General features: G+C 42.7%; 1 protein-coding gene across 1 annotated transcript; it reads right to left on the reverse strand.

Annotated features, from left to right (window-relative positions):
• Nucleotides 1–46,879: 46,879 nt before the first annotated feature.
• Nucleotides 46,880–109,205, reverse strand: LOC141106339 (membrane-spanning 4-domains subfamily A member 8-like). The gene is made up of 7 exons (XM_073597033.1): nucleotides 109,157–109,205; nucleotides 103,885–104,025; nucleotides 99,989–100,108; nucleotides 70,641–70,697; nucleotides 70,417–70,560; nucleotides 50,704–50,823; nucleotides 46,880–48,733 (listed from the first exon to the last, which is right to left on the reverse strand). The coding sequence occupies exons 2-7, from the start codon at nucleotides 104,014–104,016 to the stop codon at nucleotides 48,611–48,613; spliced, it is 696 nt and encodes a 231-aa protein (XP_073453134.1). The 5' UTR covers nucleotides 104,017–104,025; nucleotides 109,157–109,205; the 3' UTR covers nucleotides 46,880–48,610.
• Nucleotides 109,206–118,749: the final 9,544 nt, after the last annotated feature.

A 118,749-nucleotide genomic window follows, 5' to 3' on the forward strand; every position in this document is an offset into this window, starting at 1 on the left:
AGAGCATTTTTTACGATTTGGCACTGCGTCGCTTTAGCTGACAATTGCGCAGTTGTGTGACATTGTACCCAAACAAAATTGATGTACTTTTTTCCCCCACAAATAGAGCTTTCTTTGGTGGTATTTGATCACCTCTGCGGTTTTTATTTTTTGTGCTATAAACAAAAAAAGGCCATCAATTTTGAAAGAAAAAACAATATTTTATACTTTTTGCTATAATAAATATCCCCAAAAAATATATAAAAAAGCAAATTTCTTCCACAGTTTAGGCCGATATGTATTCTTCTACATATTATTGGTAAAAAAAAAATAAGTGTATATTGGTTGGTTTGTGCAAAAGTTATAGCATCTACAAAATAGGGGATAGATTTATAGCATTTTTATTACTAATTTTATTTTTTTACTAGTAATGGCAGCGATCTGCAATTTTTATCGGGACTGCGACATTATGGCGGACACATCGGACACTTTTTTGGGACCAGTGACATTTATACACCAATCAGAGTTACAAATAGCCACTGATTACTGTATAAATAACACTGGCAGGGAAGGGGGTTAAACACTAGGGGGCGATCAAGGGGTTAAGTGTGTTCCTAGGGAGTGATTCTAACTGTGGGGGGATGGGCTCACTGCAACATGACAGAGATCACTGCTCCCGATGACTGTCATGTTGCTAAGCAGAACAGGGAAATGCCCCGTTCTGTCTCTACTCACCGCAATTGCGGGCCGCTGGCAAACATCAAGTTCGCCGGAACCCGCGGACACGCTCCCACGGCGCCCGCACCCGACAGGAAGAAAAATTCAAAGGGACGTACAGGTTCGCCCATTTGCCTGCCTGTGCCATTCTGCCGATGTACACCTGTGTGCGGCGGTCGGCAAGTGGTTAACTTTAAGTGTATTTTATTTAAAAAAAAAAAATTCACACTGTTTACATTTAGTTTTTTTTTTAGTTCAACTTTATTGCTGTCACCAGGGATGAACAGCACCCCTTGTGGTAGCTTAGGCAGTGACAGGTCTTCTTTATGGATAGATCAGGAGTCTGTCAGACCCCTGATCTCTCCTCTGCCCTCCAAAGGATCTGATCAAACACAAATCGGGTTGATCAGTTACCAGTACAGCCAGGGAAACACAGCACTGAAACCAGAAGTGACGAAATCCTCAAAGGAGGAGGGGAATGAATGTTCCTCCATCTTCTCTGTGGGCAACCTGCCCGACCCCTTGGAACGACATCGGGAGGGGGCCCCCCTTTTCAAGGTTTGTAAAAATGATTGGGCAGCTGTAGAGCTGCTCGAATCACTTTTATAAAAAAAGCCAATCACCGACTGTAAAAATCTATACCCAGGAACATGGCCAAGTAAGTACAAGTGCTGCATACAGTAGCCCATAGAAAAGAATGGCTGTGCTAACCCGTAAGCACACCAGGTACTAATACCTAAACATGCGTATAGAGCACAGGCATATTCCTATATGCTATACGCATGTTTACACAAGCACCTGCGCACATTTATTTGTCAGGAAATATGCCTATACACTATATGCATGTTTACACAAGCAGAATAGAGTCCCACACAGCCATTTATATCTATGGGCGGCTGTATGTAGCACATGTGTTTCCTGTAAAAACACCCAAATTTTACATTGTATGACCAAAGCATCTACAGTATGTTCATGAGGGCAAATTAAAATATCCCTTGCCCAAATTAATCCCCAAGTCACAACAATGGTGAAGGATGATCTTTATGACATTTGAATCGACTGTGCAAGCATTAAATGCTCATGTAAGCGAATGCAATGTCATGACATGTGAAGGCCTTAACCCCCAGTCCTCTTCGCCACCCCTTAAACATAAACTCAATTCCCTCCAAATCCTCCCCTCAAATGAAGTGACAAGGTGTTGGCGTAAATGGCCTTGATGGCCTTTTATTAATAAAATAACATATTAAATAAATAACATTTTAAATAACTTTTTAAATAACTTTTTTAATAATAACCTTCTCAGTACTTATTGGGATCTTGGAGGGGAACACACCCACGGGTCACTGCGACAAACTTCGTCAAAACTTTTAGGCCTCCAGTCACAAACCCCAGACTGTGAGACGGTACACAACCTTCCCAGTGACCTAACTTTTACCCCTTCCTGGTTAACCCCTCGTAACCAGAAGGTACATAACAAAGCCCATATTACATATGGGTACCAACCATGTTATATCTCTATAACATAAATCTCCTCCTCCTCACAGACCCAAAACCACTGCCCAAGCTAACTTCATATTCCCCTTTTCCCATAAGCACACCAGGGAGGGTGGGTGGGAATCTTTCTCCCCGCCGCTCTCCACTGACGTCACTTCCCCCTTCTTTCCTTAGTCTTCCCCAACGTAGCCTCCCCTGCTTCAGCCACTCCCCCTTTCTTAAAGGGGAAAACAGCATAGGACAGCGTGACTGTGCAGTCCACACATGTCATGCTGTCCCTGTGCTGATCTCCTTCTATCCTCTGCTCCGGGACCTTCTTTCAAATCTTTAGCGAACCTGTGAAAAAGTTACCGTCATGCTAGTTTGTGCCCTTATCAACCCAACTTATTAATGTTATCTCAATGCTACGCTGACAATTTACACAAACTGTTTTATATTCCTCCTGCTAGTGTTGCATGTAGGGGAAAGGGGAATAAAGCTCTGCTAATATAAAACACACTTTGACTTTACTATTCCTTTACTTTACATAACAGCCACATATTGTTTTAATCAATAGACTTTGTTGATTATATTTTGGGGTAAATTTAACAGCATGTGCAAATTACATAAATGTCGAGCTGGAAAAAAATTACAGAAAAATTAATTTTTTTCCAAATGTTTTACTATTTAATTCTAATAAAAAAAAGGAACGAAAACTACACATTTCCAAACTTATAACCAAAAAAAAAGACCTGTCCCCAAAAAACGCAATGTACAATATGTTGGGGTAGACTACAGATCAGATAGGGTAGATATAATGTGCAAAATTAAGATATTACGGAAACAGGTTCCTTCCACTTCTGAGCCACTGTAAATTCAGTACAGTACCAAAAAACTGACATGGCAGTTTTTAGTAATTGACAGCCAGAACACACTCCTTTATTTCTGGGTCCTGCCATGTTCCCAACAAGAGATACTTACAGTATCTCACAAAAGTGAGTACACCCCTCACATTTTTGTAAATATTTTATATCTTTTTATGTGACAACACTGAAGAAATGACACTTTGCTAAAATGTAAAGTAGTGAGTGTACAGCTTGTATAACAGTGTAAATTTGCTGTCCCCTCAAAATAACTCAACACACAGCCATTAATGTCTAAACCGCAGGCAACAAAAGTGAGTACACCCCTAAGTGAAAATGTCCAAATTGGGCCCAAAATGTCAATATTTTGTGTGGCCACCATTATTTTCCAGCACTGCCTTAACCCTCTTGGACATGGAGTTCACCAGAACTTCACAGGTTGCCACTGAAGTCCTCTTCCACTTCTCCATAACGACATCAGTGAGCTGGTGGATGTTAGAGACCTTGCGCTCCTCCACCTTCCGTTTGAGGATGCCCCACAGATGCTCAATAGGGTTTAGGTCTGGATGCTTGGCCAGTCCATCACCTTTACCCTCGGGTTCTTTAGCAAGTAAATTGGTTGTCTTAAAGGTGTCGTTATCATGTTGGAATACTGCCCTGCGGCCCAGTCTCCGAAGGGAGGGGATCATGCTCTGCTTCAGCATGTCACAGTACATGTTGGCAATTTATGGTTCCCTCAATGAACTGTAGCTCCCCAGTGCCTGCAGCACTCATGCAGCCCCAGATCATGACACTGCCACCACCATGCTTGACTGTAGGCAAGACACACTTGTCTTTGTATTCCTCACCTGGTTGCTGCTACACACGCTTGGCACCATCTGAACCAAAACAGTTTATCTTGGTCTCATCAGACTATAGGACATGGTTCCAGTAATCCATGTCTGTAGTCTGCTTGTCTTCAGCAAACTGTTTGCAGGCTTTCTTGTGCATCATCTTTAGAAGAGGCTTCCCTCTGTGACGACAGCCATGCAGACCAATTTGATGCATTGTGCGGCGTATGGTCTGAACACTGACAGGCTGACCCCCCACCCCTTCAACCTCTGCAGCAATGCTGGCAGCACTCATACATCTATTTCCCAAACACAACCTCTGGATATGACGCTGAGCATGTGCACTCAACTTCTTTGGTCCACCATGGCGAGGCCTGTCCTGTTAAACCACTATATGGTCTTGGCCACTGTTCTGCAGTTCAGTTTCAGGGTCTTGGCAATCTTCTTATAGCCTAGGCCATTTTTATGTAGAGCAACAATTCTTTCTTTTAGATCCTCAGAGAGTTCTTTGCCATGAGGTGCCATGTTGAACTTCCAGTGACCAGTATAAGATAGTGAGAGTGATAACACCAAATTTAACACACCTGCTCCCCATTCACAAATGAGTCTTTGTAACACTAGTCACATGACACCGGGGAGGGAAAATGGCTAATTGGGCCCAATTCTGAAATTTTCACTTAGGGGTGTACTCACTTTTGTTGCCAGAGGTTTAGACAATAATGGCTGTTTGTTGAGGTATTTTGAGGGGACAGCAAATCTATACTGTTATACAAGCTGTACACTTACTACTACTACAAATGTTCACCCTTTTTCCTCTGTCAGTTTCATTTAAAGTGTGGTATCTTGCAACTTGTAAGACAATCTATCACATGCCCAATACCTTAAAAAAGCCCTGTGATTCAGAGGTTGCATAAACCAATGTTGTGTTGAGACCCAATTCTTCTTTTTGCCTAGGGTAGTTTCTATCTGTCTCCCCAAACAGGACATCCTATCCAGTCCTTCCTTTGGGTGAACTGGAGGCAGTCCGAAGGATTGGATAGGATGTCCTGTTTGGGGAGACAGAAACTACCATAGACAAGACAAAGAACTGGGTCTCAATACAACCTTGGAAGCAATCAAGAAATAACCTTTCAGCAAAAATGCTGCTTTCAACTCAAGTGAGTTTTTTCTCTCAGGTATTGCTCCTACCCGGGGTCTGTGCTTAAGGCTTAGTGGAATTTCATCTGGCCTGCTGGAGGGTATATCCATAAGAAGTTGGGAGGATGGCTGCCTGGATAGAACATCTATGGAGCCTCCTAAAGAGTGTCCCAGGAGGCCTGGGTAGATGCTGCTGCTGCTGGACATTGCAAGAAAGGTTCACTGCCCACAAATCAAGAGTTCTGTGTCTGCTATCAAAGGGTCAAGAGTCAAACTGATTAGAGAAAGATCTAGTGTAATTTAAGAAGCATCTGTAACTACTCTTACAGGGTCATAGATCTAAATAGCTACTGCTCTTACAGAGTCATTGAATTCATTTATGTCTGTTCTTAAGGAGCCAACTATTTCCAAGAAAACCTGTGCTACCAATGCCAGATTTATAAGAGGGAAATGGGCAACTGCTCTTGATAGAAAATCATACAAAAATAATATGAAATATTAAAAAAATTATATAAAATCATATATAATATATTAAAAATATATAATAAAAATTATTTTCTTTTATTGAACGTATCGTAATAATATTTTCCCTGCCATCATCTGTAAGACCCCTTTCACACTGCCGGTGCCCGGGCATCAGCGGTAAAGCGGCGTTATTTTTACTGGCGCTATTCAGCCCCAGTGTTTTGCCAGCGATATGACAGCGCTGCTCCATTGATTTCAATAGGAAGGAGCGGTGAGTTCACCGCTCCTTCACCGCTTCAAAGAAGCTGCTGACAGGAGTTTTTCGGACGCTCTGCCAGCGCAACGCTCCAGTGTGAAAGCCCTCGCTATAGCGCCTGCAAAACACCCCAGTGTGAAAGGGGTCTAAAAGATTTTACTCTGTACTGATCTATTGTATCATTTAAAAAAATTTATTTTGGTAGCCACACATAGAGTGCTTACACTCTTAAAGGGTAACTCCACTTTTGTAGGGAAAAAAAATAGCAAAAAAAGAAAAAATAATATAGCATGCACAAGTGCGATACAAGTCATATTGTAATTGATTGTTATTAAAAATTACCTTTCCTTTTCAATCTGCAGTCGCTGTAAATTTCTATATATCCAATGCAATATGGCTACATGAAGTTGTTCTGTACACAGAATGTGTACTGACCACTCCCCAGAAACATCATTTCCTGCTTGTGTGATTGGCTCACCAATTTTCCCAGAAGTCTGCGTAAGATACAAGTCAGATTTCCAGCATCCCCTGCAATAAAAATGTCATTTTTGGTGAGATATTTCCAAAAGGGACAAGTCTAAAGGGATGCAGGGCCACCAGCTTCCTCATTAGAGCCTTGCAGCTGCCACAGCTGACAGATAATTATGAAACCACTCCCATTAAACCCACTCAGAACAGAGGCACAGACAAACACACATGGATTTCTTCAGAATAACAAAAGGTAGGAATCTGCAACAAAGGTTGTTATAATCCTTGCAACGTACATAGATCACCCAGGGGGGAACGTTTTTTTCTTAACATAAGTGGAATTACGCTTTAAGAAAGGTAGCCTATGACTGCATACATATGTGTGTGTACATGTGACCTCAGAAGGATGTTGTCTCATACATTTAAAAAAAAAACCTAATATGTCCCAGTCCCCCCAAGGTCTAAATCTGGCCCTGTGTGGTACCTTATATTTTTGGGTATCCCGCAACCTTAACCCTCCCTCAAAACATTATTCAGAAAAAAAAAGTGCAAAAAACTAAAGTGACTACTGCTCAAATGGTTTCACCCCAATCCTGAGTGTTAAAGTAGAACTACAGACACAACTTTTTTCCATTTTGGATAGAGTAAGGGAAGCCTATAATCCCAGTCAGTTTTTTAGCCATATGTGTCTCATTGGGGAGATTCACCTTCACTTCCTGTCACATAGCCAAACAGGAAGTAAGAGGAATTAAGGTAATCCATTGGAGCCACCAAGTCACCAGAACTAGTGTCCCCAATTAGAAGATATACCCTTTAATACTTTTTGAGGACATAATTACATAGTTGTCTGGTTCAAAAAAGATACAAGTCCATCTAGTTCAACCAATAAAAGGGAAAAAAAATCATACAATTCTATATACACAATCCTATACTCACAGTGGATCCAGATGATGGCAAAAAACCCAAATAAAGCATGATCCAATTTACTTCAGCAGGGGAAAAAATTCCTTCCTGATCCCCCCAGAGGCAATTGGATATTCCCTGGATCAACTTTACCTATAAATGTTAATACCCAGTTATATTATGTACATTTAGGAAAGAATCCAGCCCTTTTTTAAAGCAATCTACTGAGCTGGCCAGAAACAGCTCTTGAGGGAGTCTATTCCACATTTCACAGCTTTTACTGTAAAGAAACCTTTCTGTATTTGGAGATTAAATCTCTTTTCCCCTTTTCCAGATGTAAAGAGTGCCCCCTTGTCCTCTGTGATAATCTTAAAGTGAATAACTCAACACCAATTCACTATATGGACCACTTATGTATTTATACGTTGATCATATCCCCCCTTAATCTCCTCTTCTCAAGAGAGAATAAATTCAGTTCCTCTAATCTTTCCTCATAGCTGAGCTCCTCCATGCACCTTATCAGCTTGGTTGCCCTTCTCTGCACTTTCTGCAGTTCCCCGATATCCTTTTTGCGAACTGGTGCCCAAAACTGAACTGTATATTCCAGATGAGGTCTTACTAATGATTTGTACAGGGAAAAAAATGATATCTCTCTCTCTGGAGTCCATACCTCTCTTAATGCAAGAAAGAACATTGCTTGCTTTGGAAACTGCAGCTTGGCATTGCATGCTATTATTAAGCTTCTGATCTACTAGAACACCCAGATTCTTCTCCACCATTGACAACCCAAAAATAGAGATTTTTTTTTACTTTCACTTTGGTTGATAACTGCTAACAGGAAAAATAGAGAGGGACAGAAGTAGCAATAAAAACAGTTTTACCAATTCATCTCCACTTTGTCCAAAACGAAAAAAAACTGTTTTGCCTTTCATTATACTTTTTTTTTTTTTTTTTTTTTTTTTAATCAAGACAAAGTTTATTAACAAAAGAAAAAAATATTTCAGTGTCTATACAGTACAAGGCAAAAAGTTTATACAGACTAATATCAATGGTTTCAGAAAGAACACCTTCCCACACATCTGTAAAGTAGTGCTTGTTCTATAATACCAAACCTAACGTCCCAAATACTGCCCAACAAAAAAATATCCTCTTACATTAGTAATCTAATACTAAATCCACTGGCGCTACTTTATTGTACTTGGCTGAACAACATTGGTGTTGATATGAGACGTTCATATCGCAATGTGATATTCAGGTGGTCAACCCAAACCAAAAGGGGGAGTTTCAGCCTTCCAATGAATCAGAAAAAGTTTTCGGGCTTAGAAAAGGGCCCTGGAAACTGCCTCCTTGGTATGTGTTTCTTGCACCACGTCATCAATTCTGTCTAAGGCACACTTTTGGGGTCTAACATGATCGTAGTCTGAAATATTCCATTATTAGTAGTGACTATATTGTCACAATACCTGTGGAGCTTAGGGCATCATCATAGTATGTACACTAAAGCCCCATACACACTATGCTGATTTTCTTTTCTGCTGATTTTTGTCTTCAGATTTACCAAAACCATGTAGTGCAGGGGCCTGCTTGATTGCATACAAATTGAAACTCCTAAGGTTTGACCACATATTATATGGTTTTGGTAAATCTGAAGGATCTAAGGAGGCTTACCGGAATCAGGTGACTTGAGAAGACCTACGTCTTACAAGTCTAAGAAAGCTTAATGACCACCAGGTCTGGCGAGATGAATCGTCAGATGATCCTCAGCTTCCAAAAGGGGAGGGGTCTCACCACAGCTTCGAACGTCCCCAAAACAATCCAACAGGCCCAATGGATATTTCAAATATCATGCGAGAAAGAAAGCTCACATGGCATAATAACGTTTTAAAAAAGCATCAATTTATTAAAATGGAAAAAATGAACACTCACATGGTAGGAGATCAAAAACGGCTCATATAAAATCACTTGCGGTAATAGTGAGGGGTCCACCCGACATGTTTCGGCTACCAAGCCTTCATCCAGATGATACGGGGCAATTTAGGTAACAGCGATCACAGGTCAATTGGCTTCAGTATAAATCACACAGATAGGAAACATAAGGGGAATACAAAGACACTGAATTTCAAAAGAGCCAACTTCCCTAAACTACAAACCTTGCTACAAGGCATAAATTGGGATAAAATCTTAGGAACAAAGAACACAGAGAAGAGATGGGTTTGCTTTAAGAGCATAATAAAAAAGGGCATTAGCCAATGCATCCCATTTGGTAATACATTTAAAAGAGCAAACAAAAGTCCTGGATGGCTTAACTCCAATGTAAAAATGCATATAAAAGCAAAGGAGAAGGCCTTCAAAAAATACAAGGTTGAGGGATCATCATCAGCATTCAGACTTTATAAAGAATGCAAAAAGAAATGTAAGGGTGCAATAAGGACGGCTAAGATAGAACATGAAAGACACATAGCGGAGGAGAGCAAAAAAAATCCCAAGAAATTCTTTAAGTATGTAAACAGTAAAAAATGGAGGACAGACCATATTGGCCCCATAAAGAACGTGGAAGGACATCTGGTTACAAAGGATGGGGAGATGGTGAAGGTATTGAATTTATTCTTCTCCTCAGTCTTCACGAGGTAATCGGGGGGCTTCAGTAACTAAAACTGCAGTGTTTATCCTCATGACACATCACAGGAAGCACCTCCATGGTTAACCACTTCCCGCCCGCCCTATAGCGGATTGACGTCCGGGAAGTGGTTCTGTTATCCTGACTGGACGTCATATGACGTCCAGCAGGATAACATGCCGCAGCGCGCCCCCGGGGGCGCGCATCGCGGCGATCGGTGGAGCGGTGTGTCAGTCTGACACACCGCTACACTGATCTTGGTAAAAAGCCTCCGGCGGAGGCTCTTTACCACGTGATCAGCCGTGTCCAATCACGGCTGATCACGCTGTCAATAGGAAGAGCCGTTGATCGGCTCTTCCTCACTCGCGTCTGACAGACGCAAGTAGAGGAGAGCCGATCGGCGGCTCTCCTGGCAGGGGGGGTCTGCGCTGATTGTTTATCAGCGCAGCCCCCCCGCAGATCACCACACTGGACCACCAGGGATCGCCACTAGGACCACCAGGGAAGGGGCAACATGTGGATGGCCAGGTATGTACCCCATGGCCATCCACATGTGCCCAGTGTGCCAAATCTGTGCCAATCAGTGCCCACAAATGGGCACTGATTGGCACAATTATGTTGCAGTGATGCCCAGCAATGCCACCCTTAGGGGCATCACTGCAAATAAGCAATGCCATCAATGCCACCCATCAGTGTCCATTCATGCCACCTGTCAGTGCCCATCCGTGCCCATCAGTGCCCATCTATCAATGCCCATCCGTGCCCATCTGTGCCAACTATCAGTGCCACCCATAAGTAACCATCAATGCCACCTACGAGTGCCCATCAATGCCACCTATGAGTACCCATCAGTGCCGCCTATAAGTGCCCATCCGTGCCACCTATGAGTGCCCATCAGTGCCGCATACCAGTGCCACCTATCAGTGCCCATCAGTGCCACCTATCAGTGCCCATCAGTGCCGCCTATCAGTGCCCATCATCAGTGCCCGTCAGTGCCACCTCATCAGTGCCACCTCATCGGTGCCACCTCATCTGTGCCCATCAGTGCCACCGTATCAGTGCCCGTCAGTGCAGCCATATCAGTGCCCGTCATTGAAGAAGAAAAAGTATTTATTTACAAAAAGTTTTAACAGAAACAAAGAAAAACGTGTTTTTTTTCAAAATTTTCGGTCTTTTTTTATTTGTTGCGCAAAAAATAAAAACTGCAGAGGTGATCAAATACCACCAAAAGAAAGCTCTATTTGTGGGAACAAAATGATAAAAAATTTGTTTGGGTACAGTGTAGCATGACCGCGCAATTGTCATTCAAATTGCGACAGCGCTGAAAGCTGAAAATTGGTCTGGGCGGGAAGGTGTCTAAGTGCCTGGTATTGAAGTGGTTAACAGAGGACAAAATTATAATTAGACTTGGGAAACTTAACATGAATAAATCACCGGGACCAGATGGCTTGCACCGAGGGTACTTAGGGAACTCAGTCAAGTAATTGCCAGACCATTGTTCATAATTTTTACTGACAGTCTACTGGCTGGAATGGTACCAGCTGATTGGAGAAAAGCCAATGTAGCACCAATATTTAAAAAGGGCCCAAAATACATCCCTTGGAATTACAGACCAGTTAGCCTAACATCAATAGTATGTAAACTCTTGGAGGGGATGATAAGGGAATATATACAAGATTTTAGTAATGAGAATTGTATCATTAGCAGTAATCAGCATGGATTCATGAAGAATCTTTCTTGCCAAACCAATCTATTAACCTTCTATGAGGAGGTGAGTTGCCATCTAGATAAAGGAAGGCCTGTAGACGTGGTGTATCTGGATTTTTCAAAAGCATTTGACACAGTTCCCCATAAACATTTACTGTACAAAATAAGGTCCGTTCGCATGGACCATAGGGTGAGTACATGGATTGAAAACTGGCTACAAGGGCGAGTTCAGAGGGTGGTGATAAATGGGGAGTACTTGGAATGGTCAGGGGTGGGTAGTGGGGTCCCCCAGGGTTCTGTGCTGGGACCAATCCTGTTTAATTTGTTCATAAACGACCTGGAGGATGAGGTAAACAGTTCAATCTCTGTATTTGCAGACAATACTAAGCTAAGCAGGGCAATAACTTCTCCACAGGATGTGGAAACCTTGCAAAAAGATCTGAACAAATTAATGGGGTGGGCAACTACATGGCAAATGAGGTTCATAGTTACATAGTTACATAGTTAGTCAGGTTGAAAAAAGACAAGTCCATCCAGTTCAACCATAAAAACAAAAAAAAATATCGTACAATCCAATAGACCCAATTCTATACCCACAGTTGATCCAGAGGAAGGCAAAAAACCCCAGCAGAGCATCCTCCAATTTGCTACAGCAGGGGAAAAAATTCCTTCCTGATCCCCCAAGAGGCAATCGGATTTTCCCTGGATCAACTTTACCTATAAATGCTAGTACCCAGTTATATTATGTACATTTAGGAAAGTATCCAGGCCTTTCTTAAAGCAATCTACTGAGCTGGCCAGAACCACCTCTGGCGAGAGTCTATTCCACATTTTCACAGCTCTTACTGTGAAGAAACCTTTCCATATTTGGAGATGAAATCTCTTTTCCTCAAGTCGTAAAGAGTGCCCCCTTGTCCTCTGTGTTGACCGTAAAGTGAATAACTCAACACCAAGTTCACTATATGGACCCCTTATATATTTGAACATGTTGGTCATATCCCCCTTATTCTTCTCTTCTCAAGAGTGAATAAATTCAGTTCCTCTAATCTTTCCTCATAGCTGAGCTCCCCCATGCCTCTTATCAGTTTGGTTGCCCTTCTCTGCACTTTCTCCAGTTCCCCGATATCCTTTTTGAGAACTGGTGCCCAAAACTGAACTGCATATTCCAGATGCGGTCTGACTAATGATTTGAACAGGGGCAAAATGATATCTCTCTCTCTAGAGTCCATACCTCTCTTAATACAAGAAAGGACTTTGCTCGCTTTGGAAACCGCAGCTTGGCATTGCATGTTATTATTGAGCTTATGATCTACCAAAACCCCCAGATCCTTCTCCACTACGGATTCCCCCAGTTGTACTCCCCCTAGTATGTATGATGCATGCATATTCTTAGCCCCCAAGTGCATAACTTTACATTTCTCAACATTAAACCTCATCTGCCACATAGACGCCCAATTAGACAGTGCATTGAGGTCAGCTTGTAAATTGGAGACATCCTGTAAGGACGTTATTCCACTGCATAGCTTGGTGTCATCTGCAAAAACAGAAATGTTACTTTTGATCCCAGAGCCAATTTCATTTATAAAGACATTAAAAAAGTAAGGGTCCCAGCACTGAACCTTGGGGTACACCACTGATAACCTTAGACCATTCAGAGTAAGAATCATTAACCACTACTCTCTGAATTCTGTCTTTTAGCCAGTTTTCTATCCATTTACAAACTGATATTTCCAAGCCTGTAGACTTTACCTTACACATGAGCCGTGTGTGCGGAACTGTATCGAACGCTTTTGCAAAATCCAAGTATACCACATCCACAGCCACCCCTCTGTCCAAGGTTTTACTTACCTCTTCATAAAAAGAAATAAGGTTTGTCTGACAACTTCTGTCTTTCATGAATCCATGCTGTCTGTTGCTTAAAATGTTTTTTTCCAGCAAGAACTCATCTATGTGGTATTTTATTAAATGCTCCAGTATCTTCCCGACTATAGAAGTTAAACTAACAGGTCTATAGTTACTTGGTAAAGACTTTGATCCCTTTTTAAATATAGGCACCACGTTCGCCCTGCGCCAATCCAGTGGTACTATTCCCGTCATTAATGAAAATGTACCTAAAAATTAGATACAATGTCTTTGAAATTACAGAGCTCAATTCTTTTAGGATCCGTAGGTAGATGCCATCAGGTCCAGGTGCTTTATCCACCAAAAAGAAAAATGTAAAATAATGCATTTGGGTGGCAAAAATATGCATGCAATCTATACACTGGGGGGGAAACGTCTGGGGGAATCTAGGATGGAAAAGGACCTGGGGGGTCCTAGTAGGGGTGCGCATCTTCACTGGTCTCACAATTCAATTCAATTACGATTATCCTGTCCTTGATTCGATTCGACTCGAATCCACGATGCATCACGATTACTACCCAAGTGCCCATGGTTTTCAACTTTTCATCAGAAAAATAAATTCAAGCAGTTAGAAATTAAAGAAATATATTTATTTGTATCTACTATTTAAACAAATTACACCAAGTTTTAGCTAGAGATTTATTGGCACTCTTGAAAAAGTAATTATGGCTGTCTCTAATTAGGGAGGACAAGTATTAATCAATCACACTGATTTAACCTTATATGCTGCGACCATTAATCTCCAAAGGAGCCTTTCTTACATAGATTTTTAATACCTTCTCATATTTTGTGTTTATAACGTACAAGGCATTTGAGGATCAGTTAATTTGCTCCAGTTATTAAGCACATCAGGGTTAAAGATTTATGAAAGCAAAGCAGCAGTGAGTCAACTTAAAAAGAGGAACTACAGGCTTTTAATTTGTTTCCTATTCTCCTACTATTCGGGATATCATATATCCGGAATAGTAGGTGAATAGAAGACAAATTAAAAGCCTGTAGTTCCTCTTTTTAAGTTGACTCACTGCTGCTTTGCTTTCATAAATCTTTAACCCTGATGTTCTTCGGGGCTTCATAACTGGAGCAAATTAACTGATCCTCAGCTTACAGTACTATGTTGTCTGTGTGACAGACAGTCAGTGTCTCTTCTCTTGTATGATTGTGTACCTGTCCTGATGATTAGGACGATGACTGTCTCCTTTCCTGCTGCCTGTGTGATGAGGACACTGCAGACAAGCCTGGCTCACTCGGGTCTCTCTCCCAGTCCTGACTCCTGCAGCTGCTGCATGTGACTTGTGATGATGACTTGAGTCAGGTGACGGGTGGCAGACGGTCTCCCCTGGCCTGTGTGCAGCAGTGCACACTGCACACAGTGATACAGCAGTGACTGCCAGTGCCAGTACTGTGAGTCTGTGACTGTCACTGGCCGAGGAGGAAAGATGAGCGTGAGCTCTGGGGACCAGAGTCGGGGAACACATGTCTCCTCCTGAACTTCTCCTCTCCTAGTCTCGAGTCGAACTCGTGACACACTCCACAGGGCGGCTGGGGATGACATCAGTGGGAGGCGGAGAAAAACAGCGCAAAAACTTTGGCTGTTTTTGGCTCCACTTGTAGGCAGGGCATGGCGCGGCGGCACGACGCGAGGATGACATCACCATTATTCGATTTCTTAAAGCTGTAGCATCGATGCCGCATCGTGGACGGCCGAATCCCGATGCATTGAGGATTAATTTCCACACCCCTAGATCCTAGTAGATGATAGGCTCAGCAATGGCATGCAATGCCAAGCTGCTGCTAACAAAGCAAACAGAATATTGGCATGCATTAAAAAGGGGATCAAGTCCAGAGATAAAATGATAATTCTCCCGCTCTACAAGACTCTGGTCCTGCTGCACCTAGAGTATGCTGTCCAGTTCTGGGCACCAGTCCTCAGGAAGGATGTACTGAAAATGGAGCGAGTACAAAGAAGGGCAACAAAGATAATAAAGGGTCTGGAGGATATTAGTTATGAGGAAAGGTTGTGAGCACTGAACTTATTCTCTCTGGAGAAGAGACGCTTGAGAGGGGATATGATTTCAATATAGAAATACCATACTGGTGACCCCACAATAGGGATAAAACTTTTTCGCAGAAGGGAGTTTAACAAGACTTGTGGCCACTCATTAAAATTAGAAGAAAAGAGGTTTAACCTTAAACTACGTAGGGGGTTCTTTACTGTAAGAGTGGCAAGGATGTGGAATTCCTTTCCACAGGTGGTGGTCTCAGCGGGGGGCATCGATAGTTTCAAGAAACTATTAGATATGCACCTGAACGACCACAACATACAGGGATATACAAAGTAATACTGACATATAATCACACACATAGGATGGACTTGTGTCTTTTTTCAACCTCACCTACTATGAAATTCAGCCGGATGAGCAGGAACTAACCAAATTTCAATCAAATGTGTAGCACCCTCACAGTTGCTAGTTTGAATAAATTTAGTTTGGCTCCCCTGTAAGAAGAGGAGCATGGGTTAACTGTGTTTTAGGAGACTGGGCAGTGCTTCATATGCCATGGCTCTGTTACCTACCACTGTCTTCTGGAACCGACTGGAACATAGTGGGCGGAGGGACAGAGGCTGCCTTCTGAATATATTCCACCAATCCCTAGGAAGGCGGATCTAGAAGGTGGGGAAGCAGCCCATAAATATTTTGCAGCCTGCAGTCTAGAAGCAAAGTCCAGGGTCCAACTGCTTGGAGGTGACCCCCTGTGCTGGGGGCTCTGGGCTCTTCCCCTGGGGCAGAAAAGAAAGAGCAGGAAGAGAGGGCGAGAGTGGAGAAAAGCTCCAGGCACCACGCAGCCATAGTCTCAGCCAGGCCTAGCTGTAGACTTCAAGCTAAGCCAGAAGCCAGAGAGGACAGTGTAGTGCAATACCGCACATATCTGGGACCAAGGGGAAAGCCTTAGGGTAGTATAAGACAGCCAGGAACACCCGAACATCTCTAACTTTGGGTCTAGAGCAGCCATGTGCTGCGCAAAACAACCAGGAGCTGTCTCATCAACATTGACTTTTTGGACCCTTTATCTTTTGTTCCAGCTGCACCATTACTCCTACCGGTGTGCAGCAAATTTCAGTTGGACTTTAGCAGCCAGAGACTTTAACAGTTTCTCAGTCGTTTTGTTTGGAGTTTACAAACTTTCTTCAGTTCTGGGCATCCCATGTACCCCTAATTCTTATCCAAGTTCTATGTTCCCAAAATAAACACTAAAAACCAAAACCCCTAGACTGTTTCTTGAGTCATCGGAGAGTGTGTGGAAAATTCCTTTTGCCTGACTGTGGGAACTGTGAGGGGGAAATAGGCCTGAAATTCAGCGGCTTCTTCGGGGGTACCACTTACACATGTATGGCCATTCCTGCTTGGTGAGATGTTGATCTAACAATTGACTTCTGTTGAATGGGAACATTGGAAAACTTTTGTTGATCAGCAGCTGCAGCCACTGATCAGTTTATTCTGACAGCAGAGGGTCAGCTTGTGAGGATGGAGGAATTCATTCATATTTTTTTGATCAGCCCCCTGGTTGATCTAAAAAAAAAAAAAAAAACAAGTCATCTATGGCCAGCCTTAGCCTACCACACCATCTTGGGGGTCATTCCAAATCACCATAAGGTTAGGAGTGCTACATGGGCTTTAAAACACCTGTTTAAAAATGTTTGAATGTAAAACACAATTAATAAATAAAACAAAACTGACCCCAAACCATTATAAAATGCACAATGTATGTTTCTTTTTTCTTTTTCTTTTTTTAGTAATCTGCAACAATGGCATTCCCACTGGATACAGCTAATGGACCTGTTACAGTGACTACACATATTAATGCTGATACACAATCCATGACCCCACCATTTTACCAAATGTTCCTAAAAGGACAACCAAAAGCCCTAGGGGTAAGGTTTTGCTTGTTCAACTATGGTTTATGGTTCAACAACTTTATTTTGACAATTACACACATTAGGCCATAGATGGGTAGTTTTTTTGTGGTCAGGCTGAACCAAAAAGAAAATGGATTCCCCCATCCACACAAGTGAGGTGGATGGATGGAAGTGAGGTGCATGGAGGAATCCTCCCCGCTGTGTTATTGTATTCTGACAGCTGGGACTCCTCTGCTGCCAGAATACACTGATCAGTTCTGCAGCTGACTTGCTGTAGTCGCTGATTGAATGAAAATTTTTCAACATTTGACAAATGTTGATGGTTATATTGATTGACTTCTGTTGACCATGAATGGCCATAGATGGATCGAAAATTGTCCATTCCCTGCTGAACTGGCTGAATTTGGATCCATCTATAGCCAGCTTAAGCCAACGCACCAGCATTGCAGTACACCACAACACACTACTGTGCGTAGGTGCGTGCTGCGTTGTAAAAAAAAGTGGTGGTGTGTTTTTTTTCTTAGTTTAATACATAGAAACGAATAGATTTCCTTAATGCAACACATGGTAACATGCCACAACAGACTGCCAAGGTGTGAATGGCCCCTCATTTACAGGTGTAGTATTTCAGATCCAGCAGAGTTGTCACCTTGTGGACATTCTTAGACTGACACCCACTAAAATCTTTAAGCAGCTACAGTGTTTTTTTTTCTCTTTTGTAAAAAAGATTTAAGCTAAATGAATAAAAGCTGATCATTGTAAGCAACCCCACAATGATGTATGGTTTGCCCGAGCCCTGAAAGTGCTGCTTTTGAGGGACGGCTTCGCCTGTTACAGTGGGAACAAAATAGCTGGCAGGATTAATAGATAATATACAGTATCTATGTTATGGTGGATAGGGGGAGGAGGCTCTGAAAAACGGAAAATTTTCTATCAAATACTTACTGTAATTTTTGCTTTCCTGATAGACTCCATGGCAGCAACGTGTGGGTTAGCCCCGCCTAACTACCCTATAGGACACCTCTCCCATAAATCTTTGCTCTGGGCTACTATCCGTACCTAGTCTACTCCAGACATTTGGGAGGGAACTCCTGCTGCCATGGAGTCCATCAGGAAAGGAAAATTACGGTAAGTATTTGATAGGAAATTTTCAGTTTTCCTGACAGACTTCATGGCAGCAACGTGTGGGAAATAACTTGTCATACACACCCGGGTGGGCAAAATGTTGAGCAAAGAAACCAAAGTGTATTTGACACCGTCAACCAACAGTACTTGCAAACCAAAATTAACAGATGACAAGGCAGCTGGTTCAACACAGTAGTGAGACACAAATGTGTTAATAGAGGACCAGGAAGCCGCTCTACAGATTATTTTGGGAGCAACATGTCGAGAAGCTCCCCAAGAGGTCGAGATACTCCGAGTTGAATGTGCTGTTATTGCCTCTGGAGGAGCAACGCCCTTCGCCATATAAGCCCTTTGAATGGTCTGTACGATCCATGCAGCAATGGATCTGAGGCCTGCATTCCTTTGTTTTTACCATGGAGAAGGATGAAAAGAATAAACGATTGTCTAAATGGAGCCGTGACCTCCAGGTATTGTTTCAGAGTGTGCCCCACATCAAGAGGATGGACAACCTGATTTTCCATTGACCTAAAAATGGAAAGCACAATCTCTTAATTTTCATGGAAAACTGTTGTCACTTTAGGGTTTGACCCCAACATGGGAATCAACACTGCTCGGTCTGGAAAAAAAGTTAGAAAAGGCTCCTTTGAACCCAAGTTTCTGATTTCAGACACTCTTTTTAGCTGAATTGACAGCTACTAGGAAGGCTGTCTTAAGTGTGAGATCTTTCACTGAGAGAGGTTTGTTGGGATCTGAAAGGAAATCCAGAACAAGAGGGAGGTCCCACTTGGGGAACCTTGCTTCCTCTGAGGTCTAAGCCTGATAGCACCTTTGAAAAACTGGCGAACGAGGGAATGATTTGCAAATGAAACTCCTGTGAATGCCGAGTTGGCCAATACTTGAACCCGAAGTGAGCTTACTGCTAGGGACAGGTCAAGACCTGTTTGTAGACAGCTAAGGATGTCCTGGACTGCCGGAGAGTTACAAGGATTAGGCCTGGAAGACATGTGGTCTGTGAACCTGGACCATATACATTCATAGACCCTGTTTGTGCTCTTCCTTCTGGCATTAAGAAGGGTTGGAATGGCCTCTTCTGGACAACCTAGAGACTCAAGCCTTCCCCTCTCAAGAACCAAGCCCTGAGGTGCAGGTGAGAAGGACAGGGGTGCAGATTTGTGCCTTGAGACAGTAGATCCGGCCTGAGAGGCAGGGGAACTGGGTCTTGATAACTGAGGAGTGTTAAAAGGGGAAACCATGGCCTGTTGGGCCAGAAAGGAATCACCACTATGACTTCCACCATCTCTGTTCTGAGCCTCCGGAGAAACTGGAGTATTACCGGCACTGGAGGAAAGGCGTAGGCCTTGTGGAATGGTTGTATTGTCCAACCTGAGTATCACTGAAGAGTTCTCTGTTAGATGGCGGAATGATAGAAGTGCCTGAAAGGTAACTCGCAGTTCCAGCATGTTGGACACAATCCCCAGAGGAGGGGAGTTCCATCTGCCCTGAGCCACTTCCGATAGACATTGAGCCCCCCAGCCCTGGTTGCTGGCATCTGAGGTTATCATGACCCATGTGATGGGAACGATCGAGGGGCAATTGCGAAGATTTTTCCCCTGTAGTCACCAAAGGAGAGACACTCTCAGGGCTGGAGTAAGGTGGATGCGCTGGCTTTTGCTGGAGGTATTCCATTGGTGGAGAAACCCTTTTTGGAAGAGCCGTGTGTGCCACTGTGCCCACTTCACCATGGGAATAGTAGCTGCCATAGTGCCAATTACCTTCAGACACTGGACAGCAGACAGGTGAGACGAAGCAAGGGTTGAGTGAAGTTTGTCTCGGACTACCACAATCTTCTCCTCGGACAGCATAGAGAGTGAGTATAGCCTCAATTAAGTCAATAATGATACAGTTTAGTAATCAGTGCCATCATCCCGGTTGGAACGACTAAAAATTATAGGAGTGGAGGTGTGAAGGCAGGTGCTGCCACTTGCCTAACCACACGTGCACACCTGAGAGTTGGGAGTTGGGACTATCTCGGCACCCGTTAGTGACAAACGGTTCAGGAAAATTATATAAAAAAACGTATAAACTTTAATAAATACAGAACAAATTTGCAAAATAGTACATACATAGAATACTAAAACAAATTAAATACACCGCACCTAACACAAGCGTAAACGGGTATAACCGTAAGATTTCTTGTGGAGAGGGTTATCTAAGATGGTTCCTCAACCGGTTTCGCGGTTAAAAACGCTTCTTCAGGAGGGATAGGTCTAGGATAATAAACTTTAATTTAGACAAGAATGAACAAAAACAGCAAACAGAAGTAATAAACACAGTACAAAAATAATAGCAGAATAGAAGACTGGCTCACCAACTCGAACGGATTGAAAGGGATAGTAGGACCCCACACAAATCCCCCACGGCGGACACGGGGGATTTAAGGACAACTTCTGGTTAAATAAATAGTACATGTAAGGGAATTGCATTTGTAGAATTAAAAATGGGGGAGTGCTCACCCAGGTGGAATAAAAGGATGTGAAGGCCGGGAAAGTGATGTGATGGGAAAGGGAAGAAGGGGAGGAGAAGGGAGGGAAGGCGACGGTGGGATGAAGAAGAGGGGGGTGGGTGTGGGAAGGGAGGCAAGGGGGGACAAGGCATGGGAAGGGGAGGGGAAGGGGGGGGAGAGGGGGAGGGGGAAGGTTGGAGGAGGGGGGGAAGAAACATGAGGGATTATGCTGGTTCCAGGCAGGTGGCTCTTCTCCAGATTCAGGAGCCACCCAAACTCTTGAAGGGTGTAGATGACCAGGCTCCTGTGTTCTAAAAGTTGACCTTTGTCCTGAGCTAGGAGAAGTAGGTCATCTAGGTAGTGATGAAGATGAACCCCTTTGACTCGGAGCAGAGCAACAACAGCTAACAAATCCTTGGAGAAGACACGAGGTGATGTTGTTATACCAAAGGGGAGACAGGTGAATTGTAGGTGCTGTTTGCCTACCGCAAAGCAGAGGAATTGCTGGAACATGGAAGTAGGCATCTTTCAGATTGATTGACTGTCTCCTGGATGGACCGACTGCTGGATTGTAAATAAAGACTCCATCTTGAATTTTCCTTTTTGGATGAAGTGGTTGAGATGGGTCAAGTCTAAGACTGGCCTCCATGTGCCGTTCTTTTTCTGTACTATGAACAGGGGAGAATCCATGCCCTTGCCTCACTCACCATCTGGAACTGGAATGGCTGCGCTTGCTCCAATAAACAGTTTACGTAAGCTAACAGAATCTGCTTTTTTTCTTCTGAACATAGAAGAGTCGTAGGAATGAATCTGAATCTTGGGGCACTGTTAAAGACCCAGGTGTGACCTGAGGAGACCGTTTTGACAGTCCAGAAGTCCTGGATTGAGGCCACCCAGACATGCGGAAAGCGGAGAAGACGAGTCTCCACCTGGCATGCCTGGGCGGGCCCATTCTCAAAAGGACTTAGTGGAATCCCTGGTGCCAGAGGAACCACCTTTCGTGGGTTTCTTAAATGAGGACTGCCTGGCTTTACAGGATCTTGAAAACTCCCGGCCAGGCCTGTAACTGTGTGCCTCTCTGGCTCGGTCAGTATTCTGAAACCCGACTTACCACCCGTGGCCCGGGTTATGGCGCTATCAAGCTTGTTGCCGAAAATAGATGTTCCCTCAAAGGGAATTCGGCACCAAGCAGGCCATGCCCACTGTCAGGTAAATCCTCTTCAGATCAGAGTCGATCCGCCTCTCCAAGGGATCTTTAAAGGAAACAGTGTCTTCCAAAGGAAGGGTTACATATCTAACTAGTCTCATCAGTGCTGCGTCCACCAAAGGAGCTGACTCGAGATGTTTAACCTCTTCCTCCCTGACGGGATACAGCTTCAGGATTTTTGACTGCATGGAACTCTTTTGTTCATCTTGCCCCACTCATCAGAGATGATGTCGCCCAGTTCGGTGAGAAAGGGAAAGTATTGACGCTCCTTACTGAGCTGCTTGAAAAAAAAAATTCTGCTTTTGGAGGAGAAGTTACAGGGTTTTCCCAACTCAAGGCTTCCCTTACAGCTTTCACCAGAGAGGGAACCAAGGCATATTCAAAGCCCATTCCCGGATCCTCTGCTTCCGACTCACTTTCCGAGGGAGGAGCGGATGGGCGGCTTGGCTGGGAGGACTCCCATGTTACGTGGGCCTGCCCTTCTCCCAATGGAGAGCATAGTGGCTCCGGCGGGGGTTCACGAGGCTGATGAAACTCCCTCTCCTGCAGAGATTCTCTCACGACCCGCTTCACCAAGGATTCAAGGCGCTGGTCTGCACCCTCCTTCTCATCTGTTGCTTTAGAGAAACAGTGGTCACAGAGGGATTTGATAAAATGGTTTTCCAAATTTTTTTACAAATAAATATCTGAAAAGTGTGGCGTGCATTTACATTCAGCCCCCTTTACTCTGATACCCCTAACTAAAGTCTAATGGAGCCAACTGCCTTCAGAAGTCACCTAATTAGTAAATAGAGTCCACCTGTGTGTAACGTTATCTCAGTATAAATACAGCTGTTCTGTAAAACCCTCAGTGGTTTGTTAGAGAACCTTAGTGAACAAACAGCATCATGAAGGCCAAGAAACACACCAGAACAGAAATAATTCAAAGAACCGCGCTACAAGATTGAATGGTTAAACTACTGAAAGTGAAACCAAAAAAAATACAAAGTAAATAAAAACATTGAAAATCAATCTACTACAAATCAATCATGAAAGTGACAGAAAAATAAAATTATACATTTATTTCATACATACATTTTTTTCTTATTTGTGTAAACGCGGTAATTTTGTATATTTCAAGAAACACACCAGACAGGTCAGGGATAAAGTTGTGGAGAAGTTTAAAGCAGGTTTAGGTTATAAAAAAATATCCCAAGCTTTGAACATCTCATGGAGCACTGTTCAATCCATCATTGGAAAATGGAAAGAGTATGGCACAACTGCAAACCTACCAAGACATGGCCGTCCACCTGAACTGACAGGGCAGGCAAGGAGAGCATTAATCAGAGAAGCAGCCAAGAGGCCCACGGTAACTCTGGGGGAGCTGCAGAGATCCACAGCTCAGGTGGGAGAATCTGTCCACAGGACAACTATTAGTTGTGCACTCTACAAATCTGGCCTTTATGGAAGAGTGGCAAGAAGAAGGCCATTGTTAAAAGAAAGCTATAAGCAGTCCTGTTTGCAGTTTACGAGAAGCCATGTGGGGGACACAGCAAACATGTGGAAGAAGGTGCTCTGGTCAGATGAGACCAAAATTGAACTTTTTGGCCTAAAATCAAAATGCTATGTGTGGCTGAAAACTAACACTGCGCATCACCCTGAACACACCATCATCACTGTGAAACATGGTGGTGGCAGCATCATGTTGTGGGGATGCTTTTCTTCAGCAGGGACAGGGAAGCTGGTAAGAGTTGATGGGAAGATGGATGGAGCCAAATACAGGGCAATCTTAGAAGAAAACCTCTAAAGCCACGTGCACACGAGCGGAATGTCCGACAGAAAAAGTCAGACGGAAGCTTTTCATCGTATATACCGATCATGTGTAGGCCTCATCGGACTTTTTTTTCTAAAATTCTGACGTACCTAGAAATGGAACAATTTCTAAATATTTCCGACGGACCCAATTCCTATCGGGAAAATCTGTATGCTGGTCCGACGGACCAAAAAAAGACGCATGCTCTGAAGCAAGTACGAGACGGAAGTTATTGGCTACTGGCTATTGAACTTCCTTTTTCTAGTCCTGTCGTGAGTGTTGTATGTCACCGCATTCTGGACGGTCGGACTTTGGGTTGACCGTGTGTAGGCAAGACTGCTTGAATGGAATTCCGTCGGGGTTCCGTTGTAAAAACCGTACGCAGCATTGGAGTCTGCAAAAGACTTGAGACTGGGACGGAGGTTCGCCTTCCAGCAGGACAACCACCCTAAACATACAGCCAGAGCCACAATAGAATGGTTTAGTTCAAAGCATATTCACGTGTTAGAATAGCCCAGTCAAAGTCCAGACCTAAATCCAATTGAAAATCTGTGGCAAGACTTGAAAATTGCTGTTCACAGACGCTCTCCATCCAATCTGACAGAGCTTGAGTTATTTTGCAAAGAAGAATGGGCAAAAATGTCACTCTCTAGATGTGCAAAGCTGGCAAAGACATCCCCAAAAAGACTTGCAGCTGCAATTGCAGTGAAAGGTGGTTCTACAAAGTATTGACTCTGGAGGCTGAATACAAATGCACACCACACTTTTCACATATTTGTTTGTGAAGAATGTTGAAAACCATTCATCATTTTCCTTCCAATTCACAATTATGTGCCACTTTGTGTGAGTATATAACATAAAATCCCAATAAAACAAATGTATGTTTTTGGTTGTAACATGGCAAAATGTGGCAAATTTCAAGGGGTATGAATACTTTTTCAAGGCAGTGTACATAACAAACTTGTGCTGGTAATGCATTAGTTGTCACTATGTACTGCATAAATATTTATAGGGAAGCACAATTACTGTGCAGCACTAGTAAGCAGAAAGCACAGTCTGCATTTAAAAAGCCAATCTAGTTGCCACCATGTAAATAAGTATATGCAAACTATTCAGGGAAACAGTTATTGAAAAAGTAACACTCTGTAATGTGATTATTTAACTGATCACATTAACTTTTTAAATGAATAAAACTAAAGACTGCAGTATCACTTGAAACACAATTGTGTTGTAAACTCTTTTCTTTCTTTCATAGGCAATCCAAATCCCTTTGGGTTGTGTTCAGTTTGCAGTGGAAACTATTGTGCTTTGTACACTGAGTTCATTTACATCAAACGTAGCTTGGAGCTTCATTGGATATTGGGGAGGAATATTTGTAAGTTTTTGTCATTATCTTGTTGTGGTTTTTTTTTGGTTGGTTGGTTTTGTACATAGCTTTGTAAGCTGTCCCTAAAGGTTTAGGTCTATGGTGGTTAGACTTCAGGATTAGCCTGTCTTCAAATCAGGTTGCTTACATTATTAGTAAGAGATAGGTTGGCTTCTAAATGAGCAGACTAATAAGAAGTACACAGTGCCAACATATTACAATAGTTATCATTTTAACAGCAGTATTTTACATTTTAAATCCCAAATAGGCTGTTAAATAATACCCATAATCAAAATCCAAATTCTGACCAGAGTGCTGATGGTCAGATATTTTTTTTTTCCCACCGCTGAAGCTTATTGGATCATTCTTTATTGTTTTTTCTTTTGCCTTCCTCTGGATCAACTGTGCGTATAGTATTGTACATGGAAGTTTTCTATTTGTTTTTTTTCTGATGGTTGAACTAGATGGACTAGTGTCCTTTTTCAACCTGAATATGTAATCATGTAACTTAGAATTTTAGAAATACAGCATTCTGTGAATTTGATAGTAAATTAGAGATGCTAGGCTTCTTAAAAGAGTTCTATGGCCACAGCATACACTTTTATTTTATAATATCACCATTGTAATACCAATACAAAAGTAGTTATATTTGACAATCCAGTATAAGCTTACTTAGAACTCACAACATGAAAGGAGATTTTATATCTGTTTGCTGGTCATCTCTAACTACAAGTTTCTGGACTCATTGCTCGCTTTGCAGCTTCCCCTCTGCTCTTTACTTTCAATTTCTAAGGACTACATATCCCATGGTACCTTGCTGCCAGCAAGCAATGATTTCTGTACTAACTCCTCCCCTCAGCATCTCTGTAGTTCAGAAGGCAGGCTCTGTGAAATGTGTTGCACAGCAGTGTCTGCTCACAGAACATAGTGGATACAGGCCACAGAATTCAAGAAAGTAAATGTGTGGGGATCTATAAATATATATATACACACACTTCAAGCTCATTAAGTAAAATAGGAGCAGGCTAGAAATAATGAAAACTCCATTTAGAAATAAATATATGATTTTTAGGTTTGCAAACAATTTTGTAAACATTTATTGGTTAATATTCCTGTCTGATGTAGAATCTCAGCTGTATTTAATATACTGGCCACTTTTTTGGTATTGTATATATATATATATATATATATATATATATATGTGTGTAATATATATTTATATCTTTAATGTTTTTCAGTACATTATCTCAGGATCGCTGGCAGTGGCAGCAGCAGCAAAAGCATCTCATTGTCTGGTAGGTTCATAGTATATATGTTCGGAAGAAATAGAGGTTGAAAAAGGGGGAGCAGGAAGGAAAGAGAGCAGGACAGAAATTTGCAAGGAAGAAAGTAAAAAGAAGAAAAAAGCAAGGGAATATAGAAAGGAAAGAGAGCATGATGGAAGGTTGAAAGAAAAAGACAGAAGATAGATAGGGCAGGAAGGACTCTTGGTTGGTTATTGAGGAGTGCCCGGTAACAAAATTTCCTCTCACTTGAAGGTTTATTTAAGAACTTTATTAAAGGTAACAGGTTATCCAACGCGTTTTAAGAAATTGCCTTCCTCTTCCTTAGGGCTGAATTTCTAGATGTTTTTGGAATAGCAAAAAGGCTTAAAAAAAGGCTGTTGGCACTGCTTGTGGCTGTAGAGTGTTGGAGTCCTGTGAATGGGATGCAGGGTGATTCCCCTGAAACACGTTGGCTAAACTCATTACCTTCAATAAACTTCTCAAATAAACCTTTGAGTAAGATGATCTTTTGTTACCGGGCGCTGGTCTACACCCAACCAAGTGTCTCCTGCTGTAATGTCCTTGTTGTCGTATCAGAGAGGAAGCAGCCCAAGATCATAGAGTCCACTACCATGTGGGTATCAATCCCCAGAAAAAAGACCTTCCCCATAAATGTATCCATCAAATACCATACTTTGGTTCCATCAGTCCAGCATTGTCATTCACACACACACATCAGGGAAGGAAAAGGGAAGAAAGGAACAAGTGGGTGGAATGAAAAGGATAAAAGGAGGTAAATAAGAGGAAAAGAAAAGGAAAGGGAGGGAAGGGAAGGCAGGAAGAAAGAATGAGAAGACACGGGACACACATTTCCTCCTTTGTAGTAATAGACGCATAATTCAATGTTTTATTATTTTCTGATATAATGAAACAAACATGAAGGAAGAAGTTAATGAACCCAGTTTCCAACCAATACTATGTGAGAAGGTAAAGGAAGTTCTATTCTCAGTTGACATGTTGCCTGAACATTCTGTGGTTGACTCTCCAAACAGTAGAAAAGTGCAATAAATAAAACAAGCAAAATCTATTTACTGTACTGTAAAGATTCCAGTTACTGGATGAGCCAGATTTGAACATCACATATTTCTCTCTTATCATTCCTCTCTCTAGATCAGAGGGGCTCTGGCCACAAATGCAATATCCGCTGTGGTTTCTATCCTTGAGATTGGTTTGGCCATTTCTGACTTATTTCTGACATACTATAACATTTACGGGCCCTGCTATACACAACCTTGTTCTCTTTACCAAGATGCCATCTATGTGAGTACATTTTCTGTTTTATTGATTTAGGCTATTGAACCTTTAAACTGTATACATTTTTTATTGTTCCAGGAGCATGCTTATTTTCAGGAGCTGAATGGATTGCAGCAATTTGTCTAAAAAGGGAATGAGATGTAAATGTGTGGTCAGGCTGGGGATCAGAGCTGGGTGGTTCAGTCAGTTTCAGGACGTGGATATATGACATCTTTTTAACATTTGCAGAAGTTTTCTATGAGCTTTCATTTGGAAAACAATCGGTCAGAACTGATCAACTGATTGGTGCCCAAAAATCTGCCACTTGCAATTTAAGCTGTTTCCTGTTCTTCAGTGACAGTAATGCCCCGTACACACGGTTGGACTTTCCGACATAAAATGTGCGATCAGAGCTTGTTGTCGGAAATTCCGACCATGTGTAGGCTCCATCAGACAGTTTCCATTGGAATTTCCGTTGCACAAAATTTGAGATCTGGTTCTCAAATTTTCCGTCAACAAAATCCGTTCGCGCAAATTCAGATGGTGTGTACACAATTCCGATGTACAAAGTGCCACGCATGCTCGGAATCAAGCAGAAGAGCAGCACTGGCTATTGAACTTAATTTTTCTCGGCTCATTGTACGTGTTGTACATCACCGCGTTCTTGACGTTCGGAATTTCCGACCAACTTTGTTTGACCGTGTGTATGCAAGACAAGTTTGAGCCAACATCCGTTGGAAAAAATCCATGGATTTTGTTGTCAGAATATCCGATCAATGTCCAATCGTGTGTACGCGGCATAATACTGTACTGTAACTAAGCTGATCAAAACCACCACAATGATAGTCCCAAAAACTATTTCAACTGTATTCTACCCATAGACCTGTTCTGAGTGGAACCTGTCCTGTTAAACCTCTGTATGGTCTTGGCAACCATGCTGCAGCTCAGTTTCAGGGTCCTGGCAATCTTCTTATAGCCTAGGCCATCTTTATGTAGAGCAACAATTCTTTTTTTGAGATCCTCAGAGAGTTCTTTATCATGAGGTGCCATGTTGAACTTCCCGTGACCAGTATGAGAGAGTAAGAGCGATAATACCAAATTTAACACACCTGCTCCCCATTCACATATGAGACCTTGTAACGAGTCACATGACACCGGGGAGGGAAAATGGCTAATTGGGCCTAATTTGGACATTTTCACTTAGAGGGTGTACTCACTTTTGTTGCCAGTGGTTTAGACATTAATGGCTCTGCGTTGAGTTATTTTGAGGGGACAGCAAAGTTACACTGCTACAATGTGAAATAGTAAGTGTACAGCTTCTATAATAAAGTGTCATTTCTTCAGTGTTGTCACATGGAAAGATATAATAAAATATTTACAAAAATGTGAGGGGTGTACTCACTTTTGTGAGATACTGTATATGACCTATGGCATGTAAGATGAAACATTGCCATCTAGAGGTGGAGTTGAGAAATGTTCAGCCATACAAATTTAAGCAAAAAAGGATATGCCCATGTGGGATTGTCTAGCTAAACTTTCCAAATAAAAGGCCAGCAACATAAGCTGAATGGAAGACTCCCTAATGACATAACACCAAGGAAGGTCTGTGCCAGAAGAAACTGTGATGGATGACGGTATCGCCCAAATTCCTGCAATAACTCGTAGATTAGAGTAGAGCTTGGGATCCTGGTTGCCTATGGAGATCGGGAAGCTGTTATAACCTAAGCTAAGTAACTTTTAACATATTCTTATTGTACACTGACCATTATTCATGTTTATTCGCTAGGAAATATAGTGTGCGCATGCTTGTTGTATGTATATCTGTCAGTCTTGTACTGTATTCCTATAATTGTAATAGTGTGTATGTACAGCATTTTGTTTAGTAAAAGCACATTAATACGCTACAGAGTCTTTATTGCTTTCTTGGGTTTATGGCAAAGAACCTTAAAAGACACAAAGCAAAACAGCCAGTGGGCTGATTGAAAAAAACTGAATGTATTCCCGTCCACACAAGCAAGGTGGATGGAGGAATCCTCCACACCAGTGTTTCTCAACTCCTGTCCTCAAGGCGCCCCAACAGGTTATGTTTTCAGGATTTCCCTCAGATGAAACGGCTGTGGTAATTACTAAGGCAGTGAAACTGATCAAATCACCTGTGCAAAATTATGGGAGGCCTGAAAACGTGACCTGTTGGGGCGCCTTGAGGACTGGAGTAAAGAAACACTGCTCCACACTGTGTTATTGTATTCTGTCAGCGGGACTCCTTCACTGTCAGAATATACTGATCAGCGCTGCAGCCATGATCAAATAAAAATTCTCCAGCAAGCCCATTCATGACACGTTGATCATTAGATGGATGTCTCACGAATGGGAACAGCCATAAATGGATTGAAATTCAGTCAATCCCTGTTCAGCCAATCCCTGATCAAAAAATTTTGAGCCGTTTATGGCCAGCTTTAGCCTTCATTTATTCTGGTGGCTAGGGGGCTGTAAAAACAGGCAGTTGAGCTGTAGTTTTAAGCCCCCCCTCAACCTCCCCACATAAAACATAGCTTGCACCTAAACAGGACCATACATATGCCGCAGCTGTAAAGCTTTGCCTCACAGCTGCAGCACTTGTAAAATGGTTTGTCAATTTGACAGGCAGCACCATATGTCAAACTCATCCATTCAAGTCAAGCCCTGGTGACCAGTACCATCGAGATGGAATATGATAAGAAATCTAAAATTTTAGAGCTGACACCGGAACAAGAAGTAAAGATAGATCTTCCATCAGAACGCCTCTTGACAGATGTCTAAAAGAGGATATCGCCTGGTAGAGTTTTCCATTCATTTCTTGTCTTTGGGACAGTAAGTGTGAGGAAATCTCCTAGACAATACACAGAGAGCAAAAAAATATACTAACGGGTTTTAACCCATTAAAATGTTTAGGCTATACAGTATATACACTATAAAGTAAACCTTCTTGAGAAAATTCTAGGTGTTAATTACTGAACATGCCAGTTGCCCGACTGATATGTTTTTCAGCTACTAACCCAGAATATGTTCTGGTAATTTTTACATTTATTGATACATGAAATTATATATTTTTTTTGTTTGGTGGCTTTTAAAATGCTAGAGAATTTGAGAAGCTCCATCCTTGTACTACGCTGTGTTCTCTAACAGTATTACCATTGTCTGCTTCCAGGTCATCCAAGTGATTAGTAACATCTTACTCATCTTCATTGCTGCCTTTCAGTTTTGTGTGACCGTGTCATTGCTAGTATTCAGCATTCGCTCCTTGAAGGAGAAGTCTCAGAATGTTCAACAGGTAGAATGTTTAAGATACTGACAGGAGAGAATTTGTCCTTGAATAACCAATGTAATGGGTGTACAGGTAATAGGGGACCAGGAGGAAGGGAGTTAAAGTGAACTATGGGTAAGTTTTCACAGTAGTTTTTGTTTTTCTGAGCCTCTCTGTAACACACTTTTATTACCTTTTGGTCCTGCCACTAGTTCCATTTTTTTTCACTTTAACTGAATGACAGCTCTGCTTTTTGTGTAGTGAATAGTGCAGCAGTGTTATCCTTCTGTGGACAGGGAACTCTTATGCCGCGTACACACGGTCGGACTTTTCGGCTACAAAAGTCCGACAGCCTGTCCGACAGACTTTCAACGGACTTTCAACGGACTTTTGGCGGACTTGCGGCAGACTTTCTAACGAACGGACTTGCCTACATACGATCACACAAAAGTCCAACGGATTCGTACATGATGACGTACACCGGACTAAAATAAGGAAGTTGATAGCCAGTAGCAAATAGCTGCCATAACGTGGGTTTTTGCCCGTCGGACTAGCACACAGACGAGTGGATTTCTGGGTCCGGCGTAGTTACGACGTAAAGATTTGAAGAATGTTTCAAATCTAAAGTCCGTCAGATTTGCGGCTGGAAAAGTCCGCTGAAAGTCCGGGGAAGCCCACACACGATCGGATTGTCAGCCGTATTTTGTCCGTCGGCGTCCGTCGGACTTTTGTAAACGAAAAGTCCGACCGTGTGTAAGCGGCATTAGATATAAAAAAGAAACAAGAAAAACCCAATGGGATTTTTGTTGAAGATACATCTCACTAGACGTAACAACATTTTTACTCATTAAAAAAAATCTTCACTTTTTTGTATCAATAAAAACCATGCCAATAAAAAGCATCAAAGAAACCATATGGATGATGTTATATAGTCCCATTGTATCTCACATGATTATAGTGCATATAGATAAAGAAATTCTTTACAAATCATAGTCCACAATTTTGTTTGATATGATATTACCTCCTCTGGATTAGCCATAAAAATCTTCACGCTGGTTCTCCAGCTAGGGAAGTTATTTCCCAATACGTTTTGTGAAGAAATTATTATTATATGAATTATTTATTATTATATATCAATAATCCAGGAACCAACCCAATGTAGCAAAAACTAAATTCATTTGCTGTTGAACAAAGCATAAACAAGACCATAAAGGGAGCTGTATGGTTCAGAACCATACACGATCAGCAAAAGTCACACTGGTGCTGCCACATGAAAAGGGTCCAAAGAATTTCTGTATCTATATACACTATGTAATCCTGTGTGTGTAACACTGTGCATTGTTATGTACACATGGTCGGATTTTCCGACGGAAAAAGTGCGATCGGATTGTGTTATCGGAAATGTGTGTGGGCTCCATCTGACTTTTTCCGTCTGAATTTCCGACACACAAAGTTTGAGAGCAGGATATAAAACTTTCCGACAACAAAATCCGATCGTTTAAATTCCGATTGTGTGTACACAAATCCGGCGCACAAAGTGCCACGCATGCTCAGAATAAATTAAGAGACGAAAGCTATTGGCTACTGCCCCATTTATAGTCCCGACTTACGTGTTTTATGTCACCGCGTTCAGAACGATTGGATTTTCCGGCAACTTTGTGCGATCGTGTGTATGCAAGACAAGTTTGGCCCAAAATCCGTCGGAAAAAATGTGTCCGATCAATGTCCGATCGTGTGTACAGGGCATTACTGTGAATGCAGATTTGCATTTAACAACAAGATGGCAGTGTTTAGCATTTCTGTTCATCATATCCTTAACCGCTTCAGCCCCGGAAGATTTTACCCCCTTCCTGACCAGAGCACTTTTTTGCGATTCAGCACTGCGTTGCTTTAACTGACAATTGCGCGGTCATGCGACGTTGCACCCAAACAAAATTGACGTCCTTTTTTTCCCACAAATAGAGCTTTCTTTTGGCGGTATTTGATCACCTCTGCAGTTTTTCTTTTTTGCGCTATAAACAAAAAAAGAGCAACAATTTTGAAAAAAACGCAATATTTTTTTACTTTTTGCTATAATAAATATCTCCCAAAAATATATATAAAAAAAACACATTTTTTCCTCAGTTTAGGTCGATATGTATTCTTCTACATATTTTTGGTAAAAAAAAATCGCAATAAGGGTATATTGATTGGTTTGCGCAAAAGTTATAGCGTCTACAAAATAGGGGATAGTTTTATGGCATTTTTATAATTAATTTTTTTTTTTTTATTAGTAATGGCGGCGATCTGTGATTTTTATCGTGACTGCGACATTATGGTGGACACATCAGACACTTTTGACACTATTTTGGGGCTATAAAAATGCACTGATTACTGTGTAAATAACACTGGCAGGGAAGGGGTTAAACACTAGGGGGCAATGGAGGGTTTAAGTGTGTCCTAGGGAGTGATTCTAACTGTAGGGGGGGATGGGCTTCCACTCACATGACAGCGATCACTCTCCCCAGCTTCTTGCAGGTGCCGATCTTTGGCCATTTTGATTGGCCTAGGTGGGATGACATAACTCCTGTGCTTTCATGGGAGTTCATTCATTCCGGTGTCTTGCCGAGAAAGTTCCCTCGGTGGATAAGTTCCTCCCCTGTACTGCGCAGGCGCAGCGCCTGCGCAGTACCAACTACTGTCAGCCGCCGGAGATAGCCGAAGCTCAAACGCTTCAATCAGCTGTACACGGCGCCTGCGCTCTGGGTCCAGATTCCTTCCCCACCATCCAAGTGGACCTAGAGGGGGAATCTAAAAGAGCCGAGCGCAGCGAGGCCGTGCCCGAAGCGTGGCGAGCGAAGCGAGCCCGCGAGGGGCCCTCTTACAGGCGCCGTGTACAGCTGATTTTCAGCTGTTCCGCTTCGGCTATTTCCGCCGGATCGTACTGCGCATGCGCAGTACAGTGAGGAACTTATCCGCTGAGTGGAACTTATTCGGCAGAACACCGGTACACAGGCACCGTGCTGAGAAAGAAAACTGAGCAGGTTGAAAAGGGGTGGGTTAGTTTTTTTTTATTGCAGAGGAGATGTAGCACGTCAATACGCATCTTTAATGGGGAAACCAGAAAAACAAAATCTTCAGTGTTACAGCTGAAAAAAAAAGCATTAGTTCCCCCCCCCCCACCCACAAAGTTAAATAAGTATAAGGATAGGGATGTTTTTATTGTCATTCTAAGAACAAGGTAAGTTAGGCTAGTCCCGGTGTACATTAAAGCTAGGCTCACACAGGCAGAAGTCGCTACTGTGTCACTGCAATAGGATCCATGGTGGATCACTTTGGGGATGCAGTTTGCAGACGTTCAGGAGGCACCACTGTCAGAATACAATGATTAGTGTTGCACTCAATTGGCAGTCCGATTCTAATGATCGACTCCTCTTGAATGGGAATAGCCACTGATAGATCGAAATTTGGCTGGTCCCTGCTGAATTGACCAAATTTCAATCCATCTATGGCCAGTTTTAGTGTATTTTTGAGAGGTTGGTAGTACCTTAACTTGAACTGCTGCTTATTCCACAACATTTAACATCCACAGTTTTCAATATTTAAGGATTAAGTGAACTGCTTACAGCCCTGGTGTAGAACCTGCACCTGCAGCCCGGGGGGGGGGGGGGGGACGACATACTATGCTTCCCATGTGGTCCCTGCAGACAGTAGTCTGTGTTTCCCTTACCTAGGAGTTCTAATGGAACAAGTAATTTTAGGGGGGCATTGATTTTTATCAGGGGGCTGTAACAGCAGTAATCTCAAGTAGTCATTTGTAACGCATCTCCAGTCAATGACTGACTCCTAATGCTTGTCCCCAGCCATCAACAGCTACTATAATCGCCCATCTCCTGCAGCATATCTATAGTCTCTGACCATCTCTTGTAGCCTGGGCATGGTCTTTTACTATCTCATGTTGTATATATGCAGTCCCTGGCAGTTTTCTTTAGCATTCAATTCATTGAGTATAATGTGCAGCCTATAACAAGAACATTGACCACCACTGTTTTACAGGTATCAGGTGGTTCAATACAGTATGTTGACAGAGACTCGGAGAGCCGTCATGCTTTTCCACTGATCTTTTTTTCTTTCCTTCTGTTGGGAGAGTTGGACAGATTAATTTATATTGTTGCAGATTTGACCATGCCTTACATCCTATCATGAAGCTGAAGGAAGTAATTACATTGTCTTGATCCTTTATCAGGGCCTTATCGTACAGACTGATAACCCAAACTCAATGGCCATTCCTCCTGTCAGCACAGCGCCTGTGAGCACAGAGGTGACTAATAATTCAGATCCCTTGCCAGCTCAAAACCACTGACAGCCTGAAGACAAAAACCAAAGAGAGAAGAGAATTCTGACTGTTTTCCTGGCCGCCTGTCTGCATACTCAGAGACCAAGACACCGGGATGGGTGAAGTCATTGTACAAACTTGATATTAAAAGTTCTGACAAAGTTGAATTATGCAGTGTTTTTTTGTAACAATTTTAGGAAAATGCAAATAGTTCAGTAATTGGTTTTTGCTATGTATGAAAGTATTTGATATCTTTTACAAAAGTGTGTGTAATAAAAACTATATTTGTTTTGCAAACATTCCCAAACATCCCCAAAAAATCTTGCATTAGGGCTGAAACACAGTTTGGCGCTGGGGTGTGTTTTGGTAACAAATGAGCATTACCGAAATGCACATTATCTCACATACATGCATTAGAGTGTTGCAGTGCCATTCAATCAAAATAGCACCCCAATGCACAGTAATGCACCATCATGTATCAATGCACCATCTATGCAATGCACCATCATGTATTTTGGTGCATTGCATAGTAATACTTTGTATATTTTAAATGTATGTATGTATGTATGTATGTACAGTATGTACTGTGAAGGGATCTGCTGCCCTCTACTGTCTGTATTTGTAAATAGCTGTTGATTGTTCATTGTTAGACCCCTTCAACATGGGTCGGGCTGTGTCAGAGTTCACCTGTTCAGCGGGGAATCTGCCCGCTGATCCCCAATGAGCAGGGTCAAGCTGGTCTGTGTCCACTCCGCTTCTGCAGAGTAGACACAGACACAGCCCAATCTCCTTTATGGGTGGTCGGATATAAACAGACCACCTGTACATTTACACCCGCCTACCATCCTATCCACCAGATTCCATCACTGATCCGTCTGTTCTTAGCGGATTGGATGTTGGCGGGTGTCAACAAACACATGTTCCACACTCCATAGAGGAGACTGGAGTGTCCGATTGGGTCCACCTGAAAAACTGACAGGCAGAGCCCATCGGTCCGCTAGTGTTAAAAGGGCCTCCAGAGATATTATTAGGGCAGATTGTTAGGCAAGTGTTTCTGTGTTTAATAGTTTTCTATTGTTGCCAATAGCTTCTGTGTGTGTGTGTATATATTGTAGCAGGGTGCCTGTGAAACAAATTTGAATGTCAGGAAAAGTGATTGGTGGGATATATGTTCCTCCACGGATTCTTAGATTTGCAATCTAAGGTAATGCTAGCAGAGATTTATGGTAAAGAAAGATAATTCTTTATGTTGGAAGTACAACAGCATAGTTGCTAATAAACTGACAATAATGTATGCATTATACCTATATATCCAGCAGGTGGCACTGCAGTGTTATAGTGTGTTATTCTATGACAATGTGATCACAGAATGTTCTGTCTATGTTCAGTGTATGTACTTGTATGCTCTTTGTTGCTGTTTCATGTTTCTAATGCTATAACACATAACCTAATATCCTCCATAAAAGTAAAGCAGTTTGCTGTATCCAAGAAGCTTCCAGTGCTTAAGTGCAATACCCTGCATAATAGGTTATGGGTCCCAGGCACCCAGGCATTGGAGAGGATACTACAGGCACCCAGGCACCGGAAATAGAACTTTGCAAATCAGTGAGTACTGTATGCAAGCAGCTTAAAGATGGCAAGCGGTTCAGATGTAAAGTTTACAATTGCAAAGCTGAACAATGCCAATTACCAGCTGTGAAAGTCTAAACTAGAAATGATTCTAGGCAAGGATAACTTGTGGCAAGTGCTGAATACAAACAGACCCACAGACAGAGAGACGGAAGACTGGGATAGGAAGGACAGGCAGGCAAAAGCGCTTATAAGAACAGAGAAAACAGCCAAAGGTATGTGGATTTCTTTACAAAAACTGCATGAGCGTTCAAGCCTCAACAGTAAGCTATTTTTGCTAAGAAAGCTTTACAAGATGAGACTAGAAGAAGGCCAGCAAATGAGTGACCACATGAAAGCTATGCTAGAGATCATAGAGCAGCTATATGCCATCAGAGAGGACATAAAAGATAACCATAATGTTGCCCTGCTCCTCTGCAGCCTTCCAGAAACATATACTGTGCTTATTAATGCTTTAGAAACCAGATCCATGCAAGAGATGACACTGGAATATGTCAAAGTGAAATAAATCGATGAATATGACAGAAGGCAAGAAAATACACACCATGATGACAAAGCTCTTAAAATGTACAAAGGCACAAAGCACAACAAAGAAATCAGAGCCTGTTTTTGCTGTAAAAGGACCGGTCACTTAAAAAAGGACTGTTCTATCTGGAAAGCCAAGCAGCAAAAGCTAGAGCTATCCACAAATGAAAGAGTCAAAGCAGCCACAATGAAAACTGAAGACACTTCATGGAGTGACACCTTTAAAGTAACACAGAGCGGCAAGCCACGCGGCTGGTGCGTAGACTCAGGTGCGACAAGCCACATGACTAGCGATGAGACCTTCTTCACAAACTGATTACAGTGCAAAAGACAAAGTTTTCCTAGCAAACAGGAAAAGTATAACATCAGAAGGTAAAGGCCAGGGTTTCCTTAACTGCATTACACTACAAGGAGTCAAACACAGTATCCTTGTAAAGAACTAGAAGGCAGCCTTCTATCATTGAAAAGTCTTGCAACCAATGGTCTCACAGTTAAGTTCCAGGGTGATGCATGCAAAATTCACAATAATAAGCGATTCCTCGCAAAAGAAAAACTGGATGATCATCTATACAGGATCATCACCACAGACCAGCAAGACAATATAGTCTCTAATGACATACACAGCAAATGTATTCACTTATGCTACAGGCAGCTGGGGCACAGAAGTCCAGAAGCTATACAGGACATATAAAGAGAGGCTTATTAAAGAGAAGATTTGACAATAGCTTGCAAAGTGCTCATGAAATGCAAATGCTGTATTGAAGCAAAAGCTACACATGTGCTCCCCTTTCACAGGCATCTCAAAGAAAAACTACCCACCCCCTGCAGCTCAAATACTGTGACGTATGCGATCCAATGAAAACTACCACGTCAGGTGGGAACAGATCTCTACTGACTCTCATTGATAATTATTACAGATACACAATTACTTATCTAATGAAACAGAAGAATGAAACATCAGAGAAACTTAAAGAGTTTGTTTCCATGTCTAGGAATAAACTCCAATGTAAACCAGGAATAATACGCACCGACAATGGGGGAGAATACATAAGCAAAGAAGTGGCCTCATACCTGAAGAGACAAGGAATACTAAACCAGACAACCGCACCACTTACTCCTGAACAAAATGGTGTAGTAGAAAGGAAAAATTGCACTCTTGTAGAGATGGCCAGATGCATATTGTCGGATGGCAACCTACCTCATAAGTACTGGGGAGAAGCAGTCATGACTGCAACCTACCTACAGAACAGACTACCCTCAAGAGCTATTAAAAGTACTCCATTTGAAATGTGGCATGGATCAAAGCCTAGCATAGGGCACATCAGAGTGTTTGGATGTAAAGCATATGCCTATATTCCAAGTGAAAAGCGATCCAAGCTGGAGAACAGAGCCATAGAGGGCATTTTAGTAGGCTACAGCGAGCAAACTAAGGGTTATCGAAACCTACACCCAAAGATTGACAAAGTGACAATAAGATGTAGCGTTTATTTTGATGAGACCCCATCACCAGAAACACAGATCCCTGAAAGCTGTGAAGTGAATATGCCAAGCAAACCAGAAGAAAAGGTTGACCAAAGCGAACCTGTGCAGGAATCAGAACAAGAGATGGAACTCACATTGCCTAAATCAAGTTTCTCACCAGATTCTGCTGAGCTGCCTGAAATCAGAAGATCCACTCGGACTACAAAGGGAATACCACCCCACAAGCTGTCATACACTGTTAAAACACACAGCATACTTGAACCAACATCCTGGGAAGACATAGAAAAACTGCCAAAATGTGAAGCCAATAAATAGAGAAAAGCAGCAGAAGAAGAATTAAAGTCACTTCAAGAAAATAAAACCTGGGCACTCACAGAGCTCCCTCCTAACCGCAAAACTATAGGAAGTAAGTGGACTTTCAAAGTAAACTCAGACGCGGAAGGCAATATCCACAAATACAAAGCCAGACTAGTTGCCAAGTTTTACTCCCAGAAATTCAGTGAAGATTATGATGAAACATTCGCTCTCGTCATTAAACACTCCACCATCAGAGCACTTGTTAGCAATGGGGGGTGCAAGTGAAACACTTAGATGTTAAAACTGCTTTCCTATATGGAGACATTAAGGAAGACTTCTACATGAAGCAACTACCAGGGTTTGAACAAGGAGACAACCTTGTGTGTAAACTTCAAAAGAGCAAATACGGTCTTAAATAATCGGCAAGGATGTGGAATGAGAAAGTGAACAAAGTACTTACCAGAGAGGGATTCTCAAGAACTAAAGCAGATCCAGGTCTCTACTCCAGGAATCAACAAGACAGATGGATATACATCCTTATCAATATCGATGACATTATAACTTGTTTTGAACAGGAAGGGGATTACAATCAGCTAGGGAACATTAGCTACTATCTGGGAATCCAAATAGAGAGAGAACAAGATGGAAGTTCTCTTCTCAACCAATCTCAGAAAATCTCCGATATCTTGGAAGAATTCCATATGCAAGATGCAAAGGAAGTGAAAACTCCTATGGAACCAGGCTAAAGAGCAATGAAGCAGAAAACTTGCTACCCAACAATAACATGTATCACAGAGCAATCTCTGCTCTAAGCTGCTATATGTTGCCACTGTGACATGACCAAACACAGCCGCAGCAGTGGGCAAACTATGCAGGAAATTCTCAGCTCCCTGTTAGTGTGACTGGAAAGCAGTAAAAAAAGTGATGCAGTACCTCAAAGGAACAATTCAGATGAAGTTACGGTTACCAGCAACATCCGATCCAAAACTGGTCAGATATGTGGATGCTGATTGGGCCAGGACTGCACAGATCGCAAATCCACAAGTGGATTCATCTTCCAATATGGGGAACGAACCATAAGTTGGTCTATTCGAAAGCAAGCAACTGTCGCTCTATCTTCAACTGAAGCAGAGTACATTGCAGCAGCACACACATGTCAAGAATAGTTATGGATTTGTCAACTGTTTGTGGACATTGGGATAGACATATCAAAATCAATTATTTAAGACAGCCAGGGATGTATAAAGCTTACGCATTTAGAAAGGGTCAATCCTTGGACCAAACACATCAACGTCAAGTATCACCTATTGAGGGACAATAGCAAGGTCTTATTGACATTCAATATTTCCCATCAGAAGAGATGACTGCTGATGCACTCACCAAGCCTTTGTTGAAGGAGCTTCATAGTTATTTCCAGAAGAAGCTGAACATAATTTGACAATGTACATGCTGTTGAGAATGGGTGTTGGAAGTACCACAGCATAGTTGCTAATAAACTGACAATACTGTATGCATTATATCTATTTATCCAGCAGGTAGCACTGCAGTGTTATAGTGTGTTATTCCATGGTAATGTGATCACAGGATGTTCTGTCTATGCTCAGTGTATGTACTTGTATGCTCCTTGTTCCTGTTTCATGTTTCTAATGCTGTAAGACATAATCTAATACTCTCCATAAAAGTAAAGCCATTTGCTTGTATCTAAGAAGCTTCCAGCGCTTAAAGAGATACTAAAGGTTCATTTAAAAAACAAAAAAAAACAAACATGTCATACTTACCTACACTGTGCAGTTCCTTTTGCACAGAGTGGCCCTGATCGTCCTGTTCTGGGGTCCCTCGGCGGCTGTCTCGGCTCCTCCCCACAATAGCTGACACCCCTCTGGGAAGCTCTATCCTGAAGAGATTAGCTTGTGGGCATGCTCCCTGTCATACACGCTGCATCCATAGACACAGAGTGTATGACTCGGTCCCGCCCCTCGGCGAGCCACGTCATTGGATGTGATTGACAGCAGCGCGAGCCAATGGCTGCGCTGCTATCAATCTATCCTATCTATCCAATCAATGGCCAGACTCCATGGAGAAGAGGACGCTGGGAGATACGCACAGCAAGTGAACGGGCTCAGGTAAGAAACTGGGGGGGGCCGTCATTGCCAGGTGTTGTTTCACCTTAATGCATAGGATGCATTAAGGTGAAAAAACACAAACCTTTACAACTCCTTTAATTGCAATACTCTGCATAATAGTTTATCCTGTGTTAGTGAAGCTCGTTCACGGACTGGTTTTACTAGGAGTCTGATAGAGATCTGGGTGGGACAGACTCCCAACTCCGTGGACCACAGTTTGATGTTTTCTCCCAAGGTCTTGATTAAGGCAACTGGTCCTAGCTCTCGAGGAGGGTGTGTGGTGTCTCCATGTAAGGAAGCAACTAGGAGCATGGCTGCATGTAACTGAACTTGGATACAATTGTTTGCTTTATAAAGGACACTTACCTTAAACCAAGAACTTTGATGGACTACAGACACAGTAGGACTCAGTAGAGCAGAAGTTTACTTTCTAATGATTTGTGGCAAGAGGCCTTTGCCTTCTGCTTATTAAAATCCTTTGGATTAAATATGACACTTGTGTTAAACAAACTGAGTTGGTCCCTGCCTTGAGTCTGATCCCCTACAACATATATACAGTATATTATCACATGCACTATACCAGATAGTTCAGTTCGTCACAGAGGGGTTAATTTACTAAAGGCAAATAAACTGTGCACTTTACAATGGGCAGTTGCACTCTGCAAGTGCAGTTGCTCCAGAGCTTAGTAAATGAGCAGAAGCACTGCTGACTTCCATCATCCAATCATGTGCAAGCAAATATTATAGATATATTTTTTTCTTGCACGTGATTTGGTATTCTTTGCAAAGTGAAGCTTTACCTCATTTACTAAGCTCTGGAGCAACTGCACTTGCAGAGTGCAACTGCCCGTTGTAAAGTGCACAGGTTAGGCATCTGATGACCCACAGGTAGTTAGAGGTCCTGTTGCGTGACAGATTAGACACTGCTAAGGACTAAGATGAAGATGAGGCGTAGATAGGCCGATTCTGAGTTCCAGTGTTAGATCACAATTTCTGCGGGTGAAAAGCTACATTCCAGGCTGGTCATACAACGATTGGAGGATTTCCCCATCATCTCAGATTCTGTTTTCAGGTTTTTGACATCAAGATGAATGCCACATCTAGATCATCATCAGGGGCCCCTACAACTGGACTTTGCTGCAACATTACCAGAGGTATCTTTATTGATAACCATATATATACCCAGGTACATGTGCACAATTCCAACAGCGGTCCTGTCGGCCCTATGCTGATAACACCTGTTTGTACATTGGATGTATGTACTGTTATTAATCTTTTGTTAAATAAAGCTTGTGTTATTTCTATACTGATTTGCATCTATATATTTATGCTTAAAGTTTATATTCTGGCTGCAGTAGTTCATCTGCTCCCAATTACTTTAATTAGATTACTCATTAATTTCCCAGGAAGGGAATCCCCTCTGTTCACAGAGGTCCCGTCCTGGGTGGAGGCACTGCCACCTTTTTTTTTTATCAAACCCACACTTCCACTCAGCGAAGGTTCTGGTTCTCTTATTTACCTACAGGTTTAGCACAATATCTTGTTTGGGAAGGGCCATTTATCCTAACCCCTTCCCCAAAAGAGGGCTACAACTATATCTATGGCAGAGTAAAGTTGTCACTTTAGTACAGGAAATGTGCTACAATTGTAGAATATCTCCCCCTTTCTTCATCTCCACGACATAGGGGGAGGTGTTACACAGTAAGAAGAGAGAAGGACTGGATAAGGCTGATAACACTGTATGAGGTAGCAGTGCAAATATAATAAAACACAAAACACTCCAGATTTCTGGCAGGATAAACAGGTAATTTTTTGCAATTACCAAAGAGATATAATAAAGTGTTTTCCATGGCCTGGACAGCTTTGGAGTTTGGCCCCATCCCTTTTCTACGTCATTGATGTACTGGTATCCTCACACATACACCAAGGGAGTGGCACTACAGGCTTCGATTGTCACTGAGCCATGGTGTCACCCAGAACTTGAAGGGCTATTTAGTAGTCTATAAGCCATTAAAAAGATGATTGAAAATAACCATTAGTAACTTCTCATTCCCATAATGGCTAGAGAGTGAATAGTTAAACTGTAGTCCTGTGATGTTTAATAATACCTTCTCTATCGTCTCCTAAACCATTGGAAGAAAACAAATGGCATAGACCATGTGATTTTTTTTTATTTTTTATTATTAACTGTTTGAAAAATGTGAATACCTCCTAAAAAAAAAGATGGGTATTTTTTTTTTAGGAATGCTGTCTGCATGGTTTTAATGTACTCACAATGCTTTTGGTCTGTTAAGTAAAATAATTTATTCAGAAATTAATAGCATATTATCACTACATAGTGACTACATAGTGACTGTAATGGTCATGCATACTGGGCCAATGCATAGCTGTGTGGTTAGTGGCCAATTTGTCATTGTGCAGCTCATCCCAGCCATGTTGTCCAGTGAAGGGCACACCACAATGACCTTGCCCCCACATTATCCTTTTAAGTTATCCAATACACAAAATGGTGACTGAGGCCAGGGCCTTATTAGTCCATTGATCAGACACCCAGACTTTTCCACTAACCAATCCACAATTTAAAACTGGAAACCCTAATAAAACTGTCACTCTCTCAATCCAGAGAACCAACAGATCCCTGTTGTAAATAGCTCAATCCACATAAAGTTCAGACAGTTTAGTATAGTTCTGAAACTTCAGCATGTTTTATAACTTCCAAAATAATAATAGCACACCCATAATATGGACATATTTAGTTTCCTTAGATAATTTGTAACGTTTCAAGTCCAGACACCCCTATGTCAGATCATATGGGGAACTACTGGCACCACTTATTTCTCGTAGGTAAGCTAGACATTGGAAACCTGCCATGTTTATATTTGTTTTGAAGCAAATGTCACGCTGGACCATAATATGGATGTTAGAAGTCTGTAAACAGTAGAGATGCAGAGATATGAATATTTATCACAAGCTGTACCTGGGACATGGTCACGAATGTAAAGACCTCCCAGCAACCAACCCCTATACAAGATGACCAGACAATTGGCCAGGGGCATCTGCCCACACCCCTTTGATCCCAAAGATAAGGGAGATGCCAGGACAGTTAAGGAGTTCCCCTTTACCATCAAATAAGGAGCATCTGTCAAGTTTGAGAACCGATCACACCTGGCTCATCGACCGAACTCTGATCAACCCAAGGACATTGATTGCAAGTATCCTTCCTCCTCAATTCTACCTTATTTTTTTGTTGCTGAATCCTGTCTATTTCTTTGAAACACCTTTTTCTGTAAATATTTTATTTGCTGGGTGCAGCTGAGAGTAGCATTGTTACGGAAGTGACAGCGTCGTGTGAGATTGGCCTGTCCTTTATCACAAGTTAGTGAGGAGGGCAGGGATCTGATACCCACATTTGTCACAGTGACTAAACCAGGTATGCACTGAAAAACATGATTGGGGCTTTTCTTGGTCGGGTGGTCTTTCTTCTGAGATACTCTGGGCTGGCTTTTGGTGATATTTTCTGAGGCTTCCTTTAAGGTTTCTTAGGCAAGATCTTTTGAGATATCCTTAGATCCTTTTGTATAGCACATTTTGAACTTTAATGCTTTTATTTATAAGGTTTCTGAATTAGACGTTTACCCTACTATGGTAAGAAGACCTTCTTATTTAGCCCTTCTGGTTTCCTAAGAACAGACATTCTAATCCAAGCCTATAGGTTTCTTGGAGAGAAAGCCAAACTCTTTGAATCACTTAAAATTGAATTCCAGGCAAACAGCTTAAAATTCAACCTCAGGAATTAGACAAAATCTACCCCTGCAATGTCCTCCCCCCATCACACACACACACCACAAGGGTAAAATACTCATTGGGGGTGATTTTCTAAAACTGGAGAGTACACATCTGGTGCAGCTGTGCATAGAAATCAGCTTAATTGAACAAGCTGAAGTTAGAAGCTGATTGGCTACCATGCACAGCTATACCAGATTTTGCACTCTCCCGTTTTAGTAAATCAACCCAATTAGGTCTAGGGAGTAGAGGAACAGGCAGTACTACTTTCCCTAACTTCCTTACTCTGGTGTCGTCCTCTTATCCCCAAATCGCTGGACTGTGGGTAGTTCCTTAGCGTCATCATGCACAATTCAGGGTTATTGCAGATTCCCCTTCACTTACTGATCTCCCCACCCTCACCTTGTGACTGCAGTTGAGAAGAAGGAGCACACTGATGAGCTTACCACTCACTTTGCTTTTGTCTCCTATCAGTATGCCCCTTGCTATGCAACATACCTGACTGGCTACTTGTGCCGCTAATTCCTCTCTCTGTCTGAGCTCTCTCTGTCTGAGCTTTGAGCACAGTAGGTTACAAGGGTCTGATACCAAGTCAATTTCAGGTACATACACTACTTGCATTAAAAAAAATACACATTTCACAATGTATTAATGATTGCAGAGCTGCATTAATTTGAGACTTTTATATATGCCGGGCGTTCAGAGTTAAAGTGATTGTAAACGATCACCTTGTAAAACAACCCATTCAGTTTAAAAGAGTACTGAAAGGCAAAGCATTTTTGTATAGATATAAAAAAAACATTATAAATACCTTTTTTCCCTTTTTATAAGTGATCTCATATCCTCTGTTCTCAGGTGCATAAGAACTGGGGGGGGGGGGGAGCAGCAGCATACTGAGCTTAAATACATTTATACACTGCGCTTTCCAAAGTCATACACTATACCAGTGTAAAGAGAAACATATAAAAAACCTCCAATAGTGAAAAAAAACGTCTTTCCTAACAGTGAAAAGGGATAACAGTGCAATAAATGAACACATATATTAAAAATAAATATAAATATTACACATATATTAAAAATAAAAGATGTGTAAATAAAAGCATAAACAATGATGATAATAGATATAAAGTGCTACTGTGCAAAGAGGTGCAATACCCACTTTTATGATCCTATATAGATTATCATTGACCCACTAATGCATAAAAAGTGCTCCTGTGCATGTGCATAGCATCCAGTACTATATAATATATCAATATTGCATTGCTGGGTTGTTCAAAGAAGTGCTCCTGTACAAGTGTATGGTATCCAAAAAGAGTCTATCCAGATGTAATAAAGTTCATGCGATTATAAAGTTCATGCGATTATAAAACTGTTAAGTGCAATAAAGTTAATGCGATTATAAAATCCAGAACATGCCGTGGTGTTCCTCACTCTGGTGCTCCCCTTTGGTATTTAATGCTCACCTCAGAGCGTGCGACCTTGCAACTAAGCGCAGTCAAAACACGCATATGAACCACCTCTGGGCTCTTGTAGTTACACCGGAATTCTGGACTCGTCAGTATGGTACCTCGGTGAGTGCATAAAATAAAGACCTGATAGTGTAATAGAGTTTTAAAGGTTTAATAAACAGAAAGCAAAAAAGGCCCCCAACTGGGGTAGTCACATAGATTAGGTGTGGAAGTGCACCGCTCTATATCAGGTAAAACAATGGTAAATACCGGATTGGTATCGAGATGGTATGTTTCCCCCTTAAGAAGATACGGAAACCCCTGTGTCGAGACGCGTAGGGGAAGGGGACAGGACGGCACGTTTGTACAGGTGATCTGACAGAGAGGAACAACATACCATCCCGATACCAGTTTTTGCTCACAGGACTCTTTATATTTTAGCATACTGAGCTTCCCAGTGAATGGCCGTGCAGCGGGGGCCTCTCAGGACAAGACTGATCATTGGAGGAGAGCACACTGAGTTCCCACCACAGCTAGAGAACTGACCACGGCGTGATCTCCTGCTTAGTGTGATCAGTTTTTATTAGGAACGCAGAGGGACTGGCAGGAACACCAGGGATTTCACACAAAGGAAGCAATGCAAAGAGAGCAAGATACTTTCCATACACGTACATAATACAGCAGGCACCTATCAGGAATATGAAATGTTGGAGTAACAAACGCTTAGAGTAAGGTTTTCTGAAACCAGCAGGAGAATTTCCACATTTTAGCCAGTCTTAAGCATCCTACACACGATCTGACTTTCCGACAACAAAACCGTGGAATTTTGTCCAAAAGGTGTTGGCTCAAACTTGTCTTGCATACACACGGTCAAACAAATTTTGGTCAACAATTACGAATGTAGTGACGTACTAGACCTACTACATAGTTTTTCAGCTCTTTATCTTTCCAGTTCGCGCTTTTCATTTTGTGCTTTTCAGTTCGTTTCTGAACGGTCGTTCGTCAACCAGACATGTTGCAGAATCGGAGGAGATAACGTGTTATTTATTATTGGCCTTGGAGTTATTGCTTTGAAATTTTTTTTTTTTAATGATTTGATTTGGTATATTTTCTATATTTTTGGATGCATAGAATGCACTTTTTGGTTAAGTTCTATTGGCAGATAGCATGTCTAATTTTATTTGTTTTCTTTTTTTAATGCACAATAAAAAAATTGTGTAGAATAATACTTGGCTATGTGTTTTACTTCAAATGACAGTTTGGCAGTAGGCAGTTACATTTTAAAAATACAAAATAATGTAAATGTAAAATTGACAAGGGACACCAACATTGGATCTTTGATCTTATAAACTACGGGATAATGGTGTTGTGGTAACTTGCACAAATAAAAAAAAAAACATAATAATAATTTTCTTGATATCACTAGAAAAAAAAAGCCTTTGAAAATTAGTTTGCAATAACTCAATCAGTATCACCATTAAAGCAGCTTCATTATTATCCCATTAAAGAAGAAGAGAATTGTGTGCTGCATTTGGAGATTTCATGATTTGCCACGTCATGAATGTTAACTCTCCATTACGAACGCTAGTTTACAAGACTGACTGCTTCTGCTTCCGTGCATGCGTGTTTGTACCTTGTTCAACGGACTTGTGTACACACGATCGGAAAGTCCGACAACAAACATTTGTTGGCAGAAAATTTTAGAACATGCTAGCCAACATTTGTTGGTGGAAAGTCCGACAACAAATGTCCGATGGAGCATACACACGGTCGGACTTACCGCCAACAAGCTCACGTCCAACATTTCCCGTCGGAAAGTCTGATCGTGTGTACGCAGCATTAGTCTAATTCCAAAAAATATCCCAATCATTAATCTATTTTCACGTGTAATTTACTATTAGTAGTTAGTCTTCCTTCTTAGAGCTGTCATAAACAGGACTCCCATCATATTTTGACATCTGATGTCTTGCTTTTGGGGGTCAGAGGAATGTAATTTGGGTTTTCATTGTCTGTTTGTGACATTTCACAGGATATAAAATACTTATATTCACTGTTCACAGCAAATACCTGCAAAACAAGAGATAACAAGATGGTATAGCTATAAGTGTTGTCTGATCACTATGCGAAAAGCACTAGATTAAACAGAAAGTATTAAGTATATGCAGAACCCCTACATAAAACAATGTAGCTACCACAGACCAATTTTATTGTACCTCTATATTTGACCACAGTCTTCAGGGTCATATAGTCTAAGGCTCCATTCACCCTTGTGTGACTTGTCATGCAACTTTGGAGATCAATGTTGCATGACAAATCGTTCCCCATGTTTTCCAATGATAACCATTCATATATGAACGACTTAAAGTTTCAGCAACTTCAAAGTAGTTCATACACTACTTTGGTCTGACTTTCATGGAACTTGAGTGCCATAGACTTCAATGTTAACCCTCAAAATTTGCATGAAAGTTGTATCTGAGCGTTATACAATGCAGCTTGTGTGCAACAATTGTCCATTATCACTGGTCAAAGTCAAAGTCATATGCAAGTTTCACCCATCCAAATTTGCACTCCAAAGTCGGTGCAACTTTGGAGGCGTGGAAGTGTGAATTGAGCCTTACACACTCCACGTGATGGAAACCTGTACGGAACACATATTTTGCTCTTTGGAAATAGCTTGATAAAAACTAAGATGATCCATTCATATAAATCTGTATCGGTAGCATACATGGTAAGATGAACAGTACTGATCGCGGATACGTAACGTGTCACTTCTAGGGCACGTTTATTCAAATACTGACTTTCAGAAAGTTTAACCACTTCAATACCCGCCCATAGTCATATGACGTCCGCAGATGGGATCTCCCATCCTGGGCGGGCTTTATATGACGTCCTCAGCTTCCTGTCGGCGTAGGGGCTGCTTCACCGAGGAGTCGATGCACGTGCCCGGCGGGGGCGCGATGTCCGCCGGGCACCCGCGATCACTTGTGGCAGAGCAGGAATGTGGATCTGTATGTGTCAACACACAGATCCATGTCCTGTCAGGGGAGAGGAGACAGATTGTGGGTTCCTAGAATATAGGAACACCGATCGGTCTCCTCCCTCAGTCAGTCCCATCCCCCCAAAGTTAGAATCACTCCCTAGGTAACACATTTAACCCCTTGATCGCCCCCTAGTGTTAACTCCTTCTATGCCAGTGACATTTATACAGTAATCAAGGGCTATTTATAGCACTGATCGGTGTATAAATGTCAGTGGTCCCAAAATAGTGTCAAAGGTGTCCGATCTGTCCGCCGCAATGTCGCAGTCCTGATAAAAATCGCCGATCACCGCCATTACTAGTAAAGAAAAAATAATAATAAAAATTCCATAAATCAATGACCTATTTTGTAGGCGCTATAACTTTTGCGCAAACCAATCAATATATGCTTATTGCAGTTTTTGTTTTTTTTCTTTTACCAAAAATATGTAGAAGAATACATATTGGAAGAAAACCATCAGGCCTTCAGAAAAAAACTCAAGATCTACCTCTTCTAAGAAGCTAGAAAACACAGGACAGATCTAGCGCCTTGAGTCTATTTAGTTCGCATTTGTAGCGCTATACAAATCATTAATTCATTCATTCATTCATTCATTCATTCATTGGCCTAAACTGAGGAATTTTTTTTTTTTTTTTTTAAATTTGGGATATCTATTATAGCAAAAAGTAAAAAATATTGTGTTTTTTTTTTTTCAAAATGGTTGCTCTTTTTTGTCTATAGCGCAAACAGAGGTGATCAAATTTCACCAAAAGAAAGCTCTACTTGTGTGAAAAAAATTATCAAAATTTCATTTGGGTACAGTGTAGCATGACCGCGCAATTGTCATTCAAAATGTTACAGCACTGAAAGCTGAAAATTGGCCTGGGCAGGAAGGGGGTCAAAGTGCCCGATATTGAAGTGGTTAAATAGAACATTCTGTGAGGTCCAGTGGCACTATCAGAAGCTTTGCTACTCTAACAAAAGCTCACTCCTGTGTTGTGCAATGAAGCATTGTATTACCTCTGGTGTGTAATCCTCCTTGGCACTCAATGCTCTTTTGCCGATAAACAGCAGGTAAATGGACATTCCGAGCTGCCCAAGACAAGCAATAAATAGGAATGCCAAAGCTATTCCGTGCAGCTGTTAAAAAAAATGTAGACAATGTTAATTGTATGCTGATAATATATCCTGATAAACACTACTTGTGCTATAGTAGTATTACCTATCCATACTATAGATAATTTAGTAAAAGTGGAGCACCTTCCCATAGTTCCCAACTTTGTTCCTGTCTACCTGGGTGTGCTGTATGTCTCAGCTTCTCCTGTTGCATTTTTCACAATATACAAAAAATAAAATGTAGCTATGATGGGGGGAACCCCTGATAAGGTTTGCAAAGGTGGGAACTCAGCACAGATATTTCAACAATAGAGGGGTCCCCAGGAGATAGAAAGATAAAATAAAAATGTATGTGCTTTTGTTCCCCTTGAAAGTGGAGTTACCCTTTAAAGCTTTAGGTAAGGTAAAAAAAAAACAAAAAAAAAAACAAGCTTTTCTTTGTTTTCTGTTAAAAAAACTTTGCAAATAAGTACGTTTTCTCCTTCACTGATGAGGCAGTACTGATTGGCACTGATGATGATGATGAGGCACTTATATGCAGCACTGATGGGCACTGGTAGGTGGCATTGATATGCAGCACTGATGAACACTCATAGGTGGCATTCATGTGTGCCCATCAGTGCCACCTATAGGTAGCACTTTTAGGTGGCACTGGTGTGCACTTATAGGCGGCACTGATAGATGGCAGATAGGCAGCACTGATCAGGAGGCACTGGCAGGCATCACTGATGGGCACAGAGTGCCATCCCTAATAGGCACTGACTGGCACTGAATGGTGGTCTCCAGTGGGCATTCCTGGTGGTCTCCAGTGGGCATCCTCGATGGGTCTGCACTAACGATCAATGTGCTGATTATCAGCGCAGACCCCCCCCCCGTCAGGAGAGCAGACACAGATGGCAAAGAAAAAACCTGACAGGGGTTATAACTCTCTCCAAAATGAAGAAGAAAGTTTTTCCTTTTGTTACACTTTAAACATTCAATCTGTATGAAGTTTGCTTTGGTATAGTATATCCCTTTTGGACACAAGCACTAAATGTTAAAGAGTACCAGGAGGTAAAAGCTATACTTGGCCATAGAAAAAAAATAAGCATCAGGTTTGCTTTAAACCCCTTCCCTTATTATGACAGTGCTGGTGCTTGGTGATTGCCAATCATCACCACATGGGGGCAGAGAGAATGTCAGCCCTGTAAACGCAAACCGCAAATTTGATTTGAATTTATGCAGGGCTGTTTTATGTAATCTTGGGGGTTAAATGGACTGGCAGATGAGTAAAAAGAAACTATGTGCTACTGGTATTTGATAAAAAAAAAAAGAAAGAGATCCTGTCTTTTTCTCTGCTCGGCCAATCAGTAATTCGTTACAGCCTTGTGGGGTCACCTACGTAAAGTGGTTGTAAACCCTTACATACACCCAGAGAAGTGACTGGCCTCAGGTGATACACAGAGATGAAACTAATCCTCCTACAAAAGTTGTATCTGTCTGCCTGCCGTATTCTCTTCTCTACATTCAAAGTCCAGAATTTATAGGCTTGTCTAAAAGTTCAGAAAAAGGGGGTGGAGAGCTGTAGTTACACACTGCAGAGCTCAGTGAGGAGAGCTCTGACAGCTGATTGGAGGGAAGAGACACACCCCCTACACACAGCTCACAGGAACAGAGCTGAGTCTGTCAATCAGCTGGAGCTCCCTCCTCTGTCACTTTTTTCCTCTTGGTGTCAGACTTGTCAGAAATGATTCATGTAGATAGCAGAGGACAGAGGCAGCAGACAGAAATGACACTTAGTGCTCTTAATTGAGGCAAGTACACACTTTAGAAGGATATGTTTTGTTCATATTTTATGTCTGAGGTTTAAAACCACTTTAACCTAAAATAATAACTTGACATTTGCTAAAGAAAAAGGGAAGAACTGTAAAACATTTAATTAAACATGCCTATTATTTGATAAATTGTCAACTGTATTCCAAAGTAATCCCATAGAATTCCCAGCATTCCTTGTTGCCCTGCTCACACACCTGAAATAAATGTTCTGGCTCTTGCCCCCTTGCTTTGCTATGGACATCATTCTCCTTCTATATGTTGGCCTGTGCTAGGACATGGCACTATATTTTAGGTTGCTCGGCTCTAAACCAATAGTTTTTGAAGCGCAGTTATTTAAAATAATTTGCCTGCCTTAGAATTAAAAAGTTGTTTCTCCTTTTGAACTGAAGAGGGTGTGGGTAATTGGGGTATGTCTTCTGTTTAAGGAAAAGGGCAAAGTAGGCTTTTTTTTAAGGCAGGTTATTTTCCTCTTCTTTGGAACGCCCAAACCCCACACCAGGAAAGCTATTGTTTCTGTGACGAGCACGGATGATGACAAATAAGCGTGAACCAGCTGCACACTCCACTCACTCGAAAAAATGGCTTCTAAACCAAATCTGTGCCATAATCTTTAAATTTGCAAATACACTATTGGAGTTTAGATAAATGGCTTGCATGACTATGTAGCGCACCCCCTTAAGGGCCGCAAGTAACTGGGATTCCCCACCCTGCACAGCTAGGCACACCGAATTTCCACAGGCACAATTGAGTCAGAGAGGGATTTAACTTGGATAGGGATTGGAGATCATGGGATACCCACTTGACTTAAAAACAACTTTAGGGACAACTCTTCCTATATACAGTCTCTATATACACTCCACTGCTTCCTCCAGCACTCACGTGCTTGCAGAACTCCGCTGGCACACTATTAGTGAATCTGACAAGGCACTTAGTCAGATCAGAGCAAAAGCATGTTATAGGTAGGAACCCAATTCCCCTTAGATGTGTAGCAAAATTAGTGTCCAGCATTATTCACACCTCCTGTGACTACTGATCCCAGCACCACGTCTTCAGGCACTTCCGACCTCCCTGGCTGCAGCTGCCCCTTTCACTAACCTTCCTGGCTAACTTATCTACAGTCCTCCAGACTGACACTCTCTCCACAGTCCTGCCAAACTGAACACTCACCAGCCCACCTGGCTGAATTCCAGGCTCAGGTGCTTTAAAGTAAAAACATAAACATGAAAAATTCCTTCCAATATAGTGCCTGGGGGGGGTCCCCTTAGTCTACCCATAAAGTGGCAGATCTGTATCATGTCTAGAATTTGCTGCAGCAATAATTGCATTTATAAAGCCAAAAAAAATTACATTTTCCCTGCAAACTGCCTTTATTTTGCTCAGCAAGAGCTGGGGAACCTGTGTGTATGATGAGGCCACAATGTAGTGCACTGGGAACAAGATTAGAGATTTTTTGGATACATTCTGGTGTCACTTTGACTTTGGATAGAAGTAACAGGTGCGTAAAAATTGGTCTTTGGGTGTCGGTGGCGCCTTCCCACTGTAACCCTATAGAGGTGCTTTTGATGAAGGCAAAAAAAAATTGCAATGATATGCACCTGTCAAACAGGTGCTGAAAAAATGGTCTATGGGTGTCGGTGGCGCCTTCCCATCGAAACCCTATAGAGGTACTCTTGATGAAAGCAAGAATTGGCCCTGCTGTAAAAACTTGCAATGATATGCACCTGTCAAACAGGTGCAGAAAATTGGTCTTTGGGTGTCGGTGGCGCCTTCCCTCCGTAACCCTTTAGAGGCACTCTTGATGAAAGCAAGAATTAGCCTTGCTGTAAAAAATTGCAATGATATGCATCTGTCAAACAGGTGCATAAAAATTACTCTTTGGGTGTCAGGGGCACCTTCCCACAGTAACCCTATAGGGGTGCTCTTGATGAAGGCAAAAAAATTGCAATGATATTCCCCTGTGAAACAGGTGCTGAAAAATTGGTCTTTGGGTGTTAATTGTGCCAATGAAACCTATACCAAAAACATTCTTCCAGATGAAATGATTGAACACCCTCAAATCTAGGCAGCCTCAAAGTCCTGCAGAGATTCCACATCCCAAAAAGACTTAATCAGTGATATCGGCATCAGGGGCATCATAGCTGGTAATCCAGGACTGGGTAATTTTTATAAAAATCAAACGGTCCATGGAGTCTATGGACAGACGCGCTCAATGATCAGTAACAAAACTTCTTGCAGCACTGAATGCCCGTTCTGAAAGCACGCTGGATGCAGGGCAGCCCAACAACTCAATAGCATACTGGGCAAGTTCTGGCCAGTGGTCTATTCTCATGACCCAGTAAGTCAGTGGATCGTCAGCTGGGAAGCTCTCCATCTCTGTTTTGGCCCCAAGGTAATCGTCCACCATGTGACTCAAAACAGCGTTTTCCACAACCCTGTAACCTACTGGAGTCAGGAAAAAATGTTCAACAAAATCCTTAACGTGTCCTCAAGAAATGTTATCTTCTGCACTCTCTGTGGGGACGGGATGAGTTCTGAGACCTTCCCCATATAACGTTGGCCAAAGAGGGTTGCCAACCAGTAATCATCCTTCTCCTTTATGCCACATATTCTTGGGTCGTTTTGCAGGGTTTGAATAATGAGGTTGCCCATGCACCTCAAATTTGCAGAGGCTTGAGAAGCAGACTCCTCGGGTCACTCAGGATGATAGCATCTGGAACTTCCTCCTTGCAGCCACGTACTAATCCCAAGGGTCCTGGGGTTGGAAAGCCATTACTTACAGATTGATGCATGTCTTCCTCTTCTTCGAAGCCTATGAAAGTGCCAGAATCCCTCTCCTCATCCTCCTCCCCTCTCTCCTCCTGTATTTTCTATGACATAAGAATGATGGTGTCTGAATAAAGTGGGCTTTGAGAGGAAAGGAAGTCCTCCTCTTCCTCCTGCTGCTCTGCCTCTAGTGCCCTGTCTATAATACCATGCAGAGTCTGCTCCAGCAGGAACACAACAGGCATTGTGTCACTGATGCATGCACTATCACAGCTCACCATCCTTGTGGCCTCCTCAAATGGTGACAATGCATCCTTAATGATCAGCCATTGGTGTGGGGAAAAAAAGCCGAAGCGGCCTGAGCCTGTCGTCGTGCTGTATTCGCATAGGTACTCGTTGACGACCCTCTGCTGCATGTATAGCCGCTGCAGCATTGATAAAGTTGAGTTCCACCTGGTGGGCATGTCACAAATCAGGCAGTTTACGGGCAGATGAATTTCCCGCTGAATTTCAGCCGAGCACTGGCTGTGTATGACTGCCTGAAATGGCTACAGACTCTTCTGGCCAGCTTTAGTACATCTTGCAATCCTGGGTATGTATTTAAGAAATGCTGCACCACCAAGCTGAGGACATGTGCCAGGCATGGCACATGTGTCAACTTTCCCTGTCTAAGGGCAGACAGGAGGTTTGAGCCACTATCGCACACCACCATTCCTGGCTCCAGCTGGCATGGTGTGTACCACCTCTGGGCCTGTCCCTGCAGAGCTGCAAGAATCTCTGTTCCGGTGTCGTTCCTGTCCCCTAAACACACCAGCTGCAGCACTGCATGGCACCTTTTTAGCCTGACTCATGGACAAGCCATTTGAACGCTTAGGGGTACCTAATGTTCATAGGACAATTCTGTAGAGGAGGGCATGGAGGTGGTGGAGGCAGAGGTGGCGGGGCTAGAGCTCACAGGTCTGGCATTATCACCACCAGCTGTATGGAGACTTGGGGGCACAACAAGCTGCAGCACCAAGCCCTGTCCTGCATCCTTTCGAGTTGCAAGCAGCGTTACCCAGTGTGCTGTGAACGAAATATATCGTCCCTGCCCATGCAGGGACCATGCTGGACCACGTGTCAGCAGTAAGGTGGATTTTACGGCTGACTGCCTTGCCCAACGATGCCAGAACATTCCTTTCCACATGATAGTAGAGAGATGGAACGGCCTTATGTGAAAAGTAGTAGCGACTGGGAACCTGCCATTGTGGTACAGCAGATTGTGCAAATTCACGGAAAGGGCAGAATCCACCAGGCTGAAAGGCAGAAGTTGGAGAGCCAACAGCTTTGACAATCTTGCATTTTGACGCCGGGCATGTGGGTGGCAGGGACTGTATTTTTTTTTCCGCTGCAGCAGATGGGGCAGAGATATTTGCCGGCTACAGTCTACAGCTGGTGGTGTGTTACTGGCAGATTTGCTGCTAGGACCTGGGACACCCTGTGCTATACCATCATCCCTGTCAGTGGAGGCTGCTGAGAGGTAATGACTTGATGTAGCAGGGGCAGACTGAAGTGGGTAAGGAGGAGGAGAGACAGATTTGTGCCCCTTTTGTGTGGCTTTTAGGTGCTCTTGCCAACGGGCTGAGTGGTTGGACGTTAAATGCCTTGTTATGCATGTGGTACCCAAATGGCTGGTGTTTTGCCACAATTGATGTGCCTGAGACACAGTTTGCAGATAGCAACAGTGCGATCTGCTGCAGATGAGCTGAAAAAGGCCCAGACAGCTAAGCTTTGGGGAGTGGGCCGGGAGATAACAGCTGCAGAATGTGATGGAATAGGGTGGCTGCTCTCTAATCTTTCTTGATGTCGGCCTCCTTGGGGTTGTTCCGCCTTACCTTCAGTTTCCTCCTCTGCTCTATCTGGCACCCTAGTTGCATCAGTGACCTCATCATCATCTCCTCCATCAACATCATTACCACTGGAGACAAATCGACAATACACTGTGGCTGGGGGAACATGAATGCCAATTTATCTACCAGTGTTCTCCCCTCTCTCTAGGCTCATGTTCCTGTCATCCTCAACCTCAGAACCAACATCTGAACCAAGTAATGGCTGGGCATCATCAAGGAGCAAGTGGCTGACACTGTGGTCAAATAACTTAGCTGACTCCTCCATGGCTGATGTTGGGGCTATGGCAGGAATAGATGTGGACAAGGAGGCAGGATTATCCACTCTGGCAACTGCAGGGGACTGCACACTTGTCTCTGTGGCTGGATAGCACGGGCAAACTCACTAAACAGAGGAAATGATGCCCTGTCTGAGGACTGACCACCTTTGCCTGTGGACACATTTGTTCCAGCCCCCCTTGCAGTGCAAAGGGAACATCTGCCTCTCCTTGTTGTCCTCCCAGACATTATTGGGAGGGAGGGGGCGGTGCTTATAAGTAAATGTAAAGAAGTGGAAATCTGTACATAGATGCACTTTAATCAATGTAAAGTGGTGTTTGGTGCACTTTAATTTGAGTACTCACACTACACAGACACACTCCGCGGATACACTATAATATACTGCAATATAATGCGCCAAACGTACAGTGACGCACGGAACTATATGGCGTTAAACTGGCAGTAACACACACAGAACTATATGGCGTTAAACTGGCAGTAATGCACACAGAAATAAATGGCATTAAACTGGCAGTAACGCGCACAGAATTATATGGCGTTAAACTGGCAGTAACGCACAGAGAACTATATGGCGTTAAACTGGCAGTAACGCACAAAGAAGTAAATGGCGTTAAACTGGCAGTAATGCACACAGAAGTAAATGGCATTAAACTGGCAGTAATGCACGCAGAACTATATGGCGTTAAACTGGCAGCAACGCACACAAGTAAATGGCGTTAAACTGGCAGTAATGAAATCAAATAGACGGTGTTCAGCCGTCACTACACTGGCGCTATATGAACTGTCCCTACTCTAGCTATACACTAATGTAAAGATTACTGACACGGTCTCACTACACTACACTGAGACTATCTGAGCTGTCCCTACTCTAGCTGCACACTATGCAAAGCTGAATGATGGTCCTCCTCACTACACTCACACTATTCCTAGACTGGCACTAAACTAATATTCTACACTGACAATTGAAACAAAATAGCACAGTATAGCACACTAACTAATAGCACTGAACAGAGCCCTGTTCTATCTTTCTCCATGCCGATATCACACTGAAAATGGCTGCCATTGAAAGAATACTTTTATACTGTGGGGCGGGAATGAGCCATGATTGGATAAAGTGTTTAATCATGACTGACAGTGCTCTGTGCCCTGATTGGCTTAAGCTTTCACTGCTTCAGCCAATCAGGGCTTGCAATGCACTGTTCAGCGCCACAATGCATTGTGGTCGGTTCCGGGGGCTGAACAAACTGTCAAAAAACCCGTTTGTTCGGCTGTTCGCCGAAAGTCCGAACAACGAAAGTTCGGCCGAAACTTATGCTTGAGCCGAACCGTTCACACATCTCTAGATGTGACATCTGATTTTTTGGGGGAATGTCTCTGTCCTGCACAGTACATGGGTCGAGGACTGTGTTCCTCCAGAGAGCTTCAGTGCCTTGGGAAATATAGGCTAAGTTCACACTGGCATACACTGTGTTTGCGTGGTGGTAAAAACGCCCCCTGACATGCCTATAATGATACAATGGAAAGCACACAGTGCTGTTCACATTATCAAAACATGAAGCATTAGCGTCATTTCGCTTTACAATTGAACCCTCATGTAGATTCAGGAGGCATATGAAGCCTTTCAGCGCCTCCAATTCAAGTCTATGGTAACACTTCGCAAACGCACTGGCAGGCATTTGCGGCAAGTTTGCGGGGCGTTAAAAATAGTTTATTTCCTGTAATGTCACTTCCCATTTAAAAATAGATATTTGTGGAGCAGTTAACGTTCTTTAACGCTCATAAAAGACTTCAAAATTGCACATAGGGCGCTTGGGGAGCATTTTCAACTCATCATTAAAGTGTTTTTTAACCCCCAAAAAATTAAAGTGGTGTTCCGGCCGAAATTATACTTTTTAAATAAAAATACCCCTATAATACACAAGCTTAATGTATTCTAATAAAGTTAGTCTGTAAACTAAGGTCTGTTTTGTTAGTTTATAGCAGTAGTTTGTTATTTTATAAACTTGCAGCAGGCCGTGGCCATCTTAAGTGTGGGCATCTGAAGCCAGACTGTATTTCTTCCTGGATCTCATCCTTGCAGATCTCGCACATGCTCAGTGCAGCACAAGCAGTGTAATAGGTTTCAGGTCAGTTTTCCATAGCAACGGCAGTGTCAGAGGAAGTTACCGCCCCTTCCCAGTAGGCATTGCAAATAGGAAATGATGCAATGGGCCAGGGCCAGGGAGGAGAAAGTGAAAAATGAATACAGCAGATATACAGTAAGTGCTGAGAAAAAAAATTTAAAAATATCCAGTTCGTTTACAGTGCACAGTTTAGTGAGGGATGCTGAAGAGTTGTAAAAATGGGTGGAACTCCACTTTAAAAATACACATCCTGGTCCGTTAAAGCAGATTAAACAGCACCATGCCTGTGCTGTGTAATCTGCGCCCCTCTAAACTGTAAAAAAAAAAACCCGTGAACCTGCCACTTCCTGTATGCCCTCTCTATACTGACCATCATAGGTGTGCGCAGCCTATTGCATTAGGGTGTGCACCCCAAAGCTCAAACACACATGCGTGTGTATGTATGTATGTATGTGTATATGTATATTACACACACACTCTTATGGCAGAGCCGATGCAGTGAAAGAGAGTTATGGTAGCACTTTATTAATGGTAGAACTGGTCAGAGGGAGATATTTCCCATCTCCCCGCCGACACACAGAGTGATAATGCTAATGTGCTTGGGGTGATTAGGGTGTGCCCAGGCACACCTGGCACACCCCCTGTGCACGCCTATGCTAACCATGATAATCAGGGCTACTCAGCCCTGATCACCGTGGTCAAAGTGCTTCCCTCCATCATACGCTGCCCAGCTCTGCTCTCCTCTCCTCTCTCCCCCCTCAACCCCTCCTTCCTGCCTGTCAGCGCCCTCTCTGTCTCTGTCAGCCACGCCCCCCCCCCGCTGCTATTATTGAAAATTAAAAAAAGAAAATTGTCACTGCCAGCCTCTCTCTTAGAGGCTGGCATACCACACTGTGTAAATCCTTTCTAAAAACGAGCATTCTAAATAGCTATTTAGAGCTGTCTTCTGGCCGGTCACGTAACTGGCAGCCGCTTTACAGCTCCGAGACAGGGGTTCTGTGGGAGGAGCCGAGCGGCCACGTGATCTCCCCGGCTGAGTCATGTGACCGGCCTGAAGACAGCTCTAAATAGCTATGTACACTGCTCATTTTTAAAAAGGAATTACAGTGTGCTATGCCAGCCTCTAATAGAGCGGCTGGCCGTTTTTAATAACAAGGCTCAGGGCCGGCCCAAGACATTGTGCTGCCTGGGCCCAAGAATGAAATGCTGCACCCCCCCACCAAAAGGCCCCCACAATTCATTATTTTATATCATGATAACTAAAATTACATTTATCAGAAAATAAGATTAAAAATGCCATAACTCTATTCCCTATTTTGTAGACGCTATAACTTTTGCGCAAACCAATCAATATTCGCTTATTGCGATTTTTTTTTTTAACCAAAAATATGTAGCAGAATACATATTGGCCTAAACTGATGAAGACTTTTTTTTGTGATATTTATTATAGCAAAAAGTAAATAATATTTTTTTTTTTCAAAATTGTTGCTCTTTTTTTGTTTATAGCGCAAAAAATAAAAAACGCAGAGGTGATCAAATACTACTAAAAGAAAGCTCTATTGGTGGGAAAATGAGGACATAAATTGTGTTTGGGTACAGCATCGGGTGACAATTAGCTGTGCCGTATCACAAAAAATGGCCTGGATATTAAGGGGGGCAAATCTTTCAGGGCTGAAGTGGTTAATCAGGGCTGGGCAAGGCAAGTCCCTCTCAGGCTCTCATGTCTCATACAACTTGTGATGTGTGACAGTGAACTCGGATTTGGACTCCTGCAGACAATGCTGCTATGGGGAACTCACTGGTGGCAGAATGGACAGGGAGATGAGCCTCCAGAACATGGACACAGCAATAGGCAGGCTGCAACACCTCTGGCTGCAGCAGGTGCTATGCAGGTGGACTGTGGACAGCTGCTTAGCTCACACTTAAAGCGGGGTTCCACCCAAAAGTGGAACTTCCGCTCATCGGATTCCACCCCCCCTCCGGTGCCACAGTTGGCACCTTTCAGGGGAGAGGGGGGTGCAGATACCAGTATAATACAGGTATCTGCACCCACTTCCGGGAATAGACTCCCGTGGGAGTCATGCCCCCTCCCGAACTCTCCCGCTGTCTCCTGGGAAACACACAGGTCCCAGGAGAAAGCGGGGACCATTGAGAATGTGCAGCGCGACTCGCGCATGCGCAGTAGGGAACCGGGAAGTGAAGCCACAACGCTTCACTCTCTGATTGCCTCACTGAGAATGGCGGCGGCAGCACCCGAGGAGCGAGGGACGGTTCGGTCTCGGGTGCCGACATCGCTGGACAGGTGAGTGGCCTTATTTTAAAAGTCAGCAGCTGCAGTATTTGCAGCTGCTGACTTTAAAAAAAAAAATTTCGTGGGACTCCTGCTTTAAGCACAGGCAACTCTCTTCATAAGTGCTCTCTTCCCTCAGGCTCTGAGCCACGCTGAAGATGGAAGAGGTGGGTGGGTGGAGGCGGAGCTAATTGACTAGGCGTGGAAGCTGGGAGCTCTGAATGCTGTAGCGGCCGTGGCCTCTGACGTCACTGGTTGCTAGACGCCGGGTGGCAGGCGATTCTACCAACCAGTACAATGCACAGCCGACCAGGATCAGCACTGCTCCTGCTGACTGATACGACCTCCACCTGACAGGTAGGGTACGGGCGGCTACTAAGGTACGGGCAGAGGCGTAGCTTAAAGCTTGTTGGCCCTGGTGCAAAAACTGACCTGGGGCCCCTCAACTACCACCCGTCGCTTCCACTGCTCATTAAGTAACTCCCAACACTTGCCAAGATATTCCAAGTGGCTAAAGAGTTATTTCAGATCTTTATTTACATGCTGAGAAAGTAATTCAAAAGATTTTGGAGAAATTATTCACATTTTGTCATACCTCTCCAATTGTTTTGAATACCCCCAAATAGGTTTAGACACCCTTTGAGAGGTGGAAATATACCTGAACAATATGAAAGAGATCAAAGATCACCAATGTTCTGCACCTTTTTTCAAAGAAATTACCTAGCAAAGCTAACTAAATGAAAGGAAAATCTGTGAAAAGTATAATAAAACAAATGTCACTGCAAAAATATAAACTTAGCTTATCTGAACAGTGGACGGTGTCAGTCAGGGCAGAGGACGGTGTCAGTTGGGGCAGAGGACGGTGTCAGTCAGGGCAGAGGACGGTGTCTGTTGGGGCAGAGGACGGTGTCTGTTGGGGCAGAGGACGGTGTCTGTTGGGGCAGAGGACGGTGTCAGTCGGGGCAGAGGACGGTGTCTGTTGGGGCAGAGGATGGTGTCTGTTGGGGCAGAGGACGGTGTCTGTTGGGGCAGAGGACGGTGTCTGACGGGCAGAGGGCGGTGTCTGTTGGGGCAGAGGACGGTGTCTGTTGGGGCAGAGGACGGTGTCTGACGGGCAGAGGGCGGTGTCTGTTGGGGCAGAGGACGGTGTCTGTCGGGCAGAGGATGGTGTCTGTCGGGGCAGAGGGCGGTGTCAGTCGGGGCAGAGGACGGTGTCAGTAGTTTTTTTTTTTTTTTTTATCAGCCCTGTTGGGGGGGCTTTGGTTCGAGGTCTAAACAGATCCCCAATGTCTCACTTATGAGACAGAGATAGGAGATTGAGGACTCTGTCCTCAACCTCCATCTCTGAATGAACACAGGGGTCCCCCTACTGCCTGTACACTACAAGACCCAGCATGTCCAGGACTCACCCCTCCCCCATGCTGGCTCCTGTCACTCCCCCACATATAGGATGTTCCCAGTACAGGGGGAGTCAGGAGAAGTCTCAATCTCCATCAGTGTGTAGAAGTCCAACCAGCCAGTTCTGTATCTTGGCCTAGGCCAACAAGGCGCAGGCCTAGGGTGGCACTTTGCAGGGGGTGGCAAAAGCCGACCCCCCCACACGAAGAAGAGTCCTCCTGACTCCTGACATATGCAATCCCCGGCTGCCGGCGGCTTGCTGTAGCGCGGCACTTATGGGCTATATGGAACGTACTTTGCTGGGTAAGGTGAAGGGACTGCCCCCTCATAGAGCGGCCGGTGACTGCCCCACCCATAGAGCGGCCGGTGACTGGCCCCGCCCTCTTGCACGCTCCTCTAAATACGTCTGTCCCGCTCGGCTCTTCGTCCTGTCAGCGCGTGATGAATGAACGGCAGCCGTGGGTGATACCGGCGGTGACTGAAGGGTGGCCCGGGGTGACAGTGCAGTGACAGAAAGCGGCATCATCCATGGACGAGCAGAGCACCGAGCTACCCCCTCCTTCCAAGGAGGACTGGCTGGAGATGATGATGGAGAGGAGCGTCACTGACCTGGAGGAGAAGCCTAAGGAAAGGTATGATAAAGTGTTCCGTGCCACAAATGTATTAAACAAACTTTGCAGTACATTAATTTTCACTGAATATGCACTGTTTAATGAGTTTTCATTGATTTCAGCATGTGCAAAGTTCTCCATGCACGCTAAAATTAATGAAAACTCATTAAACAGTGCATATTCAGTGAAAATTAATGTACTGCAAAGTGCTCAGTGCTATAATCCATACACAATTAATATACAACTAATAAGTTGTGATGTTGATGAGGCAGCACGCTTAAGGTGACACTGATAGAGATGCACTGGTGGTGACTGATGAGGCACTCTTAAGCTGCACTGATGAGGACACACTGGTGACAACTGATGAGGCCACACTGGAGGCGACTGATGAGGCGGCACTGGTGGCGACTGATGAGGCCGCACTAGTGGCGACTGATGAGGCCGCACTGGTGGAGACTGATGAGGCCGCACTGGTGGCGACTGATGAGGCCGCACTGGTGGGGACTGATGAGGCTGCACTGGTGGGGACTGATGAGGCCGCACTGGAGTCAACTGATGAGGCCTGCACTAGCGGCGACTGATATGCTTCATGTTAATATTGTTAAAGTTGTTGTTAATAATTTATGTTTTTCTTAATTTTGCATAAAACATTTAACAGTGTAAATTCATGAGATAATTTAAGATCGGACTTAGGGACGGTACAGGGTAGGGGCTGGGCGGGGCAAGTGGTGGCGAGTAACTCTTAAGGCCTGGCTAGTGGCTAAGAACTCGAAATTTTGAGGCCTGCATTGTACATTCACATCAGTCCCTGCCCTCAAGGAGCTTACAAGTAGGCACTTGGTACCCACTTTTAATGTACAGAGAGGAAAAGGTGGAGCCTAAAAAGGAAGGGGTGTGGTTTACAGGTGATAGGATGGGTCTTAAACAGAAAGGGGTGTGGCCCTAGCAGGAAGGGTGGGTCATATTTAAATTAAAGGGTGCACAAGTTTAGTCAGGCCTAGAGCAGCACAAAACTTAAATACACCCCTGTATCCCGCACTGCAGAATGTTCGAACATTCCCGCTTCCGCCCGCCCTCGCTCCACTCTTACCAAGTCCCACTTCTTCGGCTCCAGTTTGAGAGCGTGTTTATGCCCCTAGCGGGCCCTGCCATGACTGAGGACAGGTGGTGGGAGGGGAGGTTGTAAGCAAAGAGGGAGTTGAGACACCAGCAGCAGCTGACTTGGATGGAGAAGTGAGGGTCGGAGACAGGGGAGGAGGGGGTGGGAGCAACTCACAGAGAAACAGAAACAGGGAGGACACGGAGTTCGTAGACAGTGGGGAGAAGGTGGGTCTGTGCACCAGGAAGGAAGAATGTTCCCCGCAGTACTGGCTATCATTCCACGCAGTACATGACCGCCTCCTCCACTCAGCAGCCCCGTCTCGCCTGTTTGAAGGGGAGGGGAGTGGTCTGTCCTGTCACATACTGGTATCCGAGGTGATCCCCGCCGCCCACACAGAGACACATTGACATTGTATCTAATGTGAGAGGGAGGCAGCAGGGACCGGGTCACTATGGCAACTCCGTGGCTGCACCCCTTCATGCTACACCCATGGGTACTGGTACAATTTATCACTGACGGCTGCCACCCCTCTTAAAATACCACCTGGGATCATGGGCCCACTGGGTCCCATGGTAGGGTCGGCCTTGACAAGGCTTAACAAACACTTTAATGCTTGTAAAATGCCAGTCTAATGTCCATACTAAAGCTCAGTGATGCCAGTCTATATACTAACGCTATAAGAGTGTTTCTTCAGCGTTAGAAATTTAGTCAAGTGTGAACAAACCCTTTAAAGAGACTTTATAGGAGAAAAACGTCAACATTATGCTAGATGCAACAACTAAAGTTAGCTTTGTTCTTGCTGTTCAGGTGCATGCACTGAAACTGCAGCTGAGAGTCACCATCTTGGATGTGTTGTCAGAAGCCTCAGCAGACACAGAGATATCATTCTATCATATTCCTCTCCTTCCTCCCCGGGAAACTACAGTTAGGTCAGTACAAACATTAATTAGACACTCCCAGTAGATGGTTATGTAGGCTGGTGCAGTGCAGAGGGAGAGGAAGTCAGGATAAACATGGTTTCTCGATGGTTTCCCGAGTCATTGGGCCATTTTAGGTGTAGTAGAGTCTATTTAAGACCCTGACTTCTGGGTTTGGGGCGCATTTGCATGCCGGTAGCATAGGGGTAGGTTACCTGTCTGTCAGGGACAGTATTAGCAGCAGGGAGAGGTTCTAGACAAGTACAGTAGGAAAAGCTTAGTACTCCGCACTCTCCTTGCACACCTTTCCTGTTCTGGCTCGGACCGGCCAGGCTGCATTCCACCACTCCAGACAGATGCTGTCAGTGCGCCTGAAACCTGCTCTTCTACACTCCATGAGTGTTCCCAGTTGGGCCTCCCCTCACTGGGTTTGTTGTGAACTGTTTTGCCTTTACTCCAATACAAGTTCCATTATTTGCACTTGCACTGTGTGTGTTATTGCTGCCGCACCATGCTGTACCCACCCACAACTATGACATGGCAAGAGGAAGGGGCCTGTGCTAAAGAACTGACTTTTCCTGAACAAGTCACATGGTCATTTGGTAGTATGTTTATTTGCATGTTAAAAGTGAATAAAACATTGTTTATGGAAAGGAAACACTAGAAGTAAGTGTAGCACTACCTCCATAGGATTAGCTGAAGTTAGGGTTGTCCACTGCTGCACAGCCAGTCACACTGCATTCCTTTCATTTGAACACAGAAAATCAGTCTTTGGGTTGTTTTGTTATTTTATTATGGGATGATAAATTGGATAGGGTAAGGGATTATGGGATGCCCAAGGTGACAACAAACAGAACTTCAGGGACAACTTCCTTCCTATATACAGACTCCTCTTCTTACCTCCTCCTGCACACACCTGTGGGGGGTTGCAGTGTTGTGGCACCACCACCAACGCCTAAGGCCCAATTCTTCTGCCCCTGTTTAACAGGGGCATGTAATTACAATATTTGCTCTAATATTTCACAGCAGGGCCCGTTCCTGCGCCCACCAAGAGTAACTGTGAGGGCTTACAGTGTTGTGGCAACACCACTACCACCACCACCAAAGGCCCAATTTTTCTTCCCCTGTTCAACAGGGGCATGTAGTTAAAATTCTTGATATAATATTTCACAGCAGGGCCGTTCCAGCGCCCACCAAGAGTAACTGTGAGGGCTTACAGTGTTCTGGTACCACCAACACCTAAGGCCCAATTTTCTGCAGAGTATATAGGGCAGGCCGTATAGTATATACAGGCAGCCCCCTACTTTCAAACATACGACTTACAAATGACTCCTAGTTACAGACGGAGGGAGACAACAGGAAGTGAGAGGAAATCTACCCCTAGGAAGGGAAATTTTCTCCTGTAAGAGTTAATATGGGAAAAAGGTGTCTCCACTGATCACCAATCCTTGTTTCCCTAATAACCCAAATTTTCAAAATCCAATTGTCATTGGGACAGAAAGTGAGGTGAAATCTACTGAACCGGTGGCACAGACAGCAAAACAAATGTTACAGGGGTGATAACCCTTCCTTATGTTATCCAAAAAGCTTAAAAATAGATTTTTTTGGCTGGAGCTACACTTTCAAAATGTACCTGTTCCAAATTACAAACAGATTCAACTTAAGAACAAACCTACAGTCCCTGTCTTGTTTGGACCGCCTGTATACTGCTGTTCAGAGTATATGGGGCCTGGGGGCCCCACGCCTTTTCTTTTTTTAATTTGGGTGCGGGGTTTCCCCTTAATATCATACAAGACCCAAGGGGCCTGGTAATGGGCTGGGGGGGTACCCATGCCGTTTCTTCTCAATAATTTTCATCCATATTGCCGGGACCCGACATTCGCAAGCAGTTTTAAATGACTTTTATTCCTTTAGAAATGTCATTTTGTGCAGGGACTGTTGTAAACACGGGAAACACGTGCCACTTTACAGGCATACTATAGTCGCCCCCCCAGGTACGATATTTAAAGGAATTTTTCACTTTTATCTTTTCACTTTAAGCATTATTAAAATCACTGCTCCCGAAAAAAATGGCTGTTTTTAAAAGTTTTTTTTGCATTGATACATGTCCCCTGGGGCAGGACCCGGGTCCCCAAACACTTTTTAGGACAATAACTTGCATATTTGCCTTTAAAATTCGCACTTTTGATTTTTCACGTTCAGGTCCCATAGACTTTAACGCTGTTCGAATGTTCGCGTGAACTTTCGGTCCGTTTGCATGTTCTGCCGCGAACCGAACCGGGGGGTGTCTGCCTCATCCCTACTACTCTTCCATAAAGGCCAGATTTGTGGAGTGCACGACTAATAGATGTCCTGTGGACAGATTCTCCCACCTGAGCTGTGGATCTCTGCAGTAGGGTGACCACATTTCCAAACATTCAGGGACAAAACCACCCCTTCGCGTATGCCCTCACGTCAGACCAAAAAAAGATGATTTTTGATACTTTTTTTGCCAATTTTTGGAAAAACAAAAGCAAACAGTGGTCACCAGTTTAGACAGGTAGTATACATTTTTTACATATATATTTTTTTTTGCCCCCACGTGTCAGCTTCATTTATTTTATTGTCCCCACTTGTCAGCCTCATTTTTATTGCCCCCCCCCCACTTGTCAGCCTCATTTGATTGCGACTGACAATATAACATATATATTTTTTGTTGCCCCCACTTGTCAGCTTCATTTTTTATTGCCCCCACTTGTCAGCTTCATTTTTTATTGCTCCCCCCCCCCCCATTTGTCAGCCTCATTTTTTATTGTCCACACTTGTCAGCCTCATTTTTATTGACCCCCCCCACTTGTCAGCCTCCTTTTTATTGACCCCACTTGTCAGCCTTATTTTTTATTGTCCCCACTTGTCAGCCTCATTTTTTATTGTCCCCACTTGTCAGCCTCACTTTTTATTGCCCCCACTTGTCAGCCTCCTTTTTATTGCCCCCACTTGTCAGCCTCATTTTATTGCCCCCACTTGTCAGCTTCATTTTGTCACCTTGTCACCTGACCTGCTTCAATCAGGTTCCATTTGCTCACTTCTAATCTGGACTTATCTGGTGTGGTGAGCGGTTGAGCGCCGGTCTTTGTTCCCTGGTCCAGGCTGGGGGGGCCCCCCTCAGGCAGTTGGGCAGCTCTGAGGAGGGGAGGTCGGGCAATGCGCTGCGGGAGTCAGGGCAGCAGAGCCGTGGATCTAAGCCAGCCAGCACTGCAGAATGCCGCCGCCGGCTGCGAGATCACTGAAGACTGGAGGGGTCAGGGCTCAGGAGGAGACACAGTGAAGATGCTCTGGCTGCTCTCTCTGGGTGTTGCTGCCGCGGCCAGAGAAGGAGAGGGGGTGGGTGGGCTCAGAACGCAGGGCTGCACTGGGTAAAGGCCTTGCTCCTCTCAGCCTCGCTCTAAGACTCTGCAAATGTGACATCACTGATTGCTAGAGGCCAGGCGGGGTGACCCTAGCAACCAGTTTGGCAATCCTCTATTAGGGTGGCTGTATGTCCTCATTTCATTCCGGAACACTGTATTGTCCCAGAATGAAGGCGCCCGGGACACGGGACACAAATGCGAACTGTGGGACAATCCCGGGCAATCTGGGACACGTGGGTACCCTACTCTGCAGCTCCTCGGGAGTTACCATGGGCCCCTTGCCTGCTTCTCTTTTTAATGTTCTCCTTGCTCAGCCAGTCAGTTTAGGTGGACGCCCATGTTTGCAGTTGTGCCATACTCTTTCCATTTTCGGATGATGGATTGACCAGTGTTCTGTGAGATGTTCAAAGCTTAGGATATTTTTTTATAACCTAACCCTGCTTTAAATTTCTCCACAACTTTATCCATGACCTGTCTGGTGTGTTCCTTGGCCTTCATGGTGCTGTTTGTTCACTAAGGTCCTCTAACAAACCTCTGAGGGCTTCACAGAACACCTGTATTTATGATGAGATTAAATTACACACAGGTGGGCTCTATTTACTAATTAGGTGATTCCTGAAGGCAATTGGTTCCACTAGATTTTAGTTAGGGGTATCGGAGTAAAGGGGGCTGAATACAAATGCATGCCACACTTTTCAGATATTTATTTTTAAAGAATGTTGAAAACCATTTATAATTTTCCTTCCACTTTACAATTATGTATCACTTTGTGTTGGTCTATCACATAAAATCCCAATAATATACATTTACATTTTTGGTTGTAACATGACAAAATGTGGAAAATTTCAAGGGTTATAAATACTTCTTCAAGGCACTGTATTACAAAATACCAGTAATATTCTTGTTATGCCTACATAGGCAAAAGGATGGGAGACTAATGAAGATGTTGACAGAACTGGTAATAGGACTCCAGCACATGAATATAATGTTGCCTGCTATATCATTAACAAGATGCTTCACTCCTTTTTACCTGCTGGTACATACCTTAGCTACGTAGTCCTTGACCCAGCAAGGATCCCATGGTGGACAGCTATAACTATTAATGTTATTCAAATCCACACAGATTAAACAAAACTCTATTAAAGACATCGAGCAGCAGATGGCCATAAATGCAAAGGTCAATTTTACCTGCATAAAGACATAAAAACTGTTACACACTATAAGATTAAATGCTCAAAATATCTGGATCATCCTCTGTGGTGACTCACCAAGGTTAGACTAGGCTTGATCCCAACAGTAACACACAAGCCTCCTGAGACCAGATACTGCAGGAAACAGAGTACATATGTTACATTGAAATATATATATATATACAGCATTTTTCAACATTTAAGTTGGACATACTGTACAATGAAAGGTATTATTGCAGCGTTGAAACTAAAGAGACCTTAAAGCGGAGTTTAAGCCATTTTGTACCTTTCCTCTCTAGTGACGAAATCTCGTGATCGTTGACGGGAACGTTGTTGGAATTCAACATGAATATCATATTTCTGGATCTTGTACACATATTTCTTTACTTCCAAGAGAAGCTAGACTTTGAAAGAATGAAGGTTTCACACTCCCAGGAGGACAGGATGCTGCCACCCAGGTTGGAATGTAACCTGTTGTTAAATGCAACTGTTAAATAAGTTGCTTATAGTTTATATTGCTTTGCCAAATTATTGCTTCATATAGGAATTAAGACACAGAGTCAGAAATCCGTGTATCAGTTCTTGAGCATAATGGACTGCTGCTCTTTACTTCTTTCAAAGGCCTTTTTTATAGGCAATTATACAAACAATAGCATCAGCACAACCCCTCACAAAGGGCATTGGTAAACAACAACAGGAGTCACCTGGGCTACGAACACAAGCTTCAACACCATGGCAATATAGTTACAAGAAAACAAAAGCAGCTTCAATCGAGTTTAACAGCCAAAAAGTTACATTCAAAACAGATTTACATGTAGGCATCATATTAAGTGAGAAAATTAAATCCCTGACCTTATCAATTTCCCCCTTTGACATCATCCTCTCCTTCCCCCTGGGTCCTCATGAATAAGTTCTAGTCAGTTTTTCCCCAGAGTCCTTTCCCTGACCGCGGGTTGTCAGAGGGGTAGAACCCATCCCCCTAGGTATTACCAACATCTTAAAATTCAAGAAGAGGAGTTTTATAGGAGTAGGGTGATGTCAATACACATTTATCGGTATGTCCTGTCTATTCTCCTAATTTTCCTATTTATTTTCCTGTATACACATATATTCGTGATTGTAAGTGATATTAATATTAGAATAATAATTACCATTGGACTTAACAACCAGTGAAAGGTATTGGTTGCTGTAGAAGACATTCCACTAAATATATCCCACCAATGTGGTGCAGTATCCTGTTGTATCTGTGAGGAAAGATGTACTAGTCTACCTTTGTCAATAATTGCGGATACAAGGTTATTCTGTAGGGTATGTTCTAGTGTTTCTATGTGTTGTCTTAACAACTCTGATTGTTCCAAAACCTGTTTTAGTGGGTCTAAAGAAATTATAAAGGGTGTAGTGTCAGTGAGATTATGTACCTCATAGACTGAAGAGAATATCTTATCGGCGTCTGGTTCAAAAAGATAGGTGTCGTTACCCCATTGTAATATTTTAATCTTTTTTATACATCCCGCAAACGGCGCCGATTTATTTAATGCTGACATGGTGTGGTTATCATTAGTAATGATACAAATATGCTGGGGTCCTATTTCTATGAATCTATTGTTCACATTTATCGGTGTTCTTTGCATTTTGCATATGCTAGTTTGGTATTTTAACAAACAAGGCTCATATACTGGGGAACTTCTGCCACATACCATTCCCTTATTAGTTCCTTCACATAGAGTTAAATCATGGGTTCTGTTTCCTTTATCTACATATTTCCCATATATTTCTGGATACCAAAACTCGTCTTTAATTACTAGTGGCATAACCACTATTTTACACATTTCCATTACATCTGCTACCCGGTATGCTTCAAACCTTCCTACACACCATTTCTCCTCACATTCTATCTTGTCCCCTTTTACTTGGAACCATACACCATCGTCAGTTAAACCCTTAAAGTATTTCATCCAGGTATGATAATTTCCCAACTGTAGTTCAGTCCTGGCCCTATTTATTTGTATATGATAGGATAAGAGGTTAAAAGAGCACTGTGTGAAATTTACAAACTGTTGATTTTGATTCCACAGCTGGAGCTCTGCTCCTATCGTGTGATTTATTAACCCTCCCAAAAATTGTAATAGGGGTATTTCTTGCAATTGGGTTTCAAAAGTGGTGGGTAACCATTTGCTTGTGATAGTCAAGCTGTCAGCTATGTGTTCCCCTGCATGCTTCCATCTGTTGTTCATTTCTTCTATCTCGACCGAGTTTAAAATTCCCATCCCTGTACCTGTCAGTCCCAATAGTGTGTCGTACCATTCTCGCTTATACTTACACTCTGGTATTGAGGGAAAGGTGATATTGAATTTTATTTTTGTTTTCTGTTGTGATGTTGATACATTTATGCAAGTGTTTGGTACGGGTGTTAATATGGAAGATTCAATTGTTGGCATTACTTCTTCCTCCATTTGTATGTGAAACCCATAGGCCTCTGCACTCCAATACCACCCATCATTTCTCTCTTCCCTCCACCAAGAGGCACAGAGGAAAGTACTGGATTGATTAACGGTAATATCTGTCAGATTAAACATCCCTTCGGTTATATTCCCTCCTTCTGCCATGACTGTTAATATTTGGTACATTTGTCCCACTACCCGTTCCCGGGCTTGTTTCCATGTCTGTGAAAGGGATATTTTATGACACCTATGGTTCTTACTATTGTTAAAGGGGAAACCCATATTATCATTCCACTGGAAAGTTACGGTTACTTCTGAGAGGGGGTCTGCCTGTATCCATGCTATACCTACATCTACATGAAATGGTCGCCTATGTCCTTCAACAGTATAATTACCCACAGTGTAATCCTTATTTATCTCATATCCTGATACATTTGCTACTTTAGGATCATCTATACTCCATTCAAAAGTCATTGTTTCTTCTACCTCTAGTACATTAATACCAGGAGTCCATGCATATATTTGTAAACCAACAATCTTCAACAAAAAATATGTAAGTAGATATTTAATCATGTTGTTTTCTCGGGTTGTTTCTTGCAATGTGATGCGTGTATCCAGGTAGGTTTTCCTTCCAGCTTTACTGAGGTGGCTGTGGTCAAGAGTACTTGGTAAGGACCTTCAAACCTGGGTTCCAATGTCTTTCTGGTGTGTTTCTTTACATATACATAATCCCCTGGTAGCAGCGTATGTGTACCTGTTATTGAATTAGGGTCTGGAAGAGAAGAATACACACTTTTGTGGATCTTAGTTAGACGTTGTTGTAATTGTATCACATATGCAGTCAAACTATCACATTGCAATTGCATACTCTGTGGAAAGTATAAACCCAATCTAGGTGCATTCCCAAAAAGTATCTCATATGGGGATAATCCTGTCTTTCCTGTTGGAGTGTACCTTATAGAGAACAAAGCCAAAGGCAGGCATTCTGGCCAAGGCTTGTTTAACTCTTGCATGGCTTTTTGTATTTTTAACTTTATTGTCCCATTTACTCTCTCCACTGATCCTGAACTCTGTGGGTGGTAAGGGGTGTGAAAACTTTGTTGAACCCCTAACATGGTCATCACATTCTGCATGATTTCTCCTGTAAAGTGTGTCCCCCTATCTGATTCTATGGTTTCAGGAAGACCAAACCTAGGTATTAACTCAGTGATCAGTTTCTTAGCTGTGGCTTTTGCTGTAGCTGATTTTACTGGATAACTTTCGGGCCAACCTGAGAATAAATCGATACACACGAGGACAAATTCAAAAGGGCCGCTCTTAGGCATTTGTATGTAATCAATCTGCAGTCTCTGGAAGGGGTATTGGGCCCGGACCTGGTGTTTTCGTGGGGTTTTCACTTTCTGTCCTGGATTATTCAGGAGACAGATTTGGCAGGCTGCACAGTAGTTTCTTGCAGTACTACTGAATCCAGGGGCGAGCCATCCTTGGTTCACAATCCTATACATGGAATTGGAACTGACGTGTGTGGGTAGGTGAACTGCCGCTGCCATTGCTGGGTACAGAGAGGCAGGCAGGCATATTTTGCCCCCTTCCCTCCATACATTGTCAAGGTCTGGTGCTGCTCCCATTCTGACCCACTTATCTTTCTCGCTCTCCCCTGCTTGCTCCTGTAATTTACTCAGCTGCTGCCATGTTGGTTCTGGGATACTCACCTCTACCGCTGCTAAGGTCTCAGGGCTTCCTTCCCCTAGAGCTGCCTGTTTTGCAGTCAAATCTGCAAATGCATTTCCTTTTGCCTCAATTGTTTTTGCGCTCGTGTGTGCCGCTATCTTCATAATGGCCACTCGTTTAACCTTTTGAAGATTGTTCAGGACTCTCTTAATCCCTTCTCCATGTTTTACAGGTGTACCTGCTGCTGTCAGATAACCTCTAGCCTTCCATATATGGCCATAATCATGCGCTACACCATAAGCGTAGGCAGAGTCAGTGTAAATATTCCCTTCTCGTTCTTTTAAGTATTCTAGGGCTTGTTCTAAAGCTTTTAATTCTGCTTCCTGTGCTGACATGTGGGCCGGTAAGGCCTGTGCTTCAATTACCTGCGTATCAGTCACTACAGCATACCCTGTGTGATATTTACCCTTGTCATCAGCAAACCTACTGCCATCTATATACAAAGTGTGCTCAGCATTTAAAATTGGTGTATCTGTAACGTGTGGGAATCCCATTGTCTCCTGTTCCATGAGCTGAAAACAATCGTGTTCATCTACTTGTTTAAACAAAAGAGTGTCAGGTACCTCATTTCCTTTCTCACTAGTACTATTAGTACTATTATTCCCCCTTGCCAAATCTGGTGACTGAAGAGGCAAAAAGGTAGCCAAATTTAAGGTTGTACAGCGCTGAAAAGTAACATTTGGAGGTAAGAGTAAAGTACACTGTAATCTTAATTGCCTAGCCATTGAAATGTGTTTGGGCTGTACCTGAGACAAGATTGCATGTATGTCATGTATGGTGTGCACTACGACTGGATTGTCTAGAACAATCTCTGATGACTTATCTATGATAATTGATACTGCAGCTACCGCCCGTACACAGGACGGTGAACCTCTAGATACTGGATCTAATGCTGCTGAAAAGTAAGCGACTGGTCTTTGTTTTACATGTGCCTGTGTCAGAACACCTGTGGCATGTCCAGTGATCTCAGCAATGTACAGGTTAAATATCTTGGTGTAATCTGGTATACCAATAGCCGGGGCAGAAATCAACAACTTTTTCAAAGTGATAAACGACTCATAAGCTATTTCTGTAAGCATATACGGTACAATTTTCAAACAATCGTATAATGGCTGCATCAAAGCGCTAGCATGTGGTATCCACTGTCTACAATATGACACGATACCTAAAAACATACGCAATTGTTTGAAATTCCGTGGGGGTAACATTCCCTTTATCACTTGAACCCTCTCCTCAGTGAGATGTCTCGTACCCTGTGATATACAATGTCCCAAAAAGATAACTTTTTCCTGACACACTTGTAACTTTTTCTTATTAACCTTGCAACCTTTTTCTGCCAAAAATCGCAACAAATCAAGGGTGGTGGCCAAACAAGTTTCTTTGTCAGGGCAGCATAACAATAAATCATCCACATATTGTAACAATACACAGGAATCTGGTGGTACCCATTCTCCCAACACCGTTTGCAATGCTTGCGAATACAAGGTAGGTGAATGCGCCATACCCTGAGGTAGGCGTGTCCAGGTTAGTTGCCGATTTTTGATTGAAAATGCGAACCAAAGTTGGCATTCTTCAGCAAGCGGGACGGAAAAGAAAGCATTCGCTAAATCTATAACCGTAAAGTACATACTGGTTGATGGTATTTGTGACAGTAATGTATGTGGATTGGGTACTAAAGGTGTCATCGGGGCTAGTATTTTGTTGACCGCTCTAAGGTCTTGGACCATTCTATACTTAACCGGACTACCGGCTACTGATTTCTTTTTAACCGGGTACAAGGGAGTGTTTGCCGGTGATTTTACCTCTTTTAGAACTCCACTTTTTAAGAAGGATTGGACCTGCATTTCTATGGCCGTCTCTTGAGGTGCACTAAGTGGATACTGCTTTTGTTGAGGAAGCACTGCTCCTGGAATCAGCTGTAGGGTAACCGGAGGTATGGGCAAAAGTCCAACATCAGCTGGATGTTTTTCCCATAGTTCTCCTGGAAGGGACGACAAAATCTGATCTAAGTCTGAAGGAGGTGTACCGGACAATTCCGATTCCTCCTCTAGGTATTGTATCAGGTTACACATCTCCATGTGTTCTTGATTATCCCCTATAGCTAAGGTGACAGTGCCATCTGTGTGATAGGTAATGTTAGCTCCTATTTTCTGCAAAATGTCAGCTCCTAACAAATTAGTGGGGGCTCCTCTGGATACCAGAAAGCGTGAAAGGAACATGTGGTTTCCTACTTTAACTTTCAGAGGTTTTGTAAGCGGGGCGTCGGCTAAAATGCCATCATATCCAGTTATTAGTAAAGTGTCAGGTGATTTTTGGCCAGGGAGTAGTTCAGAGTCAGAAAGTAACGAGCGTGAAGCTCCTGTATCGACTAAACAAGAGATTTTCTTATTACCAACCGTTATATTTGTCTTAAGCATTGTTGTTTTGGATTTTTCTAAAACCGGGGTGAGTCATGCTCGTGGACCATCTCCCTGCTGCCTGATATGACTATTTTTGTTGTCCCTGGGCTGGTTCCTTCTCTGATTAACTGGAGAATCAACACCTTCCTCTCCTTCATCCCTTATTCTTTTCTTACAGTTGCGTCTGATGTGACCAATCTTGTTACAGTAGTGACAGGTAAGGGGTTTGCGAAAGGAACCTCTACCTTGCTCTTGGGGACCCCCGAGTGCGTTGATAGCATGAGATTTCCTCCCTTTGGTTTCTGCTAAGTCCGCCTCTATGCCTTGCGCTTTTTGTAACAACGTCCCTCTATCTCTAGTTGCCCTCCACTCTGGTGTGCAGGCTTTCAGTCTCTCACTTATCTGTGGAATTAATCCCTCCATAAATTGTCTATTGAAGGCTCGGATTGTGACTGGCAGGGCCAAGTCCAATCCCTCATCTGCCATCATACTTTCCATAGATAAGTAAAATTCCGATACAGTCTGTCCTGGCATTTGCTTCATGGGTGATATGGACCCCCTCTCCTGTTGTTTTGCCTGACAAAAAGCTTCTAATCTAGCAATAAAAGGGGCCCTTGAGTCTATATGTCTGACATGTCCTGTCTCTAAATTGCCATCCCCATCAACTTGTCCTGCAGGTCTGTGTGGACCTATTTCTGTCATAAACTGGTTAAACAGGGTCAGAGTCATTTTGTGTCTGCATAGATCCTCCCCATCCTGCCAGGTCGCTTCATGTGTATTCATTAACTGTGTCACAAATCTACAAAAAGCAGCTGGCTTTGCTACCGGGTCTGGGGCGCTCTGTATTAATGCCATAAGGGTGTCTGCCGACCATGGTGCCCAAGTCCTTATTTGCATTCTACGAGTGACAGTAGGTGGGGCATTTGGATGGGCTGCTTGTCCAAATTCTGGATTGTTTACCTGAACAATGCGTGTATCAGTGCGTACGGGAGCTACAGTTTCTGGATGCGGTTTTTGTGCCCCACAATGCACACATTCTACTGCCCATTCTGGGTTTTGTGCTCCACAATCCTGACAAACCCATCCTCTCCCCTCAAGTACCGGATATATCTTGTGTGGTTTACGTTCTATGTCAGTATATGGGGGTGGGATGGCTGAGCTGGGAGCCTCGACATTTTTTGTTCTTCTATCTTTCATATCCCAACCATCACAATCTGGATTATACTTCCACCCCTCTTCTTTCGCTCTATTTGAGACCTTAATTAAGCATTGAACCTGACGCATCCATTGCTTCTCTAACACCTCTCCTTGTCTGTCCCTTTTTATTTCACTCCATACATCCGGGTCTAAGCCCGCTGCTCCTTTCACCTTAAATTTACGAAGGACATCCTTTAAGTCCTGTGCTTCGGTTTTCCCATAAATGTTCTTAATTATCTGTGGCACCGTATAGTGCGCCACAATTCCCTGACGGGGTTTTGTGTTCCTCTGGCCCATTCTAACAGTCCTGCCTAGGTAGCGTGTGGGACACTTAGTGTACAATATAATGCGGCTACAACATATACAAGAATGAATAATTACTTTATATGCTAGCCCTATAGCAAACCAGCTAAGTTACACTAGTTCCTCGTTGCCTTCCTCCTAGGGTGCTAGAATTCTAGAAACCTCTCCGGAATGAGATTTCTGAAACCAAATTACTTTATATGCTAGCCCAAAAATAAATAATTACTTTATATGCTAGCCCAATAACAAACCAGAATGCGGCTACAACATATACAAAAATGCGGCTACAACATATACAAGCATTCCTTTAAGTGGCCAGGTATCCGACTAGATCTCGGGACTTTGTTGAGACCTTATTCCCCCCTCGTATCTGGGAATCCCTCTCATACACTCTTATCCCTGCTTTATGGAGCAGACAGGGCTTATACTCTCAACCCGTCTATGGTTTATGAGTTAGATGTGAGGTTAAGCATAAGCGTCAGACCCCCAAGCTCACAAGCCCTCAGGTTCCCAATCGTGTGAGGTAAGGCGCATTCCGTTGCTTAGTTCGGCAATCCCCTTCTAACTCATACCATCCTTGACAAGGCTCATTCACTTTCTCAACAAGACAGACAAGACAAACACAGATAACAAAAACAAACAAATAATTCCAGCAATATAAACGAAAATATGCAGTAATTCTAGACTCACCACTACAGAGGCTGGTGTTTTAAAACCAGGAGAACCGTAACTGACAGAACGGATAGGCACAAATCAGGGGAGCACAGAATATAAGAAAAATAAAGCTTTTTCTTACCTGCGCAGGTTTTTTTTTGATCTGTGATTCCCGGAGTGCCTGTCTTTTGGTTCCGTCAGCGTAGCTCATCCACCTCTTGTAGTATCATCGGTGAGTTCCTCGTCCCTGTTCAGGCGCCAAAATGTTAGATGCAACTGTTAAATAAGTTGCTTATAGTTTATATTGCTTTGCCAAATTATTGCTTCATATAGGAATTAAGACACAGAGTCAGAAATCCGTGTATCAGTTCTTGAGCATAATGGACTGCTGCTCTTTACTTCTTTCAAAGGCCTTTTTTATAGGCAATTATACAAACAATAGCATCAGCACAACCCCTCACAAAGGGCATTGGTAAACAACAACAGGAGTCACCTGGGCTACGAACACAAGCTTCAACACCATGGCAATATAGTTACAAGAAAACAAAAGCAGCTTCAATCGAGTTTAACAGCCAAAAAGTTACATTCAAAACAGATTTACATGTAGGCATCATATTAAGTGAGAAAATTAAATCCCTGACCTTATCACTGTTAAGCTTCTATTGCGCATGACAATGCTGGCTCCGATCTGTCTATGGGAATTTCCTGATTAGCTACTAGGCACGCAGGCTTCAAAGAGAGCTAAACTGACAGGGATGATGGATGAGGTGAGATACAGGAAATCAAGGGCCCAGGTATTTGTGGAATTTGACATCGGTCGGATGATGGCAATTCATGGACAAACACTGCCCCCCAGAGGCCAGTTATGGCAAGACGGTCCATATGGTAGCCTGTTGAGGTAACGCCCCAGAGACACTGTGATTCGTCTAAAGGCAAAGTTGGGCAGGCAAAGGGGGGGGGGTCTGGATGAGGTATGTTTGTGAAAAAAAATTTTGCAAGAAGAACAGTCTCTCTTGAACATCTGAGGACCAGCCGAGAGGATGTGCTAAGTATCAGTCTTGTATTGTGTTATGATTGTAAGCCTTGTAATATTGCAATTTCTTGTAGTACCTTTATTTTAGTTTTTCCTAATTCTGCTGTTTTAGTACATTCCTATTTTATTGGGAAATAAATGTAACTTGTTTACTAAGCAGAGGTGTTTGTTATATCATTGTGCTTTTCAGACTCATACAGAATATCAACTATAGGGATTAAACAAATTAATACATGTATGCAATAGTTATATAGGATAGATATTAGATTGTATAATATTGCACCGATTACTTCATTTGGCACCCAGGGAGCGTGTGAATTTTATTTTTAAACAGAATCCACAAAAAACCTAATGTATTTTTTGTCTTGAGTCCCTGTAAGCATAAATCCTCAAGTACACCCAGAACTAAAAATCATTTCTAGTGTGGACAAGATTGGCGCTGGTTAGCGAATTCTGAAACCACGCTTGGATGGTCATGAAGATTCTGTGAAATATTTCATCAGGGAGACGGACGCGTAGAACCTGGTGAGATCTTCGGCTGATATATGTATATATGTTTAACGTTTGTATCGTTACCTGTAACCAGTAAACGGTACTGGTGAGTAAGGGGTTTGATCATCCCTGGTACTGATATAGCCTGCAGATTGACAGGATATACCACACATCTTTGAGGAAAAAGTGGGAGAAATATAGATTTTTATTTTAATTTTTTTTTTTTAATTTTTGTTTTAATTTTTTTTATTATTAATTTTCATTTTTTTCTCATTTTTATTTTTTTTTTATTTATTAATTTTATTACTAGTGTATTTTTTTATTTGGTCCCCACGTGAGTGTGAAATAGCGCTCTGTTCCAACAGAAGTTCAATGTGGCCTGCGATCTAAGGGGTTTAAAAATCAGTGGTAATTTAGTAAGGCATTGACCAATGCCCTGAACACACGGTCGGATTTTCCGACGGAAAATGTGTGATAGGACCTTGTTGTCGGAAATTCCGACCGTGTGTAGGCTCCATCACACATTTTCCATCGGATTTTCCGACACACAAAGTTTGAGAGCAGGATATAAAATTTTCCGACAACAAAATCCGTTGTCGGAAATTCCGATCGGGTGTACACAAATCCGACGGACAAAGTGCCACGCATGCTCAGAATAAATAAAGAGATGAAAGCTATTGGCCACTGCCCCGTTTATAGTCCCAACGTACGTGTTTTACGTCACCGCGTTTAGAACGATCGGATTTTCTGACAACTTTGTGTGACCGTGTGTATGCAAGACAAGTTTGAGCCAACATCCGTCAGAAAAAATCCTAGGATTTTGTTGTCGGAATGTCCGATCAATGTCCGACCGTGTGTATGGGGCATAAGAGTGTGCCTTGTGTGTTGTAGGCTGTAGAGCTGCAAGGGAAAAATTTGTTGTTAAAAGGCTTGGTTTTTTTTTTTTGTTTTTGTTTTTTTGCTCTTGGTTGCGGAACTACAAGTGAGCGTTTGCTTTCAAACAGCTGTTATCTGTGGGTGTTTTGTTGTCTAGCTGTGTGCATTGTGTAAGCAACTTCAGTGTAGCTAGGTGCAAATTAGCATAGCAATGGAAGCCATTGAAGGTTTTGTTAACAAGTATGGTTGTGTTAGATTTGAATCTATACAAGAGAATGCGTTAACACAACAATACAATGATCTATTAAAACAATGCAATACCCATAATGATGCCATAAAGCATAAAAAATCTTCCAAAAAAGGCAAGATACAGAGATTAGCCAATGCTGTGTGCGTGTTGTTAAAGATGAAAGACATTGCGGAACAAAAAGAATTAGAATGGTATAGTGAAAGGAAACAATTATTTGAACAGGTACAAAGTGTAACAGAGAATACATTGGCAATGGTTGCAAAAGCAGATGCAAATGTTGCTGATCACATTCAACAATTAGTGACTGAGAAGTGTGTATTGGAACAGAGATTAGATGAGTTAGAAAAAACATGTATGTTGAAGGAACAATGTATCGCATCATTGAATCAAAAAGAGGCTGAGAATTTGCGTGTTATCACACTGCTTAGGGAGGAATTACAGGGTGCACAGGCAGCCATAATGGAGTTATCCTCCAAACATGCAAAAGCTGAATGTGCAATGGTGGAGGTACCCTCTGCGCAGGCGCAGTGCTCAGCAAAGATAAAAGTGAAGCATGCAGAAAAAACAGACGCTCTTATTGCTGCAAGTGATGTTGCTATGACAGAAATCAATGGTGGAGATGTAAATAAAAGTGCGATAGCTGTGCTTGAAAGTGATTCAGAAGTTGAAACTTCTGATGACTCCTCAGACGATGAAAGTGTAAAGTCTGGTTATTCCAAGCATACTAATCGTAGTAATAATGTCCAGCAATTTGAGTTTCCAATGCCGTATGCTCAAAGAAGGGCCTATACAGAGAGACCAGCCCTCAAATGTTTTTTGTGTAAAAGGGGGGTCACATCACTAAGTATTATTGGGCGGCGAATAATGATATCAAAAGAAGATCGCAGTACCCCAAAACGACTCCAAGGCATTATGAAGTGTATTCTGCCCGATGGGGTAGCAACCCAAAGCATGGAGGCCATAGTAGTCAAACCCATTTCCCTTTAAAGACCAAATGTGGAGACTACAAACGGAAAATCACCAGTATGTAGAACAGTTACGTAAAGTCAAAATGGAGGTAGCCGCATGGTTATTCGAATGTAGCACTGGGGGAAACAATGTTAGCAGCACGTGGTGAACTACATGGATGCTAAGAATTTTATGGTCAACGTTTCCTTGCCATATTGTATTTAAATATGACCCACACATCTAAACCGTATTCATAGCAATTGTTCCCCTGGCATTGCAATTAATGGGAAAAGGCTTGGGGGACTCAAAAAGTCAATTGTCATGATAATTGTGTCTAATCACTGTCTTTGTGTTCCTTTTTCCAGAGACCTTGGAAGAAGATAAAACGTGTTTGGATACTAATGTCTGTGTTTGTTTGCAGGATCATTAAAAGTGAGAACAGTGCACACATTTAGCAGAACAAGGGGTTAGGTTATTGTAAAGGCAAAATCGATTATCAAATGGTACCATGAGCTCATTAATTAGTAATTGTTTGAAAACAATGAAAAAATAAGATAAACAATAGTCAGGCATTAATGGATTCAAGAGTTACAAGTGAAGTTACAAATGTTGTGATGAGGTATAGATGTTTTGTTTTTCCCATTAACTAATTGTCTTTCAGATGAAAATGAGCATTTACTCTTCTCAGGAGGAAAATCCATGGATGTGTTTAGTTAAAAGTTGAGTGTTTGTCATTGTTTTATGATAGCTGTCTTGTCATGTTGTTTTTGTGTGATGATGGCCAGAATTTTAAATTTTTTTTAAATTCTTTTATATTTTTTGGTATTTGTTTAGTCATCTATTTTATTTTTGAGTTGTTCAGGTGGAGAAATTATTGTTTAGTCCACCTGAAAGGGGGGTAATTGGCTATTCCGTCAATTAGCAGCTGAATAGATGGTCATGGGAATATGTCCTGCAGCTGAATACATTTTGTTGATTTAAGACAAGAGTTGTTGGTAGGAAGCCATTCTAGCCTCTGGAGTTCGTTTTTTTTTTTCTCTTTGTTTTATGTTCATTCGGGTGGAAAAAGTTCCAAAAGGTTTAGCCTTTGTCCACCTGAGAGGGGAGTTAGTGCATAGATCTTAAAGATAGATAAATGCATTGTTTTTTTTAGTGTTTAAACTGAGAATTTTGAGAGTCAACATTGACGTTCGTTTTTTTTAAATTTTGATCATACCATGGGGATCCATTTTAGAGTGGGTTCAGCGTAAAGAGGTCATGGTTGTTTTGATAGTTTGGTCAGAGTGGCAGAAGCCAGGAATGCCAAGTTCCTGGGTTCCAAGGAAGGAACTGTAAATAAACGTAGTAAGCGAGCAGATATTATGGATAAGAATTTGATTCTGCTCTTGTTTTCACTTCCAGAGTCCTGGTGAAGCGTGATTGGAGGGGTCTCTGGAACATGGATGACAGATGTTCATCTGGTTGGCAGTTTGTCTGTGCCATACCACACCGCAAATTTGTTCTGATAAACATCAGGAGAGAAGGGACAAACGAAAAGATTCAGTTTAATACGTGTTTTTTTCTTATGGACAATTTAGTGCTAATCCTGAATCTGAAGGACTGTGCCTATCAACAAGACTTGTGAGACATTTTTGCCGGAGTCTCTCCTGATGAATGCAAACGTGCTATTAATACATCTGCGATGGGTTGGAGGTTGGGGAAGTAATATATACACATCCAATCTGTCAGAACCTGAAATGTAAAATATGTTTTTTTTGTTGAAGGGAGGAAATTGATAGAAGAAAAGGTTTTTAATGTATGACATATATTGACGTAACGGAAATAACATGGTGCAGGTACCCAGGACACTGGCACTGCTACATAATAAGGGGTCGGTTGGCCAGACTAGAGGTTGGCCAGGTGACACATCAATGGGGTGAAAATTTCCTTGTATGGGAAGATACGCCTGGTTGATGTCTCACCTGAGAGGTTGAAACCCGGCACAGGGAAGGCCAGTGAATACACACACAAAGTGGTGGTTGAATGCCTGGATGGGCGGTACTAGTTTGGATTGTGGAAGGTGTTATGCTGTATGATCCCATAGATAAAAGTGCGGACTCGGTCTGTATATTTGGTGGCATCAATGGGCTTACTGACTGGGGATTCTATCTTGTTGCATTTGAGGCTGTTGCCCACATATGATCAGAGAGGATGGAACCTGGAGGCAGGTTGATACTTCCCTTGGTCGGAAGCATGACCATGATGTCCTTTGTATGCCAGGTCAATACATGGTAGTGAACGAAAAAATGTTGGGAAGATATTTCATTCTGTATTCGGGATGGAGGGATCATTGCTGGGAAGGAAGCACCTGGGTATTATTTGGGACATAGTCGAGTTTGTTTCTTTGTCCTAAAGAATACCAATGTAATGTTAGTCATGGAACTAGAGAGTTCCTTGAACCTAACCATAGGTATACCCTGGGCAGGGTCTCTCAAATCCAGGCACAGGGATGGAATTGTGTGGGTTTTGTCATTGTTGCAAATTTATATGTGTTGTTAGACTCGATATTTATATAGAAGGGTCTCCCATTTGTCTATGCAAGTTGAGGGACAAAGTGACGGTAGGGTCTCTGCGTACAAGTTAGAGACTTTGCTGCCAAATCAGAGCCCTGCAATACCGCTGACATGCCAAAAGTACGGTAGGAAAGGCCATTGTGAGCAAGCCTGCCTAATCCCGACCCATATTTACAGTAAGGGGTTATAGGAGGTTGGGAGCGGGATGCATAATTGGATGGGACACATATATATGTATATAGTATGGTGATGGGTTGATTTCATGGTATAGTGTGATAAAGATGTATTTTAGGCTAATAACATGGGCAAAAGGCCCTCCTCGAGACTCCATATTGGAAAGCTGGTTGATAGGTTGCTCTGAATGTGTGTTGGTGAATGGTGAGTGAATTGATACCCCTTGCCTGTACTGCACCCCGTCCTGAAGATATCGGTAAGAATCGGTAAGAGATCGGTAAGAAGACACAGAGTGGTGACACGGAAGCTGTCACAGAAGAGTGATGTTGGTGTGTTACCCAGTAACAAAGCAGCACGTGTGGGGAAGCGCAACACGGTAAGACCCTTATGGACTGTTCCATAGGAGCTGTTCCTGTTGAAAAACACAATACATTAAGACAGTTATGGACTGTGCCATAGGAGATGTTCCTGTTGAAAAACGCAATACATTAATACAGTTAAGGACTGTTACATAGGTACTGGTTCGGAAACACATGTTGGGGAGCAGCACATGTTAAGACAGTTATGGCTGTTCAATAGGAGCCGTGTCTGAAGAAGGGTGGTATGCGCCCTTTAGGCGCAAAGCGGAATTTGTTGGAATTCAACATGAATATCATATTTCTGGATCTTGTACACATATTTCTTTACTTCCAAGAGAAGCTAGACTTTGAAAGAATGAAGGTTTCACACTCCCGGGAGGACAGGATGCTGCCACCCAGGTTGGAATGTAACCTGTTAAGCTTCCATTGCGCATGACAATGCTGGCTCCGATCTGTCTATGGGAATTTCCTGATTAGCTACTAGGAACGCAGGCTTCAAAGAGAGCTAAACTGACAGGGATGATGGATGAGGAGAGATACAGGAAATCAAGGGCCCAGGTATTTGTGGAATTTGACAACGGTCAGATGATGGCAATTCATGGACAAACACTGTCCCCCCAGAGGCCAGTTATGGCAAGACGGTCCATATGGTAGCCTGTTGAGGGAACGCCCCAGAGACACTGTGATTCGTCCAAAGGCAAAGTTGGGCAGGCAAAGGGGGGGTCTGGATGAGGTATGTTTGTAAAAAAAATGTTTACAAGAAGAACAGCCTCTCTTGGACATCTGAGGACCAGCCGAGAGGATGTGCTAAGTATCAGTCTTGTATTGTGTTCTGATTGTAAGCCTTGTAATATTGCAATTTCTTGTAGTACCTTTATGTTAGTTTTTCCTAATTCTGCTGTTTTAGTACATTCCTATTTCATTGGGAAATAAATGTAACTTGTTTACTAAGCAGAGGTGTTTCTTATATCATTGTGCTTATCAGACTCATACAGAATATCAACTATAGGGATTAAACAAATTAATACATGTATGCAATAGTTATATAGGATAGATATTAGATTGTATAATATTGCACCGATTACTTCAAACGTCCACCGAAGCCACTATGGCAACGTGTCAGGAGGAAGGAGCGCCGCGCAGTGGCATTACTGCATAGGCGCAAGATCGGGAGGTGCATGCTGGGTAGCCAACTCCACCGATTCCCGCAAATAGATAGAAGAGGGCTTCAGATGCCCACAGTGGAGATGGACCCTGCCAGCTTCCGAGATCCAGGTACTTTTATTCAATTCAAACATAAATAAAAAGGATTACATGAATAACACTAAGATTGCATATAGAGTGGGTCAAGTTAGAGTGGAGTCTTAAAAAAAATCGAATCGGGGGACTGGAACTCCACTTTAAACAAAATTTTTGATGGAACATTCAAAGCATGTTGAATGCAGACAATAACTTTACTTTTATGGAGGATTGCAAAGCATGTCTTTACAGCATGGAGACAGGAACACAAACAATTGCACACTAAGTGAAAGAAGGTACTTCCTCTGATTTCATCATATCATAGAATACATGCACATTACACTGTAACACTACAGCGCCACCTGCTGCATAGATAGGTATAATGCATACAGTATTGTCAGTTTATAAGCAACTTTGCTGTTGTACTTTCAACACCCCTCCTCAACAGCATGTGCTTTGTCAAATTACATTCAGCTTCTTCTGGATATAATTATAAAGATCCTTCGGCTATAGCTGCTAGCAGTAATCATTGTGTTCTGCCGGCCAGGACAGTTCAATGGGCCCCCCCTGCCAGCAGAACATAATAGTGCTGTAGGAAGCATTCCCACGTAAACACTGTGGTGGTATTAAAGCCAGCCATACATGGATAAAAATTTGGCCAGTTCATCAGGGACCGACTAAAATTGAAATCCATGTATGGGCTAACTGATTATACACAAGTCGATCTATGAATGGACTTTTACACAATCAGCCTGTTGGGTTTTTCCCAAACGATCAGTGTCAACAGCTATAGCCAGCAACACTGATCATTGTATTCTGCCGACGGGGATGGCTCCCCTCTCGCAGAATACACTAGCTCAGGAGAGTTTCCCCATCCACATTGAATGCGTGAATCGGTTCATTTTTTTTTTCATTTTAACCCACTGGTTGAACGAATAGGTGTTTTGGATGATCGGACAGAGAATAAGTGTAGCTTTCAGGTTACTAAGCACTGTAAGCAGGTAAGAATCAATAATGCAAAACAGGACCAGAATGGCTGAGCATGCATTCACTGCAGAATAATACACAACAGGATATAAAAGCTGTACATACATGGACTCTTCACAGCAATGGAACGGCCCCACTGGAAGTAGATCGCATTGGTAGCAATTCAGGGGCGGATGCAGGGGGGGCAATGGGGCAATTGCCCCCTCCGAGAAATTAGTGTGATGAACAGGTCAGTCAGGGCCCAGGGATGAGTGTGCGGGCGACCAGTCAGCGGTAGTTGGCAGGTGAGTGACTTAACAGTGGCGTTGCGTGGGGGGTGCCGTGGCCCCGGCGTGACATTTAGGGGGGCGCCAGTATGTGTCACTGGCTGCCTCCTCCTAATTTTAACTTCCTGTGTCCCCGGGCTCCGGCCGCCATGTTCAGTGTCCGGCGCCCTGTGATTGGGCATATGGGGGTCACGTGAGGCGTAGAGCTGGCCTGTCCGTGATTGCTCCTGAAGTCCCGCCTCCGCACATGACCCCCATACGCCCTATCACAGTGCGCTGCACCAGACACTGAACATTGCAGCTACAGCGCGGGGGAGAGAAGCAATGTGAGCTGCCGCTGTCTTCTCCTCCCCTGGAATGATGCAGGCCAGCCAGACATGAAGGTGAGTGAGACTCCCTCAAGACCGTCCTGTTACTGGCCCCGGGGGGGAGGGGGGAGAGAGAGAGAGAAAGTCAGTTAGTGTAGTATGGTGGACAGTTAGTGTAGTATGGTGGTTAGTTAGAGTAATATGGTGGTCAGTTAGTGTAGTATGGTGGTCAGTTAGTGTAGTATGGTGATCAGTTAGTGTAGTATGGTGGTCAGTTAGTGTAGTATAGTGGTCAGTTAGTGTAGTATAGTGGTCAGTTTGTGAAGTATGGGGGTCAGTTTGTGAAGTATGGGGGTCAGTTAGTGTAGTATAGTGGTCAGTTAGTGTAGTATAGTGGTCAGTTAGTGTAGTATGGGGGTCAGTTAGTGTAGTATGGGGGTCAGTTAGTGTAGTATGGTGGTAAGGTAGTGTAGTATGGTGGTAAGGTAGTGTAGTATGGGGGTCAGTAAGTGTAGTATGGTGGTCATTTAGTGTAGTATGGCGGTCAGTTAGTGTAGTATAGTGGTCAGTTAGTGTAGTATGGGGGTCAGTTAGTGTAGTATGGTGGTCAGTTAGTGATGATGAAAGCGCTAACACCAGCCATTTCCCCGATAACTTTCCCACAAAAAAAACATATTTTCTGCCAGTGCCCCTCCCGAGACTAGGCTCTGGATCCGCCCCTGTAGCAATTGGGAAGAGGCTACCTATAGTAGCTGGGTGGGTCTCCCAGAGAACTTGCATGCTATTAGGCTCCTGCCTGGATACCGATTCTAACTGTGGACGTCCTCTCACCCGGCTGCAGATCACTTGCTCAGCTTCTTCTGCCTTATCAAGTGTGGCCTCTTTGAGCCGCTGAAAGAGGGAAACAAACTTTTCTTCCCTGTATGTGTCTAATAACGCAGAGAGTTCAGGATGTTGTGGGTTAAAGGAATGAAATGGCCCTGCTTCTGCACATGGTAAATAAGCACTCTGCTACAGCAGCATGGAGAAGGTAGCAGAAATGACATCATGGGTCTCCAGCCAGCACAAATATTTTGGTCACCAATAATGGTCTGGAAATAAAGAGGTAATCAACCAGCTGATGTCCAACAAGAATGCAAAAAATGTATCTTGGGTGGAGAGATATATTTTCAAAATATACCATTGGCTGGAAAGACGTATTTATTTTGTGGGGGACATGCAAAAACAAAATATTAGGTCTGTTAATTTTTTCAGAGGTTGATGAAATGTTACATTCCAACTTGGTGAAACAGTAGGGAAGCAGGGGCGCCGCCCCCCTATCCTATCCTAATCTACATGCAGGGTCCCAGATGATTGGATTCCAATGGTTTTTTTTTTTTTTTTTAAGCATGTGATTAGAGCCAGATTAGATTAGACCCAGTTGTGTGACAAATAATGACAATTGTGACAATAGTGAAAATTGTCAGAGGAGGAGGGAGAAAGAGCATGGCCGCCACGATGCAAGGGAAGCCGTCGCCCGGAAGGGAAGCGCTGCACACTCCATAGATGGGGTAAGTGGGGCCCTGACAGATCGCCTGATCAACGGGGGGGTGGGGGTGCGATTGATCCGACCAAGCCGTGGGGGGGAGTGGCTGTTGCCCCCCCAAAAAATAAAAACCCACCAGCCGCCACTGGTAAAACTTAATCCATCCAGTAACTGCAGATATTGCACTTAACCTGGTCACATTGAATTAGCTTTTAAAAATTGTACTTATATTTAAGCCTGGTACACATAGGCCGAATATCGGCCAATATCAGCTGGTTCGACAGAAACCGATCAACATTCGGCCCATGTGTAAACCAGCCTGTCTGGCAGAAGCCGGCTGAATGGCCAACTTCTGTCAAACGGGCATGCTGGAAAACCAGTATCCGATTGGCATCAGACAGAAAGCCAACGGCTGCCAGTGCTGATCAGTGTGTTCTGGCGGGGGGGGTACGGCAATAGCTCAGTGAGGAGATCACTGTACTAACATCAGATAGCTAGTACAGCGAGCTCCTCAGTTTTTGTTTACATTCAGCCCGCTGGGTCGAACGAAAAAAAAAAAAACTGCCTGTGTGCATTAGGCATTAGTGTCACCTTTCACTAAGTAATTCAGTACATTGCAGCAAATAAGGAACTTTAGTCATTTCAAAGCAATAAAAAAGGGTGGCACAGCTGGTAATTGCCCAACTGACCCTTGAGATGAAGACTCTAGTGTTATCATGAAGTGGGTTGTATATTATACAGGAATTAGCTAACGAAGGGAGTTGCATAACTGATGTAATAATATAGGACTGAAAGTAGAAATCCAGACTTCCAAACAGCCTAAACTGCCATGACTTGCATTTGTCTAATTGCACTCTTTTGAAGGTATAGTTCTAATTTCAAGGATCTAATATCAAATGGGGTAGTATTACACATTTTGGACTACTCAATCAATAAATAGGAGAAACTGCCGATAAGTTAATGACTGAACATACATTACATACATAACCTACCCAAGTGTTGCCCAGCTAAGGACGGCTGTCGGCATTTTATGCCATATTGACACTTGGCAGCAGCTTGTTGCTCCTTTCCTGCAAGGACTGACTGATCACAGGAAGGGGGACAAAAGATGGACACTGCTTGGTTGCAGTTGCAGCCTGGGACAGAGACCCACGTCTAGAAACCAGAAAGAGTGGTCTCCAATTGGTCACTGGCTGGATGTGTAGTCTCGTCCACAGAAAAATGGAGTACAGTGGGTAAAGGGGCTGCTAGGCAATGTAGTTTCCTGGAAGGTGCAGTCTTAGCATGGAGAGAGAGAAATGGACTTCACCTCCCAGAGTGCTCTGAGATCAAAAAAGTGTAATTGTGGTCTGAGGGGAGCTGGAGGATGGAGGCAGCAGAGGAGAAACTAGCTGCTATGACCTGCTCTATGCTGTCCAGAGTCTGCTGATTCCAGAGGAGCTAGGGCCAAATGCATGGCTAGAGAGAAAGAAGACTGTGCTCCCAGGACAAGATTGAGCCAGGTGTACAAGACTGCTGAGGAGGAGACACTCTACTTACAAGTTAAGACTCTTGCATACGTGTAGTGATACCCCCGTAGGAGCCATAGGCCTTTTGGCTCATCTGCTCTCTCTAGCCCTAGGCGAGGCCTTGCCCTTTCTGACACCACCAGAATACCTTGTATGGGATCTCCCAGCAGACCTACAAGAATTGCACACACTGCACTTTGAAGAGAAGCTGATTAAAGTCACAATTAAAACAGAGCAGATTGGTACATCAACATTAATGCCCATTTTACACCACGTGTGTAGGCATTCAGGCTTTTTTTTTTTACTGCAGTTTTAAATGACCCTGTACACACAGGTGTATAAATTTGTGCTGTGCATTGAGCAGTTGAAAAAAAAATCTGCACTGCTGATGGGTATTTTTAACATATAAAAGCACACAAAGAAAAGCTAGAAGAATTTTTACATATGTATACACACGGATTCACACACGTTTGTTTTACAGCCTGTTTTGTGTTTTCATGCGGGAACTTTCTACCAGAAATATCTGATATTCATTCATCAATACATCAGTACCATGTGCGAAAAACTCTTAATCCGAGCAGATAGAGCAGTGATTCTTGAGCTAAGATGCAGAGGAAGCAATTGTGCGGTGCTGTTACCAAATGGACATTGACTTGAGAACGGGGGAGCCCCAGTTGTGTGGGGCGTGACCTTTCATCTGACCTTTGGAGGACTAATCTGGACCATCTTATGTGAAGGGAGGCCTGTTGGCCACCTATGTTTGCATTATTCTAGTTCAGTGATCAAACAAGTGAAATTGGGCCCCAATGGTGGCAGAGTGTCTACTGATTTACTGGCCAATGACATGTCCATGAGGTCCTAATGCAAGGGGAAACACAGATGGCTCAGTTGCAATCTACTTTGCAGCAAGTCACTTCACTAAGATTCAGAAGAAGTGGCAGAGACATAGACAGGAAAGCCTCAAACTTGGCTACTCTTACTCGGGGGGGTTGAATGAGGAAATTGAGGTTCACACACAGTTGTAAATGCTTTGTTGTTCTTTCCATCATACATTGCATTATGCATAGTACTGATTATGTCTGGTTCTTTGCTCCCCCATCCCATATTGCACCATACTATAATGTAGAACGTATATAGAATGTATTGTTCTTCCTGTCTGTTCCAAACTTTTAATTACTTTTCAGTGGACCCTTAAGGTCACTGTTCTCATTTTTTGTAATTCGGATCTATAAAGATATATGGGGGGTATATTCACTTATTTTCATCTCCAGAGTATGTACTCATAGCTTGTAGTATTATAGGGTGTGTGTCTTTAGTCCTTAATGGCTATCTCTTTTCAGATATTGTATGTTTCCCCTTCGTATGCTGTACATGTACAGTGCTTTGAAAAAGTATTCCTCCCCGTTGAAATTTTCCACATTTTGTCATGTTAAAAGCAGAAATGTAATTTTATTTTATTGGAATTTTATGTGATAGACAAACACAAAGTGGCACATAATTGTGAAGTGGAAGGAAAATGATAAAGGGATTTCAAATCTTTTAACAAATAAATATCGGAAAAGTGTGGCGTGCATTTGTATTCAGCCACACTGAGTCAATACTTTGTAGAACCACCTTTCGCTGCAAGTACAGCTGCAGGTCTTTTTGGGTATGTGTCTACCAGCTTTGCACATCTAGAGAGGGGAACCTCTTTGCACATTCTTCTTTGCAAAATAGCTCAAGCTCTGTGAACAGCAATTTTCAAGTCTTGCCACAGATTCACAATTTGATTTAGGTCTTGACTTTGAATGGGCCATTCTAACACATGAATATGCTTTGATCTAAACCGTTCCATTGTAGCTCTGGCTGTATGTTTAGGGTCGTTGTCCTGCTGGAAGGTGAACCTTCGCCCCAGTCTCAAGTCTTTTGCAGACTCTAACAAGTTTTCTTCAAAGATTGCCCTGTATTTGGCTCCATTCATCTTCCCATCAACTGAAGAAAACCATCCCCACAACATGATGAACCACCATGTTTCATGGTGTGGATGGTGTGTTCAGGGTGATGTGCAGTGTTAGTTTTCTGTCAAACATATCGTTTTGCTTTTAGGCCAAAAAGTTCAATTTTGGTCTCATCTCACCAGAGCATCTTCTTCCACATGTTTGCTGTGTCCTCCACATGGCTTCTCACAAACTGCAACGGGGCCTTCTTATGGCTTTCTTTCAACAATGGCTTTCTTCTTGCCACTCTTCCATAAAGGCCAGATTTGTGGAGTGCATGATTAATAGTTGTCCTGTGGACAGATTCTCCCACCTGAGCTGTGGAAGAGTTACCATGGGCCTCTTGGCTGCTTCGCTGGTTAATGCTCTCCTTGCCCGGCCTGTCAGTTTAGGTGGACAGCCATGTCTTGGTAGGTTTGCAGTTGTGCCATACTCTTTCCATTTTCCAATGATGGATTGAACAGTGCTCCTTGAGATGTTCAAAGCTTGGGATATTTTTTTATAACCTAACCCTGCTTTAAACTTCTCCACAACTTTATCCCTGACCTGTCTGGTGTGTTCCTTGGCCTTCATTATGCTGTTTGTTCACTAAGGTTCTCTAACAAACCTCTGAGGGCTTCACAGAATAGCTGTATTTATACTGAGATTAAATTACACATAGGTGGACTCTATCTACTAATTAGGTGACTTCTGAAGGCAGTTGGTTCCACTAGATTTTAGTTAGGGGTATAAGAGGTAGCTGAATACAAATGCACGCCACACTCTTCAGATATTTATTTGTAAAACATTATTTAAGCCATTTATCATTTTCCTTCTACTTTACAATTATGTGCCACTTTGTGTTTTGGTCTACCACATAAAATCCCAATAAAATACATTCACGTTTTTGGTTGTAATGTGACAAAATGTGGAATGATTTCGAGAAGTATGAATACTTTTTCAAGGCATTGTATATGCATGTATGTATGTATGTATGTATGTATACATGTATATGTGTGTACTATCTCATGATTACATTCTTCCCAATCATCATTTTTTTGCAAAATATGTTGATCTTGTATGGTCTGTGTATACAGTAATTTTACCTTTACATATGCATGTGAACGTGCATGTATATGTATGGTACTGTATATATGTGTGTACATTTATTACCATATGTATGATTATCATTTTCTTTTTGATTATATCTAATGTATATACTCTGTGTATACAGTATGTATATGGGCATGTTTGAATTTATTTAGTTTATTTATTCCTATTGTACATGCGGCGGAGCCGTTAGTCATTGTGGTCCTCTAACCGTGGCTCCAGCTAAATGCTATAAATGGTTCCATAAAGTAATGCCCCCACAGGCCTGTAGAAGGGGCTAGATGCTCCGAGCTTGTAGCCTTTCTCTCATCTGGTCCTCTCATCCTTCTGGTGACTTCACTTCCGCCATGTTTTCTACGCTGGTTGGCATGGTTTTCCGGGGCTCCTCCAGGCTCTCAAGCTAGCCATCACCATGCTCAGCAGCCGGAACTGATGCCAGCGGTCCTGCAGGGCGGATGCAGGAGGGACTGACATCTACATCCATGTACCAGATGAGCATATTTTTAATTTATCCTTTTGTGATTGTTTTTATCCATTGCTATTAAACCTTTTACCTGGGATACTACACTTACTGTAGCTGATGCTATCTTCCTTCGCTCTCCCTATTTGGTTTACACAGAGCTGGTCACAACTCTGAGGATAGCAGCTGCAGGTGGTCTCGTGCCTCCCCTTATTTCTCCTACAACGGATCAGAGATATTTATGGACTTGTTGTAACCCGGAGCATCACGGTCATGCATATTTATGCTGGCTGGACATTATATTCTATGTGCGCCAGAATTTGTTTCCTTTCAAACTTGGATACAGAAACCTCTCACTGATTTGGCTGGGAATGCTGTGATTGCCCTGGTTTCAAAAGGGAAGGCATCAGCTAAATCTAAATTGAGTACTGCTCCAACACTGCTGAAAAGAGATGTTGGGGGCATGGGGAGACTGGAGACTTTAAAGCGCAGTGCCCAAGAATGAGACCCCTTTAAGATGCTGCCAAACATCTCTTAAAGACGTTACAGGAGCTAATAGCTGCATAGCCAGTGATACTGTATGTGAGAAAGAAGAAGGTGAGGCCTGAGCCCTTTTAACAGAACCTCACCATGCATCCCAGAGGGACAAAAGCCTCCCACCGCATCAGCCTTCCTATCATGGGGTAAAATGCACACCAATCACCGAGACATTAGTCTGAAAATCATCCAAAATATTCTCGAAGAAAGCAAGGAGTGCAAGCTCAGTCAGCTTTATACTCAAATGGGCACAGCCATCCCACTTATACCTTTTTCCTGCCAGTCATCTTCTTTCTCCTCGCTTGTGCTGATTGGGTCACTGGAGATCATCTATGGCTATCTATGTTGGCATTCAAATTACTTCACTTGAAGGCAAGACATGGTTTTGATGCTAGGTCTTCAAAGACCGTGTGTTTGGGTCATACAGGAAGCACAGGTGATTAAGGGCTGCAAACACTATGGGGTTGATTTACTAAAACTGGAAAGTGCAAAATCTGTTGCAGGTGTGCATGGTAGCCAATCATCTTCTAAGTCTTCAGCTTAGTCAATTAAGCTTTTAAAAAAAATTGGAAGGTTCCTATGTATAGTTGCACCAGATTTTTCACTCTCCAGTTTTAGTAAATTAACCCCCCTATCAGTCAGCTAGCTAACCTGGGAGGCATCAGAAGACACTTGAGCCATTCTCTTTAGAATCTTCCTAAACCAGTCTACATAGCCATTGTGGGTCATAGCTAACGTCTGATCAACAGAGATGCTGAAGGCCAAGTCCACTGGCAGTCTGGCCTCTCCCATGAGATTATAAGGAGAGTACCCAGTCACACCATTTTCTGTATTTTGTAGGCATGGATGACCGCTTAGATGTATCTGCTCCAATGTTGTTTCTTCTTGGTTGTAAGAGTACCAAACATGTTAATGTGGCTGCGTTTAAGCCACTCAGGTTTTGGTCTCCTTGTGAACGATAAGGGGTTGTTATTACTTCTGAATGCTGCAAAGTTTCCAGCAACAGCTTAATGAGTCCACTATCTTAGTCACTACCATGATCTTTTGTTGTAATATCCTGGGTATATTAGGTGAAGTGGTCAGTGACCACCAGGATGTTCTCTTGTCCACTCATATCAATCTCTGAGCACAGAAAATCAATGCACACCAACTCCATGGGATCTTGACTTTGAAGGTGGCATTATGGGGCAGCTCTGGAGGGCAGATTTTCGCTCTGCATGCATCATAGACAGAAATGGCAGTAGCTTTTAATTTTAGTCGTCATACAGGGCCAGTAGAAATGATCCTTGACCAGTTTAAAAGTTCTCTCCTGTCCCTGGTGACAGTGGTAATTGAATAAAGACATTAGTACTGTATCTCTATGCATCTCAGAGAAGAACAGTTGGTACTTGTCTTCGTGATTGCTCCTGGGGGCCCTTTATAAATCAACTCATCATGAAGCAATAATCAGCCCCACTCTTTATAAAATTAGTCTGGCTCCTTCTGGAGAATCTGTCCACAGAAGCTCAGGGTGATGGCTCTATCAGACACTCAAAGTCAGAGAACAAAGGGAGTCTTCAGCTTGGTCTCATCTTAGGTCTTTTTTTACAAAGAATAGGTAGATCTCCATCACTCAGAGTCAGCTGGCAGTAGAGCTTTGGGACACTAACTTCAGTGACCTTAATGGCTTTAGCTTTATTCACTTCTCTGACATGATTTTTGACCCCCTTAAACAGGTGTCACGGACTGCAGTGAGGCCAGTAGCTATAGCGGTAGAACGGCACCCACTGTCTAGCAGGACAGATGTACAAGTAGGTCACCTCAACAGATAATGCAGGCTCACCCGAGGTGCTGGGTCGAAGTACTAACAGGTATTTACCAAAGTTCCTGATGGTGGAGATGAGTTTTGCTGCATGTTAGCACCCAGGGACAGTCCTCAGAATTGCCCCACCAGGAGGTGATCAATCAGTAGCAGATTAAAGGGATATTAAAGTCTTGTTTTTTTTTTTTTCTTTAAAATAACAAAGATGTTATACTTACCTGCTCTATGCAATGGTTTTGCACAGAGCAGCCCAGATCCTCCTCTTTTAGGGTCCCATGCTGGTGCTCTTGGCCCCTCCCTCCTGCCAGGTACCCCCACAGCAAACAGCTTGCTCTGGGGGCACCCAAGCAGGCACGCTCCTGACCTGTGGCTTTATGTGTCCATTCACACATGGAGCCGCGACTCGGCCTCGCCTCCTCGGTCTCCTGATTGGCTCACAGGCTGTCTTTGTTTTGTTTTCCTATTATCTTGATTGCAGAATGTAAAAATGTGCTTCAATTTGTTTAGTGTGTATTCATATTTTTGTATTTTTGTATTATGACACTTCTTACCTGTCCAGTGGGCTGCCAATAGAGTAAGTAAGGAGGGGCTGGCCAAAGTAACACACATTATTTATGCATTCAGCCCTCAATGAAGTGGAGAGGGTTACCTGTCCAAAACATCCCCCCCTCTAAACTTTTTACAATGGGCCATCAGAGGGGGTGAGGAATCTTATAAGTGGACCTTATACTTTTGACTTGAAATGCTCTTTAAAATAAATGTTATACTTATGTTGGCCAAGAATGTTTGTGTCTAATCCGCTTGCAATGTTATGTGCTAATTAATTTATATTAATTTATATTTACATTGTCTAAATCTTTCTGGTTGAAAACCACTTCTTTGCATAGAAGAAAAGGAGGCATCGGAGACTAGTGGCCTTGTCTAAATCTGATGTCCAAACACACCTAGGAGGCAAAGAGTATGATTGCATATATTGGGTATTGAGAGATTATCAGCAATGCAGGCTATAAGTGCAGACCAGAAAGGCTTCAAGCTTGGGCAAGACCATATAGAATGGTAGAAGTCTCCCCAGAGCCGGATTACCAAATAGGCCGAGCAGGCAGCAGCCTATAGGCCCCACTCCATTTAAGGGCCCCACCATAATGGATCAAAATAATATTGATTTGATCTAAAAAGAAATTTACAGTGAAGGTTTATTAGATTGTTTATGAAAGATACAGAAAGAAATCAACTCAAAGAAACAAAAACTTTGCATTAAAGACTCCATAGAGAAAATACTGTATTATGTAATGTACCCAATAACAACTTAAAGTCTGTAAAGTAGACATCAAGTTCACATTTCATTTTGTCTCTTAAAAGTTCATCTTCTTTCAGCTGTTAGTTTATAAAAATGTTGGTGCAACCAATGTATATGTAATGTGCAGTACTCATGGTCATCTCCATCTAGCGGCCAATGTGCACACTACTTAGTTCATTGTTATCCCACTAGAGCATTTGCACGTTAAAAACCTTCAGAAACCTGCAGGGACGGGCAAGGTTTCAACTGCCTAGATACCTCCACAGAGTTTAATCCAGCACCCATTTCCATATAGCATAATAAACATGTACAGGAGCCTAGATTGCCCATTTTAAATAACTTCCATGGGGTAATATATATTCTGTGAAATTATTTTATCTGTTTAAGTCTGTTCCTAGAGGAGATAACCATGGAGAAATGTGAGGAGAAGAAATCACTCCGGCTATTTGCAGAATGGTCTAGAATATCCTGGGACCATCTAGCTTTTGTGGTAGTGGCCTAAAGACTTTTTCAAATAGAGGTTTAGTACGCAAGCTCACAGATGATTACATTTAGTAAAAAAGCACAGTTTGATAAAAAGGTTTATCAATTTGTCAGTGGCTATGTTAAGGGCGCAAGGGCCCATTTACTACTTTACTACTTCCCATGTCCATATGTTAATTTTACATTTTTTTTCTGCATTGAGGCGCATTGGGTTAAGGTGTCCAATTGACTTTAAATTAGCAATTACTGAGCCTCAATGCATGAAAAAATGTATGTGCACTACAGCACACTACAAATGCCAGCATGTGCATTCATTGTGGTGTGCTGCAGTGATTTGTCCTATACTGTAAATTGTGTGTTAGGGCTATTCAAAATGAATGGCACTGCAACACACCACAGTTCATCCAATAATGTGCCTTGCGCTAATGTGCATAATTATCAATGGACACTCAATCAAGTTTTTATAACATTGAGCATTTTAGTTACCACTGGAACAACAGAAGTATCTATCAACCAATAATGTGGTAAAGAATTTACTCACTAACACTGACGCCCAGTATGGAATTCCACTGTTTGCAGTTCTAGAAATCAAGTCTTCTGAAGAGGATGAGAGCACAGCCCCCAGGGACCAATGCAGGAGCACCAGTGTTATCTGGACAGCCTGAAAGTAATAATAAGCGTAAATTATAAAAAATGCTAAATACTCCAGTGATATCTAAAGTAATAATAGTTTAAAAATTGTGTTTAAGTTCCCAGGTCTAATGTGGCTCAGTATGCCAGTGACTATTCAAGAATCAGTTTCTGAGACTAATATAATTTGATGAAAGAAGAAAAATTGCAGCTCAAATGCTCCAGACCTGTTGAAGACACCTGCCCTATACGATCTTGCAGGTGCTGGCTCTGCTCAAATTAGGAAGGAAGGAAAAATCCTGGATGGCCGCACACTGCTGAAGGCATCTTTATTGAAACATTAAAATCCAAAAGAGTCATATCTTATGCATAGAAAACAGGGGAGAACAGCTAACGCGTTTCACATCACAACAACAACAGACGCTTAATCATAATATAATATAATTTGGTGTTCTCGGTAAAGGGTCTCAGAGTACAGTATTAAGAGCTATATAGACAAATGACAATAATGTTAAAAAATTTTAATTGAAGTGATTTATAAGAACTGGACCAGCTAAAAGTTGGTTATCAGGGGTAATCTGATTCCATCAAGTGAAGTGGTCCAAAAAAAAAGACACTATTATCATGAGGCTGACATGGTCCATGAGGCAAACTCCTATTGGTGGATTCAGGACAAGGTGCTCTGGCACTCAAGGCAAAGATGCCAAAGTGCATCCCCCACCCTCATAACTGACGTTATGCCTGCATGAACAGTAGTTCGATAGGTATAGTAAATCAAATAAGAAGGGTGGGGCATTGATGTTGTAATTCACGCTGTCCTGAGAAGCTTATGCTTTAGCAGCAACACTTTCTGGGTTATTGACCCAGATCAAGTATAGATATAAGGAATTCTGACACTCATTTACAGCATCAAAAGTATTAAAGCCTGTCAAAGTCAGGCCAGGCAACTAGCATTTTCAAAAGAGGATCAGCAATGGCAGTCCAGCCACTTTCAGCCAGAATAACTTTATACTAAACTAAATTATAATATGGTATATTATAATAACTATATATATTATCTTAATTAAATTATAATGAGCATGTCAAGCTAGACAAGTCTTCATTAATATAATAACTAGAAAAATGTCTGCAGTGATCCTAGCAATCCAATTTGCATGCTGTAAGATGATCAGTCATTTACAAAGTAAAAAAATAGCAAATAAACTTTGTATATGTAGCACTACCCCTGTAGGGGTTACAGAAGACTGGTTTCCCCACTCCTGCACAGCCAGACAATAAGCATTTTCTACATTCATCCAGACACAAGGAACAGTCTTTTAGCTTGTTTTTTGTTGTTTATCAGTGGTAATATCTTGGATGGTTATAGGAATTATGGGATGCCCAGTTTGACTGTAACAATAACAGGGTCAACATACTCCAGAACTGTCCTCCTCCTGAGTACTGACATTCTCTGATGATCAAAAATGCAAAAGCCCCTTAAGGACTAGAAATGCCCAGTTCCTTAAAAAGTAGCACAAAGTCTTGTAGGTTGCATCCAGGAGTATCTCCAACTCCACTGTAGACACTGATCCCAGCTCTTCTACCTGCAGGAGCTACCAGCCCACATGGCTGCTTCTTCACCAGCCCACCCTGCTGCTCCAAAGATCTTTCAGGACAAGGGAAAGGAAAGATTAAGCACAACGCTGTCTTGTGAAAGGCTTGTTACATGTTGCAGTCTCTTGTGGGATAATAAGCCTCAGTCATTGGTGTCAGTGGGATAAAGTTAGTCCTAGTCATTGGTGTAAGTGAGATAAATGAGCCTCAATCACTAGTGTCAGTGGATTTTCAAGTTCTAATCAATAGTGTTAGTGGGATAATAGGCCATAATCATTAATATCAGTAGGATAAAATGGTCCCAAAATAATTGGTGTAAGTGCATGGGAGCAAAATAAAAACCCCTGCCCAGCATTGCCTGATCGCTCCCTCCTGTTCTACTCTGCCTTTTCTCTTTTTTGGGCTGGAAGTTTTCGTGAGATCACTCCACCCGACACATTATCAGCTTACTTAAAGGAAAGAGTAACACAACACCCCCCCCAAAAAAAAACATTTTTACGTCAATGACAGAAGTCAGCAAGGGAAGCTGAAACAAACTTGTGGCCATTGGTTACGATGGTGGTGTTGAAATAATGATCATTTGATAGGATACTAATCAAGTGTTCTGTTTCCCGGTGGACACTGTGCAGCCCACTAGTGGAAATCCAATAAACAACTGAGCATGGAGCTGCACAGAATATAAGTATTTAATATTCTCCTGTCATCAAGATCTACCTAGGAGGATGTTAATGTGACCCTGTTACTAGGATCACAAATTTTAACCCACAAGCCCCTGTAAGAAACATTTGTATACTTACCTTTGTGGTCAGTGACTTTTCTTCTGAAATGGAGATGGGAGCCTCTTCTTTAGTGTACAAGCACAAGTCCAATTCATACAATGCATAGGTCTCTATTCATCAAACTGTAATTCAATGTAAAAATGAGGGCAGAGGGATGTGATTTAGGCAAAATTGATTTTGCTGGGAAATTACTGGTTTTGCCGTCTCTGAAAAAGAAAATTTCAGAGATTCTCAGTTTGCTCATTGTGCTGCTTAGGCAGAGTGTGATTAAAAAATCTACTTTTTTCTTTATTTAGAAAGTGTGTTTTTGGAGAGTTTCATTTAGAGTTTTTTTTTTTTTTTGTCAATTCTATTTTGTGTTTTTGATCATATACCCTGTTTCCCCGAAAATAAGACTTATGCCCCGTACACACGGTCGGATTTTCCGATGGAAAATGTCCGATCGGAGCGTGTTGTCGGAAATTCCAACCGTGTGTGGGCTCCATCGGACATTTTCCATCGGATTTTCCAACACACAAAGTTTGAGAGCAGGATATAAAATTTTCCGACAACAAAATCCTTTGTCGGAAATTCAGATCGTGTGTACACAAATCCGACGGACAAAGTGCCACGCATGCTCAGAATAAATAAAGAGATGAAAGCTATTGGCCACTGCCCCGTTTATAGTCCCGCCGTACGTGTTGTACGTCACCGCGTTCAGAACGATCGGATTTTCCGACAACTTTGTGTGACCGTGTGTATGCAAGACAAGTTTGAACCAACATCTGTTGGAAAAAATCCTAGGATCTTGTTGTCGGAATGTCCGAACAAAGTCCGACCGTGTGTACGGGGCATTAGCGTGATTGTCGGTGATGGCTACAGTATAAGCCCTACCCCCCAAATAAGCCCTAGTTAAAGTCAGGGTAGGGCTTATTTTCGCTGAAACAGGGTAGGGCTTATTTGGGGGGTAGGGCTTATATTGCAGCCATCACCGACAATCACGTTAGGTCTTATTTTCGGGGAAACAGGGTAGTTACATAGTAGGTGAGGTGTTGTGATAACAGTAGTGAGGCTATTAAAGGGACAATATCCACGTTGCCACTGCACTGCTTGGCGAGCAGGAAGGTAGAGAGGGAGCTTAAAAAGTCATGACTTGACGTAGAGATAGGGACTCCCTCCCACTCCATCATGACAGCGTTTACTACCTAAGGTGTAAATTACCAAATCACCAAGGGAAGTCACCTGCTCCTCATACTTGAAAGCAGTGGGTATTTATTTTCTCTTCTGGCTTAATGGAGGGATAAGAGAGTGAAGGAAAGGTGAATATGCATTGCCAGTGGGCCATCATGAAAGGAACTCATTGCATAGGTTCCCTTTGACTTACAAACTTATCATATCAAATATCAATAAAATTCTTATTCTGTTTTTAAGAATTCATAACCTATAAATTACTCACCCCAAGAACTTTAGGGTGTCCCTTTAGGAAGATCTTGTAAAATTCTTGGTTACAAGGAACCACTGGGAGAAGGTTGTGTTTCTGCTGAACCCCAAACACGGGTCCACATGGTGGAGACACCGGGAAATCCATATTCTGAACCTGATAAAAAGTTGAAGCCACTTCTTAAATGATGTTCATTATAAATAGTTCAATAAACTTCTTTCACAAGAAAAACCCTAGCCTCAACAACTAACAACTCCTGTTCTCTAACAGGTTCTGGACCTCCAGGTGAATGTGCAAAATAACAAGAGTTTAAAAGAGGCAAACTATTTTTAGTGTAAAGATTTCCTACAGTTTATAATCTCAACAAATTTTAACAGAAGAAACCAATAAACAACCAAGAGGAAAGAGTGATGGTTTCTTGTTTAAAAGACAATTGTGAGACCGAACCAGAGAAAAGACAGTCACATAAAGGATCACATAGCTTTTAATTACATAAATATACCTTATTCAAAGATTATCAAAAAATTTACTTTGGCACAAATTATAAAATTGTTATACTATCACCTTTCCCCCTAGTTTAAAACCATATATGACAACGTTGTCATGTGTAGGACGTCCCCATACATGGTTTCTTGTTTCCTCAACTACGAAGAGTCTTCTGATACCTCTTAATATGCTCTGCATTTCTTTTCCCTATAGTTCTCTTGGTGCCTTTACTTATCAGTTTAACTTTGGGCACCGGTTCACAAAATAGATTTTCCGAAACTAACGAGGGTGGGTGGGGAAATCAACAGGAAGCATGGAGAAGCTTGGCTATGGGTAAAGGTTAAAACTAAAGGTATTGCTCTCCACTACAAATGCTTATACCCATACCTTCCAGGCTGCATGTTGGCTCCCAGTGGTTAAACGTCAATACTAGTAAGAAAATAAAAAAGGAAACCATACTTCAAATTAAAAGCCATAATTTATTAAATGGTCCAGTGAGAGACAGACAACATGAACTTCACCCTCTGATCCATTTATGACTCATATTGAGCTTATTCATAGTTTCTATGTAGATACTCTATAAATAAGCTCAGTATGAGTGAAACACATCAGAGGACAGAGTTCAGGTGATCTGTTTTGCACTGGACTAGTCAATAAATTTTCAATCATGGCTTTAAATTGGGAGTGTGGCTGGTTTTCCTTTTACTAGTACTAAATTATAAGCAAAGGTTCACTGGATTTAGAATAATCCCCAAGAAAAAATGTTATAGAAGGGGGATATGATCGTCTTATATAAATACATAAAGACCCATACAGTAAATTCACTGAACATTTGTGAATTTAATTTGAGCATGAATAACTCCTTTCTCCATTGGCCTTTGATGACCCTCAAAATGTTGTGCACGTTTTGTTTCACCTCATTCTGTTTGCCAGGTATACTGTGATATACTTCACATCACTATGTAAATTATGTAAGTAAATCTAATTTTGGTACAAATAACACTGCTTTTGGGAAGATACCATACAGTGGAAAAGTCTACACACCCCTGTTGTAATGTCGGGTTTCTGTGATGTAAAAAAACGAGACAAAGATAGATCATTGCAGAACTTTTTCCACTTTTAATGTGACCTATAAACTGTACAACTCAATTGAAAAACAAACTGAAATCTTTTTGAGGGGGGGGGGAATTAGGAGTAAAAATAAAATAATAAAATAATGTGGTTGCATACGTGTGTACACCCTCTTATAACTGGGGATTTAGCTGTGTTATTATTAAGCAATCACATTCAAACTCATGTTAAATAGGAGTCAGTACATACCTGGCATCATTTAAAGTGCCTCTGATTAACCCCAAATAAAGTTCAGCTGTTGTAGTAGGTCTTTCCTGACATTTTCTTAGTCGCATCCTACAGCAAAAGCCATGGTCTGTAGAAAGCTTCCAAAGCATCAGTGGGATCTCATTGTTAAAAGGTATAAGTCAGGAAAAGGGTACAAAATAATTTCCAAGGCATTAGATATACAATGGAACACAGTGAAGACCCTCATCATCAAGTGGAGAAAATATAGAACAACAGTGACATTACCAAGAACTGGACGTCCCTCCAAAATTGATGAAAAGACAAAAAGAAAACTGGTCACGGAGGCTGCCAAGAGGCCTACAGCAACATTAAAGGAGCTGCAGGTATATCTGGCAAGTACTGACTGTGTGGTACATGTGACAACAATCTCCCGTATTCTTCATATGTCTGGGCTATGGGGTAGAGTGGCAGGACAGAAGCATTTTCTTACGAAGAAAAACATCCAAGTCCGGCTAAATTTTGCAAAAACACATCTGAAGTCTCCCAAAAGCATGTGGGAAAATGTGTTATGGTCTGATGAAACCAAGGTTGAACTTTTTGGCCATAATTCCAAAAGATATGTTTGGCGCAAAAACAACACTACACATGACCAAAAGAACACCATACCCACCGTGAACCATGGTGGTGGCAGCATCATGCTTTGGGGCTGTTTTTCTTGAGCTGGAACAGGAGCCTTAGTCAAGGTAGAGGGAATTATGAACAGTTCCAAATATCAGTCAATATTGGCACAAAATTGTAAAATAAATCACCCGTGCTATATGTGATATTTAATGTTTGGACTTGCTGCTGCTGTACATGATATAGTTCAAAAAATGAAAAAAAGAGGTATAAATACCACAGCGCAAACAAGCCTAGGTGGATATAGTAAAGTGCAAATGCTGTGCATAGAATACAAGTGCAAAAAGAATCACATTGTGCAAAATTATATCAAGCACGTAGCCAGTGAAAGTTCAGAATATTGAGCAAAGTTTAAGTTGTGAGAGAATCTGTTGCTTCCTGGAATGAATGACTGTTATTTGATGTCTTATCCTTTTGCCCTCTACCACGGAACATTGTAAGATTGACTTTTATTGAATAAACAAGACGTACTTTACTATGCGGGCTCTTTCTCTTTATGTCTGAACCTGAAACACCCCAGCAAGGATTGCAACCCGGAGTTGGCGTTTCATCACCCTGCTCACCATACGAAGCTTGTTTGACCCACAACGCAGTACTGCTTGAGGGTCCATTGGATCTGGTGAGTTCAACCGCAAGAGGGGTGGATCCTGTGTTCACCTGTTTGCAGCACCTTATGTTCTTTCAGCACAGCAGCACTTGTGAAAGGAACTTTTCAATTGGAAGTTTATATATGTTTATTTGCATAATATTCTGAACTTTCACTGGCTACATGCTTGATATAATTTTGCACAATTTGATTGTTTTTGCACTTGTATTCTATGCACAGCATTTGCACTTTACTATATCCACCTAGGCTTGTTTGCGCTGTGGTATTTATACCTTTTTTTTCAACATTGGCACAAAACCTTTAGGCTTCTGCTAGAAAGCTGAACATGAAGAGCAACTTCATATTTCAACATGAAAAAGACCTAAAGCATACATCCAAATCAACAAAGAAATGGCTTTACCAGAAGGAGATGCCCTCGCAATCTGATGGATCTGGAGTGTTTTTGCAAAGAAGAGTGGGCAAATATTGCCAAGTCAAGATGTGCCATGCTGATAGACTCATACCCAAAAAATACTGAGTGCTGTAATAAAATCAAAAGGTGCTTCAACAAAGTATTAGTTTAAGGGTGTGCACACTCATGCAACCATATTAATTTTTTTTTTTTTTTTTTTTACTACTCTACACCTAAAAGATTTCAGTTTGTTGTTCAACTGATTTGTACAGTTTATAGGTCACATTAAAGGTAGAAAAAGTTCTGAAATTATTTATCTTTGTTTCATTTTTTTACATCACAGAAACCTGACACTTTAACAGGGGTGTGTAGACTTTTTATATCCACTTGATGTACCATGTATACTGCATATATTATATTATTATGCCTATGATTGAACAAAAACTTGGTTTTGATGTAACTTACTGTAAAATCTATCCTGTGTGATGACTGAAATTTTCATTTAAAATCCAACTCATGACTATTTTTTTTATAGTATGGCCCCTCAGCAAAATCAGCACTGGTTGCTATACTGAACCCCCCCCTCTGGTGCTGTCTCTCACAGTAACTAAATTCTGCTACAAGATGTCTTCAGGATTTGGGGTTCAATGACACCTAGCATCAATGAACCCAAAAGACCAAGGACATACGATGAGAGCAGGAAGTCAGGGACCCATCTTCTGAGGAGGCATCACCATGGGCCCCTGTACCCACAGTGTATTAATGCAGAGAGCAGTGCTGTGCCTGTCCCCCACAGGGAGAAGATTCCAAGAGGAAGAAGACCTTGCACAAAAAAGTAAAAAAAAAAAAAGATGCACAACATACACGTAGGGAAGTAGGGGGGGGGGGGGGGGTCACTGTGAAGGCAGCCTAGCATTTCGCTTTAAATGTAGTTTTATGTGCTAACTTTAATAGGACACAGACTTCTACTTTTTTTTTTGTTCATTTATAAAGCGTTCTGAATGCAGTTTCCTAATGACCCTGTTTATTTTAGATTTCTGCTTCTTATAAAAAAAAAAACCTACAGTCAGTTTCCACTTGTTATTTGTCTAGTGAAATTTTCAACAAAGAATGTGACTGTCTGGTACTGAAAAGAGGGGTCTTTTTCATTGAACAATATTTCTTTAGATCCAGTGCCATGTGCATAGCCCCCAAAAGGGCTTTTTTATCAGAGTCTAGCTAGTCTTTAGTACTTCAGACAAAAATGTATTTTAAGGATCAAAAACGGTTAGAATTGGGTTAGAGTTAGAATTAGAACATGGTCAGGTTTTCCTTTTGCTCTTTGTGGCCCCATTGTGAGATTTCCTTAACTTCCTGTACTACTTACAGTGTTATTACGCTAACAGGGGCATTAAAACACTTCTTTTCAAGCAAAGTCTTGATACAGTTTTTACTACTGTCTTGTGCCCCTATGGAGATTTCTGTCTTTGGGACAATGCTGTCACTGTAAAAGAAAGTGAACAGGAAATCTCCCCAACAGGGACACAACAAACAATAAAAATCCAACAGAGGTTCTAACCTTTCCCCACATTATCCAATTGTAGAGTTATACTTTGACAGGGGTCCATAATATCTTACACAATTGTACCACAAACATTTCAAACCATATATCAAACTTGTTATCACAAAGTATTTCTAGAAAACAAGACCTATAAGGATATTACATTTTTATGTAAGTAAGAAAAAAACAAACAAATATTCTTGAATCAGGAACATGGGTGAGGCCCCCCAGAGCTGCATCTGCCATCATCTTCTGTCTCAAATATACAAAATAAGGGTTTTCTTACCAGATAATGTGCGTTATGCTCAGTCGTGTTACTGTTGCTGAAGACAGTTGATTAAATCAAAGGTCAGCGCATTTGTTTTATTTGCTTTGCAATCATAAATTAGGAAAAAAATTGCATAGTGCTAGGTGATATGCAAATGAGTCAATAATTATACCATTGTGACCAAAGCGTGTTCAGGTGCAATTTCCTTTGTTTGCTTAGAGCTTAGTTGCAGATCTTCTATGGATAAGTGGTAGTCTACAAGTGGATGACTGTATACAGCACTAAAGGAAGAGAACTGGCAACTACAGAGCATGTCTGTGTTATTGTAGAATAAGGAGGTCCATGAGAACTATTCACCATTTGTTATTTCAGTCTGGAGGTTGTAGGTGGGGTGCAGCGTATGCAGTGGCAATAATTCACACAGTCGGGTGCAATGTAAAACTTGTATTGAAGTAATGTAGCAACAGTTGACAACATACTAGTGGGAGCTACCCAGCCAGGTGCACTCACGGTTTCCAGAAACATTTAAGGAGTAGATTTCAGCCAGACCTGACAGCGCCTCTTGAGAGGGGGCTGAATGCGGCCTGGTTGCCTCCTGCCCAGTCGGGAAGGTGTCTATAAGAGATTTAACCCTATGCTTTCCCTCCTCATCAGTAACCTTTCCCTAACACTAGTATATGTGCCAAAGCTGGGAACCAGGGTCTTAAAAAGGCTCTGACTGACCCACCACTGGCCGCCAGAGTCACATGGGGTAGCAGCATCCAATCAAATCACTTCCCCAGTGACCCAGGAAACCAAAGAGGAACCATGTTCCTCCTGACTTCCTCTTCTACTGCAGTTCTTCTTCAAGATAGCGCCACCTGCAGTGAAGAAAGTAGACTGCACCTGCTTACAAGCTCATCTAGTACATAGGTCTCTAAATTGCACCCCTGTCCTGCACCGACCTAGCCACTTCAGTCTACAATGCTTCACTTTTAGCCTCCCTGGACACACTGGCCCCTTTCACTATATACATAGAATTAGGCCCTGACCCCTTCAACCTTGGCAAACAGTATAAATCTGCCCTCCAAAAATACAATTCCTGCCCTATTTTATCACTCTCATCAACAACTTATCATCCCATCCCCGTCAACATTTCTCTACCTTCAACTCTCTACTTCGTCCTCCACTGCCTCCACCCACTAACTCACTCACTGCCCAGGAGATCGCCAATCACTTCAAACAGAAGATTGAAAAAATTTGTGAGGAGATCCCTGCTGTTCAGATACCTTCCACGCTTAACACTTAATGCCCACAGGTACAATCATTGCTTCCCTCAGTCAACCCCACCGCTATAGACGAGGTTGCTAAACTACTTGCTAGTGTCCAACTAACTACCTGCCCTCTGGATCTTGTTCCTTTACAAATGCTACGTTCACCCTTTGACTCTAGTTTACACTCTCTAACCCACATCTTCAATCTCCCCTTCACTTCTGGCATCTTCCCCAACTCTCTAAAACACGCACTAGTCAGCCCCATACTTAAAAAGCCTTCACTGGACCTAACCAATCTTAACAACCTATGCCCCATCTCCTTGCTCCCCTTTCTATCAAAACTCCTTGAACATTTGGTCTACAACCGAATGAGCAACCACCTTACCGAGAATAGCTTTCTTGATCCCCTTCAGTCTGGATTTTGTCCTCAACGCTCCACAGAAACTGCTCTCCTCCTAAAACAAACACTCTACTAATGGCCAAAACCAATGGACACTATTCTGTACTACTCTTGGACCTTTCTGCTGTATTTGATACGGTTGACAGGGAGCTTAATAAAATCACCATAAAAAAATGCTACCCTCTTCCTCTAGTTCCTGAACTCTTCCAGAGATTCCGTACTGCTCGGATATTCACCAAGCTTGACCTACAGGGGGTCTACAATCTCGTTCGCATCCGAAAGTGTGATGAATGGAAGACAGTATTCAGAGAACACTTCGGGCATTTTGAGTATTTGGTAATGCCCTTTGGACTGTGTAACGCCCCGGCCACATTTCAACATTTTTTAGATGATATTTTCAGAGAATATCTAGATTTCTTCGTCCTCATTTACCTGGATAACATCCTCATATTCTCAACTACCCTGGAGCTTCATTGAACACACGGAAAGACAGTGCAGCACACATTGAGAAAACACAGACTTTACGTGAAAGCGGAGTGTGATTTTGAAAAGGAATCAATACAGTTTCTGGGGTTAATCATCTCCACGGGTGGTGTTGCCATGGGTCCACAAAAGGTGCAGGCAATCCTAGATTGGCCAACTCCATTAGACAAGAAGGGGGTGCAAAGATTTGTGGGCTGCGCGAGTTTCTATAGAAGGTTTATTAAAAACTTCTCTTCTATCATTTCACCTATAACTCAAGTAAGCGTCTACATGCTCGGTTTCTATGGTCTCCAGAAGCTCAATCTGCCTTCAACAAGCTGAAATCCTTATTCACCTCTGCCCCAATCCTACAACACCCTGATCCCGCTCTGCCTTACATCCTGGAAGTTGACGCCTCTGAAGTAGCCACCGGGGCAGTTTTGTCCCAACGCCAGGGGCCTAAGTTGTTACTGCATCCCGTGGCCTTCTCTTCATAGAAAATGAGCCAGTCTGAAAAGAACTTTGACGTGGATGATCGAGAACTCTTGGCCATTAAAACTGCTCTGGGGGAGTGGAGATATCTCCTTGAAGGTGCCTCTCACCCTATTATGATATTCACGGACCACAGGAACCTAGAGTATCTTCACACTGCAAAGCGGTTAAGACCCCGACAGGCTCGGTGGGCTCTGTTCTTTGCTAGGTTTAATTTCCACATAACCTTCCACCTTGGGTCCAAGAATGGGAAGGCTGATGCTCTGTCACAAATGTTTTCTGATACTACTGAAGAAGTAGCTCCCAGCACAATCCTGTCACCACAGAATTTCCTCATGATCCAATCCTGACCTGAGCTCCTCACTTAGACAGGCTTCCTCCCACTGCTCAGAACCAGAAGCATCTTCCCTAAGAAACCCGGATGGGTTCCTTCGGTACCAGGATAAAAGCTTTGTCCCGCAGCAAGCCAGAATCCAGAATCCAAGACTTTGTATGAACACCAACTTGCTGGCAAATTCGAGGTGCAAAAAACAATGGAGCTGGTCCAACGATCTTTCTGTTGGCCTACTCTGAAGTCCAACTGCAGGAAATATGTTAACTCCTGCACCACCTGTCAGCGGAATAAGGGGTCCAATGTTAAATCTTGGGGTTTGTTACGTACATTGCCAGTGCCAGAGCAACCATGGAAAGAGATATCAATGGACTTCATTGTAGAGCTACCTCCCTCGGAAAAGTTTAAAACTATTCTGGTAGTCGTGGATCGTCTGTCTAAGGCTCACTTTTTGCCCATGATGGGTACACCATCTGCTGCAGACACTGCGAAGACTTTCATAAAAGAAATAGTCAGACTACATGGATTACCTAACAGTATTGTGTCCAATAGAGGGGTAAAATTTACCTCCAGGTTCTGGAAGGAACTCTGCAAAATGCTTTCAATTAAAATACATCTATCTTCTGCCTATCACCCCCAAAGTAACCGTCAAACTGAAAGAACAAACCAAACCTTAGAACAATACTTACGCTGCTTCTGCTCTTTTTCCCAGGACGATTGGATCTCTTTACTCCTGTGTGCGAAGTTCGCATATAATAATTCAATTCATGCAACCACCAACCAATCCCCCTTTTGGGCCAATTACAGGTTCCATCCCTCATTTCTGCCTAATGTCATTCTGGAGGTTTCAATTCCAGCAGTTCAGGACAGGATAAACGCTATCCAGGCTAACTATCAAACCCTCCAGGTAACTATGCTAAGTATGGCTCTCTTCAGCAAATCTGAGGCTTCCTTGCCCCTCCCGGAAGCTAGGACCTAGATTTATCGGGCCATTTATAATTGAACAGAAAATTAACCCGGTGGCATTTGAGCTGGCATTACCAAGTTCCTATAAGATCCATCCAGTATTCCATATTTCCTTGCTTAAAACTGTTGTTTCTAGTCCCTTTCCAGGAAGAGAAGAAGTTCCACCGCCTCCAGCCATTCTGGACTGTCGTCGGAGAGGTAGGACAATTCAATTCCTTATCAAATGGAAAGGGTATTCTGTAGAAGAAAATTCTTGGGAACCAGCAAACAATATTCACGCCCCCAGACTGTTGCAGAGGTCCTGAGCCCGTTACCCTGAAAGATGGGCCCGATTGGGCATCCGGAGGCTGCCTCTTGGGGGGAGGGCACTTTCAGGGAAATGGCCCTAGGACTGGCAATCCTGCCAGTACCCGTCATGGTCGCGCCGGGCGAATCCCCGTGCTCACGGGTGCATCAGACGATGGGTGCACACAGTTGCGCAACGGCAGGTGCGCGCTAATGTGCGCGCGCACCGTGACAATTGTTGGCGCCCTCTGGCCTATTTAAGCCTGCTGCATATGCATGCAGGTTGCTGGATTATCGTCAGCTTCCTGTGTTTCCTGTTCCTACAACCTATATCTGATTCCTGTTGACTACTCGGCTTGCCTGACTCTCCCTGCTCTCTGCCTGCACCGACCCCCGGCTTGGACCAGACAATTCTCCAGTCTCCGCACCTGTACCTTTGCTTGTCCACACGGTGTTTGACCCCTGGCCTGGCTACCGACTCCATTCCTGGTTAATCCTGTTGTACCTCTTCTTGGAGTGATCCTGTTGTGAATGACCCCTGGCCTGGCTATTGACGTTATTCCTGGTTGCTTCACTGGGATCCCTCCTCGCACGGCTGCCCAATCAGCTTTACCAGCGCACCCCAGCTGCCCCCTGCTACCCAGCTACCCAGGAGCAGCACCCGGCAATCCGTGCACCTTTGGGCACTGTATTCCCTGTCTCACTCTCAGGGGTACGCTGCACTTAGCCGCAAGGGGCGCCCTCTCAGCAATCCGGCCTCGCATCTAGGACTTGACAATTGTATTGTAACTGTACTGTCTGCCCTCATGTTGTAAAGTGCTGCGCAAACTGTTGGCGCTATTTAAATCCTGTATAATAATAATAAAAAATAATAAATAAACATAGGAGAGCACTAAACTGGTCTTATCTTTTTCATTTTTGTATTGCACTGAGAGTTTGGCATGGAGTCATTTTCGTGGATCTATCAAAGAGATTGTCCTGAGGAGCAGTTGCTGGTCTATCCTAATTTAAGACTTTCCATTCATATGCAGAGAGATACCTCAAGGCGCTTAGAAACCTGAAACAGAAGGGTGTCCTTTATGGAAATCTAAAAAGAATTAACCGAAAATATTGATAAAACACACATGTATTAGTGCCACCAAATGTATTACTGCCATGGTGCTGTTGCAAATGAAAGCACAGTAGCTATACCAGTAAATAGCCATTTAGTTGTGCTGGGTTGTGCTTGGCCAGTTTTTACAGTTGTCTTCACAAGATGTTTCCTATTGGTCAAGGACACACCCAGTGTCAGGACAAGTTCATCTAGAGCCCAGGGCCAACATGGCAAATCCCCCCCCCCCCCAAATCCCCCTTCTCAGCATAAATTCCCCTCCCCAATCCCCCTATTAGCACAAATCCCAGATCACCCATTACCTTTTTTTAGCACAAACCCTCCATCCTAGCACAAATAATTTTTTCCCATCTCCCCTCTCAACACAAATCTCCCCCAAATCCCTAAGTTCCCTCCTAGAACAATTCCTACCTCCTGACACCCCCCCCCCCCCAAATTCCCCCTCTGAACACAAATCCCCTCCACCCAATCTCCTTGTGGTGCTCCTGAACCTCATAGTGCCCAGGGCAGCCATCCCTCCTGCCACCCCTTGTCCTGGCCCTGAACACACCTCCTCTTCTACTTAGCACTAAATTATGGTTCATACGATCCATGAATATATCACTTTTCTGTCAGATACGGTACTGAGAAGTTTCCTGGGCTGGCTTGGAGTGACAGAAAGGGAAGTATAAAGGAGAAGTTGAGTTTTTTTTCTATATATATATATATATATATATATATATATATATATATATACATAAATTTATATATATATATATTTATATATATATATATATATATATATATATATATATATATATATATATATATGTATATATATATATATATATATATATATATATATATATATGTATATATATATATATATATATATATATATATATATATATATATATATATATATATATATATTTATAGATAGATAGATAGATAGATAGATAGATAGATAGATAGATAGATAGATAGATAGATAGATAGATAGATAGATTATATATATCTTTTACCTAGGATGCAGTATCGGTCTACACTATAGAATTGTAAACATTGCTGCAGTGAGAGCCATAAAAGATCGGTTCCAGTTATTTCCCCCACCCGCTGCACTGATCACCTGCTCTAGCCACACATGATCCTCCTGTTGAGGGGGAGGGCTGCAAGGATCCTACATGCGCCTGGGGCTCCTGGGCTATGCCCAGGAGTGCCCGTGTGAAAAGAAAGGAAAGAAGTAATGTGGTGTGCTTTAGGGCAACCAGGCAAACAATGCGTGTGGCCAGATTACAATAGCAAAAAGAAGGGGCTTATGGGGCATAGTTAATCAAAACCCAGGCTCACCTGTACCTGTAAATATGCTTTGATTGCTGTGCCACAAGTACAAGTCCCACAGACGCATATAAACCTCAGCACAATCAGTAAAAAGAAAACCTGTCTTTACATAAAAAAAATCTCTATAGAACAAGGACCATCTCTGTAGGAACAAGGACCACATCCATTAGGGGCACAGGGGTGCCGACCCCCTAATCCATGCGCCCAGGCCCCTAATCTACATGCAGGGCGCCGTACACATGGATTTCAATTGGGTTTTTTTTTTTTTTAACACATGATTAGATCCTGAGGCTCTAATTGGCTTAAAGAAAGGGTGGGCTCTGGGCGCAGTGCTCAGCGAATTGAGCCCACCCAGTTGTGTGACAATAGCGAATTAATATTTGCTATTGTCTTCCTGATTCTCCTCCCAGCCAATCAGGAAGCGGGTCCCCATTAACCAAGAGGAGAAGCGATCGTATTGGCCACCGAGGGAAGGTGCGCTGTGCAAGATTGCATGTGATTTGCAATGTACTGCAGTGCAAATCACATGCGATTGTCAGTGCAATGTGATTTCAGTCATACAGATAGTATGGCTGAATTTGCATCGCATTCGGACAAAACCCGCATTTTTTGGTCCGCACCAGAATCGGATCACATGGCTGTTTTTTTTAGCCCAGTGTGCATGGACCCTTAGCTCCATTAAGACCTAAGGCATAGCTGCCAACAGTCCCAAATTTCCCAGGACATTTCTGGTATTTAGACCCTTGTCCCGGGAAATTTCACGGGGAAATTAGCGGTTTCCTGATTTTTCGCCAGAGCCACCACTAGAGGTCCAGGGCCAGCACTAGTGAATTGTCTGTGCAGCCATTTTACAAAAGAGGAAGAAACAAAAGGAACACAGGTGGCTTCTCTATTTCTATTGGCAGCTGCTTTCATTGCCACACAGGCTCCGCCTCTTTTTTCTTCCCTTCAGCCTCCACGAGAGCTGGTCTTCTGTAAATGGCACGGAGACCGAATCACTGATACAGAGCAGCATGACTAGCTGCATCTGTGGTGACAAAGTGTGCTGTATCTTGGTAAACAAGCTGTATCTGTGGTGAGAAGTGCGCTGCAGCTGTGGTGACAAGTGACGCGTTGTATTTGTGGTGACAAGTGACACACTGTATTTGTGGTGACAAGTGACGCGCTGTATTTGTGGTGACAAGTGACGCGCTGTATCTGTGGTGACAAGTGCGCTGTATCTGTGGTGACAAGTGGCACACTGTATCTGTGGTGACAAGTGATGTGCTGTATCTGGGGTGACAAGTAATGCGATGTATCTGTGGTGACAAGTGCGCTGTATCTGTGGTGACAAGTGGCACGCTGCATCTGTGGTGACAAGTGAGCCAAGCTGCATCTGGTAGCAGGTGACGTGGAAAGTGACACACTCGGGGCTTCCACTGATTCTGCAATATGGTGAGTTGAACTATTTGATTTTATATTACAATGTAATATAAGAAATATTGCACCTCAATCATCCTGACACCATAACAACCATGGTGCTGTAATGATTGAAGCGCCAACAGCAGGTGTTTGGAGTATCTTTATCTGCTTTATCTACCTTCTTTCTTTCCTTCCTTCTCTCTCTTTATTCCCTTCCTATCTCTTTCTCTTTCTTTCTCCCTTTCTTTCTTCCTCCGTCCTTCTCTTCCTTTTCCCCCATCCCGCTTTCATCTTAGACTCTAACCACAGCCCCGTTAAGCCACGCCCCAATATTTTGTTTAGACCACACCCCTTTTTGCAGTGGCACATTTTCCACCACCCCCCCCCCCCCGCTACGCCACGCCTACAAATTAATGCCCCACCCCTAATTATAATAAGACTCCACCTACAGACAAAAAAGTGTCCCTATAAATTTTTGGAAAATGTTGGCAACTATGCCTAAGGTGTTATGCCGCGTACACACGGTCGGACTTTTCGTCTACAAAAGTCCAACGGACGCTGACGGACTAAAGCTGGCTGGTAATCCGATCGTGTGTGGGCTTCTCCGGACTTTCAACGTACTTTTTTAGCCTCAAATCCGACGGACTTTAGATTTGAAGCATGCTTCAAATCTTTACGTCGTAACTACGACGGACCCCGAAGTCCGCTCGTCTGTATGCTAGTCCGACGGACAAAAAAATGACGCATGCTCATAAGCAAAAACTAAACGGAAGCACTCGGTCTAGTAAAACTAGTGTTCGTATTGTAGGTAGCACATTCATCACGCTGCAAAATCTGTGATCGTTGAATGCAGCGCATTTTATTTCTTCTTTACGAATGCTCTAAAGAACGAAGGTGTTTTGCTGTTCATAATCAGAGTTCTCCCAAACTGATTTCTGGATTCTTTTTCTCTTTGATCTCATGAATGATATAGTATGCATTTTAAAAACAATGTTTCCATACTAATAATACTTTTTCCCCTTTGTTTTTTTTTTTTTTAGGTTTGTAAAGTTACCACAAAGAACCCATTATTCTTTTTTTTTTTTATAGTGATTATTTTTTAGTTTTTAGATAAAGTTAACCCAAAGCACCGTTTTTGGTTATGTAAATTTTTTTATTTTCAAGACTTACCACTTGAACATTATTAACATTAGTAATGTATTTTTGGTGTGTTTTTTCCAAACTCAATGAGATTGTTGTCCCTTGTTAATTTAACATTGTGTGTAAAATCAATGATTTAAAAGAAAACACATAAAGTCTTTTGCTAAACTCAAAAGAGATCCATTTATTCATGATCAAAATAAAATAAAGAGGAAGTCAACGCTGGAAAAAGTAGGTGTACCAGAAAATTGTGATCTTGCGGAGTCCATATAAGAGGGAGCACAATCTGGTCCAAGAATCCCAGAGATCAACAGCACCAGCAGATGATCTAGATGTCCCCAGACTGTGGTCCTACAACAGCCTGCGTCTTCTGTCAGACCAGACTGAACCCAGGTCATCACTTTCTTCTCTTCCCTGCAGCCTTTCCTCCACGCTGCCCTGCAGCCTTCC

The sequence above is a fragment of the Aquarana catesbeiana genome, linkage group LG08 (assembly GCF_042186555.1).
Source record: "Aquarana catesbeiana isolate 2022-GZ linkage group LG08, ASM4218655v1, whole genome shotgun sequence".
Lineage (NCBI taxonomy): Eukaryota > Metazoa > Chordata > Amphibia > Anura > Ranidae > Aquarana > Aquarana catesbeiana.

Coding starts and splice junctions, on each gene's coding strand:
- LOC141106339 (XM_073597033.1), bottom strand. CDS start 104,016: ATGGATTTCCCGGTGTCTCCACCATGTGGACCCGTGTTTGGGGTTCAG. Junction 100,109..103,884: donor GACACCCTAAAGTTCTTGGG/GTGAGTAATTTA, acceptor TATTACTTTCAG/GCTGTCCAGATAACACTGGT. Junction 70,698..99,988: donor CATACTGGGCGTCAGTGTTA/GTGAGTAAATTC, acceptor TGTTTCCTGCAG/TATCTGGTCTCAGGAGGCTT.